Source organism: Ostrinia furnacalis, unplaced genomic scaffold (genome assembly GCF_004193835.3).
Source record: "Ostrinia furnacalis isolate ACB-3 unplaced genomic scaffold, ASM419383v2 OfSCF3085, whole genome shotgun sequence".
Classification (NCBI taxonomy): Eukaryota; Metazoa; Arthropoda; class Insecta; order Lepidoptera; family Crambidae; genus Ostrinia; species Ostrinia furnacalis.
This window is the reverse complement of record NW_021133324.1, coordinates 102,387-246,565: the sequence shown is the minus strand read 5'-3', so window position 1 is coordinate 246,565 and position 144,179 is coordinate 102,387. Positions and strand designations below refer to the sequence as shown.

Sequence of the window (144,179 nt, the reverse complement as noted above, 5' to 3'; positions counted from 1 at the left end):
TAGGTTTCTATTCCAAATCCGGATTTCAACTGTCAAATTTAATTCAGTTTTAGATAAAAAATTTTTACACATTACTATTAATTAAAGTCTTATAAAAATAATAAACCGAACAGTTATTTTTAAACAAAAACATATTATTGATGTTCGACAGTTGACGGACAGATTTGGATTGGGATTGAATTTATCATAAACAAATTAATGCATTCGGAGGCACCAATNGCAGGTTGGAGTCGGCGATGAGCACGAGGTCGCCGATGTTGAGCGGTGCTCCGCTCCCGTGCGGCTCCCGCCGGTGTTGGAGCTCCGGCAGGTACTCTCGGACCCAGCGGTCACAGAACTCGTCGGCTAGCCGCTGAGCTCGCCTCCAGTGGTGGCGGCTGGCGACGTCTGCTTCGGTGAACGTCCCCGGCTGTTGGATGCGGCCCGACCCCCCGAGTAGGAAGTGGTTGGGGGTCNAATTAAAAGTAAATAACTATAAAGATCTACACATAATTATCTATCTAATTTACATAATATAAATATGACTCGACATTCATAACTAGACGAAACTATAGGTTTAATCGATATACATAAAACAAAGGGCTATCAAATTATACATTTCTATGTTTTTCTAAAATAAACTATGATTTATACATCTCCAACGTCCCACATACGCCTATTAATCAGTAATTAAGGACTCGACACATTACTAATTGAGAACCAACTAAGAGAAAGTGGACTGTATTACGAAATTATCAAAATTAAAACTACTTACTATTTAACTATGTAAACGAAAATAAAAAACGATACAAAATTGAAACAAAACGAAAACTATTTTACAACTATCATGTTTCGGAGGCCGTCCGTCGTGCACAGTATGGGTGGAATCTTGCAAACTGAATTAAGACCCACTTCCAGGCAACCGATTAAGCTGAAATTTCGCAAACACATGTGATTTGGATGACCATGCAATATTATGATGACATGGAGCTGATCTGATGATNGGGGCCGTCCGTCGTGCACATTCTCCCGCCGTGTAGCGCTGGTTGACTCGGCGCTACACCTCACTCGGTGTCACGACGGTCGATGTGGGCAGCACGACGAGCTTCTTGGTGGGGCGGCGCAGGACTCCGGTGCGGGTGGCGACGTCGGCGGCGCGCACGATGCCATCGCGCCCAGGGTAGACTTGGACGACGCGCCCCCGGGGCCACACGTTGCGTGGCAGGTTGGAGTCGGCGATGAGCACGAGGTCGCCGATGTTGAGCGGTGCTCCGCTCCCGTGCGGCTCCCGCCGGTGTTGGAGCTCCGGCAGGTACTCTCGGACCCAGCGGTCCCAGAACTCGTCGGCTAGCCGNTTTACTATTTAACTATGTAAACGAAAATAAAAAAACGATACAAAATTGAAACAAAACGAAAACTATTTTACAACTATCATGTTTCGGAGGCCGTCCGTCGTGCACAAAATGATCCTCAGTACAATTTTTCCGTCTTTGCCCCAGTATATTTTAAGGATCAAGGTTTTCTTAAAAAATATATTTTTTAAATTATTTTTTTATTTATTTAACAACAATGTTTCAACACCATTGAATTAGTCACATGTATGTATAACTTTTCAGCAATGACGTACAACTATAACGTTCGTATTCACAAATGATGCTTGCTTAAGTGAAGCAGCAAATCGAACGCACAGCGTTGAATAGAGCTCTGTGATTGGTTCGTGTGTCACTCTGTGCATTCACGCGCACTGTGAGACCTCATAGTAATGTTTGTGAATACGGGTGTAAGAAACCTACACACGGGTTACTGTATTTTTTTTTGAGAGCAGATAAAGGTTCATTTCACCGCGGTGCCCTACCAGGCTAGGATGCGAGCCGTGATAAACTTTATCGCCGTCAAAATCATCATCATCATCATCATTTCAGCCACAGGACGTCCACTGCTGAACATAGGCCTCCCCCAATGACATCCACATCGCACGGTTGGTAGCGGCCTACATCCAGCGCCTTCCTGCTACCTTTATCAGGTCGTCCCACGCTGCGTTTTCCGGTCGACGTCAAAATGCATGGGCAAAATCGACAAAATGGCGCGATAACCGCTTATCGCGGCACGCATCCTAGGCCTACTGGGCTCATGCCGAGAGTGCCCTGTGGGAAAGAGTAAGGCTGTAGGCTGTCCATAAAGTATGTTATTTGTGTTCAGTCGAGCAGCAGCGGCGCGGCGAGCAGCGTTGTATCGCCGCAGCCCGTGGCGCTAGTGCAGCAGATGGTCACGCCTTCTGGAGAACTACAGCAGGTGCCGGTGAGTTCAGCATCATCATCATCCATCATTTTTTCCAGCAAACAATTTTGCTTAGTTTAGTATTAAAATTTTACCTTCGCACACTAACCTTAAATGAATCCAAAACCAAATGTATCTAGGCTAAGTTTTATTAAGTAATAAATTTATTCTTATTCGTATCATCATCTTCAGCCAATAGTGTAGGAACAGCCATGAGCCTTGTGAAGTTTTTAATGTTATGCGTCTCGACGATGTCACCTTTTGCATCGTGTGCAGTTTCGAGATGCACAAAAATGTTTACAGGGTGTTAGGTAAATGGATATTATGAGCCGACACTAGCCCATGTTAATATGGGCATATAAATGCTATGGTGAAGTCAGAAAATTGATATCACCATTTTATTTTTTTAAATTTTCATACATAATAAAATTTATAAAATCGGATTTGTATGAAAATTAAAATAATTAAAATGAAGATATAAATTTTCTGACTTCACCATACCATTTATATGACCATGTTAACATGGGCTAGTGTCGGCTCATATACCCATTTACCTAACATCCTGTATATGCCCATGTTAACATGGGCTAGTGTTGGCTCGTATACCCATTTACCTAACACCCTGTATATGCCCATGTTAACATGGGCTAGTGTCGGCTCATATACCCATTTACCTAACACCCTGTATAGAGTTTACACCGCAACAACAAACCTAAGTTTCAGTACAATATAATTAGCATCCAAACTTGTTTCCTCTCAGATCCACCTGAGCCAAGCGCAGCTGAACATGATCCGGCTGCAGGTACAGAACAACCCGGCGCAGCCCATCCTCATCCAGGCGCAGCCGCAGCAGTCGCCGCAGATCATACAGGTATGCGGAGAGGGAGCGAGAGGCCTCGCCTGACGCTCCACCGAACCACAAAATATAACAGAAGGTAAACTCATGTATGTACTTCGCTTCGCATACCTGCGCTCGGCCGTCACGCTAGGGTTGTCTTGTCACGTGTTGCGTTTATTTCGTTGTGATAGAAAAATGAAACTTTTAATACTATGGAAGAAAGACAATAACAGATATCCACATTATCCACGTATAATTATGTAGTTATGTTTAGTACGTTATTATTATAGTTATAGTTTGCAAACAAACAAATACACGAGAAGGAAGTAGTATGACGTAGTATGTAGTTGGGTGGTTGACACTATTATCCAATAATTCCTAAAACCTCTTTAAATCACTTCGATATTCCTAATAATTGAGTTGGCTTTCAATTTGTCAACGTTAAACGAACTATTGAAATACAAATAAATACCTTACTTACCTCCCGGAATCAATTGGTAGTTTAAAAAACGAAAATTTAGTTTTTAATGTTGAGTGTAAGCAACCATCTACTTAAAAAATGTTATAATACCCCTTTTTTGTTGTTCACTCATTTTCGCACAAAAAAATAATTTCACAAACGCGTGAGCAGCGTCATTCAAGCGAACGCAGTCGCGCCTCGCATTCGTCCGAGACAGTCTTAATAACGCGTACGTGAGCGGTGTCTATGTGTGCGTGGCTCGAGCGCGCTTAGTATGGAGTTTACCTTCTGTTATATTTTGTGACCGAACCGTCGCCGACGTCCAGTCCAGGACACCGCAGGAGACACCAGTGTTGCCAGAAGGTTACTTTTGTAACCTTTTTGGTTACTTTTGAACTGCTGTGGTTACTTTTAGGTTACACTAATAAAAAGGTTACTTTTAGGTGATTTTTCAGAAATTGTAGAAATAACTTTACAGGTTATTCAGTAAAAAATATTAATAGTGACAATTTAAAAATTATGTCATAAAGTGCATTAAAACTCGAATTTGATTTATTATTTGTTAAGAAAAATGAGTTTTAGCGAATGTGTAATGTTTTCGATAATAAAACGCAAATCCATGAAACGTTTTTATACGACTAGTCACTTTTCGTATTTAGATGATCAATTGTATTCATTTTCCATCCATGAAAAACCTTACACAATCATCGCTCCGCACCCCCCTTAGCTTAGGTTACTTTTTATTCAAAAAGGTTACTTTTTTTTATATTTCTGGTAATTTCTGACTAGACCCGACTGGCAACACTGGGAGACACTAACATCTCCATGCCAAACATAGCAACAAAATATGTTTAGCTTTTTGCCAATACAAAAGAGTGTCAATACCCAATAAATCTAATCATGTATTACATGAATAATGTTACAGAGATGGTATGGTAATTACTTTGAATGCAATTATGGACCCTGTTGGGCACAGCATTTTAGGAGAGAGGAAGAATTTGCTGTCTGTCTCTGTGTTGTCTGTCTTCACGCTTATACCACTGAACTAATTTAAATGATAAACACATTTTTCTTGCGTTGAAGTCAACAACTATAGCAGATAACGGTAACATACCAGTTTCAGAAGCTAAGAGAAAATAAAAAGCCAATCTTGGCTCGGCGTATTGATCGTGAAGTATGATGACATGAGTCATCTATCAAATGTTGAAGAAAAAGGTCGTTGTCGACTTTGTGAAAATGGCCAAAAACTAGTTTAATGCATAAAATGTGAAATAAGATTGATTTTTTTTATGATTTTCATATTAAAAAATTTATTCCATAATATATCTAAATGTTTTATTTAAGTACCCCTATTTGGCAATGTGGTAAATAAGCAACAGTCGTTTTTCGCGAAAATACCAACTAAATATTTTTTTTATTATTTTTCTTAACTTTATTTGATAGTAACAATTAGGTCTAAATAGATTTTATTGAAAAAATCAAACAGTTAATGTCTTGCCAAATGAAGGGTTAAGGGTCCTCGGCCACTAGACACGGGGGTGTTTGGTGGCCGCTAAAGGAGGACCCGTTAGCGAAGACCAGGGGAGGTACTACTGTACTACCCCTGAAGCACAGTAGATAAATCAAACAGTACGGAAGCTTCATACAAACGCTCGAAATCAGACTCACGCACACAGACGCACGCTTTACACGAGCTCTAAGCGAACCTCGCAGTCCATCCGTCGCGAGTGTCGCGCGCGTTGCGTTTTTAATACTAATTTTATTGCATCCACTGTCCGCTGTATTTTTAAAAACATGCCACGAATCTATTGCGTAGTTTACGGCTACTTTAACTCGGCATCTACAAAACCAGAACTTTCATTTTTTAAACTTTCCTAATAATTCTGAATGGTAAAAATTATTGAATATTACTTTTTAAATAAAATGCTTACATCTGATTTTGTAATAGTTATTTTTAAATTACGTAATTACGCTTCTTAACAATTTGTGTGTTCTATTTGATAAAGTAATTTGCTTAGTGCGCTTTTGTACTAAGTGATGAATTGTACCTAATTTAATATTTTTTAACTACTTAGTCAAATAATTTATTAAATTACGTATTTGATAATTAAATAACCTAAATAAACGTTTTAATAAATAAGTAAGTAAAAACCTTATTAAATATATAAAGATTAAGAGTGACAACCCTAACACTCAGTTGAAGTGTAGGTATTTAACTCGACGAAAGGGCTTAGTTTCCGTACTGCTTTAGCTCATATATTTACTGTGCCTGAAGCCAGTCGTCGCTTGCTCAAACAGAGCGAGCCACAGTCCGGGGCGGAGCCGCGAAAGAATGTCTAGGCCGTCTAGCTCGGACAATAACTCGCAGCACCGTCCCAAAGACTTCGGGAGGACACCGTCAGGTTTTAGTGAGTAGGCCCTGCCCATCTGGCAGGGAGAGCCTTACATAACCCACTGGTTCCCCCGGGCCAGTGGTTGCAATTTCATGCATTTCCTGACGAAAAAAAAAAGATCATACAGGTATAAAGGGTGGACACCATTAGTGATCTCACTCGATTAATTCTAAACTATACAAGACTAGCTTTTGACCGCGGCTTAACCCGCGTGGAGTTTTAGTCTGTCACAATTCGTCGTAAATTATAGCCTATAAGTTATTCTGGGTAATAAACAATAATACTGTAAAGTTTCATCAAAATCCATTCAGTAGTTTTTGCGTGAAAGAGTAACAAACATGTTAACATCCAGACATCCATACAAACTTTTGCATTTATATTAGTCGGATATCAAAAAACTAGTTACTGATCCTCAAAGTGCTTCATAAGCTCTATCAAACGGTAATACGTCAAGCTAAACAGTAGAATCTTATGCTGTTGTAAATAAGAGCTATACTGCATCAAAAAATGTATAGTGCAGTCAGTTGGCAACTCCCGTCTCAAGGTCCCGTCCTTTGCTTTTTGACAATAGTGACTGAGTTTCATCCGCCACTTCTTCTCAGCACCAGCCCATGTGTTGTCCCGTAGTGGTGATAGGGCAAGCTATATTTGGGACGTGTGTAAGTGCCCTGGAAAGGGTCTATGTACTGAACTATACTATTTGAATTTGAACAGGCCTGTTCATCTCCGCGAGTTTACATCGAAAACAAAACACGCACGATGGCCCACCTACAGGATACTATTCGACAAGGCCTCACATACGAGCGAACATTGACTCACGCACGCGTATTCTTGTGTATGATGGACGAAAATAAAAAAAATGGTGTACTAAATACTGTGCAGTACTTATTTAACTGCCTAAATAATAATAAAAAACACATAATGTACTTTTTTAAGTTGCCTCAAGACACTGTGAGGTAAATAAGTAGTTAATATTATTCATGATAATTCATGCTAAATCGTGTATTTCCTCCGCCATTTTCCGCAGTTTGTCACCTCACGTCACATCATTTTACCGAAGTCAGCCCTATAGCTTGGGCGCAGTGCCGATCACTGACGTTTGTCAACAAAATGGTACTTGACTCTTGAGACAGACTAAATTACACCATATTGTTAATGACATTGAGCATAATTTTTTTAAATACCTTCGCGAAGTAAAACTTCTGTACGTAGTACTTATTATTATTCTGTGATTTGAATAAGACAGTGGCGCACTGGCGCCCCTGTCGAATAAGATCCTATCATTCGCTAATATTCTTCCAAGAACATCTTATTAACTATCTTTGAATTTGTTTCCAGGTATCGTCGCAAGCGCAGCACCAGCCCCAACAACAAGTATTCCTGGCGCAAGTGGCCACCAGCCAAGACGACTCATAGTGTTCGGCCGAATCCACTCTCGACAATATGGATGACGTCACGGTCAAGTTCGAAGATTAAATTCGAATTGGAATATAGCTCGCGCAATAAAAGTTGAGGCCAGCAAGACATGCAAAGATTTGTCTGTATACACTGATGCAGTCAGACTTACAAATGCTTTTTGTCTCGATTGCAGACATTTTACAAGAGCGTGGCAACTATAGGCCTAGGACCTCACTCAGTGCCTGGGGTATGGGAGCGGTACGGAAAGGTGTATTTGAGACGTCAAACGTTAGAGAGATTTTAGATATGCTTCAGATTTGGATGCACTGTCACGCCAATGTGTGTCAATGTCAGCCTAGGCGCAGACCACCGATTTTTAGTTGGCCGATAGTTGGATCACGCTGTTAATTAGTATGGAGATGTATCATGAAAGTGCGCACATTACACCGATTTGGTATCGGCCGATTCTTCAAAAAAATTAAAATCGGGCCCAACTATCTGCCAACTAAAAGTCGGTGGTCTGAGCTTAGACTAAGAGTTAAGCGCCAGACCTATAGTTTATTCGATATTTGAACTTGAATGTGTATTGCGTTCTGTATTCAAATATTAAATCAGTGTAAGTGTTAGCCTCAACTTTCATTGAGCGAACTATACGCGTGTGCGACTTCACCCATAGACAATATCGGATTCATTCATTCGAGATGTGGATTTTAAACAAGTCACGTGGTTAACTCATGTGATATCTAGGTTTTAGTGCTATTTAAGTGTAAGATGTAGGTATATCATAGGTTCGTTATAATATTTTTATTTATCAATTATTATGACAGACTCTTTTCGGTTGCTTAAAGTACCGAGTGTGGTTTTACTAAATTTTGTGATTAATTATAAGATTTAACCGAAGCATAGTTTGCGAGCATTCGTTAGGGTTTAACGCGAACATTTGTTCGCGAATCAAATAGATTGAGATTGCAGCAGGGGAATATGAACCGTTGCCAGATAGTAAAGTTCTAAATTGACGTGATCATTAACCGAACGCTCGCTAGATAAGTTATTGGGAATTATTCTTGTACATTTTAAAGCTAGTTACTTACTATCTGTATATAATATTGAAATAAAGTAAATTTTAAGATATTTACTCTTTCATTACATTTCCTTCTAGAAAAAATCCAGAAATATATTGAATTATTTAATAAAAAATTAAATCTTACGCATGTATTTTCACAATGTAATCAACAACATAAACGTTATTATTTAATAACATTCGATAAAATCATTTAATTCATATTAATAAACAACAATTTAAAATCAACGAATAACACTTAAATAAGTAACTTAAAAATTAACACTTCTAGTTGAAGGTACACAGTTAATCACATACAAATTAAAATGTAACCTAATACACCATAATAAGATAAAGAATACCCATTGAATTTAAAACAAAAAATAAAATAGATTGAAAAAATCTATGGTTAGGAGGAGATAATCAGAAGACTGCATTCTCTAAAGTTTTATTACCTTATTATAAGAGAGAGAGAGCAACGTCAATATACCTTTGTCTCTCTCACTCACCTTGAAATTCTGAGATGTGCAAGAGAGAGAATCGCAGCTTTTGCAGTTATCTTGTGCAGCCTATAGTTTAAGCTCAAAGTTTGTAGTTACGTACAGTCAGCGTCAAATAGTTCGTGACACCCAAAGTAGCCAAAAAGTTCGCAACACGTCTTTGTTACTTATTTATTTATTTATTTTATAGAAACCAACAGCGATACATTAAAAATGTTAGTTATAAGATTTAGACTGATATATCAGTCTAAATCTTATAACTATAATCTATAGATAGTATAGCCAATGAAAGGTTTCCCTTTTCAACCGACTTCAAAAAAGGAGGAGGTTCTCAATTCGACCCGTATGTTTTTTTTTTCTATGTTTGTTACGCGATTACTCCGCCAATTATGAACCGATTTGAACAAATCTTTTTTCGGCGTATAGGTAATACCTCAAGGGTGGTCCCATTTAAATTTAATAATAGAAAAAACAACCCCCAAGGGTGGAAAATTGGGGATGAACTTTTTTATACGCAATATCTCCGCCGATTATAAATCAATTTGAACGATTATTTTTTTGTTGAATAGGTATTATCACAAGGATGGTTTCATGCGAATTTGAAGAAAATATTTCACCCCCAAGGGTGGAAAATTGGGGATGCAATTTTTTATACGCAATATCTCCGCCGATTATGAACCAATTTGAACGATTATTTTTTTGTTGAATAGGTATTATCAAAAGGGTGGTTTCATGCGAATTTGAATAAAATATTTCATCCCCAAGGGTAGAACTTTTTTAAAATTTTTAGTTTTTTTTTGTGTTCACGCATTTGAAGTCGGTTTTTTTTTTTTTTAAGTTAATTATTATAAAAGTAGTTACATTGTTGTTGAGAAAAAATATGTTACTATCGGAATAAGGTTGTGTTGTCAACTTTTTGGCCACTTTGGGTATCACTTTTTGAGTCTGACTATACTATACAAGACGAGTTCACAGGGTTTTCCTGTATTTCTTCTTGTCTATACGAGCTAGTGTCGCGTTCAGGTCTTCCCTGAGCAGACTGACCATGGCTTGTTTCTTCCTACAGTCGTCCCGGATGAGAGCCGCAGCCTGGACTTTGAGATTTTCCATGAACTCTGCCTCCATATCTTGCGATCTGATTATTATAAAAATAGTAGTTTTAGGCTGGGTGTTTTTGATATTTAAAATCAATCCTAATCAAAATCCGTCCTTCAACTGCCAAATTTCAATCTGTATTCGATCAAATTTAAACAAAATGAGAGTGTAAAAGCATCAAAAAAGTCTTATAAATAATATGAAAATGTAAAAACATCCAAAACCGTAGATATTTTCACCGAAAACATTGAAATATGACAGTTGATGGACGGATTTGGATTGGAATCGATTATAACATACGGCGTTAATCGTCGGACTTAAATAGGGTGTCATTTTAAGTATCTACTGATCAAATGCAATAACTGTCCTACAGAAACAATATTGGCTAATTACTGACGACAATTTGTATGGGAAGGTTAGGTTAGGTTACTTCCTTCCTTCCTTCTCTTGGGCAAAGTACAATAGTTGCATTTGAGACATAGAATCAATGCTTTTATTTGATCCATATTTATAGGGCAATCCTGTATACTAATACGGGCAAAGCTTTATGTATAAAATGTTCAATCACCTCTTGTCCAATTCCGTGAATTTTTCGTCCATAACCTTGACTACCCGCGCCAAGATGTCCGACGCAATTGTTTTGTATAACTTGCGCCGTTCTTGCTTCACCTCGTTGAGATGCTTTTGTGCCTCCACAAACATGTGAATGAACCTGTAATGTAATTGCTTTTAAGTAACCCGTGGAAGAAGAATGCTTCTAAGTAACCCGTGGATATCATAAGAGGCGAGAAAGTAAGAAAATATGCAAACATCAGGCCTCTGCAATTTGTCTGGCCAGCGTAGAATGTAGATAAAATCTTCCATTTACCTCTGGTTAAGAGTGTCATCCTGTTGTAGTGGAGACTTAGGCCCAGAACAGACGGTGAAACGCAACTACAACGAAACTGCAACTTTCTGATGATTCTGATGAATGAAACTGAAAGTTTCAAACTGGTCGCGTCATGTGTGGTCTCTCAACGGACGCTACGGCAGAAACTTAGTTGCAACTCAAAATTAACTAGCAGTTGCAGTTGCGTTTCACCGTCTGTTCTGGGCCTAATGACATGATTATGATGAAGTAACTAGATAACTTGTTTAGAGTTAGACCACGTTAGACACTTCAAAGGTATGCTACCATTTATTAAGATCGTTTGACGTCACTTAGCCTAGGCGCAGACCATCTATTTTTAGTTGGCCGATAGTTGGACCCGATTCTAATTTGTATGAAGAATCGGCCGATTCCAAATCGATGTAATATGCGCACTTCCATACATGCCCATACTGATAACTGCCCGATTAAACTATAGGCCGACAAAAAATCGGTGGTCTGAGCCTAGGCTTATTGTTCACTTACTCATCAACTCAACCGAACACTATTGACTAAATAATAGGGATGTTTCCTGGGTCAAAAAGCAAGAGTTTTAATTAGTCCGTCAGTTAACTTATAAAAAAATACTCTACACGTATTTTTCACTTTTTCAAACTAATGAAAATTTAAAGAGATAAAGCGCGCCAAAGTTCTTAAGAAGAGGCCCGTGACGTCAATGAGTGCATAAAAGTGCCGCACTTTGTGACGTCGCGCGGAACTTCAACGCACCATAACTATGTAATTGTTTGTTAGATTGACAAAAATATAGGTGTCCAATATTTTTTGATATTAAACATAATGGACTAAAAATTTTTTTTTAGGAAACTAGCCTATTGATTACATTAAAAAAATATATCTAGAGAAAGCTTTTGATGCTAAATAGAGACTTACTTTTTACTGGTGTTCTGATGTATTTCAACAAGAGTGGTGTCGAGTTTTTCCATAACGTTCTCAATGTTTTCTTGAATAGATGCGCTCACACTCTCCGCTAAAATCAAAGAACAAGGATCAATACAGCTAAGTATAACAATAGAATAATGTTATAATTTTTATAAAGCCTGGTACCCCAAGCTACCCATCCTTATCGCTCGCGCGTAATTATATTGCTGTCGCGACTGTGCGACGCGCGCCCGCAGTGAGTGTGCGAGCGCGACAGCAACATAATTACGCGCGAGCGATAAGGATGGGTAGCTTGGGGTCATTGGACAAAATTCTACGTGCTCACGGACCAGGCTTTAGATACAGTTGATATTTACCTTTGCTTACAGGTGCATTTCTTCTAAACCACTCATTGACGCTGGAAACGCTCGGTCCACTCTCAGAGATGGACACAACAGTATCTTCTGCTTTCCTTCTTTTCACGTTGCTTATTACTGGACTCTTTGACTTTCTCTTCCTTGTTTTTTCAACTTCTATTACCGTAGAAGAACTGATTTCTTTATCCTCTATTTTTGACGATGAAGACCCTGGACTAGATATTTCTTCCTTTTTAGATTTATACAAGTAGTTTGGCTTCAAATCGTCTTTCAATTCTTTCTCCAAGTTACTGATGATGCTTCCTAGTTTCTTAATGGATGTGGCTGGTGACGTATCATTCCTTGCCTTGAAATCACTGAACAATTTTATTGGGGATATCAAAGACTTTCGGTTTTCTTGAGAGAGCTTAGTTTTGATTTTCTTGGGCGTTACATTTCTCGCTTCAAGTACGGGAGATACGGTACCATTACTAGTTTTTGTCGTATCTTTATTTTTATTGTAATCACCGCGAGATCGCAACCGTTTCGTATATTCCTTTTTGGGTTCTTCTAAATTAATATACTTTTCTTGCTTATGTTTCTTACTATGCTTTTCGTTAGGCTTGATAGATTCTTCAGATTCATTGTGTGATGGAACTTCTTCCTCAATCTTTTTCTTGTTTTTAGAATGAGTAGTTTTTGTCTTTTTAATGTCAGGTCTTCTATCGTTGCTTGAATTGAATTCCAATGATATCTTATCTATTTTTTGGACAGGCGACTCATCATTATCTGATGATGATTCTTTTTCCATAACATGTTTATTGTACTTTTGTTTTTGTTTAGTATCTAGTTGTGGGGTTGCCTTTGAGTAGCTGGAATCTGTATCCGAATTCCGCCGTGAGGGAAGCCATCGAGAAATATCTTCAAGCGAAAGTCGCGAAACGGACACAACTGGAGATTTAACCTTAGAACGCTTATCAGTGTTAAGAACTCGAGTGCTAACAGAATCGGTAGAATCTTTCCTTTCTTTATTCGCCGGCGACTCATTCACCACTTCTCTGAGTTTATCCAAGTAGTCTCTAACAGACTGGTTTTGATACTCGACGTCTAAATCGCGTGGTTTAATTTTTTCCGTGAGCAACTCTGCGTTAGGTGGTTGTTCATCGGAATCTCCATGAGCTGTTATCGGAGACTTTCCAACAGTTTCTATCGATACTTCCGACTTGGCATCCGATATTTTTGTCAAATTGATTACTTGTTGTGTTTCTCTCTTAGCCTTCTTTTTTTCAACTGCCTTTTCTTTCTTTACTCGTAGTATAGTAGCGCTGTCTGCCTTTCGATCATAATTTTCTGATAAATCTATAACAGCATTCTTAGCATTGGTCTTTTTCTTCGACGGCTTCTCTGAAACTTCGACAATTTCGTTTGACACATCGGATAATTTAGAGTAATTGCCAGCTTTGTTAAACTCATCAGTGATATTCATAGTTGGACTATAATTAATGTGTTCAACATCAGACAATAGATTTTGAGTCGTGTTTGTCTCATTTATGTACGCTTCAGGGCCATCTTGATATATTTCCTTAAATTTCTGTAGCATCTTTGCCGACACGGAATCATTGGCATCATTATTCGGTTCTTGAATAGTTTCTACATTTAGACCTGGTAAAGGACTGATAGTTCTATCATCGTTGTCCTTTTCAATGACTAAAGTATGCAGTTTAAGATTTTTCTCTTTTTTCAAAGATAATGCCTCTGTTCTCTTATTCTTCCTAATTGTTTTCTTCGGTTTTTCATTCGTCTCCTTAACCTCAACGACAGTATCATCTGGGATAGGTTCCATTTGTGGTTTTACGGGTAATATCAGCTTTGGTTCTTCAGGAATTCTTTCAGGTGGTTTGTCTAGTACTAGTGATGTATTTAGTTCTTCCAGGGCATTCTTCCTCATTTTTTCATCAATTATATCATTAACTGGTTTTACTAAACGTGATTTTGGCTGAGTTTTTTTGCGTCTAATTGTTCTTTTCTTTTTTGGGTCACTCTTTTTATTTGTTTCATCTGAAGATTTAGTTTCAGAATAATTGACGCGATTGATCGATCGGCCTAATCGAGTCGAAATCGAATCACCGCTGGCAACAGTTGTAGAACTGATGCGTTTTTGGACTTCGATTTTCTTCTGTTTAAAATCCTCGTCTTCACTATCGCTTGTGAAATTGTAAACAGCTAAATCATTTTGAGTGTTCTTGTCAACCACTGTAAGAGTATCTGGACATTCCACTTTGCTTTTCAAGTTATTGAAGATATCATTCATTTTTTTCGTGCGCGGTGAAGGAGAGTCTATAGTTTTAGCTGTGCTTTTTCTGTTACGCGGCTGTCTCAATCGTTTTTGGCGGTCCATCTCAATGTCTTTGTAGCTCGTAGCTTTATACTTCGGTGTGTGAACCTTGGACGTTTTGAAATCTTTATCCTCGTCCATCTCTGTCACTTGTATAACCCTCTCATGTTCGCTTTCGTCTTTGGGCGAGTACAATTTACGTTTTCTGCGAATCAACGCCGTGTCTAAGTCGACAGATCTGTTTGATGGCGATTTTGACACACGCTCAGGTGTTTTTAGAATATTTGCAGCAACATCTACATCGTCTGCTTTTTTTACTGGAGACAGGTTAGAAGCTATCTCCAACTCTAGTTTATTCTTCTTTTTCCTTGCATTCGCTCGCGTCTTAGCTGTTTTTTTAGTGTTGAATGTCAATTTGATGCTTTTTTGTTTTGTGCTTCTCTCTTTTGCATCCATGTTTTCAGAATTGTTGTCAGTGGATTTTTTCTCGATGTTACTTATATCTTTGAGCGGACTTTGCACATTTTCTTCAGGATTAATCACATCCATATCAGCAATATCGATCAAATCCATTTCCGTTGTTTCACGGTTCAGTATTTCTGCACATTTCTCAAAATCGTTACACACTTTGTCCACTATAGAGTTCAGGCATTCTATAATGTCTATATCGTAAACATCAATCTGTTCAACATCCAAATTGTTATCTTCACGAATCATAAGACAATCTTCGAATTGTTCACTTTCTGAACTGGTTTCGTTGATTTTTCTGGCTAAAGTTGGACTGATCACGATTTCCCCGCGATTGTTCTCTGAAATGTGCTGCGAAAAGAATTGTTCAACGTCTTCTACATTAAACATGTTCCCTTCATTCATATGTGTTCTATTTTCAATTACTACCTTCGCTTTTACATTCCTTTTTCTAACGTTCACAAAATTCAGCGGCGTATCATAGACAACGTCGTTCGACTCATCTGTAGTCGTATTGCTTATAACGGTGCAAGTTTTTCCAGCAACTGGTTTATTCTGAACCACATCAGTGTTTTCTTTCTCGATTGGTTTGTCTATTGCTGCATTGTTTATTTCAGTCGGTTCCTGTGTTTTTTTGTTATCGCCGGTGTTGATTCCGCTGTCTCTCAATTCTTTTTCGTTATCTTTCTGTAGTGCCTCTTGTACTAGCAAATCGACAATATTGTCAGGTTGGAAGTTTTTATTCTTGGTCAGGCGTTCTAGTGTGTCGTTTATGACGGATTCGTCTGATCCTATAGTGGCAACTAGGAGGCAGCTTGTGGAGTGATCGTCGTCTTTAGCTGCTGGTGAGAGGTACCGGCTGATTTTAGACTTGTTGTGGACCTCGCCGTCGCTTTGCGAGTTTCTGTCGGAGGATTTATTGCTTTTGTAGCAAACGCCAAAAGGCCGGTTGAGTTTGAAAGTACTTGTGCTGTTAAGGCTTGGTTTGTCGTCAGTTTCGCTGACCTCTGTGACTGTTGAAAGCTCTGGTAAAGCGCACACATGCACTGCTTCTTTGTCAAATTTATACTGCGGGAGTGATGCTAGTTTTTCATGAAGCTGGAAAATAGGTTTGTGTCAGAACATAATAATTTATACTTAGGAACAATGCTTAGAAAACTTTTCGAGTAAACCTTGCCTAAAAAATTCAAAATGAAATGCTCATACTACGTACCTATACTATGTCAGAACACAGTGTAAAATTTAACATACCTAAAAACACGCATTTAAATTTGAAGCATATTATGACATTAATTATGTACCAAAACCACATCATGATACAATGTGCAAGTGCATGCCTCTGCTTTTAATTTAAATTCGTCTTTATAGGTATTTTACATTTTACCCTACCTACATTGTAACATTATGTTTTCTGGAATGATATTCATAGTTTTCAAATAACTTGACACGGTGCATTCGTGTTAAATACCCATAAAGTATACAATAATAAATAGTTTATTTAGTTTTAGAAAATATCAAAGATACCTGTGCTAAAGAAGAAGTTGACGCAGTGGAAGGCGACTGCCATGCCGTCGGGTGTCTGGATCGTACCATATACCCTAAAAATATTTAATGGTATCACAAAATGTTTGTTTACTTATGAACGCAAAAGTTTTGGTGTCAATGTTTGTGAGATCTTTACAAAAGCAGGCGTTTGAAGGCCCAGAAATTCCAATATTGAAACTTTTTTATAGTAAATAATTATAACTGATTTTGTACTTTTTAAAGCCTTATTGCAGTAGTTACTACTTGGGAATCTCGACGCATATTTAATACTAGCTTTCCGCCTGCGGCTTCGCCCGCGTGGAATTTTGTCTGTCACAAAAAAACTTTATCGCGCGTATTCCTATTTCAAATACGGGGGATAAAAACTATCCTATGTCCTTTCCCGGGACTCAAACTATCTTTACGCTAAATTTCATCAGAATCGGTTCAGTGGTTTAGGCGTGAAAACAGACAGACAGAGTTACTTTCGCATTTATAATATTAGTATAGATAACATTGCAGTTAAAAAATGTCCTAAACATCGTTCGTACCTGATCGTTTACGCTTCTGCACTTCGATGGGATGAGAGAACCGAGTGTCTTCCTCCTAAAATAACAATACAAAATAAACAACAACAACAAGGTTAGAACTTACAAAAAACACAACAATGTCATTTTGCAAAAATGACGAAGTACCCACATATTAAGGTGTATTTTATTAAAAGTAATATTAACAAAAACAACGTCATCTGTTATGATGTCGCAGAATCGAGTATAGTTTGTTTTTTTACCCCCTTTAGAAAAAGTAACATTCATGACAGTTTTATAGCCTGACCAGGAACATAAAAACCCTCGCCATGTTGCGGAAAACTAATGGTACTAATTTCTTTTAATGGCAACAGTAACTGAAAACTTCATTGACATGTCACCTTGCATGTCAGTCTATTGCTGTCAAAGTGTAAACAAACTTTATTTTAAATGTGCGCAATTGATTTTGTGAATTAAGTAAATTGCTAAAATCTTTTTATAGTCGTGAAAGAAAAGTGGTTCACAATGTGTTAAAGTATTTATCGAAGAGAAATACTAAGGGTTCGGACATTCATTCGGTTCATTGAATAATGTTTCCGACAAAGGTTGTCAAATTGACTGACATGTTTATCGTATAGTACAGTCCACTATGATTTGTTTCAAATACCTATTTTAAAGTTTTTTGTCACTTTCTAAGTGTTGAATTTTATGGAATTGGTAAAGAAGTACCGAGTTTGAAGCGTTCATGAGCAGACATTGCAGTTGAATATTCAAGTTCTGAATTTGATTATTGATGAATAATAAAATAAATCCTACTAACTCGATTGATGGTTTCATTTAATTTATTTAAACCATGTTACCTATAATAATATTTTTTCGTTTATTTATGAAAATATCAAATTAGCCCGTAATCCTGAACCCTGATACATAAAGTTAGCCTATTAATTTAACACAGGTACGACTGTACTCAGTGTTGCACTATCAAATGCAATTGACGCGCCTCTATGCCAGGGTTTTTATGTTCCTGGTCAGGCTATAATTCTGAATTAGTTTCGCTTCAACTTTTTTAGTTCGTGAATCGATCGCGAAAATACCTAAATGTCTGTTTTTTTAAGCGATAAGAGTCAATGACGCAACGGAAGAACAAAACACAAAATAATATGCCCAGTTTAGTAAAATATCAAAATTATTTACCAAACTATTGGCAAGTTTTCTGCTGCTTTCATAATTTTCTTGCGGCGACAAGGATGTGGGCTTATTCAAATCTAGTAGCATCTGTAAAAAAATATTAAATTGAAGAAGGGTAGGTAAGTGACGTCATGCCTTCCTTGATATTCGCTAAAACATAAACGATGGAAATACAATATAAAACTTATTTATTGAAGACTAGCTTCTGCCTGCGGCTTCACCCGCGTGAAATTGAGTCTGTTAAAGATCGTCTAAATTATAGCCTATATGTTATTCTGGGTTATAAACAATAGGTAATACTGTAAAGTTTCACCAAAATCCGTTCAAAATTTTTTGCGTGAAAGAGTAACAAACATCCAGACATCCAAACTTTCGCATTTATAATATTAGTAAGATAGCTTGTGTCCGCGGCTTCGCCTGCTTAAAAAAAAGGTTTTTCATATCGTAGTACCTACATTGGCTGTAACGAAAAGGTAATGGATACTGAAAATTTAAATGGCGATAATAAAATATAGTTGCAAACAAAAAAACATCATTTAGATTTATCATCGCATTATTTTTAGCCAATCATACTGATAATTCTTATTTCTAAGTACCTAATTATATGACTCATTGATAAATTACGGGAATCTTTATTGATGTCATCGCACTGAAATACATTTTGATAGCATATAAGATTCAATAATTAATAATTCTGATTAATAAAACTACACTTAAGTATTCTACACTCAAGAATAGTTTTTTAGGTAGGTACCCCACTATACGTTTTTTACTTATGCATGCCCCAATAATAAGGTCTGATTTGAATAATCAATTTAGGTATAGATCGTTTCACGAAGACGCGCCCTACCAATTTTTGGTCGAGGGAAGCGCGGGGTGTGGGGAGTTTGATCCGAGCAATCCGAGCGTCATTATTGTAGTGTGCGTGTCATTAAGCATAGGCACAACATTTAACATTATCTACATAATTATTTGGAATTTGGACAGAGCAAAATCAAAGCGACAGATCTAAACAGTTGCTACCTTCTTTCGCATATTTTCGCTAACTAAATCACACCACATTTGATTATTTTGATCCAAGACAATGATTGTGTTTTTATCTTGAAAACAATCAATCAATCCTATATCACATAATGTCGTATTACAAATTTGGATCTTAACACGAATACACAAACCACAAATTCCTTAAAAAAACATAAATAATCATCACCTCATGTCGGCATAGGTACCTAGACCTACATAAGGTACAGTCAAATAAATCGTGACACCCAAAGAGGCCAAAATGTTGAAAACACACCCTTATTCCAGTTGTAATAAAGACGTGTTGCGAACTTTTTGGCTTCTTTGAGTGTCACGAATTGTTTAATGCTGACTGTACTGACATAATCATCGATAAACAAAGACGGTAGCAAATCAAGCGAAACACTGTGGCATCGTTATATCTTTTGTACATACTAAAGTCTGGTCACGGAGCACGTAGAATTTTGTTCAATGACCCCAAGCTACCTATCCTTATCGCTCGCGCGTAATTATATTGCTGTCGCGACTGTGCTACGGGCGGCCGCAGTGAGTGTGTGAGCGCAACAGCAATATAATTACGCGCGAGCGATACAGATGTGTAGCTTGGACAAAATTCTACGTGCTCAGGGACCGGACCATACTGGAAATTTTCAGTGTGCAATTTTTTAGGAGTGACTCAGAATCAGTAACTTAATCGATTTACGTACCCAAAGAAAACTTTTTTCTTTAATATTTAATTGTTTTTATCCGCTGTGCACGGTTTCAAAATTGGCTCACGTGGATAATTTGCTTCGTTCATAGAAAAAAAAACTGTAAACACAGTTAACTACAAAGCATTTAGACGTAATGGTACGCGAAAAAAAGCCTTAACTTTTAAAAATTAAGATATGGGCGGGTGCCCATTATGGCGAATTATACTTTCAACAATTTTTTTCGCGAAAAATACCGCGATTTAGAATAATTAAAATAAAGTTGTATTGTTAAATTGTTCTAAGAGCTTATTAAAAAAAAAGTTGATACTTATTACACAATCAACCTGTATTTAAAAATAACAGTAGGTACCTGTACAATCACGTACCTGATACTTGTGACCGAAGACATCGCGAAGTGCCCGGTCGATTTGTCGCAAGTCTGTGTGCGAACTGACGACTACCTTCACTTCGCAGCTGTCGTCGATCGTAACCCCAGACGGACTAAGCCGAGGGGGATGTGTTGTGTGTACCAGTAACGTTAGTTCTGATGCATCCCTGAAACAAAAGGTTACAATGAAGCCAGGAGTCTCGTATGATGCTCCAGGATTAGCAGAATCGTGTTAAGGCATCAGTGAAATGGGCTATAATCGACCGTCGCAAATCCTTGTATTAAAGGTTGACGCATAGTACAGGTGTAATGAGTCGAGTTGAAGACTAGCAGAACTCGTCAAGGAAAGAATGAAGGTTCTGTTTTAGTGAACAAATAAGATGTTCGGACTTTTAATAGGAAGTGCTTAAATCCGTTGTTTCATCTTTGATTGCGCGTAAACTTAACCGCGATACCGAATTGCACATCAGCTGGAATGAAAATGGAGCGTGACTGGAGTGTGAACTAGAGATGAAACGCTAATGCATTGGAGGCATTACAAATTAGCGCAATCGGGACCCTGGTTGGCTGCAGTGCAGTGACGTCATGGACAAGTAGACGTAGACGTAGAGTGCAGTGACGTCAAGTCAAACATCGTTCTTATGACGGTTCCATTCGTTCTTTTTGGGGTTGAATGGCCTAATTCCAGCTGAAATCCATCTGCAATCTTTAACCATTACTTGGTAATCTACTCCTGACCTGGTGAGCTGCAGCGTGGTGACGTCACGCGCGTGCAGTATGAGGCTCTCGCACGCGGGCGCGTCGCGCGCGCACAGCGCGTCCACAAGCCGCGGGTCGAGCACGACGGACGCGCTGTCGTCACACGAGTAGAGGAGTCTCTTAATGAGCGCACACCTATGGTCTCAGCAATGCTAATTCTATATAAAGCCTGGTCCGTGAGCACGTAGAATCCCGTCCAATGACCCCAAGCTACCCATCCTTATCGCTCGCGCGTAATTATATTGCTGTCGCGACTGTGCGACGCGCGCCCGCAGTGAGTGTGCGAGCGCGACAGCAACATAATTACGTGCGAGCGACAAGGATGGGCAGCTTGGGGTCATTGGACGGGATTCTACGTGCTCACGGACCAGGCTTTACCTAATTTTTAGTTACCTAAGATGAGTTCATCGACCTCCACCTCCAGCTGTGATAGTCTGACGTCACGCGCAAAGCCAAGCGACTTTAGGAGGTTCTCACCTGGTGAGCTGCAGCGTGGTGACGTCACGCGCGTGCAGTATGAGGCTCTCGCACGCGGGCGCGTCGCGCGCGCACAGCGCGTCCACGAGCCGCGGGTCGAGCACGACGGACGCGCTGTCGTCACACGAGTAGAGGAGTCTCTTAATGAGTACACACCTATGGTCTCGGCAATGCTAATTCTATATTACCAGGCCTGTTCATCTCCGCGAGTTTACATCGAAAACAAAACACGCAAGTTGGCCCACCTACAGGATACTATTCGACAAGGCCTCACATACGAGCGAACATTGACTCACGCACGTGTACTTATTCTTGTGTATGATGGAAGAAAATAAAGAGAATGGTGTACTAAATACTGTGCAGTATTTAATTGCCTTAATAATAATAAAAACAAAAAATGTACTTTATTAAGTTGCCTCAAGACACTGAGAGGTAAATACGAGTAAGTAGTTAATATTATTCATGATAATTCATGCTAAGCCATTTACCGCAGTTTGGCACCTCACGTCACTTCATTTTACCGAAGTCAGCCCTATAGCTTCGGCGCAGTACCGATCACTGACGTTTGTCAACAAAATGTTGCTTGACAAGCTAATTGAGAGCCTCCACCTCCAGCTGTGATAGTCTGACGTCACGCGCAAAGCCAAGCGACTTTAGGAAGGTTCTCACCTGGTGAGCTGCAGCGTGGTGACGTCACGCGCGTGCAGTATGAGGCTCTGGCAGGCGGGCGCGTCGCGCGCGCACAGCGCGTCTACAAGCCGTGGGTCGAGCACGACGGACGCGCTGTCGTCACACGAGTTGAGGAGTCTCTTAATGAGTACACACCTATGGTCTCGGCAATGCTAATTCTATATAAAGCCTGGTCCGTGAGCACGTAGAATCCCGTCCAATGACCCCAAGCTACCCATCCTTATCGCTCGCGCGTAATTATATTGCTGTCGCGACTGTGCGACGCGCGCCCGCAGTGAGTGTGCGAGCGCGACAGCAACATAATTACGTGCGAGCGACAAGGATGGGCAGCTTGGGGTCATTGGACGGGATTCTACGTGCTCACGGACCAGGCTTTACCTAATTTTTAGTTACCTAAGATGAGTTCATCGACCTCCACCTCCAGCTGTGATAGTCTGACGTCACGCGCAAAGCCAAGCGACTTTAGGAGGTTCTCACCTGGTGAGCTGCAGCGTGGTGACGTCACGCGCGTGCAGTATGAGGCTCTCACAGGCGGGCGCGTCGCGCGCGCACAGCGCGTCCACAAGCCGCGGGTCGAGCACGACGGACGCGCTGTCATAACGCGAGTTGAGATCCAACCATGTCTCTCTCTTCTCTGTGCCCTAAGAACAATAAACCATTGATGTAAAACTCACTGTCACAGGATTTTGCGACAAAAACACTTTTATAACGAACAGATATTTACCCTCTTGCTCTTGCTAACTCGGTTGCACGAGTCGAGGCAGTATTATTTTTAGGCCTTTTTGGAGAGTCAAGAAAATCATCCGACTGGTCGCGTTCAGATGAATGTAATTCTTAAACGCAATGGTGAACTTAAATGAATTTTTTACCAGTTTCTAGTGAAGAATTAAGCTACCTGCCCAATTTTTTTCAGATTTTTGTGATGGCTAGAAATATCCCATTCTCATTACTTTTTTAACCAAGTATCAACAAGAATGACTTACCGATAACACGGCCACAGAGCCCACGGTTATTTTGCGGCATAAAAACGACGTTACGAGACTGCCAGTAGCGTTGAACGCGTTCAAAAAATCTCTGGCGTCCTGGAACAAAAATAATATGCAATGTTTATAGTTTTTAAAAATTTTACATAATAAAAGCTTTTTCTCAGATGGGACTTGATCCCATGAATTTTCACTACTCTAAGCATTGAGCTACAGTGGTATTAGACGCCAGGGTGACCACAAGTTATGAGAGTTTTAATATATTCAGGACCAAGTAATTTATCTACACAACAGACGGACTTGGACTAGAGCTATGTTAATAAGATTTCAATCATCTTTTGGGTCACCGATTAGAAGATTGTTGATAGTACTCATCTCAGATCAATGATCTGAGGTACTCATTCATGAGCTATGATACCAATACCACCCCCTTCCCCCCTTATCATAGCGTGTCAGGGGCCAAGTCCCCTGAGGCCTGAGACATAACCCTAAATACGCTAATGCTGACAGTTTATGGTATAAGTTCGTCAAAGGTCTTTCAGGAAAAGTTGCAACGCTTTCCTCCCGACCACTTCAGCGGGAACCACCTAGCAGCGGCTGCTTGCCTCACAGACGCGTCATCTCGCGGCAGTACGGGACTATTCCCACCTCTCGTTCCCACCACTGCAACTCCTGTGTAGCCAGGATCTACAGCTTGACCGCCACAAAAACCCAACCAATGAAGGTCAAGTTTGTCCCGGGGGAAAGTTAAACTGTCATTGGACCCGCAACTAAATTAATCAGAAGAACATAGGAGTTCGAAATCTCGCGGCAGTAGCCAGCAGAGTACCAACTTTTGACCTATATCACAGCTTAGACCTATCTTCTTCTCCTATGTTCTTCTGGTTAATTTCGTTGCGGGTCAATGACAGTTTAACTTTCCCCCGGGAGAAACTTGACCTATATTGGTTGGGTTTTTATGACAAACTGTAGATCCTGGCTATACAGGACTTGCAGTCGTGGAAAGTGGGAACGAGAGGTGGGAATAGTCCCGTACTTAGACCTATAATCTACTTTCATCATCATCATCATCATTTCAACCACAGGACGTCCACTAAGCTGCTGAACATAGACCTCCCCCGATGACTTCCACAATCGCACGGTTGGTAGCGGCCTGCATCCAGCGTCTTCCTGCTACCTTTATCAGGTCGTCGGTTCACCTTGTGGGTGGACGTCGCACGCTCCCACTATTTTACTTTAGTTGCGAATTATACCTTGAATCCTAGAGGCGGATTTGCCTATAATGCAGGGTGTGCGTTGCACACGGTTCTAGAGAGCGTCGTGCGCCACTGGCGCTCCCGAGTTTACTAGAGGGCACTAGGTTGATGATTGCACACGGGCGCTACATGGGATGGAGACGCCTCTATTGTACATTGGCTAAAGTCCGCTCTCACTCACTGCGGTCGCCCGTCGCACAGTCGCAACAGTAATATAATTACGCGCGAGCGATAAGGATGGGTAGCTTGGGGTCATTGGACGAAATTTAATGTGCTCGGCGACCGGACTTCAGCACTTTGCTGTCACCAGAGTGACTATAAGTTATGAAAGTCTCAAGACACTCAAAACTGCTTTTCTCTGAAGTATGGAAGAACTTGGAGATATTAGGGAGTGAACATCAAAAAATTATTTTCGATCACCTGTTCAGTCTTCCAAGTCCAATAGGGACAGTTTTAGCTAACAAAAATAGAAAGAAGATATTAAAAATGAGTTCTTACCTGAAAGAAGTTCTGCCAAGGTCTCTCCAGGAACAGTTGCAACGCTTTCCTCCCGACGATTTCAGCCGGAAACCACCTAGCAGCGGCCGCTTGCCTCACAGACGCGTCATGCCGCGGTAATAGCCAGCGAAGCAATGCTTCTAACATGCAGTACTGAGTGGGAAGGTGACCGCAGGAAGCCAGGAGAGAAGCTAGTTTGGTGCTAGAAAGATATTGTTAGCTTAAGCAGGTTTATGAACAGACAATGGCACATGAAGCTAAAGTCCGGTCGCCGAGCAGATAGAATTTCGTCCAATGACCCCAGGCTGTCGCGACTGTGTGACGGGCGGCCACAGTGAGTGTGCGAGCGTGACAGCAATATAAGTATTTACATGCAAGCGATAAGGATGGGTAGGTAGCTTGGGGTCATTGGACGGAATTCTATCTGCTCGGCGACTGGACTTTTATCATTATCATAATGTATTATTTTTATGTGCTAATCAATAAATAATATTCAATCATTTATTGCATCCATAATGTTACAGTATACAATCAGTGTAATAAAAGTAAAGAAACTAATTTATTATATTAGTAAAAAGTTTTTAGAAGTTAAAGCAATGATATTTATTATTGTTCACAGTTTGCAAAATACAACATTTGTTTAGACTCAATAAGAAAAACTATAGAAATTAATTTATCATTCATGGATTTTAGAAATGAAACAATCAAAAGTGAATAATACTCACAAATACCCTTCGAAGTGAGTCCTCAATGCAAATCTTATCTCTCTACTAGACTCAGCGCAGCACAAATTGAGGGAGTATAAGATCTCACAGCGCTGGGCTGTATCTGGTTCGGAGCTGGTTGCCAGGTCCAGAAGACACTCGGCCGTGCCTTCCACTAGTATGTCAGGAAGGCTCTTGTCTTTCACTCTCATGCTCTGTTAGTACAATCATAAACAGATATATTTACATAAAAAAAGATATGTAAACAAATTAAACACATAGCTATGTGGTACAAAATTTTGTTATTGTTGCAAAATTGCTTCTATAACAAAGGACATAAGAGACCACTGTATTTAGCATAATATGCTGTCGTGTGTACTTTAGAAAAAAGTGGTCAGAGGGGAGTTAAATAAGCTGGACTCTACTTACTTTTATGAACTTGAGAAGCGAATTCAAGAATGTCCACCAATGATGGCTGTGCTTTATGAGGTGTTTGCGCATAGCATCGAGCCAGTACTGCAACAGAGCCACCAGTTCCTTGCCAAGTAAACCCCATGTCTTGGACACTGGTTGTTCCACCATACGTTCAAACAAAATCAACGCCGCACCATTTCCCTCGCATTTGTTGAAGTACTACAAAGAAATATTTATTGAATATGAATTTGTATTGTATGTTGTGGTTAAAATAAACAAATAGATGTTAAAACTTACTTCAATCTCCAAAGATCTAACTTTTTTTAGCAAGAGCACAGAAGACATGTTAAACTGGATTTTTAGGTTTTTGTGTGAGTTATTGACTATTTCCTGTGTAACGGAAATATAGTCGTTCAAATTGCTCACATGTTTCAGCTTTGCGAGATCCATTTCTGGAAATTTTCACCGTGAAAAAATCTTTACGATCACCCGGATTCACCCGCGAAAATTTATAAATTGCCGTACATGATATTGCCATATTTAAAAAAAAGTTTCAACCCTCTTTTGTCTATGGTCCCAAAAGAGATGAGTAGACTTAACCCTTAATCAAATAGTTGAAGAAAAAGAAATCCATCATTGAACAAAATGTGAACTTAGCTAAATACGTAACCTAAATTGTGTAGATATTCCATTTTCCAATTAAAACTAATGCAAGAGTAAAACGACTATTACTCTTAAACTAACTGATCTATCTTAACCGCTAAAGTTTTCGTTGAAAGTTCATAAAAGTACTAATATAATCACGAATTTTTACAGATTTTTCAAGCCAACAGTTTAGTTTTTAGAGGGAGGGGGGGAGACGGACATAACGAAACTTTAAGGGTTCCTTGTCAGGACTACAGAACCCTACAAAAGAAACACACGGACCGGGACAAGTAGGTACTTACAACCTATGGGTCTAGACAAAGTGCACATTTTAATCGCAAACCAGTCGAAAAGTGGTCGAAAAGCCCCTTTTTTGTATGGAGTTTTGACGGATTCGATTTTCGATTCGATCAAAAAGTGCGTTTTGTCTAGGGGGGCTAAGATGTTTTTATTTATGGTAATATTATGTCATTGCAATAAACGCGATTTCAAAAATTAGAAGAATTTTATTATTTAATAATTCAAATTCAAATTCATTTATTTGCACAGGAACATGGTAAAATACAGATGTCAGATAAAAACAATCAGGTTCAACATGTTTCGTCTACAAGACATGCAAAAATTTCATAGTCAATTACTTAATATAGTTTTATCAAATCATGCATTTTACATAATATTATAAATAATCCGTTTTTATTAGGCCATTTCATAATTCATAGTCAATAATAATAATAAATTTATAATTTTTATTTTAAGAGTTCGACTATGATTATGACTAACATATTAAAAAAAAAAGATTTTTGTACTTTTCTTGCGCGTTATATCTTTCTAGGTCAGGGGTGGCCAAACTTTTGACCTGTGAGGTCTACTTATGCTAGAAAATATTTCTTGCGGTTGACTGCAAGGTAGAGTTTAGAAGAGCGAAATAAGACATTTTAGCAGCAACAATACTACCACGTTACGACCGACCGAAACGTGTGAGTACCTATTTTATAGGTAGATAGATACCTATAAAATATTTTAAAATAATTTCAGTTTATTTAACTCTCGTGGGCTACCAAAATCGTCTTCACGGTCGACCGGTAGACCGCGGTCGACCTCTTGGCCATCACTGCTCTAGGCTATGAAAATAGCTTATTTTATACGTTTATTTGATTTTATTGACTTTATTCAATTAAAGGCTTATCATTGTTTCATTTCAATAAATTACATTGTTTTGTTTTTTATACAAAGTTATAAAAGTGGTTGCAAAGTTGTCGAAAAGCCCTTTTTTGTATTGGGTTTTGGGGTATTTCGCCAAAAATGGTCAATTTTGCCTAATTTCCTTGGTATGAAAAAATTTTTTGTTTTTAACTATTTTTAGTTTCCCACTGCATTAAGTAGCAAAAACTAAGCTAATATATCTAAAAGGGGTGTCATAATTCGTTTTAGAAACAAAGTTATAAGGTCATGAATTTTTGGTAGCCAAGGAAATTATTATAAATAATTGTTTCTCGTAAGTTTTCTTCTGTGGTTTGCTTTTTTTGTTCGACCCATTTTTGTGTACCTTCGCAAGCAAACATTCCAATGAATATTGTATCATTACGACCTTTTTACACAACTAAGGAAGATAAATGCAGTAGATTGAGTTAAGAGTTAAAAACAAGTTGTTTTATATCTATTCTGATACCCATTTCTTAAAATGAAAATTTTAAACTTATTCTAATAAAGAAATACTCAAAATTTGACTTTACGCCGAATTAAAAATGGTCTGTTATAATTTCCTAGGCCATTTTATGCCACGGAAAACAAGGAAATTAGGACCAAAGAAATTAGATTTATGCCTAAAAGACACCACAGACAAAAACCTATTTACCCTATGCATTTACAATTTAAATCATGGGTTTACCCCTACAGACACTACATCTGTGTAAATAAACAATAAAATTAATCCATTGTTTAGCTGAAAAAAACCGTCCAAAGAAATTGACTTTTTAGTAAACAAAAACCCAAGGAGGGACCTACTTAAGCGATTTGTCGCGAAACTGATCAACGAAGTAGGTACTGTCCTGCCTCGATGGCCTCTTGGGACGAAATGGCCGAGTGTAACGGTGCAGTGCATTACATTCTAAGTTCTTTCGTTTCGTTACTAAAATGGTCGAAAAGAAGACCCAGGGAAATTATACTTTTGACTCGGACAAGAACTTAACTTCACTTTACTTCCTTCCTTTAAGTATTTGACATTTGAAGTTTTTATTTTCCGATAGCCAAACGTTTCTCAAATGTAAAGAGAGTGCTATTAGAATGAAATTACGCTTCAATTTGTTATAATGTGCCTTCATTTTGGCAAACAACAGTAATGGACATAACAAGGAAATTAGAAAAACGACTTTTGATTAAGTTTTTCTACGGTATTATTTGTAGTTTCTGCTATTGTAATAGCAAAAACAAATAAAACTTTTGATGAACTTTCCCATAAAAATAGTTTTATACATATAGATATAAAAAAACATGTGTTCGCCTGCCTGGACACAGAAAATTTACTGTTTTGGCGAAATACCCTTTGACGGATTCGATTTTCGATTAGATAAAAAAAAGGGCATTTTGTCTAGGGGGGTCTTAAGGGGGGCAGTAGTAAATTTTATTAGAAATGATTTCCCATTATTTTCCACTGCAATTTCCCCCACATTTTTTATATACTTGAAATCTACGCACAAAATTTATCCAAGAAACGATTTAAGATTTTATTTCTCAATTTATTTTTTTTTTCAATTTATTTAAGGGTTAAAATTATCCATGGAAATTGATCATTGCAAAAGAATCGAAGGTTTTAGAAACGTAGCCCCAGAAAAAAAACAAATGTCAGAAATTTTGACGTTAAAATCCTAGCTTTGGATTGGTTGATAGTTCAGCATAAAAAGCAATGTGAACATTTTCATTGGTCGGTTTCTAGTTCTTTCTACGACTGTTCCATCAATTTTCAGTTGAAAAAAACCAGTGACGGCTTGTAGAGGAATTTTGTTCGTCGTCGTTCGTCGGTTTATTGATGAACGTAGCTATCTGCTTCCAAGTATCGTAAATAAAAGTAAATATGGTGTGATAACGTAATGGTGAATCATTTTACGGCGCGCGTACTCGGCGCCGCACAATCACTTAAAAGTCAGTTAGCTGCTATGCTCGCGTCGTAGCGGACGGATTTCACACTCGCAACCAGTCGATATTATGTGGGCCGAACGAGAAACCGAAACAAAATTTTTACCATTATGATGCCTATGGTGTACACAGTGTATGGTCTTGCCATATTTTTCATAATCGCGTGGGTGTGCGTGTGGTTGATTCACATAATGGCCCTCTCGTATTCGAAGTGGAAGTTGCACCGGACCGTGGACCGGTCTCCGCCGGAGCAGCCGTACCCCGGCGTGTCGATCCTGAAGCCGCTGACCGGCGTCGACCCGAACCTGCTGTCGAACCTGGAGACGTTCTTCACGCTCGACTACCCCACGTACGAGCTGCTGTTCTGCGTGGAGACCGAGAAGGATCCGGCGGTGATGCTCGTGAAGCACAGTCTCCTGACGAAGTACCCGAACGTCGATGCGCGATTGTTTATCGGGGGGATGCGCGTCGGGGTGAACCCGAAGATAAACAACATGCAGCCGGCGTTTTTGGCGGCGAAGTACCCGCTGATTCTCGTCAGCGACGCCGGCATCCGGATGCGAGACGACTCGCTGCTGGACATGGTTCAGCACATGCGGGAGGACGTCGCCATAGTGCATCAGATGCCGTTCGCGTACGACGCGGAAGGTTTCGCGGCTGTTTACGAGAAGGTGTTCTTCGGGACGGCGCAGGCGCGCATGTACATGGGCGCCGACTTCCTTGGCATCAACTGTCACGTGGGGATGTCCTCGCTGGTGCGGCGGTGCGCTCTGGAAGAGATGGGCGGGCTGGCGGCGCTGGCGGACTACTTAGCGGAGGATTACTTCATGGGGAAGGAGGTGGTGTCGCGCGGCTGGCGGATGCGAGTGGCGTCGCTTCCCGCGCTGCAGAACTCGGGCTCGCGGTCGGTGGGCGCGCTGCAGGCGCGGCTGACCCGCTGGGCGCGGCTGCGGATCGCCATGATCCCGACGACGGCGCTGCTGGAGCCTCTAAGCGAGTGCCTGCCGCTGGGCGCCGGCGCCGCGTGGGCCTCCGGCGTCCTCTTCGGAGCCGAACCTCTCCCGTTCTTCCTAGTGCACGTGCTAGTGTGGTTCCTCTCGGACTGGCTCATGCTGCGCACGGTGCAGAACGGCTCGCCTCCGTTCACGAAAGTGCAGTTCCTCCTCGGCTGGGTGTGGAGCGAGTGTTGTGCGCCCTTCGTGCTGGTCGCGGCCGTGCTCAACCCCGAGATCTCGTGGCGGACTCGCTCTTACAAGCTCGACTGGGGCGGCCGGGCTCACGAACTGAAACCCAAAACTCAAAAGCTTTAATTTGTGAAGTACACTTGATTCTGAAATGCTTGACGTGTGATTCCCATTGAATGGTGTGTGCGTGATTTGTAGTATAAGTTTTTATTTATAGTTTTCAAATGGATGAATACTTGTTACTTTTGTTTTAGAAAGATATGTACATTTTTAGAAGATACTGTTGTATTTAATTTTGTGGTAATGATGATTACCGTTACAGTTAGAATTTTGCCATATTGCATTGAGTACAATATTTTTATCAGGAGCTGATAAGAATAGACTGGCTTATGGTTCCATGTTGAGTGATTCAATATCCTCATTGATTATTTATCAGTTATTTATTCGTAACAAGATGAGTGCTTTGCGATGAGTCATATCTCTTTTGAAGCCTTGAGCTATATTTCTTTTGAGTGCTTTGATTCTCTGAATGTTTACCTAAATAAATAATTATTTTACGATGCTAAATGCAACTTCAATTTTAAATTGTATGCTTGTGATAATCTGAGTGATTAGCCACAAGGTTTATAATTGTACAATGTTACAATTACCACAGAAATTAATACTAGCGCATTGCATAACTTCCTTGTATACTACTTGTAATTGTATCTAAAGCTAAGTTAATTATTTTGTACCAGAATGTTACCTACCTATCCTTAATGACTGTATTATAAATGTTAACAAAACATACAGGGTGATTTCTCTCTTGAAAAATTAATATACTTTTTAATGTCTACAATATTTGGTAAAGTACCTTTGGACGGAATGTATAGGATTTGAAGTGTGCAATATTTTAAACGATCTGTTTCCCTAATGCGAAACCCAATTTAGATTTATTGTGGCAAACAGTCTACATTAATATCATACTATGTTCTGTATCACTTGTAACAATGCCCTATGTAACCTCATAAATATGTAAACTTGCTTAACGTAGCACCTAATGTTACTTTTAGGCACACTGATATGATAGAAATAGATTTGCGAGAAGGGAGACTGAATTGGGACCAAGTGAGGGGGTAAAGTAATTTGTTTACGATGAGAATGTTCGCTGACCAGTTCGTTTATCTGAAATGATAAGATTGTGAGTCCAAAGGTATACTGCTGCTTTAAATTCAATATACCTCTGCAATACTATTTTAAGTCTTTTAAACGACATCAATCATAATACTGTAAAATTAATGTGATTTTCGGGCTTTGTATTTATTGTTTCAATCACAATTTTGTACAGTCAGCTTCTAATACTTTGTGACACCCAAAATGGCCAAAAAACTGACAATACAACCTTATTTCAATTGTAACTAAGATGTGTTGTGTTCTTTTTGGCTACTAAGGCCCAGAACACACGGTGAAACGCAACTGCAACGAAACTGCAACTTCTAGTTACTTTTGAGTTGCACCTAAGTTTCTGCTATAGATTCCGTTGAGAGACCACACATGATGCGACCAGTTTGACCAGTTCAAATCGGTTTCAAGTTTCGTTGCAGTTGCGCTTCACTGTGTGTTCTGGGCTTTAGGGTGTCACAAACTATTAGACGCTGACTGTAACACACAGGCTTCTGACGCATTTGTAATAATGTCTGCATCAGAAGTCCTAATTTGATATACAGGCTTAAACTATCTTATTCATGCATGACCTTCATGAAAGAGGATAAATACAGCCATATTTAAAATGTACGATTTGGTTAATATATCCCACACATTTTGCTTTAAGCTGTATATCATATCAACCCAGCTGAGTCAATAACCTGCTTTAATTAATCTAATTCAAATGTATGCCTAATTATTTATGTAATAGTGTTGGTACTTTTTTACAACCCATTAACCATATTTGCCGTCGCTATGGGTCCCCGAAACTTGATGCTTTCGTGCTAGCTACAATCTGTACTCTATATCCACCGAAACATTTTTATCTGTCAATATTTTATTTCACATACGGAAATAACGAAGACATTTTTAGTACTCTGACAATTTTTTTTACAAAACATGTAACACTAAAGCTTGTGACACACAGAAGGCGCAGATAGAGCACGTTAACCAGTGTGCTTCAAATTCGCATCATTGAAGCCATTAGACAGAATAATAATAATAATTCGTAATTTTAATTTAATTGCTAAATAAATAAAGTTGATTTTGCATTTCCTTCCGATTGTAAAGGGACAAATACCTATACTTATTTTGAACTAACTTGTTTGTCACCAAAATATCTGTTCCACGATGCGCATCTGTGTGTCACAAGACTCACAAGGTTAATGCTGATGTCCATTTATCCGACCTTGGGTTTTTTAACATAAATAAAAGAGAGTAGACCACAATTGTTATGGTGCAGTATTGTTATTATTACCTAATAGCTTTTTATTTATATTTCATTATGAAACATGGAAGTTTAAAGATCTCATTGAAATAACATTATTAAAATAAATGTAAACATTGTTTATTAAAGCCTGACTTTGTTTTTATTTGCGTATTTTTATTATTATATGTAACACCTCATAACAGTAAAAATAAGTGCTTTATTTATACATAAATCAGTGAAGTAGGTATGTCGTAAAAGTTAATACATTTTTAACTGTTTACATTCATTTTATTGTGTTATAAAATATATTAAATACATTACATAAGCACAAAAAAAGTCTTATGGCAGCTTCATAAATACACAGAAAGACATTTTATTAAATTATAGTGAATTAAAGTGAGTTAATATATTTTAAACGCCACTCAACTACAAGTAATGACAGGTGTAATAGAACCTAATGCTCGTACACATTAGATAACATTTTAAGATTGAATGCCCATCAATTTTTAATTTTGCAGCACACCTACCTACCTACGTATAAAGCCAAGGTCACACCCACGAATATACAGGATGGCCCATTTATTTACAGGGTGGCCCATTTATTTACAGGGTGGCCCATTTATTTACAGGGTGGCCCATTTATTTACAGGGGTCCAAATTTTGTTTAAATTAAAGAACCTTATAACCTGAACCTGACTAAAAATATTTTTGGACCAGCCTGTATTATACAAAACCAACCTACCTGTCTAATCCAATCTCGGTTAATAAAATTCCAATACGAAAAATGAGCTTATGCTCCGATAACCAATGTGTCACCAACTGGAATAGCATTTAAATTATAATTCACTGTAAATACCAGGGTTCCAGGGTATTTTAAACGGCAGTGATTGATGACATGTACTTATTTTTTTCGTGGCAATCATGTGGGCTAGTAACTGATAAAAAGAAGATAAGTTAATATATTGTTTTAATTAGGTATCACGCCTAAAACAATGTTCTATGGCGCCTGGATAACGAGTGAACTTAGTTTACGGAAAACAAAAACACTTAAACATTACCTATTATTATTACACTTTACATACATACAATACAACTCTGTTAAAGATATTTAATCTCACAGTTAGCATATTAGGCGCAGACCACAGACATTTTGTCGGTCGATAGTTGGGTGGGGCTGTTAATCAGTATGGACATGTATGAAAGTTACATTACACCGATTGGCATCGGCCGGATCTTCATACAAATTAAAATCAGGCCCAACTATCGGCCAACTAAAAGTCGGTGGTCTGCGCCTAGGCTAACGTTCGACGAGCGGGTTTCGAACCCGCAACCGCGCGAAACACCGGGCTAGTGGTCCATAGAGTAGTGGGCAGTCACAGGCTAGAACTACTACATTACATTTTTATTGCAAAGTCGCCCCTATTAATAACAGCTTAAGGTCTTATAAATTGATACTTATTCGAAAGGACAGTGCCAATCCATGTATGGAAGTTGGACCAAGTGCTGCCCAGAATCAACCCATAGTGCATTTTGTTCCTCAGGCCTATACTAATGTGTAAACCGAAGCGCACTGAAATATATCCCTGGAGTTAAGAGAAAAAAAGAGTTTTGTTTTGAATTATTTACATACAAAATATCATCGATGTATACGTACTACGCATAAGATTTCGCAATTGTGGCATTAAATAACACTCGCTATGTTGAACTTAACCATACTGCATCCGTAGACCTTACTTTAGTACGACTTAGACATTCTTTATGAGTGATCAAGCGCTGTTGCAGTAGTTTGGTTAGTTGACAAAAATTAATTATTTCCAAAATGGAGCAAGAAGTTTTAGCTTACAATAACTTCAATAAATCGATTGTAATACACCAATAAATTGATTTTTTGCAAGGATAGAGAACTAAAACTTCTTGCTTCATTTTGGAAATAATGAATTTCTTTCAACTTACCAAACAATTAAAACAGCGCTAGATCGTTTATAAAGAATGTTTAAATCGCACTAAAGTAACGTGTATGGATGCAGTACGGTTAAGTTTAACATAACGAGTGTTATTTAATGCCACAATCGCGAAATCTTATGCGTAGTACGTATACATCGATGATATTTTGTGTGTAAATAATTCAAAACAAAACTCTTTTTTTCTCTTAACTCCAGGGATAGATTTCAGTGCGCTTCGGTTTACACATTAGTATAGGCCTAAGGAACAAAATGCACTATGGGTTGATTCTGGGCAGCACTTGGTCCAGACCCTGGCACTATCCTTTCGAAGTACCTAATCGAACTACACTGGACCGCAAAGATGAAGGGTCGGTTAGAAAATCTATATCTCCAAAAGTTCCTGACCTACCTTTACGTAATAAAGACTAAATTAATTAAAGCTTTTTATTTCTCATAATTATAGTCTAGTATGATTTGTTTCATAAAGCTAGGTCAGGTACTTTTGAAGATGTAAGTAGAAGGTTTTCTAACCGATCCTTTTTCTTTGCGGTCTAGTACCTATAATTCCTGCCTACAATTTTTAGTTATCGAATGATTTTGCAACACATATCTACTCCCAATAGATATCGTAGAATGTGGACGGATGATTAGATTACAGTGTTTGGTCACGGAAAATACCGCGAAATTACGTAAACTGCTCCGTTCCCCTTGGTGCCGTTGGATAACACCTAAATCTGAATAATAAATCCACTTATATTGTTTATCTTTAAATGCAGTAGATGTGTTTTTGAAGCTTTTCAAGCATTCAAATTTCAAATCGCACATCTTGTTTTAGATTTTTTTGGTAGTTAATAAAAAAAAATTTGGTAATAAAATCGAAATAAAAAATTATTCATTTTGACTTAATAAGTAACAATTTAAACACAGCTTTATTCCACTGGGTACCTAATACCTATACCACAAAAGGCAATGTAACTTGTTGAAGTTGTTGAACACTGGTACCATTGTTCTATTTGCATCCATAATTTACACCCTACGGACTACGTGAATAATCACGCGTGACTTGATATGAATGAAGTGATAGGCTAAAGACCTACTTACCATCATACGACTATTATCTATAACTTTATCAATAGACGTCTGTCCATTTTTTGGTAAACAGTGACTCATTTTGTTGGCTTGTGATGTCGACTAGTTAGCGTTATTTTACATACATATAAAATAAATATCCTACTATCGCTAGGTGAACTTAGGTGAAATGAAGAGAAATGAATAAAATGTAACTCTATAATTTAGTTTTAAAGTAAAGCGCTGTCATGCCATGCCTCTCATTTTGAAATACTAGGTAGACCTATGTTATGTTACCTTCAAAATATATCATTGTGAGCCTACATTAAGTGCGTAGGTAGTATTTATATTTCACACAAATAATATAGTCATTTGAATAATCATCTGAAAATAGTCACATTTTGGTTGCAAAAATAACAACATACTAATTTTGAGTTTACCTAATCGGTGCGTTATGCCTAATTATGCCTATAATAATTTATTTATACCGTTTCGGTTTTCCTATTGGCTTTTAGGTACTATGTATTAGTTAGAAATACCCATCAAAAACAATACTTGTCAAAAAAACCAAGTCTCGCAACTCAGTTGTTCTACGGTAAAAAGTTGTGAGATCCATGTAATACCAAGTCCAGGCCAGGAAATCTTTAACGTTTTACATAAAATATTGACTTGGCCATCGCACTAAATAATTTAATTTACACGTGTTTTCATGCGATGGCAAAGTCAATATTTTATGTAAAACGTTAAAGATTTCCTGGCCTGGACTTGGTATTACATGGATCTCACAACTTTTTACCGTAGAACAACTGAGTTGCGAGACTTGGTTTTTTTGACAAGTATTGTTTTTGATGGGATCTCATTTCTTTTTGTATTTTGTAGACAGCAGTTATGTATCTAGAAAACTGGACCGAAAATGAAAAATTTTACTCGACTTGGCGGTTGCACTACCGTGCCCCCAAATATTTTAGTTTTTCCTTGATTCATACACCAAACACTACTTATATTCCAAATTTGAAGCTTCTAGGTCTGCTAGAAGTGCCTTAGAGTTTTGATGATCGGTGAGTCAGTCAGTGAGTCAGTCAGTGAGTCAGTGAGTGACAAAATTAAGTAACTTTGACCCGTTATAATTCTTAAACTACTGGTTCAAATTGAATGAAATTTTAAATATACCGTGTCTTTACAATTCCTGCATAGCTAATGAAAATTCAGCCTTCTAGTTTTATCCACAACGAAGTTACAGGCGGTCGAAAATGGCCTGAATTGCTTCGAGAAAAGGATGGTACGGCCGTGCCGCTTTTTTGCTCGACTTGGTGGGGGCACTGCCGTGCCCCCAGATATTAATGGTCATTTAGAATGCTAGTTTAAAAAAGTTTTTTACAACGCGGGCAAAATCGCAGCGAATAGCTACGGCAGTAGATAAAAATAACTTTGCTGCACCTTTTTTCGTTGGTAATACATATTTTCGCGAATATTCTTAACATGCGTCAAACCTGTTTGTTTTTTATTTTTGTCTCTGAATCACTTTACTATCAATGTATTGTGATATGATTTGGTCGCGGACTTGCAGTTATGCCAGGTGTTAACGTTAAGATAAATCGACTACCAAGCAGTCATAATTATCTAGAAAAATTAAAATAAACGAAAAATTATCCAACATGATAATTAATGTCAAATTTATCATAATTACATTGAAGTTACTTTCGTAAGTGTACCTACTTACTTGGATGTCAATTTTAATGTGGGATTATGCTTTCAAGATCCTATTCGTATCGTATACGTGATGTTTGCCTGCATAAGATTGTGCGAGTGTGCGACAATTATTTAATTAGCTAAATATTAATTCCTCTACGTCATAGCCTGTCTCCAAACGGAATTGTCTTGACTTATCCATTTGCCTATCTAATTAAATTAAAAATTTGGCTAGTGCCTGTCAAGTTAAGTAGAACGAGGAAGTCTGTAAAGTTTTCAAGGCCATCCGACCTGTTACACCAGTCAGACAAAGCTTGAACATGTACAATACATAATATTTTCCACTGTAACAATGGATACTTCACACCGTATTTAAGTATTGGGTGCCATTTATTCTTACATAGCCATGGCATGTTATTCGTTATTACTCTTGATTGTTTTTGGGGCACGCGGGACACACCTACTCATTTATTTATCGCAGTTCATACCGGTCGATATGCTTTTTACTATTTCTTTCTACAAAGAAACCGAAAGGGTTTCTGTAAATTTCTAGAACTTACCTGCTAAAACTTGTACAATAACAAACCTAAGTAAATAATGAATTCTAAAGTAAGTATTTAGTAGGTAGTAGCAATGTAGAGGCACAAAATACTATTCTATTTTGTGGTAGAGGGTTGGTTTACACTGTAAACTTTACAGAATTGATCAAGTTTCAGTATTGCGTTTTAACAGGAAATTGACCTAGTTGATGTTGGTATTAAATATTTGCCATTTTTCAGCGCTTTCCAATACCTAGTACCTACTTAAACAAAGATACATTATCATTTAATTTTATTCAGTGTCATTGGTAGTTAACATGCTGGCTTATTGAATGCGTCTTCAATTATTTATAGAGCATTTGTTCATTATTATAGTTTTGTAATTATGCTATCACGCATTCTTGTCACCAATAATAATCAACATTTGATCACTAAGATAATTACAGTTAGATTTAAGTCATTCATATAATATGTCTGGAACTTATTACTTATCTTGATACATTTGTAAAAAATCTGTGATTTATTTATGTAAGTAAATTATTTTATCATAGCATTTAATATCGGTGCTCCATTGCTCCGTTTTGATTTGTATGTTCTTTGTTTGTGATTATCTGGAATTGTTCATTTTAATGACTCGATTATTATTGCTTGAATATTATAATTTTATGTATTTTGACGTGTTTTTATTACTTTAATAATGAAAAGTGTTCTGTAAATGGAGAGACCACTGCACATCAAGCTACCCACTGGTGTATCTTATCTATAGTTGTAATACTGTACTATAAATATTATAGTTAACTATGATAGTTTGGAACTCTACCATAAATATGGTTTTTCCTTTATCGTCTACTAAACAATATGAACGTTAGTTTCAGGACATTTTAACGTCGGGTTATTTCAGTATTTTTCTAACTTGGACATTTTTCCGCAGTGCAACTTAACTAAAACATAGCGCTAATGCCTCAATGCCTTTAAATTAAGCAGCGTCGCTTGCATTGCTTCATGTTCTGTTCTGATTATTCGATACAAGTTACAAATTTCGCCATCAGCAGGTATCTTGCCTGAAAACAAGGACGTGCCATTCGTTTTCGATTAGATAAAGTTTCATATTTATTATAGGTAGGTATCTATTTTGTACAACAACGGCACGTCAGACTACATACTCGTACCTACATATCTGTTGCAAAATGGCAGTTATTGCAACTACATAGGATGCCTCTGTGTAAGCTTGATGTGCCGTCGACTGTACTCTAGGAAGAAGTGATCCCGAGATCGAATCTATCACGAATTCTAACATTGTTTCAGAGGCAACAAGCGTGTCGAAGGCTACGCCTCATTATTGTTTATACATTAATATTTACCTACTCGTTTTATATTGTAAAGTGCAACAAAAGACAATTCATATGGTTGTGTAATAAGTAGGTACTGTTGTTTTTACGAATTCTTTAAATTTTTCAAACGCACACATTTTTTAACAAATCTTGTAAGTCACTTGCTAAGTTATTTTGTGTACACATGCGACTGACGACGAAAGACCTTGCTAACGAAACAATCGCTCTTTTATTTAATAGTCGACAAGTATGCTTCCATTGAACCATTGACGTTCGTAAGAGGTACCTATTTAGTACTAAATTAATCCATAATAAAATTGTTTTTAATACCTACTAAGTTTGATTGTTACTTTTTTGTACATAAGTATAAGGGGGAGATTTACGTTTTCATACGTTATATTATGTACAATGCTGTTGTAATTGTCAAACAAAAACTTCGTAAACAGTAATAAAATGTGTGCTGTCGTCTGTATAAATATTTAAAAAAATGATTTTAAAAATGCTACGAACGACAGCGGACCCACCGATTGTGATATTACCCAGGAAATTGTAACTTATACCACAGATAATATAATACTACTTATACCTACTTATGTCGTATTGTACAATCCCATTAATAGGTAGCTATCGAAGTGTGTACATACCTTTATACTGTAACTATATTATCGCAAATAAAGATATGTGAGGTCACGCATTCTGCTTTAATTTTCCCAAAACTAGTACCTACTTAACCCGTACTTATATTAGTTTAAAATGTTAGGTATATCTATAAATGAGAATGACGACCGTCATTGATACCGCATCGACGGGAAAGCCGGCCTGCACTTAGTTGGCGAGAGTGTTAATTTATTTTTATTTTTCCTCGTTTATATTTATAACTAGCTGACCCGGCGAACTTTGTTCCGCCTTAATGGCAATAAATAACGGGATAAAAAGTATCCTATGTCCTTCTCCTGGCTCTAAACTACCTCCCTGACAATTTTCAGCTAAATCAGTTCAGCCGTTCTTGAGTTATAAGTGGAGTAACTAACACGACTTTCTTTTATATAATAGATATTACCTATTTATGCACAATATTGATTATATTAACCCATTTAGGTTATTAATAAAAATATTATTTTAAAATGGTGCAAACCAACGGTCACAAGCACGTAACAAGTGCAACATCACGCGTTCGATGTACCAAATGGTGTTTATTTTTAAGAAGTGATTGGCAACGATGTTCAAGGAATCTAAATAATTAAAAAACAAGGAAACCAAAAAGTCCGGATTTAATAATCTTTGTGACAATGCATGCCCACTTTGTTCAGCAGTGGTCTACATAGTTTGTGTTAATGATAATGAGTAGGTAAGTAGATTTAATATGCTTAATTACGCCTACCTGCAACAATCGCCAGCCATGATGCGACAAAAAATATGGCCCTCAACATAATTCACGTCTTTCTAGGGTTCTGTAACTGAAATGGAAAATGAACACATCATAAATAAATAAGATATGAAAATGAGAAAAGTAAGAATACGGAACCCTCAGTCTCCGAGTCCGACTCGTACTTGACCGGTTTTTTCGTATAAATATGATTGGATAATAACTTAATTACTTTACACATGAACGCGTTCAAAACACGAAATAGGTACATCATTAATGCAATTTTCAACGTTATTTATTATTTTTTATTTTTTTTTATCCACAAGAGGAAGCTCTTGGCCTGTATCTCACCTGATGGTAAGTGACGATCAGGCCGAAGGTGGAAGCGAGCTTCACCCGGAATCCTCAACCACGGAGGAACTGGCTATCTTACCTCTAACTGCCGGAACACAATAATGCTGTTAACATTGTTGTTATGGCGACAGACTTAGGTAAGATGGTGGTAGCTAGCCGGACTTAGAACAAGCCGACAAGCCCTACCACCAACCAAACCGAACAGAAAAATCTACCCACACTGGGAATCGAACCCGGGACCTCTGCGTCTGAAGCAGGTGGTCTTACCACTAGACCGGTTAAATTTATTACCTACTTAGGTAGTTACAAGCTTTGTTTTGTAGATAGGCTGCTTAATCTATTCAGATAGTGTTATAAGAGCCCTTTCAGGTTCCACTGATTTGCTTTGCGAAATTCCTGTCGGCTGTCCGTTACATTAACAGCCGTAGCAACAACCAAATTCCCTGGTGCAAGAAATCTTAGGTCCTCCCCTCACTAAACTTTGCTATAATCAAGCCAAAATAATATAAAATTGCTTAAAATTCAAAACAGAAACCAAAAAATGTTCCAGATCCCTTATTCTTTCATAGAGCAAAACTTCACAAAACAGTCAAATTACAAAACCTAAACGGTGCAATTTTGACAGTCTTATCTTTAGGTAGGCGATCTCTTCCTAATGTATTTTATATGAGTTTCCATTTAGTTAAGCCCCAATGTGTAATATTTTTAGCTAGTAAAGCGAGGCTTGTTTGTAATTTGATATCATCATTTTAATATTTTAAATGTTCATACAAAATAAAATTTATAAAATCAGATTTGTATGAAAATTAAAATAATTAAAATGATGATATCTATTTTCTGACTTCACCATACCATTTATATGCATAATAATGTTGTTAACATGGGCTAGTGTCGGCTCATATATCCATTTACCTAACACCCTGTATACTCAGTGTCCTAATGCCCGTTTTCACCATCAAACCCTAATTTTTAAGTGATCCCTATGAAAACAAAATTCCTGTTGTCTTACCATAGGTTCCACTTAAAAATTAGGGATTGATGGTGAAAACGGGCATAAGCCCCTTTAGCTTAGGGTAGGGCCCAATGCACGGCACCCTAGCTCACAAGCACGCCACTGCCTCTATAATTCACGAATGTAAGTAGAGCGTCGTGGTACAAAGGGATCTAGGTCGACCAACACTGTCCATGAACCGCATTTAGGTCATGGACATGGAATCATTTTCAGACTATCGACTAGGCTGTACGGTTTTTATGCCCTAGCTGTTGTACCGCAGACGTTGGCAAACTTACAAAAAGAAAGATTAACTTTGGTTTATTTCTCTACAATGGTGGTCTGTCTGTAGTTCACATTACGTCATACATGTTATGTCATACTTTGTCATGTCGAGTTATCTGGAAGAAGTCGCTTCTTCGCAATAAGACTGCCTAAATTATGCCGTTTCTATTAATACAGATTAAAAGTACAAGTCCCATGAAGGATGTACCAGAGGGTATCTAGTGTTAGAGAATACTAAACCCTATTGATTTAACCCCTATGTATGTTCAGCGAAATTAAATAAGTAAGTTTTCGAGCTATTTAACTTAGAACGCATTTTATCCTGATTGCAAATGTTAAAGTGAATCACCCTTCATGGGATATCCTGTAGGTACATAATAGTAGTTAGTAACTATTATAATATTTTGAAACATTTTGTGTGGTGCAGTATCGTCTAATCATGTGGCTAAACAAAATTGCCAAAGTTTACTGTTACAATGAGTAAAATATACTTACTCGTAACATGTATGAATTTTCTCATGTGGCCTTGAGTAACTAGTGTACCTAAGATAAGACATAAGGATAAATTATTAAACGCTTTAAAGAAGTATGACCGTGACTAAACTTCATTAAGTATGTAATTTTTATGGCAAACGGGGACTATTCCCACCTCTCGTCCCACCGCTACAACTCCTATGTAGCCAGGATCTACTTACAGCTTGACCTCCAATAAAAACCCAACCTGTGAAGGTCAAGTTTGTCCCGGGGGAAAGTTAAACTGTCATTGGACCCGCAACGAAATTAATCATAAGAACATAGGAGGAGTTCGAAGTTAAGGTTCGACTTCCGTCCATTGCAAAGCGGATAACAAGTGACAAACAAAGGTTTAGCAACTTTTATGAAAGGAGGCATTTGACAGCTATTATTTACCTAGCTATTTGACACGACACGACACCTGATGCTAAGAGTAGGCGCACACCGTTGATTTTTAGTTGGCCAATAGTTGTGCCCGATTTTAAATTGTATGAAGAATCGGCCAAATCGAATCGGCGTAGTGTGCGCACTCCCATTAAATACATGCCCATACTGATCAACTGCCCGACTAAACTATCGGCCGACGAAAAATCAACGGTGTGCGCCTACTCTAAGTGAGATGCAGCCTAGGATGGTACATGTACATACTTCCTTGTAAGTGCCATTCACTCTCACCTTGAAGATAATCTTCATTCTACTACACTAATCAACTGTCCTCTAGGACTCTAGGTTGTCCGGTAGAGATCGCTATACAGGGTGTTAGGTATATGAGCCGACACTAGCCCATGTTAACATGGTCATATAAATGGTATGGTGAAGTCTGAAAATTGATATCTAAATTTTAATTATTTTAATTTTCATACAAATCGGATATTATAAAATTTATTTTGTATGAAAAATAAAATAAAAAAATATGATGATATCAAATTTCTGACTTCACCATTGTGATGTATGTACTAACAACCCTTGTATTCATGTGTATGCTCATTTACCCTATAGATATTTAAGTCGCTTCATTGTATTTTATCGTGCATTCAATAAACGGGATTGACTCAGTTCGGGTGTTTGATTATGAACTCCTCATATGGCGACCCATGCCATTCGAGCTGACCGCGCGTGTGTCTAAAGTTTGATTATGAACTCCTCATACCATACCATTTATATGACTATGTTAACATGGGCTACTGCCGGCTCATATACCCATTTACCTAACACCCTGTATAGCGATAAGGCCGCCTAAATTGTGCCGTATTTCTTTTCTTGTCTTGTTTGATCTATGTAAAATATTGTGTCGAGTTCTATTCTATCTACAAATCGTCTATGTCTGTCTACTGCACCTGTGACTGCACCCATTGACTCATCGGTCGATGGAATAGAGATTAATCCAAAAGTTTTGAGTAGTTAATCTCTCTTAAGTCACAAAAGTAGTAAATAATACGTAATACTTAATACCATTCGATAAAGATATGTAATCGGCTCACGTCTTCGTAATTAATGTATGAATCATGTTTTTTTACAAAAAAAAAGTCTAAGTGCAAGAGTTCTGAAAAACTTGAAACCGCTATCCAATCGTTTTTTAACGATTAAATTATCTTGTTAGATAAGATTATTAAATTTAGTTACCTTGAAAAAGATATTTTCATGGTAACTAGTCTGTCTGGCAATGGTTCTGTAATCGTAGTAATTTTGTGATTATGGTTTGTTTTTTCACACTATGGCGAGCACTTGTAGTTTTTTAACTTACTTACGCTAGAGAAGCTTCTAAAGTGAGAAAAAAGTTAAAAACCAATCATAGGTGAGGATAATGATCACAAAGTTAGCTCTATCTTCTAAACTAAGCAAAATCGTATAGAATAGGTAATACATGGGGGTGATTTAGATACACCTAGATGTAAGGGATCTAAGTTTTAGCGTTGAACGTCAACTGCCTGGCCACCCTGTATAAGTAGTATTCGGCTCGACCATGAGCCGGAAGACGTAGTGTGGGCAAGCCTCCCACTAGGTGGACCGACGATCTGGTGAAGGTCGCGGGAGGTGCCTGGATGCGAGCGGCGCAGGACTGTCTTTGTGGAAATCCCTGGGATAGCCTTTGTCCAGCAGTAGATGTCCTTTGACTGAAACGAACGAATTTTTTATCAATTTAATTTCATAGAGTAGCTCGCTTGACCTGACTGACCATTACTTTTCATCAGGGGAGATTTCACCAAGAGAGAGAGAGGATAATTACCTAAATTGATTATTAAACTCTAACTGGACTGACATTTGAGTTTTATTGGGGATCCTGACTCACTCACTCATCACAAAATCTCAGAACCTACTTACTTACTAGGAGTCTCAAAGTCCTTTTAAAACCTAGGTGCTCAATAAGACGGGATTTTTTAAAATTCAACTCCTACTTAATGGGGTAAAACGGGATCCACGCGTACGAAGTCGCAGGCGGCTGCTAGTAAATAAGAAATAACCCCGTTATTGAAAACAGGATAATGTTTGCTAAAACGATACCCAAAAGCAAAAGCTATTAAGAGATTCAGAATTTCCTGGTGGTTTAAAAATAGTAACATGATTCAGATTTTACGGAAAAACTTGATGTCCTCGTTTGATTACTTTTTAGATAGCTTGTAGGACTTAGGAGGCTCAAGGCAATAGTAAGTAAAGATATAATATACATCTTTTGATATCACTTCACGTAAAAGATCGCATCTGTTAGTGGCCGGGCATCTAGGTACCGATCTATGAATAATAAATGTGTCGAGCTAGCCGATTGGGGAAATATATGCACCAAATTTTTTTATAAAATTTAATTTTGGATTTAGGTTTTTTTACTGCAGTAACTAATAAATTAAATTAAAACGTCATGATACGTATTTAGGTACTTAGGTACCTACTTGTCATTGGACACTGGAGTTGAGAATATCACGCCTACATTAAAATGGTGACTATCATCTTGGGATGGCTACATGGTACAAATTAACTGCAGATTAATTACTAGACCTACAACACTGCAACACTGTATGACATAGCGGGACGGGAGTTCGATTCCACAAGATTGAGAGCCACTTTTAAAACAATTTGTGAATTCTGTGCATGGCTGTCCTGCTGTCTGTGGTACAACAAGCTCAGGGGCATTTGATCTACTTACTGTACAGTCAGTGTCAAATAGTTCGTGACACCCAAAGTAGCCAAAAAGTTCGCAACACGTCTTTGTTACATCTCAACTTATAATAATTCTGTAGAGAGGTCAATTCTGTACATGAAAATATATTTTCAAAATAACTATCAGGGGGTGATTAGTGATCGATAGTATCGATACTGATGCCAAAAATGCAATCAGTAAATTTTTTGTCTGTCTGTCTGTCTGTATGTTCCTTATAGAAATTTAAACTACTCGACAGATTTTAACGAAACTTAGTACAATTATTCTTCATACTCCTGGGCAGGTTATAGTATACTTAGGAATTCCCACGGAAACGGGAATTAGTTAGCGGGAAAAAACATTTGTATGAAAAAATCTAAACCGCGTAAGATAGACCCATCAAAAACAATACTTGTCAAAAAAACCAAGTCTCGCAACTCAGTTGTTCTACGGTAAAAAGTTGTGAGATCCATCCATCGTTTTACATTGGACTTGGTTTTTTTGACAAGTATTGTTTTTGATGGGATCTCATTTCTTTTTGTATTTTGTAGACAGCAGTTATGTATCTAGAAAACTGGACCGAAATTGAAAAATTTTACTCGACTTGGCGGTTGCGCTACCGTGCCCCCAAATATTTTAGTTTTTCCTTGATTCATACACCAAACACTACTTATATTCCAAATTTAAAGCTTCTAGGTCTGCTAGAAGTGCCTTAGAGTTTTGATGATCGGTGAGTCAGTGAGTCAGTGAGTCAGTGAGTGACAAAATTAAGTAACTTTGACCCGTTATAATTCTTAAACTACTGGTTCAAATTGAATGAAATTTTAAACATACCGTGTCTTTACAATGCCTGCATAGCGAATGAAAATTCAGCCTTCTAGTTTTATCCACAACGAAGTTACAGGCGGTCGAAAATGGCCTGAATTGCTTCGCGAAAAGGATGGTACGGCCGTGCCGCTTTTTTGCTCGACTTGGTGGGGGCACTGCCGTGCCCCCAGATAAGCAATCGGTCAAGAAGAAACTTTAAGGCTGAGTTGCACCACCTAACTTTGACCGTGACTATAACGATAACCGGTGTTTTTGTATGGAGTTTGACATATTCCTTGTATAAGCAGAATAAGTCTACTTATCCAACTTACTAAGATAATCATTATCGAATAAGTAATTAATGACTAATACAATTATTGTACAAAAAAGAAAATAACATAATGAACTACAGCGTGCGCGCCGCCGCGGCGCGCCGCCGCCATAAGGAGTCAGCGCGCCGCCGCCGCCGCCGGTAGTTTAAAATTCGCGCCGAGACAAAATCAAAATCAAAAATATTTATTCAGTTTAGACCACAAGTGGCACTTATGAACGTCAAATATAAAAAAGAGGTAGCCCTTATGGGGCACTTTACATGTCTCCTTATCTATTGGGTCCTACCAGCGCTTCGAGACATACATATGGCAAGTGCTGAGAAGAAACGCCGGAACAAACTCAGTCACCACTTATTGCCAGGAATTATCTAACGAATAGCCAAATTTAAGTACATCAAATATGCGCAAACTGAACTGACCACGCATCCTTGTCATCAATATAGTCTCGAACCTTGTAGTACCCTTTGGACATAAGGGTATTTTTTATANGGTGGGGGCACTGCCGTGCCCCCAGATGAAGGGGGTAAAACGGGATCCACGCGTACGAACTACGAAGTCGCGGGCGGCCGCTAGTTTGGAAGTTGTCAACGAACTATCTGACGCTGACGGTATAAGTACTTACGTTATGAACAAGCTCTTGCATTTTTGTAATAAACATAATGCATGTTTTATTTGGTGTGGGCGGGCGTTCAAGCACTTTCTGCGTATAAGCGCTACCAGATGATGTGTGGAACAATTTATTCATTATTGCCCTCCATAACTTTGTCAACTAGTTCTCTATTAATAGCGGGCACTTGAAACAATCAATACGGTCGAGATGGGAAATAGATTAAGTGATTAGAACAGGCGAGCGATTCTATGAAAACGTCATTAAAATCGATTATCAATTTATATTATGCAATCTGCTGTTTCGGTGAAATATTTAGTAGTGTAGTTCTAGAAAAGTTCTTTTTTCAAATGATGCGTTACATAGGTAGTGTAAACAAGTAAGTGTAGTACCTACCTAGTAGAAAATGTTAACATTCATTTCGTCTTGGAACGGTAACTACTTAATCCCGAAGTTTAGTGATCACGAAATCGAAATTGTAATTGATCACAAATGTCTGGCCTAATATTAATATAATTTTTTGGTCAACATGAGTCTATCTACACCGGTAGTAACCTATTGCGACCCCGTGCTTAACTTTAATCTGTGGCGTAAACATAACCCCTGCCCGTTTGTTTCAGAATTTACCGATAAAATTATGATTTAATGACGGATGTTTTTTATGTTCATTGATAGAAGGTACAATTAATTTGAAAACAATTTCGTATCTTCCTGCGCCTGTTTGTTCAGTCTTTGAGGTTGAGAGCCATCTACACTCACATATTGTCCGGTGAAGCTGAAAAAGCCGCTCAAGGCTAGTCAGCATAGTCCTTCCTTTTTGGTCACTTTGGGTGTCACGAACTATATGACGCTGACTGTACTGAGTTACTGAGATTCAATTCCGTAACGTTGCGCCAATACTTATGGCCAGAACACTGGATCACTGGATGCTGGAGAGTAGCATGGCCAGATGAGGTCCGAAATTAAAAGTTACATTTGGCGAACAAAGGCTGCCAGAAAAAGACCAGAGAAAACATAAAGAGTAGTAACTAATTTCCCTGAAAGAATTTGCTGCATTATTAGTTTTTTTTGCGAATAGGTATTGTCAAAAATAACTCCTGATAAAATGAATGAAAACCACATGTCTCACCAACCTGATAGCATCGGAATGTCACATTTCTCTAAACAGGACAGAGGGAAATACACCGGATAATATTACCATAAAATTTTCCTTATTTCAATGATTCTTTATCAATTGTATTATTCACAGGCATCAATAAGTACCTACCTACCTTCCTCGTACCCACTCAATATGACCTAATAACTACGTCATGAATTTGAAATTTAAATACTATCAGCGTGTAATTTATCAACAAACAATCACAACTCTTGAAATCATGTAAGGTGTGATAGGAATTTATTTTACCAGCTTTCATTAGATTACAAAGATATTCTAATATTATTTTATGCAACAAATAAAATATTGATTACGAAAGATGATGAGGAAAATAATAAGTTATGCTATAAATATTAATTAATGCTAAATAAATTTAATTTATGCAAAAATCTTTCTTATATTTTTCCCATCGATTGGATTTCGAATAACATTCGCACCATGGCGAATAGTCCCAAATAGGTGTCTAGATTGGGTCAACCTTGAAACTGAAAGCATATTTTTTAAATGAGCGCATGCGTCAGAGATAAAAGTACATAAGTACCTACGTATGCCGGGGAGCGCGAGAGATGTCAGATCAAAGATGCATCTCGAAAATACCTATCTGGTACACATCTAACACATTCTCTTGTCTTAGGCCTCAGCCTCGAACTAAGCGGGCAGCGGGGCGGCGGCGGCGGCGGCGCGGGAGCGGCAGGATCTTATGCGTAAAATCAAATAGACCGGTTCTCGAAAACAGCGGCGCGGCAGCGGCGCCGGAGCGGGCAACGAGCGGGCAGCGGCGAGGGAGCGGGCAGCGCACTCCTTCTTTTGCCCACAATAAATCCAGCGTTAGGAATAAATTTGAATCGAAATAAAATTGTCGCCGTTGTTCAGACATTTCGTTTGCGAATAAAAACAAATATGTATCTCGACAACACAACCCCGAACACAACACTTCGCCGCTAAAGCGCCGCGCGAGCTGCCCGCTTGTTTCGAGAACGGGTCTGCGTTGCCCGCCCCGCTCCAGCGCCGCCGCCGCTCCCGCCCCGCTGCCCGCTAAGTTCGAGGCTGAGGCCTTAGAAATAACACCCGCTACGTCAGCGTGACGTCATATCGTTCGATCCTGTTGTCTCTGTCTTAGAGAGGGAAGGCACGAGAAACCGGCCGCCCCGCGCACCGCGACACTTTGCTCGAGCGCTTGGCTGTGACGGACGTTCTCTCGGTTCAGGGACTGTGATATTTGTGACCTAGATCATTATTTCTGGCATAGGCATATTTCTTTGTTACATTAATTTGATTTGTGGAATTATTGGTTTCGGTTATGTAATAAATCGATATCTGCTGGTGCCGTACATTACTTTTAAAAAGCACTCTCACCTCTGATCCTTAAGATCAGAAGTGGGATTGACCACGCGTTCTAACCGTTTTTGCCATCTATTTTTGCCTTAGTTTGTGATTATCAGTGCAGTGTTAAAAGTTAAGATGACCAGGCGTTCGTCTAGATTAAAAAAAGAACGTGATTATTCTCGTAAACAGTGTCGTGATAAAAGTTAGTTAAACGTCGGGTTTGTTAGAATATCGAATGCCGCCGTTAAATGAACGTGTGCATCGATTGAGTATTGAGTATCGAGGTAGGTCACCTAGGCGATGTGTACGCACTCCGCGTCGTAGTCCTATTGGGAATCGTGAATATTCACGTAGCCCTCATAGTGATGCCTCTGTCAGTTTCTGGCTCTGTCCAGGCAGACGCCGCGGGTTTTTAATACCCAAGGTGTAGTGTTGGCATTCAAATATGGCCTCTGCTGACGGCGACGGGTTAGTAAGCACATTATGCAAACTTTGGGCCTCTTTTGTGCTTACTGTTCTAACTAATCTACGGATAATAGCATTCCGGAGCTATTATTCGTAGGACTAGTAATTTTCTTTCACTAATTGTTTTTATTTTATTATTCACTATCTGAGTTTAGTTAATTTGAACGTCAGTTTGGGTCTCTTATCGCAATCACATGAGTGCACGCATGGGATTGTGCTAAAAGGCTGTGATCTTTCTAACATTTGTGAATTTTAACTTCAAGAAACGACGGTTTCACTTTGGTTCCTTGTAAACTGTCATACATTGAACTTACACCACTGACATTCCAGATGATTACCATGGAATCGACTAACATTTGTGAATTTTAACTTCAAGAAACGACGGTTTCACTTTGGTTCCTTGTAACTGTCATACATTGAACATATACCACTGACATTCCAGATGATAACCATGGAACCGAACATGGATGAACCAACCTGGTGAGGGTCAGCCTCAAGCTGCACCTCAGGGCTCCGAGCATCAGCTTCCTGCGGACCAGGGCTGCGATGACCAGCCTTTGGCGGGTCCGAGCTGCGCAGATCAGTTTTCAAACGTCGGGGAGGTTATGCTGCGCGCGGAAGAAGCCGTGGCTGATGGGGAGCAGGCAGCGGTCGAGGACGCCGCACGATCAGGAACGGCCGTCTTAGAAATAACACCCGCTACGTCAGCGTGACGTCATATCGTTCGATCCTGTTGTCTCTGTCTTAGAGAGGGAAGGCACGAGAAACCGGCCGCCCCGCGCACCGCGACACTTTGCTCGAGCGCTTGGCTGTGACGGACGTTCTCTCGGTTCAGGGACTGTGATATTTGTGACCTAGATCATTATTTCTGGCATAGGCATATTTCTTTGTTACATTAATTTGATTTGTGGAATTATTGGTTTCGGTTATGTAATAAATCGATATCTGCTGGTGCCGTACATTACTTTTAAAAAGCACCCTCACCTCTGATCCTTAAGACTTGTATATCTTTGTTAATCAGTATATCCTATAATGCTTGATAATCGGTCCTCCACGGTCCATTCACAAGGTGGACTGATTTCCTCATAGAGGTTTCAGGAAGGCCCGCTAGGCTGTTGCCAACCGGCCAATCTCCAAATCAATGGGGGAAACAAATTCAACAGTAGACGTCCTGTGGCTGAAATGATGAATCATTTTGTCACCGAATAATAAGTACCTATACATATAAATAGTACCTATTAAGTAGGTACATTGTTATTCTGAAGACAGACATAGCAATCTATTCACCTTTTCTATCTATTACGTGAATAATAATTATAATTATCGATTGTATTCTACTGAAAAAGGTTACCTATCTCTAGTGTTTTGATATTTGCTTATTGTTTTCAGGAAAGAAGCTAATCTCATTGGAGCTAATTAAGTAGTAGGACAGAGTAGGACTACCTACCTAACAAACAGGACAAATGAATTTGAGTTGGTATCGGTTAGTTTTATTTTTATTTAGGTCCGGTCGCATCCAGGCACCTCCCGCGACCTTCACCAGATCTTCGGTCCACCTAGTGGGAGGCCTGCCCCCGCTACGTCTTCCGGCTATGGTCGTCACTCAAGAACTTTCCTGCCCCAGCGGCCATCAGCTTTACGAGCTATGTGCCCCGCCCACTGCCACTTGATTTTAGCGATTCTGCGGGCTATGTCAGTCAGTTTGGTTTTTGTGGAAATCCTTGGGGGAGGCCTTTGTCCAGCAGTGGACGTCTTTCGGCTGAAACGAACGAACGATTTAAAACCGGAAGCAGTGGTAACTGTTGCAGCGCTTCTTAGCACTTGCCAAATGTTGGTCTCGACGCGCTGGTAGGGCAAAAATATAATATAGTAGGACTGCATGAAACTACTAACATGTTCTAAGGTAAGGTGATGAATCGAACCCGGTAGCTGCGAGTGCTGTCAATCCTTATTTGGAACTGTTACCACGGCTCCCTCCGGTCACTGTAGTTTTTTACCCTAAATCAAAATAAATGAAGGGAGCGGCCCCGTAGCTGAGCATGTCACGTTTGTTGATAAGTAGATACGTAATTTATTATCTGTGATATAACATTTTGTGTGTCTGTGTCATGACGATAATCCTGAATTCGATGTATTCGTTTGCGTAGGTACTTTTAGGTTTCTTCTGAATTTTATCATCAGTTTTATTATTAGAAGGAGAAACATAAAAATTCCATGCTATTACATTATATACAAAGAACTCACGAGCATCGGCATTCGGGAGACAATTTTGCAAACAAAGGCAGATATTTGACCGCACACCTGATGTTAGTGAGGATGCAGGGATGCAGATGTAGGATGCAGGGTTCTAGGATGGTAAGTACACCTGCCCTGATTTTTTCCAAGGATATATGTCTATAATCTACCTTATATGTATTTGCTGGAGAGATAAGCTGCACTTCACTTATAATCTTTGAATCTTTGTTAGACATGCTGCCTCTTAAAAGAATGTAGCGGCACTTATGTCGTGATAAAGCGCAACCTTCACTGATCGAAAAGTCTCAAATGCCAGACAGAAACTTTCAATTGAGTACGAACAGTTTAACATTTAGCTACATTCTTTCACAGGCAGCTTAGACTTGCCTCGACCTTCGCGATTCTCTTTGTCCGGGCGTATCGTTATGTTTTCTTTCCTTATCTTTGTAGGAAAATTAAACAGCTGCTAAGTTGACTTCCTTTCCTGATCCACTCAAACAACCAGTAAAACTACTTATACCTAGTTACACGTAGCGATTACATTACAACTGAGATCAAATACGAGGGTACAAAAAATTATTGAAATCGAACCCGGAACTCCGAGTCGATAAGTCTTGTTCACTTGGCATTGGACCACTGGGTCTCCGGTCTCATTAGGTAGATACAAAATATAATAATAAATAAATAATCTTTATTCACAGATATCATTTTCTGGAATGTAAAACCACAACTTCTGCTCTAGGCTCGCAGACCTGTGTCGCAGTAGTTGTATTGTGTGAGCATTAACAGATTACATAATAACGAATGAGTTTTTAAGAATAATGAAATACTTATCTATTATTAACAATGCTAAGTCCTATCATTTCATAAGCGTTCGTTCGTTTCAGCCAAATGACGTCCACTGCTGGACGAAGGCCTCCCCCAAGGATTTCCATTCCATAACAACGATCTGGTGAAGGTGGCGGGAAGTACCTGGATGCGGCGGACTGGCGGGCAGCGCTGGACAGGTCGTTATGGAAATGTAAATACTATTAAAATCAGATTGATAAAAGGCGCCATTAAACCAAAATGATTGATGAGCCAATCGTTGATGATTGGTAATTTAAAGGGAAGGAGTAACATTTTTTTATTTACAACCAGGAAGCTATTCCGCAGGGAATCGAACCCGAGGCCTCTGACCTCTAGGTCTGAGTCTGGTGGTCTTACCAATAAAACAGAGGCGGCAATATCGAAGTAAACTTAAGAAAACCCTACCTATATGAAATTATATGGTTTTCTTAAGTAAGTAAGTACTTAGGTAAGGTAATAATAATTATGCATGCTAAAGATCTCACAAATGTTTTCTTATAACAGAAAGATTCCGGTTTCGAAGCCTTTACAGGGGGGTCGCGAGAGGTCGTAAAAACTAGGGTAAGTGCGCTAGTTTTCGTCCAATTAGTGGAGTTGCCAACTTTGTGATGCGAAATGAATATCTTAAAATACCCTTACTCATATGTATCATATGTCGTTTTAGTCCTTATATAGTCTACTTTACGTTAATATTATATGACAATAAGTAAATACCACGGGTTTTTTTATAAAAAATATTTAATGCAAAAGAGGCGATTTCACTAGTTTTCGTCCAAAACAATCAGTTTTCGTCCTAGTGTACGCTAGTTTTCGACCACTGTGTAGAAAAAAGGGTGCAGTTGAATTATTAACTTAAAACCAACTCTACAATACAGTAACTATGGATTGTGGTATATCATTTGAAAGGTAATTTTGTTAGCTTTCAAATGATATCAAAAAGATTTAAATAAGTTTCTTACCTAAATTTAGGAAAATATTTCAATAGGTCGAAGGACAAATGGACGAAAACTAATCTACAGGAATAGCTAATTTTGGTTTTCGTCCACCCCAGTGCTTGCTCATGACGTCATGGACGAAAACACAACAACGTTTAAAGCTGTTTTTTGTTTTCGTCCACATCTTTTTAACGGTTTTTATGGGTTTATCACTGTTAAAAAGTGGACGTAAACTAAAATGTTTAATGTAATAGCAATAAAGATCATATTGGAAGAAAAAACATTGTATTTTGTAGGTCCATTGAAGTAAAATGATTATTAAAAATATTAACTAGGTGTCAGGGTTTCCGTCCACGTGGACGAAAACCAAAATCTTGCAAAATTGTTATGCTAGTATTAGTCCACTTAATTATCTAAGATTTCTATACAAAAACTTTAATAAACCCTTAAAATAGTGTTTATTATGCTAATAATTAGACATACGTGCCAAAAACATTACGTAAAGTAGCTAAAACAGTAATTAAACATACCATGAAAGTTCCCTACCGGCACGTTTTTTTTCTAACTTGACGACGTTTTCCATTCACCTGTGTGCAGCAGCAACTTCCGTAGTTTTTTTTGGAGTTATTACTTGTCAAATTACATTTTCATGCGGACAGAACTGTTACTTAGATATTATAGAATGTAAGAAGTCCAAACTTTCACGGAAAGTTAGGTTTGTATTCAAATTTTCCGTATTTGTTTGTGGCAAGTCGGTCAAATGGACGAAAACAGGAGCTGGACGGAAAACCGGCGCAATTACCCTACCTCAGGAAAAAAAACATTAGTTAATAGGTAAAGACAGATTTATCCGAAAATCGAATTATGCAAATGCATTAAAATGCTGTATGGATGGATTAAAGTATTCGGTCCCTACAAACATCTTGTACTAACATTTTTTTAAAAAAATGCATGAAAAAAAAGCGAACGGTCGGGGGGTCGCCAAATATTTTTTCATGCTAGAGGGGTCGTGTAATGAAAAAGGTTGAAAAACACTGGGCTAGTCAATTAATTATTTATTGACTTAAGTAATTATGCTGCATTCGGTGCAATCATGATTCAAAATTCCGTATGAGTGACAATATTATTATTCATTACAGTTCTGCACCAGGAAGTCAAGCCATTTTTGCACACCATCGATAGGCAACATTTTCTTCACATGAGTAAAATATTATGGTACAAACCAATGCAAGATAACATGTTTCTTCTACCATCAACATAATTATTCAAATTAAACCTACATTCAGTGATTAAATAAGCCTACTTTTTCATTTCAACTGTTAAACAGATTAAACTAACAGTTAATACTTAGACAAAAATCAAAATAGATCACTAATAAAATACCTAATATTGATAGGTATGATGTATTATTATCTAAGTCTACGTATCTTCTACCTAAGTTACATAATTTACGAGTAGGTACCTAAATATTATAATGTCTTATCACAGCCTGCCATTATTTGATATCCTACATACTTTATTTCTTTTTACCAACCTATAAATCAGTTATTTTTCGATGATAAGAATAAAAGATTAGATTTCGCTTTATGATGCGTGACAGCGTTCATGTACTCGGTGTGAATACCAACGATAAATTTATCTGTGTATTAAATCGATAAAGTTTATAAAATGTTGTGTATCCCTACCGACAACCAACGGAAGCTACGCAATAATGGAACAAGACAGACATATGTCCCGCTATAAAAATCATAGTGGTCGAGTGTATCATAGGGAAAAAGTCCCTTTCATCTTTATGTAATGGGACATAATGGCTAAATAAATGGTCTCTCACACTACGCTGCCTTTGAGCGATATTGACATGGGTAAAAACTATATCGAAAACGAATCTGTCATAAAAATTTCATTTTCTAGAGAACCATCAATCAGCTCCATGGTGACACCATAAGAAAAGATAATCTGCTGGCCGCAGGAACTTCCTTATGGTGTAGCGATGTAGCGTGCGCGAGACGTGCGCAATGATATTTAATTTTGTACTAAGACCTCGGAATGGCAATCTCATACAAAGTTAGCAAAACCAAAACCTAATTAAAATAAATGTTATGAGACTATTATGTTACTACTTCCTAACCAAACTAATTTATAGTAACACTCTCTGTGCCCGCGACTTCGTACGCGTGAAAACCCGTTTTTGCAACATTTTTCATTGTTGCTCTGCGTGTATTACTCGTAGCGTGATGGTAGCCTATAGCCTATATCCTTCCTCGATAAATGGGCTTTTTAACACCGAAAGAATTTTTCAAATCGGACCAGTAGTTCCTGAGATTAGCGCGTTCAAGTAAATAAACAAACAAACAAACTCTTCAGCTTTATAATATTAGTATAGATTACCATTTACCTACCAAATGTTGTAATTTAGTGTAGCTAGAATCGAACTCTATACTTGTCCAATTCTCTAACCACTAGCCCACCACAATATTTTTATTATTCCTTGTCAATTGTAAAATTAAGTTCACAATACAATGAATCAGTGCGATGACAACAATGCACTCAGAATACTCAGATGTTTGGATGCTTGCGCCTGAGTCACACTTCTTGTAGCTCCAGTGATTTATCAATGAACAGATGCCTGTATTTGTTATTTTCTTTTCATACTATTGTATAGTAGTCTTGTCAATGCGTAATCAACGTATTAAAAAATATTAACTTGACCTTTACGTGTTTTGGCAGCATACTTTAGCAACCGCACCTTATATCGTATAGGTCCGCACTCCGCCTATGGTAGAAAATAAGTTTGTTGAAAATGGATAAATACAACCGGAAAACTCGTTTTCAGCGGCGAAAGTGCTAGATAAAGGATTTAGGAAAATTTCCAATTCGTTTACTGTCTGATACCTGATAAACTCGCAATGATATGTATTACTCATCATAGATTAAAACGCTATAAGTAATAATCACTAATCAGTTAAATACTTTTTAAATAACATCATCTGTTGCTAGTTAAATATAACAAGTTTAATCGATCCTGTTTTCCCGAAGGATGCGCCGTAACAGTATTCTGTAGTGTAGCTAATCGAATCTCTCACGAGCTAAGTCTAGTCTAGAAAATAGGTAATAAAAATTGAAATCCCTCCTGCACTTGAGTGTAGCCCTATCTAGAATCTAGCTAGCTTATTAGGTAAACGGTAAGTATACCACCTAACTAAAACTATAATCTTAGACACCACTGTGGATTAAATTGCTGAGTCATGATCCTCTAGAAGTGTTAGCATATAATTTACTTACGGTACATATGTTATTCAAGAATCACAATACATAATACGAAGCCGGGGATGTGTCGCTGTGTTACCTTGACCTTTTCTTTGCAGTCAAATATTCAACATTCATAAGAAATGGCAGTATCGTAACCGTTCGTTCAGATATTTTAGATTTACACTAGCATCTGACTTGATTATATTACCTGAAGGAAAGCACGTTTAAACAAGGTAATAACGTACGTTACGCGGGTAGTCATCGGGAAAATACCTCAATCAAAAGATTTGAACTTTATTACAACTAGGTAACTAACGCCCGTATTCACCATCATTCCATTCCTAATGTTTAAGTGACCCCTATGAAAACAAAATTCCTGCTAAGTGTTACCATAGGGGTCGCATAAAATTAGGGATTGATGGTAAAACGGGCATAAGACTAGGCGCAGACCACCGATTTTTAGTTGGCCGATAGTTGTGCGGTTGTGCGTGTGCCGAAATTGTATGAAGAATCGGCCAAATCAAATCGGTGTAATGTGCTCACTTCCACTAGGGTTTCTGCTCGAGCTTTCTCGAACTCGAGAAAACTCGAGAAATTTGGCTTCATTCGAGACGAGAAAAAAATTACCGGAGCTCGAGAATTCTCGAGTTTCGATTTTGAAGCTTTAATATTCTTGAAAGCCTATTTTCTTACACAAAAGTAAGTTTTAAATTATTTAATAGGTCAACGTTGCTTTTAGACTGGCCTAGTCTTTCCTTTTTTAACTGATTTAATTTCTCAATCGAAACTAAGTAATAATAATGTTCATGTTCACCAACGAGTATATTTATTATGTATTTTTAACTCTGACTGATTTAAAGACTGAAAAATTTGTTAACTAGACAGTAACTTTACCTAACAGACGTTAGGTTAGGTACTCGTGCCTCCTCGTAAAGTTTATTTAAGTCGTTATCAGTAAGAAATTTAAAAATCTATTAAATAGTTTTTTTGTTCATAAAAAAAATCTATTTATCGTAATTTTGCTATTAATTTGGACTTGTGTTCTTTAGAAAACAAGTGATTCAATTGTAGCTCCAGATTTTTATTGTTATTTATCCTTAATGTACACGCGACTTTATAACTTTTGTTATGATTTTAGTAAATATTAATTATGAAAGAAGATTTTATTTTTTGTTTCTTTCCTTACCAAAATAAGTGGTACTAAATTCTAATATTGATTGTTGTGCATAAAAGTAGGTATATTAGATTAAAAAACCTGTGTTTTTATGAAATTTCAACCGATTTCAGCAGTTTTCATTAAAAGACTCGAGACCCGAGAAAACTCGAGACTTTGGCCTCGAGAATTCTCGAAACTCGAGAAAAAAAATAAGTCGAGAAATCAGAAACCCTAACTTCCATACATGCCCATACTGATTAACTGCCCGACTAAACTATCGGCCGACGAAAAATCGATAGTCTGCGCCTAGGCTAAGTATTATTATATCGATTACTTAACCCAATCTAAGCAGAGCTTGTAATACAGAAATACAAAGACTTCGGCTGAGTTGCACCACCTAACTTTAACGGTAACTATCACGATAACCGGCGCTTTTTGTATGGAGTTAGACAGATTTTTGACGTTTGTTAAAGTTAAAGTAAGATGGTCAACCCAGCCTATGTAGGTGACGAATTCAAACGTGTCATAGCACAGCGCTCTCTGTGGCAGTGCAGATAATGTGGGTAGGTATCCTAAGCACTGCAATCACTTTGGTGACAAATACAGGCTGAACTTTAGACTATTCTGAGTGATAGAGCACGTGCTCATCAAAAAAAATCATGGCGGAATCGTAGTACCTACTTATTATTATTCTGTGGCGGAATTCAAACTTGTAGGGTGGTAGGGTTAATACTGGAACGTGTAAAAGTGCTTTTAAAAAGCCTACTTGCATAAATAATTTAGTTTTATGAGTTTTTTTATGCCACCGCAAAGAATACTGTAAGCAACCACTAAGCTGCCGTACTAAGTGCCGTACGCTTCATCGCTATTAATTCAAATTACTGTCAATTTGGACGGGAAACGTTGTCACCATATCGAATTACATGAGTCAGTGCTACAATTAAGTCCACCATGGTCTGGGACCTTCGACCTGGCTGGCCTTTGTACCGAATAACTGTGGGTCACGGTGGCAGCGTGTAATTTGCTTTAATTGCTAGATACATACCTGGTGTCTTTGTCACTTTAGTCTGTCAATTGTTTAACATGAAAGGCTCGGCCAAACCAACGCGTAGGTACAGCCTGCGTGTGCGATGGCGATTAGAGTCGCAGCGATCTATGCACGTGCAGTGATCGCCATCACCATTGCCGACTCGAGGTGAACGCCTTGGTTTGGCCGAAGCTGAAGATGATAGTGTTATACAGGGTGACTTTTGTATCAGTATCCAAATTTTTTCCTGACATTAGGTATCGTTTATAGATGACATTTTTAATAAAAAATAGGTAGGTCAAATTTTAACATCAACTATTTTTTTCCTAACCAATTAATCACGTAGTGTGGTTACCGCGCTTAGCGCGTAAACATTTTGCGGGAGAGCTGGTCGAGCGGAGAGCTGGCAACGTGTGGCAATGCTCGACCGGCCGGCCTGGCCGCGCGGCGCTTCAATCAGTCGCCCGCGCAACCCATTACGAGACGCGCGTATCACTGCGCGCGCCGATCGTTCCGTCGTGCGGTCAACGTAACGATGTATTCGCAGCGCGAGTGTTATGAAATGATTCGGTGCTACATTTTAAGTGGAGAGAGTTTGAACCGGGCCCAGAGGAATACCTCGACTTCGTAACCAAGGACTAAACCCAACAGTGCCAAACCGGTGAACGATTTTAGCGGCAAACTGAAGCGAGATCCGCGAGCAAGTAGGTAAGTACCTACACGAGACGCGAAGTGCGAAATGACACTGTAGTTTTAAATAAACTCAAAGACAATGTACAAAAGCGTGCAAGTCTGTCTGGAGAAAAATGGTATGCACTTTGGGCAATTATTAAAATAACTACTCATAATTTGTTAGTTTGTTGTTAGGTTAGGTAGGTTTGGTAAGCAATCTCAATTATTGCACATGAAAATAACGATAAATACCCCCGAATAGGTACACAAGAAAAGTAGTGTTACCGCTCTCGGTGATTTTATTTTCTTTTTGATAGCGTAATTATTGTCGTAGGTATTTAATTTTTCTACCATAAATTAGTAAGTCTGTTTAATTAAAACTAATTACCACTTTGAAATCTTTTGCATTTTGACGGTCCTAAGCCCGTGAAAGTATGAAGGGAAAATCGACAACTTATAAATCGTATCGCAATGAATGAAATGCGGCGCGGGCAGGCGCGTACGTGTGTGCGTGCGTAAGCGAGTGAGCCGTGACCACGGTGTAAGTGTTTTTTCAGACTGTTTCTGGGTGCTTTATTTTGACATTTTTGTACTGGACGATACAAAAATAAAAAATACGTGTTTTGTCTTTCGCTTCATAGATTATTATATTAAAATTTGGATACTGATACAAAAGTCACCCTGTATATCTAAATGTACTAAGCACGTACGATTCTCATAATCGAATTCATAACGCTGTTTGGTTTTGTTTACATACAAAAAATAACGATCCCACCAAAAACATTCTGTAAAAAGTAGCCAAGTCTCGATGGAGCTGCTTGTTTATCTCTAAAAAGTAATGAAATCTAGACAAAGTCGTGCCAAGTCTATGGTTCCTTACTGCGATTTCTTTATTATTATAGTTAACGTTGTGTGACTTGGCCGTTGAAGGGTGACAAAACCAGGTGCTCCATGACACCATTGCACCAATCTGTCGCCAGAACCGCTACCCATTGACGATGGAAAATTGCCACTTGGAAAACGTTGATTCAACAATAACCAATCAATTGTAAGTTTAATAAAGCTGCGTATTTCAATAATATGTACTTATGTATGATTATCTTAATAAAGATTGTTCAACGGCCAAGTCACACAACATTAACTATAATAATAAAGAAATCGCAGTAAGGAACCATAGACTTGGCACGACTTTGTCTAGATTTCATTACTTTTTAGAGATAAACAAGCAGCTCCATCGAGACTTGGCTAGTTTTTTACAGAATGTTTTTGGTGGGATTTCACTTCTTTTTGTAGAACGTGGCAAAATTATTTAACGTCGTCGTTTTATCGACATTTTTTTACGATATTAAACACAAATAAACTCAACGACCTTTAAAATGGACAACGAATCAGAATTGTTTTAATAACATAACCTTAGCGAACCTTACAATATAATAAACGAAATCAACGAAATGCAAATTACACAACATTCAACTTAATCGACGACTTTCTCTAGAAAGGAAAAAAATCTGGACACCGCTTGCTAGTGCTAGCGCCATCTAGCGGTGAGCGATACAGGCGAACACCACGGTGCCGGAGTAGTATTGATTATGAATGTGGTTACTCCAGATCTTCGATTTTCCTAGTTTTTATAGTTTTCCCTTTATGTGGCCATTAAACCCTAACTCTGTACCAAATTTCAGCTCTCTGAGTTTATGGGAAGTACTAGTTCTATTTTGATGATCATCAGTGAGTGAGTGAGTGTCGTAAATGCGAAACTTTGCTTTCGCTTAACTTCGGAACTAAATGACCTACAGACTTGAAATTTTGGATTTTAAGTATGTGATTATAGCTTACTAGATGACGAAAATTTCTGCGTTCTGGTCTTATCCAGACGTTCTCAAATAGGGGCCTGAAAATGCGGCGAAATGGTTCCAGTAAAGGATGGTACGGCAGTGTTTGCTTCGCGCTCGACTTGGCGGGGGCACTGCCGTGCCCCCAGATTACCATAACGAGAACGATATTTATTCGTGCAAAGGGTATTGTCCTAAGCTGTGTCATGTTTAGCGAAATTGAATAGTTTCGAGTTATTTAATAAGGTTAAATGGACAGATATTATAAGAGCTTGACCATCGCCGTAAGGTAGCGTCCCTATCGGTTTTCTACAGGCTACACTTCGGAGAATGTACGAAAGAATTACACGAATTAATTCCACCAGCCCCCTTCCATCATCGAGGAACCAGACGCAGGTTAGCGTACCATCCCTATATTGTTGATTGCACACATGCTCAACAGCTGTGTCCACAGATAAATCGTGCGTTTTGTTTGCTTGGACAAATTGAAAAAGGTTTTCATCTGTGACGCAAACCGGGCGTTGGGTGCGTACGGCACGTGGAAGTCACCTTCGATTATACCACATGGTTATATTATCTTCTAATTTTGTTTCGGCAGAGTACGGGATTATTCCCACGTCTCGTTCCCACCACTGCAACTCCTGTGTAGCCAGGATCTACAGCTTGACCGCCAACAAAAACCCAACTTGCTATTAGTGAACACATTTCTGCTCACGATGGACTAATTATCTGCTATACTCTTCTAAAGTTCTAAAGCACAACATTTATAAAAATTTTGCTGGAATACACCAGTGAAGGTCAAGTTTGTCCCGGGGAAAGTGTCCAATGACAGTTTTTTCTTACGGACTTAATATTACTTTCATGGGTTTGATTTTTTCGGTGGTTTGTCCGGCTGTGGTCGCAATGTTCCAAATAGTCCCGTTTTTGCAGTGGGGCTAGCTTACTTATTTTAATCTTTAATGTCTTAGGAATTAGTACATAAGGCGAACTTAATGCCATAATGTTTTCTCTGCCAGTATAATAATATCGTACCCTTTCATAAGTACATACATAGCGTTAGCGTTAATTCTGTAATTTAAAAGATTATTTTATTTTCTAATAAGAATAAATAAAAAACAGCATCCGGTATGAAATCCTTTATTTAGTTTTTTGGTATTTTTTGAGACACTTTCCTTTTTGTATCCACATAGGTGAAGTAATATAAAAAAGGATCTTTTTACAGTGACCACAAAATTTCAATGATCCACAAATTCAGAATTTTGACAGTTTAACAATGTTTGCCTAGTAAAACAATAATATAATTTGACTAATAAATTGCCATTGACAAATTGCGAAAGTTTAGTGTTTGAATTAAAAAATATAGCTTATTTTAAATTAATAGGTTAATTTTGAAGACTTAAAAAACTTAATCTAAGCACACAATATTGTAAAATTTCAGATAAAATTAGATTGTTTTTAAAAATAAGTAGTTACGTAATAAGTAGAAGAAACTTTAAAAATTCCGCAATTTGAAAATGGCGAACGGCAGTAAAAGCACACAAGCTTGATCTGACACAATCAAATCAACAACAGTAAGCACATAAATTAAATTTCAGTTTTATTCATTCCCAAAGTTTAAACACAGATTATAACTTTTATTGTACTTACGTGTTGGTTCCTTATTTATAGATCCGAAAACACTGATTCGTTATTGGATAACGCGGTAGTTACTAAGTATTTTACATTATGGCAACACTAAATGTTACATTGACTGTATTCTATGTCAAACAATGCCCACAGTGCTTTGATTGCTTACCTATTTGCGACTTGTACTAAAATTTGATCGCCTGTCAATTCAATAATTTAATTATTACGAATTATACATGAGATCGAACGTAACGTTATATTTTACAGAATTTAGTCCGCCATTTTTCACTTAACTCAGATCAAACTTAGTACAAACGCACAAAACTATTGTATTTATAGATAGATAACTTTAACAAACGGTCTTACAACAATTTTACAACATCATAGCAATAAATAAAAAATACACATTTTAGAACTTTTTTTCAACATCTGGCAACTTTTAAAAGCGCAGTTTTTGATTCCGTTTAAATTTAAAAACCCTTGATTGTTTCGTGAGAAAAGAGTTATGCCTCTCGATGAATGTTATCTACTTATCATTATATTACAGAACGCATGAGATTGGGTCTCATCCTATTCACTAAAGCCTGGTCCGTGAGCACGTAGAATTTTGTCCAATGACCCCAAGCTACCCATTCTTATCGCTCGCGCGTAATTATGTTGCTATCGCGCTCGCACACTCACTGCGGGTGCCAGTCGCACAGTCGCGACAGCAATATAATTCGCACAGTCGCGACAGCAATATAATTACGCGCGAGCGATAAGGATGGGTAGCTAGGGGTCATTGGACAAAATTCTACGTGCTCACGGACCGGGCTTTAGTCATAAAGGTCGTTATGATCACTAAATGCATAATATAACGCTACACGTATAATATACAGGCTAAAGTTATATTATACGATTTTTGTATGTCAGCCTTTTTGTGCTTCTAATTTTTACCTTTACAATAGAATTGAAAAAACACTGAAACAATTTAAAATAAATGAAGTAGGTAGGTATAGTCAAGTGCAAAAACAGACACCTACTTAAGATAATGTGCTTGCGCATGCACCTACTAAACACTGATAATAATGTAAATATAAAGATAAATAATAATTCGTTTCAAACTTAAAGTTTATGTATCAAGATAATATTTATGACACCTAATTAATTATAATAAGTATGCATGCAATATGATAACTTTTAAATCGTTTGCAATTAATTAATATTTATTTGATTTTAAACAAGGCTGACATATACAAACATTATGAATTAAGTGACTACTGCGACGTTTACAGGCCGCAGTGAGACAAAAATAAGCTAATTATCGTTATAAAAATAACTCGTTTTTGCACGTGCGAGTCTTTATGCTGATCCCAAAGCCGTTACAGGTAAAATAACTTACAAATTAATTCCGAATCAATTTACGATTACCGTTACAATATTTTACAACCCGGTCGAGTTAACTGCGCAACTGGCGGCCGTGACGTCACATAGACGAACGGGGGAGATGTGCAGGTACGAGGGAGTAGTATTCCAGCGAGGTGTGCAGCTAATTCGACCGCATTGTACATGCGTCATTATTGCATTTAATCTGGTTAAAGTAATTAGTTCGTTTTAAAATGATTAGTGATTTGGTTCAAATTAAACCATGTTTAAATTAATGCTTTTATTAAAATAAAGATTATAACTACATAAAAAAACAATACATAATTAAAACAGCATAAACACTCGCACCTCAAAAACGAGGTTGCAGCATACGCTACCTTACAATTAATACTTTTTTTATTGTATTATTTGTCGAATTTTTAACTTTTTTTTGTTGTATGGCACCACAGCCACTAATTTTAAGACAATCACACACGTGTTTCCCGCCAATTCCACTGGCGAGCTGGGGGATTCAATTTTTTTATTGTTTTTTCCCTCACAAACAGACTCAGTAGTCTCAAACCTCACTCGCTGTGGAAAAAGGCTACATTGTGCATAAATAAACGTACTGTACGATGTGTTGTCAGACAACAACTGTCTAAGGCGAGAAATAGTTTTTTAATCAACTTTTTTGAAGGAATAGACGTAAAATTACTGTCAGTAATTTGATTGTACGTTTGGAATTTAATTGAGGACAACAGTTCCAAGAGTCTCCCAGGGGCATACAACGTCACAAAATGTCGTTTGCTGACTTTAAACAGCACATCATATGCGATTTTGAAATAAAATGTACAGTCTGATGTGCTGCTGACAGTATGTGACGTAATAGGTCATCACTTCATCAGGTTTCACATGACATTAACTCATGTGTGACACGTTTCAGAACTTTGTCCTTTAGTGAATATAAAAATATTTAATTATTTACTTTATTCTATATTTTTTTTAAATAAAATTAAAAATATTGTATCGGAGACAATATTCGAAACGATATTGAATTTATTTACATAAATATGACAGGCTGTAGCTGACATCCCAACTTTAGTTTCTCGTCAAAAAACTACACTGACAGTTGTGTCTGACATTGTCAAACTGCCTTAGCGTCCGCAACAGCCAAAGCAGTTCAAACGATCAAGCAACACTCTTATTACACAAACGTTAAGTGTCATTTGCCTTAACAGCAGAAGTTTATCACAACCAGGCTCCTACTTGTAGCCTACTTTAAGCTCATTATATCCGAAAACAAGACTTAGGCTTTTCATAATAGATTCCAATTTCGCGCACAACATTGGCACTAAGAATGAACAGCTCAGAAGCTAAAAATCAAAGAGGTCTGAGAGTTGGAATTTTATATTATTTTTCAATGTAAAGTACATTGATTCGTTTTGACAGCTGTCAATGGATAGACTACTGAAACATGACCCTTGAACACTACAGTGGTAGCTGTCAAAACGTTCCCAAAGAGTTAATATTAAAATAGTCAAGAGTAAAAAAGACTACATAATTATTTTGTGACTGAACTTATTTTATGAGTGTCAATTTCGTATTAAACACGCTTACATTTAACATTCATTCATATAACGAAAATATTTTTTAAATTTTTGTTTCAAGCATTTAAAAAGCATTTATCCACTCTCTAAGTTCAATTACATTTGCTACATATCATTAACCACACTGTTGCTTAACGTACAAAAAGGTAAAATAAATTATAATAAGTTGTTTATAACAAAACGATTGTGTTCGGCGCTAAATATTATATTACATATTATTATAAATATCAACAGTTCCGCTACATAAATATAACAATTTCAAACATCGGACTTAGCTCTTCGATTCTTTAGGTACCTGTAAAATGTGGGACTAAATCGAAAAGCAAGTTTGTATGAGCAAAAACAAATTTGTTTCTAGGACAATAGTGCGTGGACTCAATACGATATTCTAATTTTCTTATTAATTTCAAAAAATGTCTTAGTTATATTATAATTTAAAGCCTGGGGTTCATTGCTGAATATAGTGTCGGAATATAGCTACTTGTATCGCTTCGCTCTCTTAAATTCATAAATACACAAAATAAACATTGTTGTTTTAACAATCAACTTTCTGGGAAATATAGATTTTGTTTTAGTGAGAAACAAGTTCAAACGATTTAGACTGTCTTTAATTTTTATAAAGATAGGGTGCATGTACCTATTTGTGAGCAAAACGAAATGCATGTCAGTGTACAGAAACAATTCATATCGAAGATCAAATGGACGCCAGGCTTATGTAAGTTTTATTCGAAAATAAAATCAACAATAAACATCTTTAAGAACGTATATGATCCACGCTGCCATTACAATTGCTGTGAGACATATCAATATGTTTTCATTGTATCGAAAACACGAGTCCGCTATAATAAATAACAATATTAGGTAATATCCAAAAGAAGTAATTGGTATTGGCTATTTATTTATAACTACAGCACGTACGATTGGCTTGATGGTCTAACTTAAACCATCGAAAAAACTGACACCATTTTTACAGTAAAGTATTTAGAAAAGATACGGAGAGTCTTAGGTATTCTTTACAATCATGTTTTTATGCTGGTCACATGTGTCAAAATATTTCAAAAGATGCACAGAAACTGTGTCAGGTCATGTGTAAATATTTATACAATTAATTGAATTGTTAGTAAAGTTGTTAAAAGTTCTGTTGCGATACATTGTACAACATCGATGAATATATCGCTCGTATTTTTTAAAGAATCTGCTTAAAAGTGGCATCTTTTTTTATTTATGTAAAGAACAGTCCGTGTTGTAGTTAGAAATTTGTGCATAAACCATTTAATTTTTGAGTACATCGATTCTTTCGGAACAACCAAAACAAAATTACCAAGTAATATTCAAACAAACGAATATAGTGATAACATCCTAGGAAATAGGGCAGTATATTGTATGTTACATTAGCGAATATTGCTTTTAAAATGCGAATGTTTGAATATCCCTTATAAATAATTATTTAGCAATACATACTTACAGTTTCAAATTACATTACACATCTGTTTCAACTGACACACGTCCTAACATACGTCACTTTACATTCGAATATCAGATTTTTAGAAAAAATACATCAATTTAGATTTTTTAGTTTTTAAAATATTTTAATTAATTTTTTCATACGTAATTTTTTTCTCAAAAATATTTACAGCAGTCTATTTCTATTTCATATGGGTCGTGCAGTGCGATCGAAATTTTAATTGTGTGTTTTATAAATAAACAACAAAAATATACTTTTAAATATGCAAACGCTATAATATAAATAAAAATATTAAAATTCCACTCGCAAAGTTTTTTTTTCTAATTCAATAAACTTAAAGATGAGTGTTTACTTTTATTATGTCATGATTCTAAAAATACACTTACATAAACAATAACATGCCAAATAAAATTCCGACCGCGCCACTTCTATTGTTAAAACAAAACGCATTTGACTAATTTTTTTTTATTTATAATAAAAAAACTGTCCACTTTCCACTTCAACTTAACGTAGGGTGTTTAAAAATTAAAAATTATATTTTTTCCGTCCATTGAAGCTAAGGTATTAAATTAAGCTTATTACACACCTTGAGATCTGTCACTCACTTTTTTTAGTTTTTTTTTCACAGTTTTTATCACATTCATTTGAAATACTGTTTCCTTTTAGGTGTTTGGGATATGTAGTGGTCGTGATCACACGAGTGGAGGATTTGCGTGGGGGCTGAGAACCGACATGTTCAGGACGCGTAATTACCTTGGATGGGAGATACCTGCACAAAGGATACTTATGTCAAGACAACAGAACACATATTCAACGGGCGTAACTATAGAATGAATTACCATGACTCATGCTGTTGCGAACCTTACAGGTACACTTTTTAGCACGACAAAGTATACAATAATGTTCTCCAGAATTTGTAAGAAGTATAAACATATCATCGAAGTATATTAAATGTTCTTCAGAATTTATAAGAAGTATAAACATATCATCGAAGTATACTAAATGTTCTCCAGATTTTATACGAAGTAGAATAATGTCGTCGAGGTATACAAAAATGGTTATTACCTGGTCGTGTCACGCGATAGAGCTGACCGCGTAGTGGGGCCGGGTCCCCTCGGGCTGGTACAGAGTTATCGACGCTATGTAGTTGTTCGACATCACCTGCAGAAGAATATAGTTTGATCAAAAGGATGCAGCAGAACGAGAGCAAAGAACAAACCCTCCAAGAATAACGAAGAAGGTGCTTATTAACATGACCGGTTTTCTCTTTATTTCCTTGGTGCAGGCTTCCGAGCTATGTTTTGTACAGGACACCTTGAAATTATACCCGTGATCTAGGCTATCGTATCCACCTTTGGGCTATGGGGGACCAGTTTGGCCTAGGGGGGAAGGCAAATTAATTTTTCAGGCATGGTCCCTCGCTTTTTGACATTTAATAATGAAACGTAGATAGGTAAGAGCTTTTACCCGCGGGGAAGGGGGGCAGATAAACTCCCCTTCATTCCGCCCATTTGGTACGTACATCCATGGTCCTCACCTTTGACAAGGTTATTATGTTCAAAGAATCACCTCAAAGTCCTGGTACCGCCTTAACAGTAGGTGAAGTTGAAGGGGTTTGGTAGTGTTTGGCAAAGCTGAACTCTGGCTGGCTCCTGCCTCCTGCCACTCACCTCGAAGATCATGGCTAGTGGCCGTAGCAGAAGGTAGAGTCGAAAGGGTTGGTGCTATTAGTGAAAGAGGCTCTGGCTGCTAGCTAACTGAGATTGACTCCTGGAATCGTAGTTCCTTAGGTAAGCAGGCTTTGGTCCTGACTCTTGCCACTCACCTCGAAGATCCGCTTTGCAATCGAGGGAAGTCGAATCTTAATTTCGAACGCCTCCTATCGATGGCTCCTACGTATAAAGGCGAAACTGCCGCTTACGCCTTTTTCTAATTATTTAAGCAATGATTTCATTTTGCTCTAATCTATAACGTCAGTAAGAAAAAAAAATTTTTTTTCCATTAGATACAAAATAAAATTTTAGGCAAATAGGCGTATGTGCAAAACTACGCCACGTATAAAGCCCAGTCATACGATTCGTCAATCTATACGAGTAGTTGCTTACATAAATATATATTTTTTATAATCCAAATCTTAATATTTAGCAAATTGTTTTATTTATAAATTATGACAAATTATATAGTTATTTCATTTTTAGCGTTAAGAGTCGCATCTCAAACTAATTTGAAAATTATAAATAACTTGAAAACGTAATAACGATACATTAAACAACTTTTTCTAACTGATTTATTATTGACTAGCGGCCGCCCGCGACTTCGTACGCGTGGATCTCGTTTTACCAAATTTCAAGAGTCTATCTTACGCGGTTTAGATTTTTACATACAAATGTTTTTTCCCACTAACTCCCGTTCCCGTGGGAATTTTACAATATCCTGTTGTAACTAAGCTTTAAGTTTACTAAGGTACCTGCATGCCAAATTTCAAGCGTCTAAGTTAAGCGGTTTAGATTTTTCATACAAAAGGATTTTCCCGCTAATTCCCGTTCCCGTGGGAATTCCTAAGTATCCAATAACCTGCCCAGGAGTATGAAGAATAATTGTACCAAGTTTCGTTAAAATCCGTCGAGTAGTTTTTGTTTCTATAAGGAACATACAGACAGACAGACAGACAAAAATTTTACTGATTGCATTTTTGGCATCAGTATCGATCACTAATCACCCCCTGATAGTTATTTCGAAAATATATTTCATGTACAGAATTGACCTCTCTACAGATTTATTATAAGTATAGATATAGCACATGATAACAATTAAAATAATTACATGCATAAATAAAGAGAGTAATCGCTTAAAATATTATATTTATGTTGTCATTTAAGTCTCTTTACGTTGAACAATATACATGAAATTATAGAAATGTTGCCGACGTAAAAGGGCAATGCGTAAAATCTCAAAATATATAAGAAAAATATAAAAATTGATAACAGCAGTAGCAAAAGCATTACATGTTAAGGCTAAATGTGAAATTTCATTAAATTCGTTTTAGTAGGTCAGAAGATATGACCCAAAAATATGGTTCTGGCCACTAAAATGGCTCTCCTGTAAAATTTACTTTTTTCACTTACGCCAGTATACGTAGGAGACATCGCTATGTTCTTCTGATTAATTTCGTTACGGGTCCAATGACAGTTTAACTTTCCCCCGGGACAAACGTGACCTTCACTGGTTGGGTTTTTATGGCGGTCAAGCTGTAGATCCTGGTTACGCAGAAGTTGTAGCGGTGGGAATACTCACCTCGAATATCATGTCCTGGTAGCCGTAGCAGAAGGTGGATCCAAAGGGGTTGGTGGTATTAGTGAAAGAGGCTCTGGTTGGCTGCTGACTGGCTGACTCCTGACTCGTGGCTCTCGCAGCAGACTTCTAGCTCCTTGAGCCATCTCCTGGGCCTTGTGCAAGGGTACTCACCTCGAAGATCATGTCCTGGTAGCCGTAGCAGAAGGTGGAGCCGAAGGAGTGTTGGTGGTGGAGGCTGGGTGTCTGCTGTATACCTAAGCGCGGCTACTATCTGGTTAAGCTTAAGTCCTTTTGGTTGCTAGCTCGCTAGCTCCTAGCTCACTCACCTCGAAGATCATGTCCTGGTAGCCGTAGCAGAAGGTGGATCCGAAGGGGTTGGTGGTATTAGTGAAACAGGCTCTGGTTGGCTGCTGACTGGCTGACTCCTGACTCGTGGCTCTCGCAGCAGACTCCTGGGTCCTTGAACCATCTCCTGGATCTTGTGCAAGGGTTCTCACCTCGAAGATCATGTCCTGGTAGCCGTAGCAGAAGGTGGATCCGAAGGGGTTGGTGGTGGAAACTTTGGGTGTCTGCTGTATACCTAAGCGCGGCTACTATCTGGTTAAGCTAAAGTCCTTTTGGTTGCTAGCTGGCTGACTCCTGCCTCCTGTCACTCACCTCAAAGATCATGTCCTGGTAGCGGTAGCAGAAGGTGGATCCGAAGGGGTTGGTGGTGTTGGTGGAGGAGACTCTAGCTGGCTGTTTGCTAATTGAGATTGGCTGACTCCTGAACTCCTGGTCTGGTTCCTTAGTCCTGTTGGAAACCACTCACCTCAAAGATCATGTCCTGGTAGCCATAACAGAAGGTGGATCCAAAGGGGTTGGTGGTATTAGTGAAAGAGGCTCTGGTTGGCTGCTGACTGGCTGACTCCTGACTCGTGGCTCTCGCAGCAGACTCCTGGCTCCTCAAGCCATATCCTGGATCTTGTGCAAGGGTGCTCACCTCGAAGATCATGTCCTGGTAGCCGTAGCAGAAGGTGGAGCCGAAGGGGTTGGTGGTATTAGTGAAAGAGGCTCTGGTTGGCTGCTGACTGGCTGCCTCCTGACTCGTGGCTCTCGCAGCAGACTCCTGGCTCCTTGAGCCATCTCCTGGATCTTGTGCAGAGGTTCTCACCTCGAAGATCATGTCCTGGTAGCCGTAGCAGAAGGTGGAGCCGAAGGGGTTGGTGGTATTAGTGAAAGAGGCTCTGGTTGGCTGCTGACTGGCTGCCTCCTGACTCGTGGCTCTCGCAGCAGATTCCTGGCGCCTCAAGCCATATCCTGGGTCTTGTGCAAGGGTTCTCACCTCAAAGATCATGTCCTGGTAGCCATAACAGAAGGTGGATCCGAAGGGGTTGGTGGTGTTGGTGGAGGAGGCGCGGTTGAGCACGACGGGGCGCGCGCACACGCGCAGCGCGCGCGACACCACCTCCCACTTGCTGTACGCCGTGACTGACACCACGCCGCGGTTGTCCACCAAGGAGTTCGGGTCGCATCTGGAGTCACACGTTAAAAACTACAATAGACATGTTGACACCACTAATCAATTGACGTACTTTTTAAAACTGTCAAAACGAAACTCTGTCTGTCTGTCCCATAGATTTTGTATGACACTACAAGCAAGTGACGTCACTATTTTATCAACTCAATTAAACTACTTTTTTTAATTACAATGCGAATAAAAATCGTAATTTACAGGTAATTTAAAATTAATTAAGTTTTTAACCCCAGAATGAAGGGTCTTTTTAAAAAAGTTGTTGTTTCGAATTATTGGGGTATGGTGTCAAACTGTCTATTGTAACGTGTCGTTTATCTACAATACATTAAACATCAAAAAGTTAAAAGGAAACAGGACGCTGCAAATTGGAAAGATAATAAATGTTCAGTATTTTTAATTTACTTTCAATAAATGGCGCCTTTAAATTTACCCACCTATAAATAAACGGTTAATTAAGGGTAAACGAAAGTACCACTGTCTGTCTCAGGTCATAATTATGACATACTAGCTTTTGCCCGCGGCTTTACCCGCCTGAAATTTAGTTTGTCACAGATCGTCATAAATTATAGTAATACTGTAAAGTTTCAACAAAATCCGTTCAGTAGCTTTTGCGTGAAAGAGTAACAAACATCCAGACATCCAAACATCCAGACATCATGACATCCAAACTTTCGCATTTATAATATTAGTAGGATGTGGCGTTTTTGTAGAACATCATCATCATTTCAGCCACAGCACCACTTTTCGTCCCCTGCTGAACATAAGCCAATGCTTTCTATGTTGCCCGGTTATAAAGCTTAAAAAGGTAAAAAACAATGCCATGGATAAATTAGCTACCAAAGGGTTATCTCGCACCATTTTGGCTATAACGAACTTAGTCTCGCTCGTATCACTATGATAAATAGCTAGTTTAGTCACGCACCACTGCGTGTAGTTGCGAGCTAACGCCCGTATTCACAAACATTACTATGACGTCTCACAGTGTGACACACGAACCAATCGAAGAGCACTATTCAACGCTGTGCGTTCGATTTGCTGATTCAATTAAGCAAGCATCGTTTGTGAATACAGGCGTTAGTCTCGCACCACTGTGCGTAGTAGCGAGCTTAGTCCCGCACCACTGTGTAGCAGCGTAATTAGTTCCGAGCTTAGTCCAATGCTGCTTTAAATAAAACGTGCTTAGTTCCGTGCCACCCTGTAAAAAACAAACTTATGCCCATTTTTACCATCAATCCCTAATTTTAAGTGACCCCTTTGAAAAAAAATCCTGTTATGTGTTACCATAGGGGTCACTTAAAAATTAGGGATTGATAGTGAAAACGGGCATCAGTCTATGTAGTTTGGCACTCACTTGTCGGGCTGCACGGCAAGCTCGAACTCGCAGCGGTGGTACATATTAAAGTTGTAATGACCCGGGTAGTTGGTGTGAAACTTATTACCTATATCTTAGTCTTATTTTATTTATTTATTTTATTTATTTATATTAGGAAGACCAGGGTTTACATAATTGATTATTTTACAGTTAATAACTCTTGATAACCACTTATAGGTCCCCACAGATAGAATTGTGGTGAATATTATTTTAAAGAAATTATAAAAACAGATAAAATTTATACGATACACGATACACCTAATGTTGTAATAAAGAGATAGTAATTTTACCATATTAGAGTTCCCGTTACCTCATATTTATAATAAACAACATGATAAAAAAAAAAAAACTTACATGATAGGCTTGAAAAAACGCTCGCTCAGCAGCCGCCTAAGCGCTGGTATGCTAGTATAGAATAAATCAATATCTAGTTCCTTACTCAGTCTGTTAAATCTGTCGCCAGCACGCCATATAAAGCTATTCTGTCTATAGTTAGTGGTCGCCTTCGGAAGAAAAATAAGTGGATTAAATCTCATGGGCCTTAGAGGCGCCCTCAGAGATATTTTGGCTAGTAGGTGTGGGCAGTCAATTTCACCTGTGGCAATCTTTTGCAAATATGTGACGTCCGCTATCTCGCGCCTCAGTTCCAAAGGAAGAAGGTGGTGTTTTCTGCAGAGGGGTAGGTATTCTGAGGAATTATAAGATTCTTTCATGCGAAAGCAGATAAATTTCACAAACTTCCTCTGAATACTCTCCAGTCGAGATATGTACACCTGATATCTAGGGTTCCAAACCTGTGACGCATATTCTAAGTGGCACCACTGTGTGTAGTTGCAATGTTAGTCCCACACCACTTTGTGTAATAACGAGCTTAGTCTCACACCACTAGGTCCACTATGGTAGTTACAAGCTTAGTCCCACACCAATATGTGTAGTTACATCTAAGTACAGGAGCGAGCTTAGATTAGTCCAACACTAGCCTATGACTCACTTGTCGGGCTGCACGGCAAGCTCGAACTCGCAGCGGTGGTACATATTAAAGTTGTAATGACCCGGGTAGTTGGTGTGAAACTTATTACCTATATCTTAGTCTTGCACCACTGTGTGTAGTTGCAATGTTAGTCCCACACCACTTTGTGTAATAACGAGCTTAGTCCCACACCACTATGGTAGTTACAAGCTTAGTCCCACACCAATATGTGTAGTTACATCTAAGTACAGGAGCGAGCTTAGCCAACACTAGCCTATGACTCACTTGTCGGGCTGCACGGCGAGCTCAAACTCGCAGCGGTGGTACATATTGAAATTGTAATGACCCGGGTAGTTTGTGTGAAGCACGAACTTTTTCACTTGGTGCGTACACGCATCAAATAGCACGTCCTGGAATCACAAAAAAAAATCAAGTCACTAAATAGAGATGTAAACAGCAAGAGTTTGAATTAGTCAGTCTGTTAACTTATCAAAAAATACTCGAAACGTATTTTTCACTTTTTCAAACTAATGATAACTTTTAAAAAAAATAAAACCGACTTCAAATGCGTGAACACAAAAAAAAAACTAAAAATTGAAAATATTGCGTATAAAAAAGTTCATCCCCAATTTTCCACCCTTGGGGGTGAAATATTTTCTTCAAATTCGCATGAAACCACCCTTTTGATAATACCTATTCAACAAAAAAATAATCGTTCAAATTGATTTATAATCGGCGGAGATATTGCGTATAAAAAAGTTCATCCCCAATTTTTCACCCTTGGGGGTTGTTTTTTCTATTATTAAATTTAAATGGGACCACCCTTGAGGTATTACCTATACGCAGAAAAAAGATTTGTTCAAATCGGTTCATAATTGGCGGAGTTATCGCGTAACAAACATAGAAAAAAAAAACATATGGGTCGAATTGAGAACCTCCTCCTTTTTTGAAGTCGGTTGAAAATTAAAAGAGATAAAGGGCGCCAAAGTTCAAAAGAAGAGGCCTGTGACGTCAAGAAGTTTATAAAAGTGTAGCACTATGTGACGTCACGCGGAACTTCAACGCATCATAACATCGTAATTACTTGTTTGATTGACAAGTAATTTCGAATTTACTTTGACATCACTTACCAGGCCAAGCGTGAAGTAGTTGAAGAAATAGTCGGACGCGGGCGGCGGGCGGCGGCGCGCGGTCGGCCGGTGGATCCGCATCTGTGCGACACAACATCACATGTTAGCTGGTAGCTTTTACAAACACAAAAGAGCCATAAAAAGTTCTTATAACGCTCTTATTTTCAGCTAAGGAACGACCACTGCTATTCATATGCCTCCAAATGATTTCAACGACTGGAATGTCCACTGCTAAGCATAGGCCTCCCAGGATTTCCACAACGACCGGTCCTGTGCTGCCCGCATCCATGTGCTTTCCGTGACCTTCACCAGATCGTCGGTTCACCAAGTTGGAAGCCGATGTTGCGTTTTCCGTTCCGTGGGAACCACTTGAAAAGTGTTCCTGACTCAACGGCTATCAGTTCTACGTGCTATGTGTCCCACCTACGGCCACTTAAGTTTGGGGATGCTGCGTTTTGTTTCACAATTAGTTTGTTTTGTTCACAGCAAAGCAAGTTAGTTTGTTATTAATCAATAATGTCAAGACATTATTTTTAAGCAGTGTCCCACCACTCTTAGGTACTTAAGAAAGTAACACAATCTATGTAGAAACTTATATAAAATCCGGTCGAGTTAACTGCGCACCTCACTGGAATGCGATTCATTCTCGCACTCACCTGCACATTTCCCCGCATTCGTCCCATTCGTACCATAACATCGTTGTGATGTGACGTCACGGCCGCCAGATGCGCAGTTGTCTCGACCGAGTTGTAGAGACTTACTATTTCTGCTCTTCCCTGCTCTTTGATACGCCCATGACCTTGCCTGTAAAACGTCACATTATTTCAAACCTAGGTACCTTGTCGTCCGCCTTGTAGTAGAGGCGCGCGGGGGCGCCGAGCGCGCGCGCGACCGCCTGGCAGCTGTCGCCGAAGCGCAGCACGACACACCGCCACCTGCACCGGCTCCAGCCGGCTGTGCCCGCAGCACGACCCCCACCTTGTCGTCCGCCTGCAGCACGACAACCTACCTTGTCGTCCGCCTGCAGCACGACAACTCACCTTGTCGTCCGCCTGCAACACGACCACCTACCTTGTCGTCCGCCTGCAGCACGACAACTCACCTTGTCGTCCGCCTGCAACACGACCACCTACCTTGTCGTCCGCCTGCAGCACGACCACCTACCTTGTCGTCCGCCTGCAGCACGACAACTCACCTTGTCGTCCGCCTGCAACACGACCACCCACCTTGTCGTCCGCCTTGTAGTAGAGGCGCGCGGGGGCGCCCAGCGCGCGCGCGACCGCCTGGCAGCTGTCGCCGAAGCGCAGCACGACACACCGCCCCTGCACCGGCTCCAGCCGGCTGTGCCCGCAGCACGACCCTACCTTGTCGTCCGCCTGCAGCACGACCGCCTACCTTGTCGTCCGCCTACAGCACGACCCTACCTTGTCGTCCGCCTGCAGCACGACACCCACCTTGTCGTCCGCCTGCAGCACGACCACCTACCTTGTCGTCCGCCTGCAACACGACCACCTACCTTGTCGTCCGCCTGCAACACGACCACCTACCTCGCCCGCAGCACGACACCCACCTTGTCGTCCGCCTTGTAGTAGAGGCGCGCGGGGGCGCCCAGCGCGCGCGCGACCGCCTGGCAGCTGTCGCCGAAGCGCAGCACGCGGCACACCGCCACCTGCACCGGCTCCAGCGCCCGGCTCGTGCCTGCAACACGATCATAGAGGTTTCAATAGTAATTATATTACATTACACCACATAAAATAAAGGTGCCCTACGTGAGCCATATGAGCAGAGTAAATACAAATGAGTAGGTCATCTTCATAGAAACGCACCGAGCGCGGCGAGTGCGACGCGCACGCACATACTGACAAAATTCGGGACAACTCAAAGCTAATCAACGCTAAATTTTGTCAGTGTGTGCGTGCGCGCCGCATACGTGTTGGCGCGCTCACATACAAACCGCGCTCGGGCGTTTCTATGAAGACGACCTATTCATTTGTATTTACCTGATATGAGTCTGGAACGCAACATCACTATAGTAGTTTGCCTCAAGCGTTCCCTGCTCGGATGGCGTCATTACGCCTCCAACGAGCGGTAATACAGTAATAGTGTCGTATTTAAAGTACGTAAGGCACGACTTTTTTAGACACCATCAGACAATAAGTACACAACCAACGATACAGTATGGCGTATAGCGTGCTTAGTCCAGTATCACTATGTATAGTAACAGTAAGCTTAGTTTCGCACCACTGTGTACGGTTTATTTTTCCGTAAGGAAAATGATATGGGATGGTACGTTAGTAAGTTAAAGTAGAATGCAACAAGGTTTTTTTTAAATGGTGAATGGTCATTTATTTGCATAACATAGAAGGTTCAACAGATGGAACAGTTACAAGATGACTAATATGTTACTTCGTTGTTGAGCAAGAATGGCTTTGACTCTGCCGCGCCGTGTGTACTGAGTACTGTTAAATATGAGACGTGGGACGCGAGTGAAACAACTGCTTGCTAAAGACACACTGGTTTATTTCTACAATATTCCATGCACATGCGTGTACGTGTACTGACCTTGCGTGAACGTGTACTGACCTTGCGTGAACGTGTACTGACCTTGCGTGAACGTGTACTGACCTTGCGTGAACGTGTACTGACCTTGCGTGAACGTGTACTGACCTTGCGTGAGCATGTACTGACCTTGCGTGAGCATGTACTGAACTTGCGTGAACGTGTACTGATTTTGCGTGAACGTGTACTGACCTTGCGTTAAAGTGTACTGACCTTGCGTGAACGTGTACTGACCTTGCGTGAACGTGTACTGACCTTGCGTGAACGTGTACTGACCTTGCGTGAACGTGTACTGACCTTGCGTGAACATGTGCAGGCGCAGGCCCTGCGTGGCGCCGGCCGCGCGCAGCACGTGGCAGCGGCGTAGGTGCAGCTGCTGCCGGTAGCACGACAGCGGCAGTTCTGGCAGCGGCGCCGCGCAAGTTTCGCCCGCGCTACTGGCCTGCAGAGAAACATCCTCATGTTTTTATTATTATTATTATTGGTATTGGGCCTTCATTTGCGCCAGCTCGACCAGGTTTGATCTATTGTGGCAGCCCTTGTCTTTAGAGTTCACTGCTTAGTCCCGTTGAGTCTATAAATTTCCAGATTCTTTGGAGCGTGATATCTGCTATCTCATTCGGGTGCATGATGTGTCGCCCGAGATGGATACTTCTTTTGCTCATAAGCGGACCGCATGAGCAAAGAACATGCATGGCCGTTTCTTCTTCTGTATGGCAGAATCTGCACATGTTTTTAATACTGGCCACAGATAACGCTGAACTATCTGTCAGGCACTTGTCCCAAGTAGGGATGTTATGGATATGTAGTTTCGGTTATGGATACGGTAACGGATATTGGAATAATATTATACCGGTTTCGGTTACGGATATTTTTTTATTTCGGATATCCGAAAGTTTCGGTTACGGTTACGGATATCTGTGTTAAGTGTAGAATGCAAATTCCAATAGTTTTCCAAAACAGTTCATGCCTTACGAATAGAATAGGTACAGAAGAGATTTCTTTGCAATCTGTCACCTTCTTTTGGTCTCACAAAAAAGCTTTTATCTTATGGGAAAAAACTCATGTACTTCAAAATGAAATCATTGAATAAGCGTAGGGACTTGCTTGACTCTGCCTACATCCGAAACTATCCGAAAAATATGAATCGGTTATGGTTACGGTTACGGATATTTTTTTATTTCGGATATCCGAAAATTTCGGTTAAGGTTACGGATATCCATAACATCCCTGGTCCCAAGGCGTTATTTATGCTTCAACCACACCAACGCATGCAGATCGCCATCGCCGGCGCGATCAAAGGCCAATGACAGATCGTGCGACTTGTCATTTCCTTATATTGGTATGTTTGAAGCTTTACACGTTTCGTCTCCGCTCAGCTTTAGTGGAAACGGTTGAGCAGAGACGAAATATGTGGAGCGGGAACAAGCAGGTTTTTCCAGAAAGAGTCTACACAGATCTTCGGTCCACCTGAATAACCTCGAATTACCTGCCTGCTCGTCTTCTACATCGCTTCTCGAGCTAACTGTAGTGGAAAGAAAAGTGTCAATATGAACTAACATGATTGCTTTAAATCCCCCGTCCTCACAGTTCCACTCCATCCCTCTTTTTACCGCTCCAGTAATCGACGGCGATGGAACAAAACTCAAATACTGACAATAGCCCAAAATATTACAATCAAATGTCAAACTTACCTGGTGTTGAGATCCATAGTAGATAGTGGTCCGGGAGACGACTGGCGAGCCCCCGTTAGGAAACTGTAGCGAGCCCAGCCCGTGCGCGTAGCCAGGCTGCAAGCAAATTAAGACCTTATTCAACACATTTTCTGAAGGGTTGAGGGTTTTCGCGAATGAAAAATCCGCCAGATGGCAATACGTAGACGCGAGGTCCAAATGCTGCATGATTGGTTATTTTTGACATGACATTGACAGATATGTCAAAATCCACCAATCACGCAGCAGTCAGAACTCAGACCCCACATCCACGTCCCGCCATCTAGCGGATCTTTCATTCGCGAAAACCCTCATTGGCTTGCAATTTTTAGATCCAAAGTGTCAAATTGCTGTGCTTAAACAATATGTCGGGATTTCTTGGCAGGAAAGTAAAACATCATGCATGTTTAGCAGTTTTCTGTTATGAACGAAACATGCTACCTCGTGTTTCGTTCTTAACAGGAGGTTTCGTTCTTGTAGGAGCTTAAAATTTCTGGGAGGGCAGGCAGGCGGTTCGTTTCAGCCAAATGACGACAAAAGCCTTCCCCAAGAACTTCCACAACAAACCGGTCCTGCGCCACCTACATCCAGGCACCTCCCGCGACCTTCGCCAGATCGTCGGTCCTGCCCTCACCACGTCTTCCGACCCGTGGTCGCCACTCAAGAACTTTTCTGCTCCATGGGCGGTCAGGCAGGCGGTACGCCTAAGTATCAAGTATCATGCATGAATAATTACTTGAATCCATAAAAAAATACACATACCTCGAATTTACTATCAACAGGGAAGTAAAAAGACAACCCCCTGAAGTTCAACGCGAACAGATGGCGCTGCGAGTCGTACAGGCCGGGATGCGTCGCGCCGAAGCAGTGCTCCACTTGCTCGATAGATGGCGTTATCTCGGGCGAGTTGAAACACATGCCGCTGTAGGAAAATGAACCTTGTTAAAATGGTGTACGATTGAATTTTGTATGGTTACATTGGTCGTGGATATGAGAAGAAGTGATGACATTTATCAACGATAGCAGCCCGACGCAAAGTACCGTATTTGTGGTGTCAAGCCCCAGAAGGGGGAGAATTGACTATGAGAAGGGACATGGATCAGATAAATTTGTAGGGAGTCAAGCAAAGCGCGGGGAGCATCGCGCCGAAGCAGTGCTCCACTTGCTCGATAGATGGCGTTATCTCGGGCGAGTTGAAACACATGCCGCTGTTGGAAAATGAACCTTGTTAAAATGATGCACGATTGAATTTTGTATGGTTACATTGGTGGTGGATATGATTAGGCCGGGGAGCATTGCGCCGAAGCAGTGCTCCACTTGCTCGATAGATGGCGTTATCTCGGGCAAGTTGAAACACATGCCGCTGTAGGAAAATGAACCTTGTTAAAATGATGTACGATTGAATTTGGTATGGTTACATTGGTTGTGGATATGACATAGAATATTATAGAGTGTAATAATGTGGTAGGCACATGTGCAGTGTTTTATCAAAACATATTTTCATATTACATACATTAATTTTGGATGATTTAATCCATTTGTCAATAAGGAAAAAATATTGTGCCTATTCTTTTACCTACTTTAATGTTTATAGTCTAATCTAATAAACAGGTCAATTTAATAATAACAATAAGGTACAACATAATTTATGTGTTACTCATTTTTTTCCTTAATTAGTTGATCATTGAGTATACAGGGTAAGAATACATCCAGACATCCACAGTTACTAAAAAAGGCAATAAGCCAATAAAACACTTTATTAATATTGAACCTAATTTAACTAACATCTACACGGACTACAAGCAGTTGTTTCACACAAATTAATGTCAGCCAACTTTCAATGTAACGTTACTTTCTCTAGATCTATAAAATGTAATTAAATAATAATAAGAGTACATTTTAATGGATAAGATTCACTTCAATAATATGTGTACCTGATTATTCAATCGTAAATTAGCTGAAGAATTTAATATTAATCGGCTGCCAAGTCTAAAAAAAAACTTTTTGCAACCACATAAATAATATTCTATTGTTCAATTCCTCATTTTTTTAATTCCTAACAAATACATTGTTTGATATGATATAGGTTTCATTCTCAACTGATCTGTACGTTCAAAGACACTGAAAATAAGCAATAAAATTATTTGCAAAGAAAAGGTAGAGCTAGGCTGGTAATTATTGTAATGTGTACTTGAAGCAGAATATATTTGTTTCTGCTGCAACAATTAAGACCTTAAACGGTGTAATACTTTACGAGTATCCATTGAGATGAATTCAAGACAGCCTATTAACTCGAATCGCCCTGTATACAATAAAATCGCAAGACGAACAGCAATTAGCATTACAATGCTATTAGGTCAACGCTCATACGAACACGTTTAAAATAAATTAAACATAACACTCCTTATGCCAAAGGATTACAGTTCAAAATACAACAGACAGTGATGAGTATACATTTACTAGCTGTGCCCGCGACTTCGTACGCGTGAAAATAATTTGAATATTTCGCGATTTTGCAACATTTTTCATTACTGCTCCGCTCCTATTGGCTGTAGGATGATGTTATATACCCTAAAGCCTTCCTCCATAAATGGGCTATCCAACACAAAAATATTTTTTCAAATCAGACCAGTTTCTGAGATTAACGCGTTCAAGCTAACAAACTCTTCAGGTTAGTTAACGCCCGCGACTTCGTACGGGTGGACCCCGTTTTACCCCCTCAGGGATTGAATTTTGCAAAATCCCGTCTTAGTGAGCACCTACGTTCTAAAAGGAACCTCCATGCAAAATTTGACACTTATAGCACTTGTAGTTTCTGAGATTTCATGATGAGTGAGTGAGTCAGTGACCTTTCGCTTTTAATAGATTATAATATGTATGAGATGTTTGTGATACTTAATAACCATGTCATCTGGTTCCAAACTGTTGGCAGGGCTTACTTGTGTTGATATGATCTCCCACATTGTTAACTGTTTTGTAGTGTGATACAAAGTAAATTTATATTTGGCTGTCCTTCATCTATAAATATTGTAGTATCTCTCAGAAACATACAAAATTTGTTACCAATAAAATATGCGTTTTGCTTATTTGTAATTTATTGTTTATTGACTACTAGCTGACCCGGCGAACTTTGTTCCGCCTTAATGGCAATTAATAAGCAGACTTTTTTTAATTTCGAACGTGTCCTTCTCCTGGCTCTAAACTACCTCCCTGACAATTTTCAGCTAAATCGGTTCAGCCGTTCTTGAGTTATAAGTGGAGTAACTAACACGACTTTCTTTTATATATATAGACTTTTATATATATATATTTAATAACTCGTTTATTGGTTCTATTCCGTTCGTCTTATTGATATTATTATGTAATTCTATAATTACAATAGTTTATTGAAAATTACAGGCGTCAAGAACTCTGAAGTAGCGCGATTAAAAACGAGTCAAAACTGGCTGAACCAGACCAAGTCAATAAAGTTATGGGGCTTCTTTCGAAAACTGCTGTACTGTAATAGCTGTTGTATGGAAGTACAACTTTCTTTAATTACCTAGCAGGTAAAAAACAGGAGGAACTTATACATTTTACCGCAGAGACTTTAACGCTACCGTTTAGGAGGAGCGTGGAATGTGCATGTCAACGTGGAATTATGAACTCCGTCAGTTTATAATATAACGCATGAGATTGTAAACTAATGGTAGGTCAGCTTAGATTGTAATCTAACTACGTCAGATTATAATCTGACGGCATTTACAATTTTTTTTTATTCACAACGAGGAAGCTCTTGGCTTGTATCTCACCTGATGGTAAGTGACAATCAGGCCGAAGGTGGAAGCGACATTTACGGTGACATGCATAAGAATCTTACCACATTGATAAAGCTAAGCCTGTCACACCTTATTATCGCTCGTTCCTATGGGGCCTGGCTGACCCGACCGCTGATAACTGGCCATAACCCTCGGTTATCTTAACTGCCAGATAGCCGAGGACAACGGTTCGCTATCTATACGATTGCTAATTAAGATTTCCTTATACCTTCAGGGCTATTATAGGGTAGCGAATGTTGTGCTGTCTAAAGCGACTAAATTAACGGAACTGTCCATTTTTCGCCTATTTATAGACAGGTATTTGTTACGTGAATTATTTTTCAAATATTATGTAACAATAAGAAAAGTAAGTGTAAATACATGAACACTCAGCATCAATTGTGGTAAAGAAATAAAGTTATTTTTTGTTTTTTTACTCAACTGCGCCAAAAGGAGGGTAATTTGATAAATGATATTTTTGCTGTCCTAATCAAAGATTGAACCCGAAGAGTTTTGAGAAAACCACCTTTTAGTATACCAGCAATAACTTATAGTAAAAATTAACAAGGGTCACGAACGCGATCATTTTAAAATACAAACCCTATGATTGCTGATGCTAAAATAATAATTTCCTATACCGGCCTTTTTCGTGAAACTTTCAGAAGTGAAAAAGACTGATGTACGGTCTTTTTCACTAACATGAGTATGGCGGAAAGAGTGAAAAGGACAGATTTCCCGTTTCGCTAATCAGCCAGCCAGCCGGACCTGCATAATTAATCCGAGCTATTTTCAGGAATCGCTGTAAGCGTTATGGGTTTTATTTATAAAGGAGAGCAAATATGAGCGTATAATCCATACTGCTGTACCCGAGTTTGTTTGTAACTGGTGGCCTTTCTCGACTTTGTCCGCGAAGGTAAATAAACTTCTAAACTCTTGCCTTTACCCCTAGATTTCTTCAAGAGGGGTCAAATCAAAAGGGCTTGTGATTTTTTCGGATTTGTTCCAATCAATGAGGTCTGCGGTCAGGTCAAAGTAAATGCTGCCTGCATAATGTTTGATTACTTTGACCGGATCGCAGACCGCATCCAGTGAGGCAATCCTTTAAATACCCAAATGTTGTAAGTATACCTATGGTAAGAAACACGATGGCGACAGATTATTTGAGTTATACGAAGGTAGGAGGATGATGATGATGATTAATGTAGCGTAGCTCGCCAGCCAATCCAGCCATCATTATGATAATGCTAATTAAAGAACATTCCTGCCGATTTACTGGGACCTACGGGTTAATACGCCGCTCCTCCTTTTAGACACATAAATGCTTTTTGTAAAATATTGGAAAATTACGATGAAAGTTATTTTTAAATCAATTATGTTGTGAACTCGGCCATCTTCCGTAACGACATCGATCGATCAATGGGTCAACTAGTAAATATAGTTGTGTATGTAGAAAAATAACAAAGAATACTTACCAATACCTAAGTTTAACTAATTTCATATTGTATATCTCTATAATCTTGAGCCGCTGCGCCACCGGATCGAATATTAACCGCACGCCGTCCTGTGGCATATTTATTACTAGTTCCACTGATAACGGATTCTGTGAACAAAAATAAAATTAGACAGAACGCTTCACAAAAACATCATCTAGGTAACAAAACAACAGAGACTTTTCATCTTGTCTAAAGATGATAGCATTTTTGCAATTACAAAAATAGTTCAACTATCCAATCAGATAGCGTTAGTCAGAGCCGCTGCTATTGATTACAAGCCTCTATGTTTTACGAGATTTAATTTTAAATGGACTTATGTTTCAGGATCGGAGAGCACCCTACGCTACCATTGCCTTGTCAAAGATGTCTCCATCCACTCAAAAATAAGTTCACCTGTATGATGTTGGTTACATTTGCATGCACCAGCTAGGTCTTTAACGCTAGTTCACCCTTTTGGTGATCATCATCATAAAGAAGTTAGATATAGACCTACGTACGCCACACGAGCGACCCTGGGACGCTTTGCATCCATCGAATTCCTGGAAATCATAACTAGGTCACCGGGCCACTTACTGTCTGTCTGTAGTTCGACATTAAGTTACGGGACTGTTCCCACCTCTCGTTCCAAGTCTTGTGTACTAACCAAGATTTACAGTTTGACCGCCAATAAAAACTCAACCAGTGAAGGCCAAGTTTGTCCCAGGAAAACAAAATGTCCAACGAAATTAATCAAAAGAAAATAGTAGGAGTAAGTTAGGTTCCTTCCTATTAAGTAATAAAAATATTAATTTCACAAGAAGCATGTGTTACCTTTCATTCTCTAGCAATTAGGCCCGGTTTCCACCGAAGTGGAGGAGAGGATAATGTGAACAGATGTCATTTCGGAAATGGGATTGTTTATTCAAAGTTTCAAACACATCTCTTCAATCAACTCCTATCAACCCTTATTTATTTTTAACTGGCAATAACGTACCTGATCACTATATAGTACTTGTACTCCTCTTATTGTGCCCACTTGACTCTGGATGATGGCGACGGCTTGGGAGAAATGCATCCCTGAAATAATAAAGTTTCGCGTTAGAAAGTAATAAAAAATACAGCGCAAATTTACGGCACGTGTAAGTAGTAGTGGTACAGTAAGATGCAGATATTTGTTTCATTTTGCGATGTTTCGAACACATTATTGACATTTCAATCTTGGGGAACTCCCTACTTGTAATTTGGGGAAATGTTTATGGAGATATGAGAGAAGGCCGTCCGCTCTCCTCCTATCCTCATATAGGCTTCCATAAAAGGATATATGTATCTAGAAAAGAACATGACAATATTAACTTCTGTGCAAAACTAACGATTACTGCTCTAGATTTCTAGAATCTAAATATTATATCAATGGTACGGGGTTTTACACTGCGGGCGCTGGACGCAGGCCGCACCAACCGGGCAACATGGAACGCATTGGGGGAGGCCTATGTTCAGCAGTGGACGTCCTATGGCTGAGATGATGATGATGATGATGATGATGACGGGGTTTTAACACACAGATAGTTTTATGGATTGTTCAGCCGAGAATCCTAGAATTCTCTACCGCTTCCCGTCACGCTACACGGACAACTCAAATAATTAGGTCATTTTAATCGTAGCAAATAACTAAAGTGACATAATACGTTTGTACTCCTCATTATTTATGTAACTATCTTGTCAATTTTGCTTGAGCTTCGGTCTACCACAACCTGTATGGCACCTAAGTCCCAATTTCTAGGTTCTATCTATTGGTGAAAATCAAAGAAAAAGGATTGATTTTAGTGATTGATTGATTTGGCCATCGTTTCATAATATGGGCCTATTATTATCATTTATCAAACCATAATAAACGTATTATTGATGACCGTCACCGTTACGTAAGTCTGATCAGTAATCAAAAACATTGAAGTGTCAATAAACTTTCGGCAAAACAATGTATTTCCAGCAATGACGGCCGTTATCGGTAAGGGTTTATCGAGTACATTTAGATCACATGGCTGCGCTTGCGACGATGTCACGTCACGTGGTATGTACATGGAATATGACGTATGGAATAAACATCTAATACATTATAATATATAATAAAAAAATATTAAGTAGTAAAATAATTATAGTTGTTTGTTTCGTCAATTACTTATTCACAAATTCCTTTTTGATTTGATTTGATTCGCAAGCCAGCGACCCAGGTAATTTGGGCAGACTGTACTTGAATTTGAACGTGACGCGTGCGGTCTTCTGTAAATCAATTTTCAACTTACATTCCTGCTTACAAAACAGGTGAAAAATTGGGAAATAGCCCTACTCCCATCATCGTCTGGTCATTTACGCCCGTATTCACAAACGATACTTGCTTAAGTGAAGCGGCAAATCGAACGCACAGCGTTGAACAAAGCTCTGTGATTGGTTCATGTGTCACCCTGTGCGTCCACGCGCACTGTGAGACCTCATAGTAATGTTTGTGAATACGGGCGTATGTCTCCACTGCAGGAGAATGGCTGTCTCTAAGGTTTTCTCTTTATCAGAGGCAAACGGAGGATTAGGCTTACACTCCTCACGCTGTCCAGATGAATCAGAAGAATTGAGGTCACTATCCTAGGTTTGGTCTAAAAAAAAAATATTTTTTTACCCACAACGAGGTAGTTTTTGACCTGATGGTAAGTGATGATCAGTTAAAATTGAATTAAGCAATAATTCAATTTTAACTAGGTGTTTATTGTCTCATGTTATTGTAATCCACAATTGACAGAGATATTGCATTTACTGGATAAAACGACGCCTCAACACTTTAAAACAGATTTTTTTTACAATAAATATAAATAATTAAAAATAAATATTTTATGACACGTGGAGTTTCACGTATCAAATATACTTTTGAAAACATGTTATTGGAAATATATCTTTTCAATTAAAATAAAGTGTTATCATCACTCGCATTCGTCACAGGCAAATATTTGCAAATCGCTATTGCGTGTTATGATAACATCAAGGACAATCAACAAAACAAAATACGTTAATCTACTACGGGATTTGCACCGATATTTTGCTAAGAGGTCATAGTACAGGAAATTTTATACGCAATAACATCTTTAATCTTATCCTGTTTTGATTATTTTCAAGTTTTCAGCTCAATAATAAAATTTCGATATTTCTGATCCGCCTCGGATGTATGAGAGAAGTTCTTTGGCCTAACGATGATATCAACGTTTTGAAATAATAATACGATTGAAGAAAAACCACGCTCAGGAAGAGCAGAAAAAAATAATATTAATTAATAATATCCTTAAGAATCAGAATAAATTTTACCTAGGAATTTGTAAGGAAAATTAATACGAAAATTCCCAGTTTTAGATAATAATTTTTCGTATTTTAGTCACCTACAAAATTTGTATTAATCTTAGAAAAAAAAAGGAAAAATATAGGTACAATATTCATCTTTGTGTTCGACTATACGACTAACGAATGAATAATACCTTTGTCAATACAGAGCCTCACAAAGTTGAGGTACCTACCTACCTACCAGCGTCCGTTCCGGTATGCAAATAGAAAGAGGAGGGTAGTTATGTAGCTAACCTAATTAGTGAATGTTAGTGTTGTCCAATACTATCGATAGAGGATCCTGCCCCCCTAAACAAAACGCACTTTTTGATCGAATCGAAAATCGAATCCGTCAAAACTCCATACAAAAAAGGGGCTTTTCGACCACTTTCCGACTGGTTTGCAATTATAATTTGCACTTTGTCTAGACCCACTTAAATTCAGTTACAAGGAAAAATAATAAAGATTAGTGACAGACTGAATTACGCCATAGTTATACAAAACAAAATACATACGTAGTTAAATTACGTAAAAAAAATACGTAGCGGATTACTAAATTGAATCTGTCACAAATATTAAATTTTCTAGGTCTGTAATTTCTTCTGGTACTATCGATTGGAATTATAAATACGTCAAAATTGCGATAGTTTTGATCGATAATGTGTGTTGCAATATCTCACTCGATGCTAGGTATTGTCATGTTCTATAATATTCACTAGGATTCTGGCTATATCGACCTGCTATCGAAAAACTATCGACTACTATCTTTCGCAACACTAGTCAACGTTACAGGGCTCACGGTCGGCAGAGCTTGAAGCTTTGGCGATTTTAATGGAGTTGACGTTTCAAATCCCCTGGGATTTAGAAAATCTTGCATTTGAACTTGATTTTTTTAAACTCATTAACTGAAGTTCAAAGAAGGCTTGTTTGGGGACAGTTATACAATAAATGGGATGAATGATTTAAAATGTTGACTTGTTGTTAGGGCTTTAAAGATTTCTTTTATCATTCTATTTAATTTAAAGAGATGTTGGACTTTGTAGAATTATTGACTTTAAAATAAATTAGTTAAAACTAAGTAGTTATTTTGCTACAGTTTGGCCCTGAGCTTGACTGGAGGAGAATCCCGACTGGCATTAAGTCCGCCTTATGTACAGTTTACAGTGTTATGTGCATACTAAACTCTAAATACCTAAATAAATAATTACGTTTTCTCCCCCATGCATTCCACTGGCAACCATGTGTCCAGACGGATCGATAGGTAGTAGACTAAAATAAGAAAATAAAACTAGCCACAGCCAGGTGAGGATGGCCCCAAGACGCCAATTTGATTTCCCTTTCCATTCACTAGCGATGTCGATTAAGTTTACGGGAATTTTATGTACAGTCGACAGCAAATAAAACTGTACATTTTTATTGCAAAAAGGGGCATATTTCAAAACAACGAATTATTTGCAACATAGTTTACCTGGATGTGCGATATACCTACGTAAGATTTTTTCCAACACTGAGACGTTATTTAATTCTGTCTGGTCGTCATCGCTCCTAAAACTGCTGAAGACTAAGTGATTGAGAGTGTTTATTATTATATGATTCAAGAAATTCTGTTAGTTTCTTTCGTTCGACTAAATAGGTAATTAAGGCTAATAAATACAACGTAGCAAGTCATTTAAGTTAATCTTTTTTTACAGAATTTTCAATGACCGTCAAGTAAGGCATTTTCCAATCATAATAAATAATATTATTATTATTAAATTGATAGAACAAGCCTCAAATCAATGCAGTCTACTTTATTATCACATAGGTACCGCCAACGATTGTGAAACAGACGGCCAATGAGATTCATACATAGCAACACAGAACAATGGATTTAATAGGACATTAAAGGTTATCATTATCATTATCATTATTGCATTGTATTACAAAAATCTACTCATCGCCATGTGTAATATAAAGTTGGCATCGTTTATGGTGCGAGCATAGAACCTATTAGATTTTAATAAGACCTAGGATCTATAATTTATTTATTACTTACTTTAAAAATCGATTGCTTTGGAGATTGGTCAGCAGAGCAGTCACCCGGTGAGCAAAAGATCGCGGGTTCGATTCCCATCAGAGGCTTTGATTTTTTCAAGTTTTAAATTAGTTTAGGTAAGTTTATCATCTTAGATGCAAAATTCTCATTACTATAGGTTTTTAAAGAAAAACAAAAAAGTGTTGTGGCAAGAGGGGTAGTTTTACTGCACTTTTGACAATGTTCTACTCTAACTTCGTTAAAAGTTCGTTCATATATTTTTTTTATGAAAATATGCGACTGACTGTACCAAGCCTTCAGAAATAGCAGGAAGAACAAAAAAAAATCAAAATCAATTCATTAATGGAACACTAACCTATTTAGCTAATTTGAAACGTAATTTAAATACCTACGCAGTTTGATTAATTATCCAGTGCAGTGAGCAATAATATCCAATGAAGGAAATAAAGAACACATGCACTAAAGATAAAGGATTGCAACACAAGTGCAGCTGTTTTGCTTTTTCGTAACAAAAACATTGATGTACACTCAATGATAATAATCAATTTGAAAATTATAAATATGTAACTTGAAAAAATGGAACTGCCTAAGGCGGGAATCGAACCCACGACCTTCCGCTTGCCGGGCGACTGCTCTTCCAACTGAGCTACTTAGTCACTGGATGAGCCTTAGGCAGTTCGACTTTTTCAAGTTATTTCTAATTTTCAAATTAGTTTGAGATGCATCTCTTAATGCTAAAAATTAAATAATAATCAATTTATTTCATGATTACATCTCACTGTTAATGGACTATTAATAACCCCTAAACTTTGCCCTACATTTTCTAATTGGAAAAAAATTACACTAGAATTAACATATAAAGTAAAATATAAAACATTCAACCTATTTCTGGTTTCCTGGTCTGTGTTACATTTATTAATAATATCCCTATAATAAACGAAATAAAGTAAAATAAATTGAGAAAATAAGCAAAATAGTAGGTACCAACTTTTTTCTACAACTACTAATTTTAAACTTAAACTAACTAGTAATTTTACCCTATCGTGCAAAAATAATAATTTTATTTTAGAAGGCACAAATAATTTAAAAATATCCTACATAATATTTCGCTGCGCACTGTACGTTAGTGTAGTTGTAGCATTGAGTTTAATGACTCCATGTTAATGACAAAGGCCTTATCTTCAACTTGAATGTGCTTTTTCACCTAAATAAAGAGACCTGGTTTAATGTGACAGATTTATATTTGATTGTTTGTGACAAGTAGCAATTATGTATTTTTTTAAAAATTGCATTAATGCGAAGATTAATATTTGATTGATTGATTGATTGCTAGTGATGAACAGCAAATTTATTTTTTAAAATTGCATTAATTCAACAGATTTATATTTGAAGCTAGCGATGAGTAGCAAATGTATTTTTAAAATTTGCAATGAGAAAAATTGCCTTTTTTGTTTTTAAAAATTGAAATGTATTGAAAATATCCTATTAGAATTTTATTGGTTTCTAATTGCTATTAGGAATGTAGGGTAAGAAAATTTAACTTCAATTTATTAATTACCTACCTACCCTCCATAGTGTTTATAAAGACAGGTATCATCATTTATGACACTAATCTTATTAGAATTTTTTTAACTAAATTAACATTACATTTAATTGAGTTTTTTTACGAAATGGTTGTGGTTTTTGCATGAGCACTGGACGGCTTATTGGTTCATGTCTCTAAGTGTCAAATTGTGTATGCGGGTTGGACTCCCAATGGCTGCAAAACATATTATACCACAACCACTAGCATTTATATCCAGCGTCATAATGTTTGTAATGTATTTTGTACTTAATGTATTCTTATGTATTTAATTACGTTTAGTTATTAACTAGTCCTTTAATATAAGCTTGGCTTAGCTTTTTACATTATAATAAAATAAATTAGGCAAAGTAGGTATTTACCTTCCTGTTTTATTTATTTTACAATAATTTACACTTTTTGACTAGTGTGAGGTAGATTTGAAAGTGCTTTATGAAGGTATTTATACAAAATGATAATTCAAAGTGGAAAAAGTCTAATTGGATCATCAAATTATTTATTTTGAAGGTAACTGTTTTCCATTGTCATTTTTTTTAATAATCCCTAGGTAGATAGTCAATAATCAAAGACCACAAAAACAATACTTGTGAAATTGTTATGAAAACAACGCAACCCGAACGATTTCACGGTCAAGACTGCCAGTAAAAAAATAAACAAAACCCAGCCAACACAAAGGCTTGCTCGTGACACTTCGCGAAAAAAATCAATGTAGACCTTCGATGACCTGGGTATTATGTGCCATAACTGCATCCTACCCCAGCGTCCAGCTCATGATACCCAACGAAAACACCATTGCGTAAGCAACAGCCCATAGAAATACAACGCAAATGCCTGACGTACGAAATAAACATACGTGATGCCTTACCTAGAACGAACTCCCAAGCATCACAGCCCAGGGAACGCTCAGGGACGATTTCCAAATCCAACATCGTGCACAAAACACTTAATACACACTAAACTAACTAACTTTCACTTAAAAAATACAGTTTTTTCGTGTTAAAACGCGATATTACGCTGCCTTTCTTTGTTTGCCAACTTTAGTTTTCAACCATTTTGTATTTGTCAGAGCTGTCATTACAAACAGCTGATTGTATTCTGGCAGGGCCGCATTTAGGACTTGAGTTTCGTTACTGAAATGAACAATCTGCAAATGCGCGCTTAAATAGCTAGCTATGAACATTGATAATAAATAAATTCTTATTCACTGATTGGTTAAGAACGATAAGCAACTCTTGCTCAAAAATAATTTGAAAGAAAAAAAGAAAGAAATAATGAAACTACTTAATTCCTCAGTTCCTATTTTCGTTAATTTTTAAATTAGAAAGAAAAAATCTTTATTCACGACACGATCATCGATAGGTATTACACCTAAAGTTTTCTTAGTAGGTACATAGATAGAAACTGAGCAAACCCAAACGTAACTTCCTAGTTTATTATTAGATAAATCACTGGGCGAAATTTTCTTAGAATAAGAATGTGAAGAAAGTAGACCATAAAACAATCTAAGTAAAATATTTAAGGTCTAGGTTTCACTCTGTACCTAACTGTAATTCACTGAATTACACAAACTCAGGCTGAACCTTTACAATAAGTTAAAAAATGTTAGGTATGTACTTTTCATAAATCGTTAAACACTTTATTTACGTACGCGGCGTAGTAAGTATTCCATAAGAGATATAAAAAAAATGAAATTCTAGAGTTCTTCCCTGGTTGAACTTAATGACGCATGCGTACCAACCGTGAAGGAAAATATTGTGTTGTAGAAACTGTTTTGCCGCTGTCTCTGTCTTACTCGTTATGAAACGTATCCGCCTTCTCTACCTTATCGACACTAGATTCGTTGTCTCTGTTTATAGCGTTGGTAATGCAGCTGTACATCTCTTTCTTCAAGACTTGTTTATTGATAAACTTGAGCGATAATTTTGCGCACTTATTAAAACGGATATACATTTCTCGCCGAGTAGAGAATCCTCATAATGAGAATCTACAAAATTTTAGATGGATCAGTCTTTTAGAATTTAGCAGATTGTTAGCAGGGTTCATCATCATACTATTTATTTTGTCCCTGAATAAGCTCTCGACAGACTGCAAGTCTAGCTAAATTAACGTTCTAGAACTGTTTTATTATTAACTAGTATGAGTATGGAATTATTTCATTGTTTCTATGTGGTTGCTGGCGGATACACAACTTTCGCTGTGTTTCCCGCCATCGTAGCAACCTTGAAATGGGATTCGACGCCCACACATCGCATATCGTAACTAACGTAATATTGTGTAAGAATGTTTATTTACACTATACGATTTGCGTATTATTATAGTTCGCGGAATTTTAAAAACAACTTTTATTGTATTATTGACGCAATTGGTACCTATGTTGCGTAGTAAACATTGTTGTTTTTTTATCTAGACATCACGCCACTCGGGCTGCGATAGCATGAGTCAGTCGCCGAGATAGACTCGTCGTAAAGGGCAGCAGACTGAGCTGTTGACCTATCTACGTATCTTTAGCGCGTCTGCTAAGCTTATTGCCAACGCCATAACAAAGCTATGTGCAGGAAAACATTTAAAACTAAGGAAAAAATAGGGGATAAAATACAACAAATACTCAACAAACACTTTTATTTAACAACATATTAACCTATCTATCTTTTTTCTTATGTTTAGACTTTTTATGCTTCACCTTTTGTTTCTTCTTTTTCTTTTTATGCTTAACCTTTTTAGATTTAATTTCTTTAGCATCCACCCAAGAGTCTGCACTGGACGAAGAGTCAATTACGTGAATTTCACCTTCTTTTTCAGTCTTTTTTCTAAATATTGGTCTAAAGTTGTCTTCTGCGTTCTGAACCACTTCTCCGTTTAGTCTTTTCAATAAATTTTCTGGAATCTTCGGCCCGTAAACGTCGCCAGAACTATCTTCTGCCTTTTCTTTGGGTGTTTCTTCTTTTGAACTATCTTTATTTACATTTTCCGGTTTATCGGTTTTTGTATTTCTTCTCCACGAGTTCAATTCGTCGAAATCTATATTCGCAAATATGCCTCTTGGCGGCGATAAATTTCTTTCCACATTCTTCGGTCTGTCTATGAAGTCTTCTGCATTAATTTCGACAGGTATCTCATTCATATCTTCTTCATTTTCGCTATCGCTTAAGAATATCGATTTATACAGGTCCATTTTATCGAATTTCTCTATTGTTTCTGTTACAGCTGTTGGCTTATTGGTTTCTATAGCTTTCTCTGATTCTTTTAAGAATAACTCTGCTACTGTTATTCTTTTGTTTATGGTTTCTTCACTAGTAGATGGTGCAGGGTTATTTATTTTGATGTTATCTGTTTTGCTTTGACTGGGTAAAGGTTTTGGTGTGTTGAGAAGAGATTTAGAACCGCTGAATTTAGTTTGTTCCTTTGTGAAGCTGTCCTTGTCGTGTACAGATGATTCCAGGTAGGAGAATACAGAGTATGAAATCTTCGGCTTGTCCTCTGTTTTTGACTCGGGTCTGTGAACAAACATAGACATTAGAATCAAGATTTTCAATTCCTACATTTCGAACGCCTTTATTCTTCTGATATAATTTGTAGCGGGTTCCAAGATTAAGCTATCCCCGGGAATACCCAACCTTTATTGGTTATGTTCAGTTTTCTTTTCATTGGAGGCCAAATTTTACATCCTGGTAATAAAAGAGGGTTGCAGGAGTGGTATAAAAGAACTGACCCGACGACCTTCCTGTCGCTAATAAAAATTCTAAAGCTCATCATAAAGGATCATCAGGGCTAATCAACTCGGAAAGGGATCAACATCGTATCGCCTTTCGCTGCAAGGTGAGACGTTTACGTTATGATGCGGATAAGTGTGCACTGCAATACGGAGTTTCAATACAAATAACTACTGACAGCCTCGTGTTGATACGGTAACGATCGGTTTCCGGGTTGATAAGTGTGCTTCGTCCTTAATGGTGAAAGAATTTTTCCAATCGATTCATTAGTTTCAAAGTCTATTCAATACAATAATTCTGTGGAGAAAAAAGGCAATAAAGACTTTTTCAATAATTTACCTTGGTCTCCTGGGTCTGGTAAGTTAAACCGCTTGCTCTGCTGTGGCTAGCTCGTAGTTGGCTGAACTCTTGGGGCTCCTAAAAGCGCTTTTTCAAAAGCCTATTTGAAGGAAATAAATGACTAGAACTTACCTCGATCCCCCCGGGTCCTGTATGTTAAACCGCTTGCTCTGCTGTGGCTAGCCCGTAGTTTAATGAACTCTTGGGGCATGTAAAAACGCTTTTCAAAAGCCTATTTAACTCACCTCGGTCCCCCCGGGTCCGGTATGTTAAACCGCTTGCACACTAGCGGGTCAGGCCGCCACTGCGCGTGCGTCCTGGTCACCGCGCCGTATAGCGCGCGCCGCGCCGCGTCTATCTGCTCGGCTGTGGCCAGCCCGTAGTTGGCTGAGCTCTTGGGGCATTAAAAAGCGCTTTTTAAAAGCCTATTTTAAAGATAATAAATGACTTTAACTTACCTCGGTCCCCCCGGGTCTGGTATATTAAAACGCTTGCACACCGCTTGCTCTGCTGTGGCTAGCCCGTAGTTGGCTTAACTCCTGAGGCATTAAAAAGAGCTTTTTAAAAGCCTATTTTGAAGATAATAAATGACTTTAACATACCTCGGTCCCCCCGGGTCCGGTATGTTAAACCGCTTGCACACTAGCTTGCTCTGCTGTGGCTAGCCCGTAGTTTGCTGAACTCTTGGGGCGTCTAAAAGCGCTTCTGAACTCTTGGGGCATTAGAAGCGCTTTTTAAACGCCCATTTGCGGAAAAACCTTTTCAATAACTTACCTCGGTCCCCCCGGGTCTGGTATGTTAAACCGCTTGCACACCGCTTGCTCTGCTGTGGCTAGCCCGTAGTTGGCTTAACTCTTGAGGCATTAAAAAGAGCTTTTTAAAAGCCTATTTTGAAGATAATAAATGACTTTAACATACCTCGGTCCCCCCGGGTCCGGTATGTTAAACCGCTTGCACACTAGCTTGCTCTGCTGTGGCTAGCCCGTAGTTTGCTGAACTCTTGGGGCGTCTAAAAGCGCTTCTGAACTCTTGGGGCATTAGAAGCGCTTTTTAAACGCCCATTTGCGGAAAAACCTTTTCAATAACTTACCTCGGTCCCCCCGGGTCTGGTATGTTAAACCGCTTGCACACCGCTTGCTCTGCTGTGGCTAGCCCGTAGTTGGCTTAACTCTTGAGGCATTAAAAAGCGCTTTTTAAAAGCCTATTTGAAGAAAATAAGTGACTAAAGCCCGGTCTGTGGGCTCACACACTCACTGCGGGCGCCCGTCGCACAGTCGCGACAGCAATATAATTACGCGCGAGCGATAAGGATGGGTAGCTTGGGGTCATTGGACAAAATTCTACGTGCTCACGGACCAGACTATAACTTACCTCGGTCCTCCCGGGTCCGGTATGTTAAACCGCTTGCACACCGCTTGCTCTGCTGTGGCTAGCCCATAATTGGCAGAATTTTTTGGGCGTGTAAAAGCGCCTTTTAAAAGCCTATTTATACGAAATAAATGACTTTAACTTACCTCGGTCTTGGGGCTCTTAGGGCATGTAAGAGCGCTTTTTAAAAGCCTATTTAACTCACCTCGGTCCCCCCGGGTCCGGTATGTTAAACCGCTTGCACACTAGCGGGTCAGGCCGCCACTGCGCTTGCGTCCTGGTCACCGCGCCGTATAGCGCGCGCCGCGCCGCGTCTATCTGCTCGGCTGTGGCCAGCCCGTAGTTGGCTGAGCTCTTTGATACGGCGGTTAAAGGGTTAATGTCGTCTGGCTCTGAGGCGTGGGTGAATCTAAGAAAGAAAATCATCTTTTATTATCATCAGCCGGGCTATTAGAACGGTAATAAACGGTTATCGCGGCGCCCATTCTAGGCTTATAGGTAACTAGCTTTCCGCCCGCGGCTTCGCCCGCTTGGAATTTTGTCTGTCACAGAAAAACTTTATCGCGCGCGTCCCTGTTTCAAAAACCGGGATAAAAACTATCCTATGTTCTTTCCCGGGACTCAAACTATCTCTATGCCAAATTTCATCAAAATCGGTTGCGAGGTTTAGGCGGGAAAGCGTAACAGACAGACAGACAGAGTTACTTTCGCATTTATAATATTAGTTGGGATTTAGACCGCAATGCAGGTGGGTGAACCTCTTTAATTTGACAGAGGCAGCTCAAATCTTCCTCTTTCATTGCTAACTTTAATAATAAGCTTGCAAGTGTAACTACAGGTTGTACCATCTTATTTTTACTAAAACATCGGTTATAGTTATAGTTACGGTTAAAGTTAAGTTGACAGAAACTCATACTAATACGATGTTGAAATTTCGACAGCACCATATAATCAAAAACGCATCTTTTTTATAATTCGATGCGTTATTGCAACAGAAATGTATAAAAAAATCAATGTTAAGTCTGTCTCGCTCTCGGAAGCATTCCAGACAAAGGAGGGAAAGAGACCGACAGAACAACAAATTGGAAAACTTGTAAGAGATGACATCTCAATCACATACCTGTCTCCCATAATGCCCGTCAGCGGTTTATACAACTTCGCCGCTTGCTCAAACTCCACCAACTCTCTATTCCTTTCCCACTCGCTCACCGCGTCTATATCGCCGTCTCTTTCTGCCGCGAAGGCCTCCTTATCTTGCAAATATCTCTCATATCTCCCTTGCTTATTCGGGTCGCTCATGAAAGGTCTGAAAACCTTCGCTACACTTTTGCCCGTATCTGCAATAGGTATGAAGTCTAGTTCCTTAGGTGCTTCGGTGGTTGAGATAAAGTTGACATTGCGACCGGCGATTTTGGCGATCAGTTCCTCTGAAGACTGAGCTGGTTGGAGGGTAGGTAGGTAGGGTAGTTCTTGAAGTTTCGGCACGGGGGCTTCGCCTAGCATGGCGCCTCTGGCCTCTGCTGATAGCTCGTGGCGACCTAGTCCTGAAAAGAAAAAAATCTATATCTATTAAAGCGAAAGGTCACTGATTGACTGACTCACTCTCACTAAATCTCAGAAACTAAAATTTTGCATGGGTGTTTCTTTTGGAACGTAGGTCACTAAGACGGGATTTTGCAAAATTCAACCCCTAAGGGGATAAAACGAAATCCACGCGGCGCGGGCGGCTGCTAGTATCGAATAAAAATTAAATTTCTTCTGATTGACGGTGTTGCTATCCGGTACCTGATAGTCATAAAGGTAGCAGGGAGGTATTGGATGCAGACAATTACCAACCGGTTATTATAGAAATAATTGAGGAGGCCTATATTTAACAGTGGATGTCATTTAACTGAAACGAACGAACGAGGTAAGGCTTTTGTCTCCTAAAACGTCTTAGGCCGCATCACACACAATGTTTACTACAGAAATGTACTGTTGTGGTATTTTTCAGACGATGTCGGCATATGGACGTTAATACGAACGTTTGACGCTGACGTTTAATAGGAGACTATAGCCTAATAGAATCCGCCACATTTGTGGTACGTACCTTGGTCTCTTTGTTTGACAGCGGGGCCAGGCTGGTCGAAGCGGGTCTTTAGCGGGGCCGGGGCATAGCCGCGGGGCAGCGCCGGGGCAGGATACGATGCTACGGCTGGCAACGGCTTAACGGCTTTCACGAATCCTTCTAACACCTGTAATACGAACATTACAGATACAGTAACAGTTCTTGTAACGCCCGTTTTTCGCCAAAGCCGAGAGGAGAGGAAATGTGTTAAAATACCATCTCATTTACTGTAATGTTAAATTAATAATAATTTAATGTTGAAGCTGTTAAATAAACTTTGATTTATTTATTTCGTTATCTCCACATCACCTCTCCTCTCAGAATCGTTTGGAAATCTAAATAATTATTCAAACACATCTCTCCTCTTAGCTTTGGTGGAAACCGGACCTTAGATAATGTTCTACTTTTCCTATTGTCTCAATTTATTGTGGACAGTGAATGGGTTAAGCTAAGGCCCAGTTTTTTGATTCTCAGTTAAAATAACTAATTGTCAAATTTTGCTACTAATGGTTAAATATTAACAAAATGTAAACAAATAGTTAAAAAATGTACTAAAAGTCAAGCTAACCATTGTTCGAAAAACATTTTTTTCTGATATTTAACCACTTGTCATTTGACATCTGTCAAATTTAACCATTGGTTATTTTAACTACGAATCAAAAAACCGGGCCTAAGTGGCGACGAGATGAGAATAACAATTGGTTAAATAACACATCTCTGCTCCTATCGTCGCCGCTTTGGTGAAGTCCGCGCCTCCCCTTTTGAAAGAAAGAACGAAACGAACTTTACTTTTTTATTTAAAAAAAGAAACATGCTTTTCGACCTTATGATAAGTGAATAAAGTTCAAATTATAGTGGAAATATACTTACGTTAGCGCCTCCTTGCTTCACAGCCTTCTTCTTGTCCTCAGCGCCCCCTAGCGTAAAGTCGTAGTGCGACATATCTTCTGTCGCGTAAATGTCTTCGTCGTCCGCCTCGAATGCGCCCACGCCGAATGCTTGCCCTCGGATGGAGACCTAAATGTAAAATAGTCTTTAAATAAAGACTACTCTCATAGATTCATTAAACATGATAAATAAAGAAATAGATCCACGAGTCCACGTCTTGAAATTCGTATTGTGGTTTGTGGTAGTTAGAGAAATCGGCCATCACGCGTTGTGGCACTTTGTGGCAAAGAAAAGCTAAGATGCGTTCTAAGCAATAGATGGTGAAACATTTTTTTGTATGTTCACCTACAACGTGCCGTCTCTTTCATGGCGCGAGTGAGTAAACGAGTGCCACCGTATTTTATGTTCAAACGTTGGTGCTACTATCGAGTAAAGACAGTGGCGCCAACTAATTAGCGAAAATAAGGTAGTCCTCATTGGCAACCTGTTAACCATATAAATGTTTCTTTCTTTCAACCCATAGCCAGGGTTCGTACCCTATGGGTGTCACTCCACACATAGTAACACAGCAAAGTATACAATCAAAATCTAAAAATTACCTTTTTCCCTTTCTCCTTCATAACCAAATGGCTTCTAGACGTGCCAGCATCAGAACCATACTCCCCCACCAAATTTCCAAGCACTGAGTGTCGGCTAAGACCCGAGTAGCCCAGGCCAAAGCGATCGTTCTTACGCTGCAGGACATAAGGCTCGTAGTCGTCTGGCGCGAATAGCGTGTCGTACTCGAACTCTGAGTTGGTGCTGTCTTCAGACTCGTCTGCTGTGCCCTGGAATTAGAGTTGAAAATTGCACATTTTTCGGTAAAAAAGAGGTTGTATTCAGACTGTAATATACCTACAAAGTTACAAACAATAACCAAAAAAGATACATTGGCAGGAGACTTGATACTTGACTGACACTACCAATAAAATGCATTTTATGAACGTTATGATACGTTAAAACATAATTAGGGAATCATTTCTAGTCCTATCTTAATTCGTGTATGGGAATGACAAAATTTTAGCTGACATGATTAATTAAAAAACACTGGTAAGGAGGACAGATGACACGCATATACGCAGTTGTATCGTATCTCAAGCAAGGATTGCTATCGTCTATTAGTCTCTGACGCACACGTCCGAATCTCCCTACAACTGAAAGGGACAGATGACACTCACCTCATCATTATGCTGTCTCATCTCCGGCGGCATGTAGCAGCCGTACACTTTGTATTGTTTCTTGGCCTTTTTCTTCTCTGATCTAGTGAGACAGTCGTCTGTGCCTTGCCCCGGTCTTTTATCAGCATATCGATAGACTAAGAGTGACAGGCGATGACTCTTTTTAACACAAACCTGGTCCTTTTTCAGGGCAGATTTGTCTCTGTCGCACACGTCTGCATCTCCCTACGACTGACAGGGACAGATGAACATCACTTGTATAAACTCACCTCATTTTCCTGTCTCATCTCAGGCGGCATGTAGCAGCCGAATACTTTGTGTTGTTTCTTGGCTTTCTTCTTCTCAGCTTTAGTCAGACGATCACCCGTACCCTGGCCCGCTCTAACATCTGTTTGTTTCTGTCGGACACGTCAGCATCTCCCTACGACTGACAGGAACAGATGACACTCACCTCGTTCTCTTTTCTCATCTCCGGCGGCATATAACAGCCATACACTTTGTGCTGTTTCTTGGCTTTCTTCTTCTCTGCTTTAGTGAGGCGATCGCCCGTACCCTGCCCCGGCCGCCAGCCCATAGCGCGAAGCATCTTGACTGCCGCCGTCTCGTGGACTGCTTTGAGGAGCTGTTCTAATACCGGTTCACCTGAGGTAGTGGTAAAGGTGGGTTAATTGATAGATTTGTTGAGGTGTTTCTAGTAGAGTAACTATGGAAACGAAATACAATTTACTGTGACTTAGGGTGGATTCGACCAAAGAAGAGTAAATATTAATCTCAGAATAAATCATCAGTTTTGACATATTTCCCATAATGAAACTGTCAATGCCAGGAGTTATTCTCGGATAAAAGTTTGGTCGAATTGGGCCTTAACATTTCATTAACTAAAAACAGGCAGTTCAGGTTCGACGTTTATGCTGGTAATGGTGTAAGTTAAAAAGCTATCAGATTCGTTGAGGAGAGTGCATTGGTGGACGAGGTCTTGGTCATCTTTTGGCTGAAGAAAATCATTAAAGTTAGATAGTAAGGACACAATATAGTACTATTCACATATGTACTTCTATCTCTTTCCAACCACTGCAACTTCTGTTCAGCCAGAATCAGGCCCATGTGTCGACGTCATGCCGTGCTCGCTGCGGTTTTAGTCCATGAAGTCTTCTGGACTCTAGAGACACAAGTGATCCTCACCAGGCATGGGTCCGTCGTGGAACCGTCTCAGCCGCCGCTTCTGGCCGGAGAACTGACGCGGCGCGATGCCGTGCTCGCGGCGGTCTTAGTCCATGAAGTCTTCTGGACTCTAGAGCAGGGTTTCACAATTTTTTTTTGCCAAGGAACCCTAATTGATTATACTTTTCCTAGCGGAACCCCCGTACCACTCCGCCCGCACGCCCTGCCCCTCCCTTGTGCGTAAACAAGTCGGTGCGAGCGAACGTCGGTCACGAAACGTGGGATAATATTTTTTACGGAACCCTTGCGGCCTTTCCACGGAACCCCAGGGTTCCGCGGACCACCATTCGGGAACCGCTGCTCTAGAGACACAAGTGATCCTCACCAGGTATGGGACCGTCGTGGAACCGTCTCAGCCGCCGCTTCTGGCCGGAGAACTCGCTCTGCGTGCCCATGTGACGCGGCGCAATGCCGTGCTCGCCGCGGTCTTCGTCATCCATGAAGTCTTCTGGACGCTGCGCCTGATGGAGTATTTATTTGTTTGAGAGATGAAAATATTACAGATGAAAGTGACAAGCAAAGTATATGTATAAAACAAAAATCTTGGGACAAATGGAAGGAACAGCTTATGACCGCAGTCTGTAAAGGAACACTATCTGTGGTCGCGTTACTCATCAGTGAGGGACCGATGAAGAAGAAGAATTTGAACCATTGAGCTAGATCTTGATTAAGTTTTCTAAAATAAACTTAACCTTATATGCATCTTCATCTGACCATTTTATTTGGCTATAGACTACAAACAACTACTCAAATTTTGCTTTAACTCACAGAAATCTGCGCCTTATCCGCACGAGAGCTCTTAAAAGTGGAAGGCGTCCATCCCTCCGGTGTCCCCACAGTGTTCCCGTGTCCGGCTGAGAACCCTCCGGTAAAAGCACCGTGGAACCTCCGTCTGCCGTACGCGTCCACAGCATACTGGTCTGCTGGCTGCTGGTACTTGCGTTTTGATGGAATTTCATCTGTAAATAATGTTGTTATTACATGAATTCTTAAAAACATTAATGTGAAATTTTTGGTTGTATAAACATTTATGTTTTGAATGATTTACTGACATGGCATCCAAAGAGCATCGAATATCCTTTGTTTTTGAATAAAATTAAACGTATAAAACTACTTGTTTAGTTTAAAAACATCTTGAAAATACGTAGTTGAGACCAATGTTGAAACTCGAAAACTGACCTTCTTCTATGGGGTCCAGGGGAGTGCCGTAGCGTATAATTGCTTCTTCGTCACTGTCCGCGTCGCTCATTTTAGCAGGCACTTGCTTGTCTAATTGAATATACACACAACATGAAAAATAATAGCAATAAATTGGCAAACAATAAACATAACCTCAAAATAACGATTTTGACATTAATGACAGTAGACCACAGACTAGACACCATTTTTTTTTTATTTAGGCTTTACTACGGCTTTAGGTTCAAGTTTTTGGCGCACAGCCGCCAAAGGGGATTTTTTGTGCGATTTCGGTAGAAGTTTATTATAAAGTTCACTCTTTTGCCTTTTATTCATATACTATGAAATTAAAGTTGTACACTTCTACACAGGTGTAAGTAAATGAAACTTTGAGTAAGTCTAAAATTTTTAATTCTAATAACATGGCCACAAAAATTCGTGAACAGAATTTATTCAAAATCACAACCTTTCCAATATAAATGAATCACATAATTAAATAACTTATAATACGTGAAATAATAATATCGCAAAAAAAATTAAAAAATACCTATTGCAGAATAACGAATCTGTAAAGATGATGAATCTGGCTCTACAGAGCGTTAAAATCTTGCTTCACCATATGACTAAATGCAAAATTGAAGTTTTAAAGCCCACAGAAATAATCATGGTGGACGAAAACTTAGATTAAAATCTTGTTATGATTTAAACAAGACATCACAATGCTGAGATTCCAAAATAATTTTTTTTGTCTTATCATCTAACAGTGCCAAAACCAACTATGTTTTCATCTATCAACATATCTGACATAACATGCTGCAGTTTTGTTACGGTACGGAAACGGTCGTCACCGTTCAAGCATTCACTCAGCAGTCGGTCTAAATGTGGCCTTGAAGCATTAACGTCTTTCGGTATAGGGTACAACAATGGATTTTCATCCCCTGCTAATACGTAACATGCTGCCCAAATATTGTGGTCACTCAAATGGTGTTTGCACATATTTTCAATTGAAAATGTGAATCCTGGTCCAGTGATTTCTCTGATGTAACGTTGGTACCAGTCTGGTAGGTCTTTCTTGGGAGATATGTGTTTGTCCAGCACAATGACATCTTCCAGATCCACAAATGTGATTTCGTCCCTTTCATTTGCCACAATATTGTCTAAAGACCAGTCCATGAAGTAAAAGCGGAATCTAAAACAATAATAGCATTTACATAATAATGTAAAATTACCAAACAACAATCAAATACTATTTACTTCGTACAAACCTATCATGTTTAAACGTAAAATCCATTGCTGCATCCAAAATGGCTCGAGCATATTTGAGTTTACGGTGCCACTGCACGTGCAGTAGTGATGACAGTGGCTCTCCTTCATATGCTACAATTTCCAGACGACCACAAACTCCTCCATATGCTGGCACACGCCAGCCCTTTGACTTGGGTATCACCTGAAAATAAATCATGTATGACTGATTAGTAGAAAAAAACTATGCTATGATGCTAATAGAAGACAAAAATACTTTATTGCTCCATGTTAAAAAATAAAGAGGATATTGTGTTCAGGTATTACCTGTAAAATTATAGGCTCTGGATTGATGCTCAGCATTGTCCACACATTCAACATGTCCGACTTATAGTTGTTATTATTCGATTTCTGGTTGTTCAGCACTGGCTGGATGAAGTCATAGAAGCTGTAAGTGTAGGGACAGAGCACCAGACCCTTCCTTGGCTCAGAATCTGGCCAACTGATGTTGTAACTGATGATGCTTATCATTTTCTCATCAATATTCGATACATTGAGCAAATTTATTGGTTTGCAGTCGCGTTTTAGGTGCCAAATCTTACACAACTTCGAATCTAACTCTTTGAGTTCCCAATCGTGAGCTAATTTCTTCATAACCACTCGTCTGTTAGATTTTGTGTAGCCATAATAAATATTTTTTGCATTGAACATACTGTGCCAGTGATGATTAGATTCCATTATAATTTGATTAGAATACAGCTCAGGGCATACAGTCACTCCAAAGCAAGCAGGGCAGCGGTCTAAATCAGTTAAATTCATCACTCTAGGGCTTTTTAAATCACCAAATAACAAAACAGAAACGTAAAATGATAGGCCGAATGCGACAGCCATTAAAATAACGCGTTTACAAAATCTGCGGCGAAGCAACATTGTGTGATAAACTTTATCTACTTTACTAGGCATTTTTATAGGTTATTGAACGATTTATTAGAATTTAATCCTTTTGGTTGAAGAAAAACGAAATCCATTGTAAAGTTTGGTCGATTGATCAATGTTTACGGAAGAAGTGACGTTTTGTTGTTCGACATTGTTGACAGCTAGTCAGCCAAGCTATAAAAAAAGACGTGTTCTTGTTTTTTACCCTAAAATAATTCAATAAACCGTGGTTTTTTATATTTTGTTGGACCGCAACACAGCTTTTGACATTAGGCTGGACTGACTGACAGAAGTGACAGACAGCCAGCCAGCTGTCACATTGTTGATGATCAATGTTTTGCATTTTTTGTATTTTTGTTGTAATTTGCTGACAAATCATAAATTAATTTAATGTAAACTTAGCGTAACTTGATCTCGTTACAGTATTTCAAAATAGTTTAGTTGCATACATTGGTAGAAAGTGGATATAAGTGAATCGTGATCAGCTGTTTTAAAACATTTAAACAATGGGTTTTTTAACGCACTATGTGGATAATTACACCGCAAGTCTCTACGACATGATAGGTAAGTTGTTAGTTTTCCTATTATTAGCGTCTGCGTTAGCCATAACCGTTTTTTTCTACAATAATTACATGTAACCTCTTGTACCAGGTTGTAGCTATAATAACTGTTAATACTGTCAATGCTTACAATTTTAATGTATTAAAATGGGTAATTTTGATTGTTTTTAATGCAATACATTTACATTCTTTAAATATTCTTGTTAATGTAAAATAAATAATAATTTACAGCATGTTTCATCATTTTTTTGATGACATGCTTGTGTTGTAGTAATAACTAGCAAAACTGGTTATTTTTGAATTAAAAAGAAGACAAAAATCTGTTATTGTGCATATTCAGATGTCTTTTTGTAATCAAGTATGAGTTAGAAGCATGTTTAGTTACATTATGTTGAGTCACTATGATTATTAATTTTATGAAGTAGGTCACAATCATTTTAGTACTTGTACCACCAAAGATTGAATTTAGACTGCACAACTAGTTCAAGGCTGCCTAGATCTTGATATGATGATGACACACCTAGTTACAAATTTCTGTTTTAGTTCTTGAATCTTAGTTTAATTCATAATCATAACTTTTGCTTAACTTTCACTAGCCTATAACTATATCATTTCATATCTATGGAAGCAAATCAATTTCTTTTTACAGTAAACATTGTTATTAACAAAACTATGGAGTCCAGTCTGATAATATTTTTCTTCATTCTTTATATTTTATCTCAATATCCTGCTAAATAATTTAATCAATATGATATTAATATAAATGAAGTAAATAATATAATCATATTCATTTGGTTTTATATTAAACAACATTACTGTGCTATTGCTCATACAGAATAATAAGTATATAATAAAAATCTACCATTTTATCTTAATGGTTGTAACTAAAAGATCTGTATTTTAACCCTAACAGATGCAACAATAATAATTATTATTAGTTTTGGATCTCAAAACAAGGTAATATGTATAAAAGCTCATAATTTGACAATTATTATTATTGTTGTTAACTAAATTAACCTCTGCCTTACAAACAGTTTAGTTAAAAATACATACTTCACTTCTATTGAACTTAAACAATTATGCGTTTTAATTTGCATGATACATTATTTTTCTAAAAGATTGTGCAGAATTTCATTGATTGCTCACAATTTTATCTATATCTATAAAAGCGAAAGGTCACTGACTGACTCACTCATTACAGAAACTCAGAAACTACAAGTGCTAGGAGACAATTTTGCATGGGGGTTCCTTTTAGAACGCAAGTGCTCACTGAGACGGGATTTTCCAAAATTCAATCCCTAAGGGGGTAAAACGGGGTCCACGCGTACGAAGTCGCGGGCGGCCGCTAGTATCTTACTAATTGCAAGTCAGACTGATGCAATATTTTACTCAGATTGACATATAATTGTTAAAAATTTGATCTTGTGTTCTGCTCTCTTTCTAATCTATAAATTCTATAATATAAGAACTATTAGACTCGTCATTCAGAACAGGGTCAATTGATGTACTACATTAATTTTAGGTCAAATGATAGACAAGAATGGCTAGATAATTTTTTGTTAATTGCTGACTTTAATATCTTTTAATTTCCGAATTAAATACTCAATTTTTTTGTAGGTATATTTCTAGTTATAATGACTACTAATGAGCAGTTGGTAGACTGAATGCATTGTTATTATTTAATAATACACATTTTTATTAATCTACTCCTATAGTATGTTCAGAGTTATTTAATTTAAAATAAATATTTTAAAAATAGTTTTTCCAGTTGCCAGTTGATCCCTAAATAAAACTGTTCCTTTATTAGGTACAACATAGATTATTATTAACCCTTATTTTAACGATATTATTTTAAAAAGGTCATTAATTACAATAGTGTACGATGAATTATTATTCTGATCTGTTAACTTATAAACTTAATAATGCTAAGTTTCATCAAAATACATTCACTACCTTTTTCGTAAAAATATTATCAGTTTTAATACTCATAAAGTGTACCTACTGATTTATAATTACATTTAATATCGTTCCCGATAGTAGGTTTTTGACGATTGAAATCTACACAGAGACGTAAACAAAGACTTAATTAATTATTGTCAACAGATAGTTAATAAAAATGACTTTGCTCTTAACAGTAAATTCAGTTTGGGAAATCTCGAATATCTACATTCTACATGCTTTAGTTAGTAACAATATCTATCCATTTAGGATCTTCCCATAGGCCATTTTTAACGTCGGTAAGTGCTTTGCGCATACCCAACCCACTGATCAATGGGGACGACCAGTGGGATAAGTGGGACTTTCCCCTGCCCACATGGGTCCTTTCCCTTCCATGATCTGAGGGTCCTACCTACATAAACCCGACACGGTGTCCATCGGAGCCCAATGGAACGGAGTCGACGCTGCGACGTTTTCCATATATTTTTAATGACGTGACGCAGCGCAACGGACTAATGAGGCCTCACCCTAACTTGGACATTCATTCGCAGCTCGGTCTTCATGGTCGCGGGAGTCTAAGGTTACGGCCGGATACTCGCGACACCCCCACTCGGGCGATGACGGAACGCCGCGGAGGTTTTAGTCCCCCCTCTTTCCTCCATCGTCCTTTTCAGGACGGAGCAGCGCCCTTTTTAGGGAGCCGGGAGTTCCACACACCACCCTGCCCCCCGGCAGTGGTGACGGTGCGTAAAGTATTTCCTCCGCGACGAAAAAAAAGATCCGTCTTCATCACAAATAAGCCAACTTCAATGGTTTTTTTTAGAATTTCGCGCTCTTTAATTCGGAACTGGTTCGGAACTCATAAAAGTCGCCTGAATCTTATTAAAAGGATTAATATGCAAGCCATCAGACCAGAAAAACTCCGGTGGGTCCTGCTGAAGGAGCTGCCTTATAATCATCATAAAAGTTAACGTTTCAACGTTGCGGTTTAAAAGTCAAGGTCGCTCGTCAGTTAGCTACAAGAATGCATGGACGGTAGGCTCAGACTTAATTACATTAGTATAATAAGCTCGATCAAGTTCCAGTCGGTGTTCTGTCCTGATACTTGAATCCCGTCGAGCGTTAAACTAGTCTAGTGTAGCCGGAGCTACTAAGCCCACTAGGGCTAGCGAGAATATTGGTAGTCAGATGCGGGACTTCGTAATGTTTTGACATAAAAAACCTATCGCATTGGCTCATCCAGTGTCTAACTAGCTCAGATGGTAGATCAGTCGCCCGGCAAGCGAAAGGTCGTAGGCGATTTGGTTTTGTATGATTATAAACCACAACCAGCCGGGCTAGGATTAGGATACACGCCGTGATATACTTTATCGACGTCAAAATGTATGGGTAAAATCGATAAAATGGCGTGATAACTGCTTATCGCGGCACGTATCCTTAACCCACAGGCTAAATCTAAGGTAGGTTTACGACAGTTACTGTGGAGAAAGTTCTCGTAACCATTACAAACTTACCGTTTCCATTTCCATTGTGCTAGTAACGTTACGCTGGGAAGGCAGGTGTACGTACCTCAGCTCGTATAGAAAACACGCGATCGGGGTAAAAAACTAGTTGCGGGATGAGCACTGAGCAGGTGTCGCCAAGTGGGGTTACGTATGAATACCGAGAAACCTAGATTCGCGTGCAGATATTAAATTGCAATAAACATGTGCAGGTTAAAGTTTCATAGTGTTATTTTTTAACTATCCTTTAGATATGAAAGGGTCTATAAAATTTAGTTGCCGCCCATGTCCTAAAGAAATAGAGATGCCTTCATCTCCATTTCATGCAGGCATCTCCATTTCTTACGAATAAAAGTATTTATAAAATCATTCAATATTTTCGGGTTTTCGGTGTTCCTCATGTTGGAACTTTGCTTTTTAAGTGAGAGGAATGAATGAAACTGCTAAAAAGAATTGCTGAAAAAGAACTGCTGAAAAAGCTGAAAAAGTGTAGTATCACTGAGTATCACCCCAACATATCGATATTTCAGTTTTTTTATTAGCTCAATTAAACTCATTGTGATATTTGTGATGCGATACCACTGCCCAATAATGTTTTCAAATTCTTGAAACTATAAGAAGGGTTCCGTCAGATCTCTTAAAAACCCTAGCTTGTCGCATTTGCCCGCTATCCGCACCAGTTCTTTAAAGGTTAATGGCCAGCCTAATTATTACCTACCCTTAGCATCATCCACGGTCATCATCTCATCCAACTAACTGTAGCTATTTTTATGAAACTCGTCACTAGACAGGCATATATCAGCAGGTTCAACGAGCATAACTTTAAATACAAAAAGAAAAGATAAAAAAGATGTTATTGTTTTTCGCACCAATAAAGCTGAAAGTATTAATCTTGTAAAGAGCTTTTATGTGTAGAATTTTGGATACCTAATACCTAAACATTGTAGTCCAGGCTATTAGTCCAGTCGATCGTGGCAAGGCAAAAAATGAAAAAATACTACATGATGGTGTATTATCCTGCTTTCGCCTCCGAGATTTATTTTACCATGTAGTACCCCTGTACGACAACCCAATCCGCACACAATATTCAGCGTAGTAGTATTAAAAAACAAAAGAGCGGGCAACCCCACCCCTACCACGCTGTGGGCTCGGTGTCCGAGCGGTCTCATTCCTTTGTGCGCACGCGCAACGACCGCACGCAGTATAAGAAAAATGCTTAAGTGACGTCACCAGGACGTTTTTACCGACAAAAAACGTAATTATTTTAAGTTGTGCAGTGTAGTGACGAGAATTAGACCCAACAAAAGGTTGGTTGTAACAACTATTTTGTGCAAGTGCTCGTACATTTTTATTATAAGCGTTGTGACACGACGCGTAACTTTGACCCATTTTTAGCTCCAAGTTAACGCGCGATGTTAACCAGTAGCCATTTTTTTCAGGATAATTTAGATCGAACTTCACTTGGTAAGTTCGTTTGATCATTCAACTAAACTATGTTGTTTCATTTAAGATTTCAAGAAGTATGTAAGTGGTAGATCGCCCAGGGTTTCGTTAGTAAACAGTTGATCTTATGTCTAATCAAGTTGGCCACCTATTACATATTACATACACACATATGTATTATCCAACGATTTTGAAACGTCAAGTGGCAAAAATAAAAAACGAACAACCCAGTATTGATAGAGCCTTCCTTCAGAGTGAAATGAGGACACTAAAATCCACTTCGTTCACCCAAGATCACCAAACAAAGTGAAATAATCCCTTACGCTATCCCTATTTGCTCTCCTCGGGCAATTTTTAATGCTCGGTTCGTGCAATTTAATTGCTCCACTCGTGCAATTTTTTCGCATGCGTCATACTACCGTCTGTGGAACATTACACCCTATAAAGTTCAGTGCCTAGTCGAAAACTCATACGTAAGGTACGTACTATCCTTTGTAAGGAATACCATATCACCCATTGTTTTAACAGCCTGTCATTGATCTTACGGAGGTTGTTGGGGATTATAATGTTGAAACTAGCTTTTTTCCGCGGCTTCGCTTGTGGCTGTGTGTTTCTTTCTGTCGCAGACAATCTTTATCATACTGCTATCAAAAACAATTGCTTGCTAAAAGCTTTTGTCAACATTTTCAAATCCTAAACTTGAAATTATGATTTCTTCTCCACTCATACTTCAAGACTCGTTAAGTTTTTTAAGACTTATGGTAGATTACATTGATGCCCTTCTCCCAGGCCAGGATCTAATTCATACACATAGGTAGGTATACTAAAACTTAGCATATTGGCGCCAAAATGTAACAAACACATTTATAATAATAGTTTAGACTTTAGATAGATGATATATTGTGATTGTGAATGATACGACTGTTTGTGAATGCGTCACACATAAACAATAACTTGTGTGCACTTCTTATAGCTTTTTTTATTATCTTCTCACACATATTTCTCGAACAAATCGAATTCATTATGACTAACAGGGACCTAGGAGGTGCCCTCTGTCCTGTGTCGTTTCAAACTAAACTCTACCTAGAGACTGCATTTTGTTACAAAGCATATTCAACAACATAATTATTTAACGACTCTTTTTTTAGGTTTATTTATTACTAGCTTTGCGCCCGCGGCTTCGCCCGCGTGGAATTTTGTCTGTCACAGGAAAACTTTATCGCGCACGTCGCTGTTTCAAAAACCGGGATAAAAACTATCCTATGTCCTAGGTTTAGGCGTGAAAGCGAGACAGACAGACAGACAGAGTTACTTTCGCATTTATAATATTAGTATAGATTATTTTTTATCAACCATATTAGGCTGTAAGTATTCCGCTTTGTATAATAACTTACTGGAAAAGTCCTCAGCTTCGAAATCTTTTATTTTCTTCTGAGTCATTTTGTTGCGTGACTAATGGACAGTTAAACTTAACTTTTTGGGTTCTATTGACTCATGTTATGGATCCAGATCTACATTGAAGTTTAAGTATTAAGAACAAGAGTAGGTACCTAGTTCGTTCCTTCGTTCGTTTCAGCCGAATGACGTGCACTGCTGGACAAAGGCCTCCTCCAAGGTGGACCGACGATCTGGTGAAGGTCGCGGGAAGGTACCTAGCAATGATATAAAATTAATAAATGAATATTGTACGTAGGTAAACGTTCTGTAAACGAAAACATAATAATTATTTAATTTTGAATTGAATTATCAGTGTTGAAGGCCTATTGGGCACGCGATTTAACGTTTCGAAGATTCTACAAACTACTTATGTAATTATAATAACTTTCAAAATCATCCATTTTATAAAATTAAATCAATTTTATTAAAAAAATATGATTTTGCAGGCCGCTACCAACCGGGCAACATGGAAAGCCTATGTTCAGCAGTGGACGTCCTGTGGCTGAGATGATGATGATGATGATGATGATGATGATTTTGAAAGTTTGTAAATGTAGAGCCGTGTTGCTCCGGCGGAGTAGAATAGCAACACACCCTCTCTTCACGCGGTCAAATAGAGGCGTTTGCTTTATTGGAAAAGTCTCTGCTTTGGAAAATGATTTCCACGTCGCATAATGAGTACATGTATACAGGGAAGGGTACCTGGCGGAAGGTTAGACAAACTTCGTGGATGTATAGGTAAGGTCATTTTCAGAATACAAGTCCGCTCATTTCGCCGGTTTTCGATCTTTCGGAAAAAAATAAATAAAAACAAAAATATCAATTAAATCTGGGGTGGTTGGAGTTGGAGTAAGAAGATAAACCACAAATTGCGCACAATGGCCCAATCACTAACGCCCGTATTCACAAACGATGCTTGCTTAAGTGAAGAAGTAAATCGAACGCACAGCGTTGAATAGCTCTGTGATTGGTTCGTACGTGACCCTGTGCGTCCTCGCGCACTGTGAGACCTCATAGTAATGTTTGTGAATACGGGCGTAACATGTAGGTATTTATAACCTAAATGGAAACATCTCGACTGGAATTTGGGAAGTCTCAAAATACTTGGTTTTAACGTCTTTGTCTCAATTTATGTCGATGCCCTTTGAATCAGTTTCGGCAGTTATTTATAAATATTGACCGCGAAATTAACACTTTCCCTGCGTTTTCGTGGCAAAACATACTTGCAAGTTCGTGGAAATTTAAAGATTTCAAAAATCAAATTCAAATCAAAAAACATTTATTAAACCCTTCACAATTTAGGTCTTTAAAAGTAAACTAGGCAAAAGATTTGTAACCCAAAGTGTGAGGGACTGGTGCCTGAAATAGCTTTCAAAAGTAACCAAAACGTTTTCAGACGCATTAATCTTTAATGTAGTAGATAGTAGTACGTAAACATTTAATTACTGCACGCGTTATTTACTTACTTTAACACCACTAAAAAGATTCACACTATTTTGTCATTTCATGTATGTATTTCTGAAAACTCTCCCTTGACGTAATAAACTACTATTGACCAAAGGGTTAATGGAAAAAAACCCTGAAATTTATTTTTAAAAGATTTTCCTCTGTCTGAAGGAAATAAATGTGTCAGTTCCTTAATTACTTACTTTTTTTTTTTTTTTTTTTTTTTTTATTTTTCATTATTGAGCAATTACATATTTGATCCAAATAGCGTCCTAAATCCTCTTTAGGTTTGTCTAGACGCTATTGTTCTCTATACAAATAAAAACAAACGTTTACTTATCGTTACTTCAATACTCTACAAATCATTCAGAAAAATATAGTGAAAAAATTAACTCTTAAACGCTGCGTCTTCTTAAGATTAAAAAGTAATTACACTTACTCTTTTACGATGATCGGTAACAGCAATTAAAACCAACCTCTGTCTTCAGCATAGATACAACGAGTGCTCGTGTACTTATTTATTTATTGACATCCGTTTTTCTATCTGTAACACGAAAGCGCGTTAGATACATACAGACCGGTGCCGGGATCGCACGCGCAGTATAACGCAGCATAACGTACGAGTCGTCGCGTCGATACGTTTGAAAGAAAAAATTCGGTCCATGCACCCGCCGGATGCAAACCCGCTCTCGGTCATCGGGTTATCGAGTGCAGTTTTAAAAATTAAAAAGATAAGCCAATATTTTGCAATGGTGGACAAACAGTGTGTCGCCGGGCCCGTAAAGGCTTACATCATGAGTGACCTGCTGAAGAAGGTCGATTTTGACACGAAAAATGACTTCGTCAAAGTCGCCGTCGCCATTGCCGGGTTCTACATGGGAATATTTTATCGTATGTATTTTTTTGTGATTTTTATGTGTATTTTTTTACGCTGCGAAAGTTTTTTGTGATATTTTAATCGGTGATTTTTTTGTGTTTTTACGCTGAGAGAGAGTGAGACATATTTTAAAGTGCATGTAAGTTTTCTAGACTATTATTTTAATATTATATTTTTAACCGAATTTATCTGTAAGTATAACAATGTACCTATCAACACCTTATTAATACTTTAAAACAATATAAATACTAAAAACAGTGTCATAAAAAGCGTTTAAACGTTATAACAATCTCTTTATTATTTTTAACAATATCAGTGTTGAAATAATTTATTGAAAAATCTGTGTTACACAATAATTATCATTGCATGTTGTCTGCAACTACATTATAAACCAAATTCTTATTATTTTTAGGCCAAACCACACGTCACAGAAATAACAACGACTCATCAAAAAATAGTTTTAATCGGAACTCGCGTTAGGTGTAAAACTAATTATTACATAATTATGTATCAGATTAGCTCTTTGAGGGTTAAATATGAATAATTGTTTATCTGTATTAGGTCAGGTCACGTCTGGCCATGTACAGTCACCGTCGAAAGTGAATTCGCACATTTGGTAGTGGAAATTAAATAAAAATGTCTTTATCCATTTGACCAAGATTTGGCGTTTATGAAAGAGGAAATTTGTTACTGGTGTTGGTGTCAAACTAAATGAACTTTCAGGCGTTTGAGAAGCCTAATCGTCAGCTTAAATAGATCTGTGACAACTTCTCAATTGACATACCTTTTATGACCTGTCAAAAAGCGACTCCCTAGATTTTGTATGGCAAAGGGTATGGCGTCTCTAGCTCGTCCACTATTTTATTGTCAAACTTAATTGATTTGAAAGCTACTAAAACTCTAATTTTACAACAAACTGAAAACCAACTCGGTTTTCATGATTAAACACTGAAAGAATCCATCTCTGTAAGTACCTAAGTTGCTTAACGATAAATAATTTTATTTCTAAAGAGATAAGAACTTAACTGTCTGTTAAAAGTGCACTATCCACTTTTGTTGCTGACCGTACATGGTCCGACGTGGTCAATTTCTTCATCATGCGGTTTAATCTAATACCTACTACCGCATGTGTACTAGTGGTAACTTTTACTTTGGAGTGGGTTCAGAAAGATTTTTTAGAGAAAGAGAAAAGGAAGAACCAAGTAAATAATTAATAAGAATTTATTTATTTAAAAACTTTATTGCACACCAAAACTTGTGTTGTGTATTAGGACTGGAGTAAGAGATACCTATCAAATTACACTGGACGCCCGTTTACACAAACGATGCTTGCTTATTAAGTGAAGCAGCAAATCGAACGCAAATTTTCTATCTACAATATTAAGAGTACTTTCCCTCCAGGTGACCTTACAAAATTCCACCCTGTATATGTAGTATCCGTTAAGCTGGCACCCATAACACAAGCATATTAATTGCAAGTGGATTGAGGCTAGATAGCGCTGTGTGAAATAGTCCAAAGATATTTATTTATTTATTTATCTCCACTGCAGGATAACGACATTAACGACCTCCAATAAACCTGAGGAAAATTGAGATTTTGATTGAGTGTTCCCTCCCCCTTATTAATAAAAGTTACTAAGAGTAGGCGCACACCGTTGATTTTTAGTTGGCCGATAGTTGTGCCCGATTTTAATTTGTATGAAGAATCGGCCAAATCGAATCGGCGTAGTGTGCGCACTCCCATAAGTCCCATACATGCCCATACTGATCAACTGCCCGACTAGACTATCGGCCGATAAAAAATTAACGGTGTGCGCCTACTCTTAGTTGAACTCTTGACATAAATTGTCATTTAGTATGGAAATGTCATTTTAATCTGAGGTTCTTCCTAGGTGTAACTTTTTATTAATAAGGGGGGCTAAGTTTTGATCAAACGGGTTGGCTTGGGTTATATTGTACTTTCTTAAAATCTGTTACTCACTCGTCATACTTTCCGATAATATGTCGAATGTTGTTAATATGTTAAGTAAGTAAACAAACCAACCAAGTATGTCAGCATTCCGCTCACTCGGCAAAACATTGAAAATCCGCTAAATAATTGGAAGTGTGTTATGGTCTGGTTAAAGTTAAATTAATTAAAACTGATGAATTTAATATTCAATCGTTAACCAGGCCCAGAACTGACATAGAAATTATAATTTTAAGATTAGGGAGAAATATCTTATAAACAAATGATTCGTTTATCACACCAATTCACTAATAATAATTTTATCAAGCTCCAAACTTATATTAAAATAAAAATACAGTGAGATTCCTCACATTTTGTGCTTATACTCATACTATGACAACTAGATAACGCATAAACATAATAAATACCTACGATACATAAACTATACCAGTTGGTGACTCATTTTATTCGTATTTCTACTCTTAAACATTTCTCATCTCAATATATCAGTCATACACGTTCTCCTCTAGTAACAGTAAGGCCCAGAACACACGGTGAAACGCAACTGCAACGAAACTGCAACTTTGTGATGATTCTGATGAATGAAACTGAAACTGAAAGTTTCAAACTGGTCGCGTCATGTGTGGTCTCTCAACGGACGCTATGGCAGAAACTTAGATGCAACTCAAAAGTAACTAGCAGTTGCAGTTGCGTTTCACTGTCTGTTCTGGGCCTAACAGATAATGTTTCATAGAGACCTAAATTACTTGATTTAAAAATGACTTAACTATTTACTTTACATTTTTTACTTAAAATAATGCAAAGATAAATTGACTGACTAAAAAACTAAACTGTGCACCCTTCAAATAATTATCATCATACTTTTTGCATATTCTAGGGTAGTATTGCGTATCGTTAGTCCATTATCGATATTCTTCCCTTTCAAGTGAGTCTCTAGAAAGTAAAAACTCTGTTTACTGTCACATGAAAATTTATTATATTCCAACTTACACACACTTTGCATAGACCCCTTTGGTGGTCGATATTTAAACCACTTTGGGTATCACTTACTAAATACACTGTAATCTTGTAATTCGTCGTTATTTTATCTCTAAACATGTGCTTTCCAATCACGAATTAATCCATCAATAATAATGTAAATCTCGTCACGTTAAATGTAAATAAATGCCTAATCTGTTAATCTCTATCAATGACCGATAAAGGTGGTTTCAAGATAAAAAATACCTACTACGATGTAGATTTATATTTTAGTGCATTGCTCTATACTGTGTTCCTGCATTAAGAAATTTTAGACTGATCGAGTCTAAAATTTCTTAATGCTTTTTAGGGTTCCGTAGCCAAAATGGCAAAAACGGAACCCTTATAGTTTCGTCATGTCCGTCTGTCCGTCTGTCCGTCTGTCCGTCTGTCACAGCCGATTTACTCGGAAACTATAAGTACTACAGTGATGAAATTTGATGGGAATATGTGTTGTATGAACCGCTACAAAATTATGACACTAAATAGTAAAAAAAAGAATTGGGGGTGGGGCCCCCCATACATGTAACTGAGGGATGAAAATTTTTTTTCGATGTACATACCCGTGTGGGGTATCAATGGAAAGGTCTTTTAAAATGATATAAAGTTTTCTAAAAAACATTTTTCTTAAAGTGAACGGTTTTTGAGATATCAGCTCTCAAAGTCGTAAAAAGTATGTCCCCCCCCCTCTATTTTTATAACTACGGGGTATAAAATTCTAAAAAAAATAGAGGTGATGCATGCTAATTAACTCTTTCAACGATTTTTGGTTTGATCAAAGTATCTCTTATAGTTTTTGAGATAGGTTGATTTAACTGTAATTTTGGTTATATTTGCTGCTACGGAACCCTTTGTGCGCGAGCCCGACTCGCACTTGGCCGGTTTTTTTTAAAGAATATTAGTAGTTTGTATTGCAAAAATTACTAATAGTTCCGTTAGCCCCTCGTACTAAGCTTGTGCTTGTGTTACGAGTGGGCTCACCACAATAGTCGAGCGGCGGCGGGATTCGAACCCGCGCGCGTTCCTCTGATGATGAGTCGGCTAGTCTTCTACCACTTCACCGCTCGGCTATCGTGGCTTCAAATTCACATTCACATTGACGTCTATCCACTAAACTTCACTAAAGCATCATGAGGACTTTACAAAAAATCCTGTAACGATCTCACTACGTCTATTACTTAGACCCCTCCTATTTTTTCTGATTCGTTTCAATAAAAAATTGAGTTCGACCGCGAATCAAATAAATGACAACGTGAATCATACAAAAAGTAAATTAAGATACATGTTAACCTCGACATTGCACAATTTTATTGCCTCTCGTTCGACTGATAATAACAGAACAAACACGATTCAAGCTGCATATAACTTTAGGTAATCGAATATCTAAATTAATCGTTTTGTTTTACTGAAAAATCTTTTGTGGGGTCACTTTAGATAGACCTTAACTGATCAGCCACTGTTATATTATCAACACAATAGCCTTATCTTAATTCATAAAATATAAAATAAACTGGCAAGTGATCTTGAACCCACTCGCGAAAACACACTGGTCATTTTCAATGTCATTTAGTAAAAATATCTTATCGTTGAACTGCCTACGGACCGGTTGGGCGGTTACAGGGAGTCCCTTTTTATAGTGTGCGAAATACTTGCTCATACCATGTAGTTCTAGCAACCACCCGTCATGTGATATGCCTAAAAGCGGTGGGGATGAGTAAAAATGGTGTAAGTGGCACATTAGTTTCGATAATTATAGGAATTTAATAAATAGCATGTAGCTTAGTGTTAATATAGTAATTTCAGTAATTTGTGTACTATAAATTACTGATATTTTTAAACCTAGGTCCCCCTGATCCTCTCGGACTCGATATAGTTATTATCATGAAGAAATAAATACAAGGAACTGAGACTAAACTTTATTTCAAATGAAAGTTTGGATTCTTTCTACATCTCAGTGCGATACGGTATCACAAAAAATATAAAAAAACACACAATAACAGATACTTAATTGCATAAAACTTTTTGTGCTTCCGAAAATGTATTTTTGGAATCTTATATTATAAAAGAAACGTATCACAATCCTGACTTTAGTATGGTTATTATTGTCTATCGAAAGTATCGATAGATATCGCTAGCGTATCTCACATAATTATCGATATAAATGGCGTAGTAGTAGGGTTCTTGACCACTGCGATGTTAGTCGTCAATTTTATTTAAGAGTTAGTTACAGACGCTTATGAACTTTGGGTGCTATTTCTAAAAATTTCAAAATTTCATGTTCTAGCTACTTCTTCATTATTAGCTTAATTAAAAATGAATATAAGTATCTCCTCAATAATATTGACGTCGACAACCGTTACCAATATATTCAAGCTCAATTATCGACACCCAAAATTTATAATTATCGATATTTGCGCAACTCTAAATTTTACCTGCATGCGTAAGAAGCCCATGATTCATTAAATGTTTAGGAAAATAACCGGTAACATGCATTTAATGACGATATAAAGATTATTATGACAGCTCATCTCGTTTATTTCCACAAAATGCATCCGCATTTTATTGAAAAATGCTCAATGCTGAAATGCGCATACAAAATCTAGAATTTATGTACTTAATATTTTTTTGTTTTCTCGTGTAAGTAATTATTTATACCCAATGACATTAGAAGGAAAAGCCCCTTCAGTGAAGTTAAGTGTCGAGGATCGAACTACATACCACCCTTTGAATTGAATTGGCTTAAGATATTTGCACTTTGAAGTTACTGTCGCTTTTCTAATAACTATGTCAACTATGTATTAAATTTATTTTTGATTTATATGGGTGAATGTTCCCAAAAGTCAACAATTGACCTTATTATTCAATGTAGAAACTGATATAACAAAAACAAACACTCTGTATCTGCTATCAGTTGTTAAACAAACTTATTCTGGACGTTTTATCGGTTATCGGGGAAATTATGAAATTTCATAAGTGTACCTAATCGTCCAAATAATCGTTACTTCATACTTTAAAGTTACCATACTTTCGGATTTTTAAGGACTTTTTGAGGACTTCTGATTTATAGACCCAATAAAAAATACGTTTCGTTATTAATTTCGTTCCAATTTTATTAAGTCATGATTTTTACGAAAAAAAAAAACAAAAAAAGATTAATGCGATACAACTTACAAGTCAAAATCTTACTCCATAGATAGAACTAAATTGACTAACTTTCATTGATTTTTAAGTTACTAAAAATCTAATTTTAGGGCAAAAAAATACGAGATTTCAAAGGGACAGTCTTTTTTTTAAGAAATTGCATCTTGGATTGCTAATTCTAATAGTATCCAATTTTATCAACTATTCCAATTCTTTTTTAAAATGTATTGCTGCACATTTTACTCATAAATAAATGAAAAGCCTATCTTCAGACCTTAATTAAATGTAATTTATAATCATTTAACGAAATAAACGGAAATAAGCAATTTTACTATTTATTGTTTCCTTTGTGTAATCAATCAAAATACTCTGAGAATAATTAAACGTAAATGCTATAAATATAAACTAAATATGGGCTAGTTAAAAAAAAGAATAAATAAAATTACTTCTAATTTAATATTGTTAGGATACTCTTTAAAAATCGTGTATTGTACCTACTACTTTTACTCAGGCATCGATCTATAAATTAATATTTTAAAATTTAAATTCATAGCGTGCTATTTTTGAACACCATTTACTTTAATTGAAAAATGCATGTCCATTCCATAAGCACTGCATGTACCTATTACTTAACCTGAAATGCTCATCTCACCATAATAGGTAGGGTGACCACACAACGGTTATTAATATCGGACGTGGACGGGACACTGACATCGCTCAAACATTTTAATGGCCTCCGGTGAGAACAGGCTAGGACAGGCTAGACTTGTCCTTGACAACCCACAATTACACCACATTTGCATAGTACTTGGAACTGAGTAATTTCATTTAGCCTGGGGTGACATTAATTATGGAATTGCGGGGATATTCCCGTTTTCACGCACGCTTTTACGTTTAATACCTATATTCAAATGTTAATAGTAACTGTTCTGTTTATTTTTTATACATTTTCAGCTTCTTAAACGCGTACCAATTTTGATAAAATATTTGTTTAAACTTTTTTTTGGAAAATAAAAAGTACCAGATAAAACAATCTGTAAAAAACTGAAATACATGCCTGAAATTGGTTAATTGTATTCTTTAATAACTTCTATCCTTCAACATGATGATATTAACTTTTTTCACAATTAACTCCACAATTTTCCTAAAAAAAAGTATTATTTCTAATTTTAAACATAAAAGATCTCCCCGACTAATTACAATGTATAGGCTTCGCTTGCCTTATACGATTTTATTACCAGTTTTTGTTATAAAAATATTGAACGCTGTGCAAGACCCGTGAACTTAGCTTTACCAACGCCGTGTTGCCAATTAAAAGTAGGTATATAAAATTAAATGCAATGATTGTACTATCGGGGACTCGAACGCCTTGACACCTTAAGGGCCTAAATTGTTTGCACACACACGCTCGATTGTGCTACGCCCCCTTCATTCATGTTTCGCGTCTAAGCAGCGTCGGCGCACCACTGTAGATGTTTACCCTTGCAAACCAAGCTCTATGTAAAGCGTTTAGGATTGAGTATTGCTTATTACCCGCATCCGTAGCGCTCGTTTGGCAACGTCGCATTTTAGTCAATTTGAAACCCAATAAAGAATCGCTACAAAATATTATAAGGGGCTTCGTGTAAAATTTGAACTAGCGATTGCCCGCTCGGGTCACAAAATTGGTATCGCACATTCCGAGGTAACTGTGCAATTTCCTGAGAAAAAAGTAGCCCTTTCTATAATTATTGTTGATATTAAGATTAAGAGTGTAAATCTCGTGATATTAGTTTAGCTAGTTAAGGCGAGAAATACAAAATCATATAGTTAGTTACTTACTTTCGAATTTTACTTATTTAATAGGTATTTAATTTATTCGGAACTTATCCCAACTAATATTATAAATGCGAAAGTAACTCTGTCTGTCTGTCTGTCTGTCTGTCTGTTACGCTTTCCTGCTTAAACCTCGCAACCGATTTTGATGAAATTTGGCATAGAGATAGTTTGAGTCCCGGGAAAGAACATAGGATAGTTTTTATCCCGGTTTTTGAAACAGGGACGCGCGCGATAAAGTTTTTCTGTGACAGACAAAATTCCACGCGGGCGAAGCCGCGGGCGGAAAGCTAGTAATTTATAAACAATATTATGTTATTGAATTAATTAGTAAAGAGTTAAGGAATATTTGTGGCTTAAAAAGAATTATTGTAAGATAACTTCATAATAACTTTCTTAAATCCTTGAATGTAAATAAAAAAACCTATAATAGGTTTCTATTTATTTTTAATACATTAGCAACTTTTGTTTTCCGTTTTAAAGAAACACTTATCTAACTACGTTATTACAATTTAATACAAATATTGCACTAGGTAGCAATGATCCAGGTAATTGGTTATCGTAAATATTATAATATTAAGTTAGTTTTATTTCAAATACATTTTTTTATTGCACATTAAGTGTCTTTACACAAGGTCTTAAATCAATAACAATTAAACTTCAAACTAAATAATACTTAAACAGTTAACAATGTTTATTGTAGACAAGTTTGTAAGTAAATATAAGAATTAAGAATTATTTTGAGAGGCATGGTTCAGTAATCGCGCGGAGTTCAATAAAAAGGCAATCAAACAGTCCAATTAATAGCACGGGTCAACACAAAACAAAATCAATCGGTTACTGATCACAAAACTTCACAAAAAAACAAAGGCGAGAATATGTCGTCAGTTCGCCAAAGGAAAAAGCAGACAGACCTCGTATAAAAACACAATATTAAAAAAATACATTATCTATTTGTTTGTAACCAAATTCTATTATTAAAATTCTAAGGCTGAGTTGCACCATCTTACTTTAACTTTGACAAACGTCAAAAATCTGTCAAACTCCATACAAAAAGCACCGGTTACCGTTATAGTTACGGTCAAAGTTAGGTGGTGCAACTCAGCCTAAAACTAAGAAAGATTGAAGAAAAAGAAACATTTCGTTTTAAACCTTAACCGTATGACAATAAAGTGCACAATGGTATTTCGTATTGCAACCTAAGCCCTGATTGTCTCTTATTGGTCGTAGTAAAAATATAGTAAAATGCGTAACCAATTAGAGACGGGGTGAGCACGTGACCGGAGCGATGCGCTTACGCTAAAATTTCTACAAAGTGGTCAGGCGGAAGAGTCCCCGATAGTACATGTGGTTTTGCACGCGAAACTCTTTACAATCCACTGGTTATGGTTTTTTAAAAGTAATGGACGTAATTAAAACAAAATAAATTGAGATACTTTTTACTGTGTTGCCATACATAGTTTTTATTACAGAAATAAAATATGTTAGACTATCATAGTATAAAACAAAACAAAGATATTACAATTTATAAACCACCATCTATAAAAAAAAACCCCTTTGAAGTTGATACTATTGATCATAATCGAAGCACAAAGTTCTCTTAAATAATTGAATAGGAAATTCAATGTCTCATCCACTTACTCTAAAATTACTTTTTACAATGTTAAGGAAAATCTATGAAGGAGTCGCGTTTTGTCAGTTCATAAAGGTAACATGTCATTTGAACTAATTTGGGGTGTCAGCAACACAATGAATTGATTTTTTATTATACTTAACAGTTGACACTTATCTTGTCAGAACCTAACTCTACAGTGAGGGCCCAAAAGTGGAGACATGTAAAGTGCCCCTTCTTCTTCTTCTTTTGGTTGATGGCGATGAATTTGCGTTTTTTCGCCACTAGGGCATACTGTTCTGCCATGTCACGTGCGTAGTTTTTACACAGAAAAAAAATACTATTTTTATTAAAAAAATATTATTTTATAGCTGCAATCTTAAGGGCTACCTTTTTTTTACTGTAGTTGACGTTCATAAGTGCCACTAGTGGTCAAAATTGAACACATTTTTTTTTATTTGAGTGGCGCCAACTAGTAACTCTAAAACGATAGCCCTAAAGGTGTGCCAATGAACCATCGACCCGGGTTACCTCATAACCTAACTCTACTATCTGGCTGTCTAGCCGCTGTCTAGAGTCCAAATCGCCAATTAAAATTATCGTCGTCCACAGTTCACGTGGCGACAGGAATATTTTTGTGCCGTCAACTTTGGACCGGATTCGATAAGGGACGGTTCCATTCCATAGGGTTCAACGGAGTTCGCGTCTGGAGGAAGCCACTTGGAATGTCATGGCAAAGTCGATTAAAATATTTATAAATTGGGAAGATAAAGGGTTTATTTACACTGCAGAAGACACATCATTAGAGTCAAAAAATATCAAACGTGAGCATCAGGTGCATTAAATTAGAAGTTGATAAAGTAAAACTACTTTTAGCTCAAACCTAAATATACTTACGCACTCATACAGTCTTATAATAATGGTATGTTGCCATAAATAGGTACCCTTAAATAAATAAGGCTTAATGTATCGTAAGACAGGCACATAAGATAGAATTCACAATTTCCATGAATTAGAAGCCCAAAAAATCAATACAGTTACCTGCATAGCCAAATTGTGATTAAGATGGTATGGTACTGAGTGAGTGATCGCTTTGGCAACATTTTTTTCTTGTTATTTTTTTTTTTAATTACTAGAATAATTTGCCAAACAAAGTGTTTTTCTTTCTCCGTTCTATTAATTGAATAGAGTCTATTCGCATTCAAAATTAAAACCTACAAAAATACATAATATTATGCAGTATTATCAAATAAACCCTGCTAATCGTCAATCCAAAACAAAAGTTCAATACCTAACACTCTCGCAAACATAATATAGAAAACATAAATAATAAATTTATGTATGCCTAGTAAACATTAATAATAATTATGTATAATAAACATACATAATATTACTTCCGCAAATTATAGCACTTCTTTACCATCTCCCAATCGCATGAGTCAAGTATGATTTACTGCCGTGTCAAAAGCTATCACTGTATTACGAAACACTATTATATGACACGTAATCTCTGTTTATCAAGGATAAGCAGTTCCTCGGATATGACATTACTGACCTAATACTGTTGATTTCATTAGAAAAGTAGCTCTGTTATTTCTAATATTAGCCTACATTCTGAAAATTATTATGACATAGGACCTAAGAGTAAGATGACTATAATTTTATATAGTTTCTAAACGCCAATCCCAATATTTGAATTCAAACCTAGTCAACATTTTACTATGTCCTTCCCACCTGAAAATCCTGCACTGCAACTATGTATATTCAAGATCTTTGGACTCCGATGATGCCCAACCACTGAAGGCTGAGTTGAGTTGTTTTGGGAGATAGCTCAATAATGATATTGAGCTATCTCCCATAGATTTTGTATTTTTATTGCGCATTCTATGAAGAATGCGCAATAATAATACAAAATCTATACAGCCGAGCTTTACATGAGTGGTCTGCTGTACCCCATTTTTTTTTTCTCTATCTCCTAAACATGCTCTATTCACGATAGATGGAAAATAGAAAGATTTGCCTCACAATCTTTTAGAGGTCAGCTATACCATTACAATCAAATGCCGTAATGTAGCATAAGTATAGAGCAATTTGTAAAATTACATAATACATAGACGTCAAAACAATGGTAATAAAATTGATTCTTGTATCTGCGTACGGTTACTCGAGTAGTATGTAGTCCCCAGCACATCAAAGTATACATTTTTATTGCAAAATCTACCCTATTACAACTGAATAAAGTACTAAAATGTGTAGCTTGATATGCTTTCGTCCGTATTTGTCTTGCCTTAGGCATATCCACGTCTATTATTGGGGTAAATGACATCCGATCAATGGGCAACTTTTTTGTGCATCGCAAATTATTTTTAGACTATAATTTGAAGTCATTCAATACCATCAATAAGGCATGCATAAACATAGTATGTTTAGCATACGTGTCTTATACAGCATGGCAAATTAGCTTTGAAAAATATTCAACTTGTCTATCTTAGCTAGGCAAACGCAATGATGAAGAAAATTTAAATACAGGGGGTGAACCTCCACAAGAGCAAAAACTTTTGCTATGAAAACGACATCAAAATAATATACTTAGTACTTACCTATTATTTGTGTAGTAATGAACCCTTTTCGTTCACACATCCATTATCTATTCTGTAGCTTAGGTATTAGCAAATATTCACGATATTTGTGGATGATACGCGTGATTTTTAGCATATAAACCTCCTAAACAACAAAAAGAAACGAATATAATTAATTCGCCACGGTTTAGCTGGTGATAAACATATGCCTCCCGCGTGATCGAGCTGGGAATTGAACCCGGGGTCAGTGTCACTGCAGCCGATACTTAGCCTAACAATAGGAGATAAAACCCGGATGTGTAAGTTTCTTATTTCTTACACAATTGCTATTATAGCAAACTCCTGATAAAAGTTCGATCAAGTAATTATTACTCATCTAGGGGCAAATGGCCTATAAACTGTCTGGAAAACTAAGTGAGTCAGGAACGAACGAGACCTTTCGCATGATGCATACTTGGATGTGGATATGTGTTTCGTCCGATAAATTAAGGTTAGTCATATGAAACATCTAAACTGCATTATAAGTGGTGGTCGTGGAAATTTACAACGAAATATTAAGATGACACTAGGGCTAGGATCAACAACATTAGCACTAGGGCTTTTTAGCCCTAGTGCTAGGAAATTTTGTGGTGTTCCCCAGAAATCTCCTCAAAATGATGCTTTCTCTTTCTAGATCCACAATAATTCACACTATTCCAAAATTCCTAGCCCTTAAATAAATCAGATCATTTGCAATCAGATTAAGTATAAAATATTTACCAAAAGCTTGAGGCTTTTGCAGAACATTCACGGATAAACATATTATTGAAATGCATATAAATATCATGTAGGTATGGCACTACGGTAACATGAAGAAACTTTTCAAAAATTTTGGTTTGTCCTGAATTTTTCTAACTCTTGGAGACCCTAGTTTTGACGGAAAAATTACGTACATTCTTTTTTTATCACTCTCACCTATAATTAGTTTATTGAACGAAAGGACATCCGCGGCAGACGTGATGGAAGCGTAGGAGGCAATAAGATAGATAACATTATTGTAACTGGCGCAGGCTACAGACGGGCAATAGCCTAGAAATTAACTTTCAGATCTATATACAGGGTGTTAGGTAAATGGGTATATGAGCCGACACTAGCCCATGTTAACGTGGGCATATAAATGGTATGGTGAAGTCAGAAATTTGATAGTTATCATCATTTTATTTTTTTAAATTTTCATACAAAATAAATTTTATAAAATCCGATTTGTATGAAAATTAAAATAATTAAAATGAAGATATCAATTTTCTGACTTCACCATACCATTTATATGACCATGTTAACATGGGCTAGTGTCGACATTGTCCGGTGAAGCTGAAAAAGCCGCTCACGGCTATCAGCATAGTCAGTCCGAAAAAAAAAAGGCTAGTGTCGGCTCATATATTATACCCATTTACCTAACACCCTGTATAAGTTACATGTTTTTATTGTTTGCTCATTTGAAAAATGCACTGTTTTTTCAGTTGAACAAATATATTTTCTACAAACTAAGATAAGGAAAAAGTATGATAATGGACAACATCTTGTTGGTTATCGTACCTACTTTAATAAAATATGATTATTTTATTTATTTAACCTCCTCTCAAAAATGAACCCAAGTAAGAGTATTTAGACGCAATTACATAAATAAACATTTTTCAAGAGAGAAAACGGATTTAATTTTCTCCTGGTGGTTAATATACGAAGCACCGCAAATAAAACACAATAAGAACTTTTCATTAAAAATAGGAATATGCAAACGTACAAAAAAAAGCATTCTTTTATTTCCAGAGTGTCTGTTATTTTAAGAAAACGTAAAATCTAACTTCTGGCTGAACGTAAAAGCAAAATGCCGGATTTATTCCGATACATGTGCCACGTGTGGTCCAAACTGAATAAATATTTTTGATTTTGATAAATATATGCTTACTTAGATGGTGGTGACGCTTGCTATTATACACAAACTTATTTACGCCCTTTGATCTGGAAATGAGTGCACATCTAAATTATATTTTTTATTATTTCTAATCAGGTGGCCATCTTACTAACCTAACCACTAGACAAAATATGAATATTCATGAAATTCCTAAATACGATGTTATTATGTCTAAAGGGGTAGACTGACTACAGACATCACAATATCACCCGGATGTGTATGAACAGCCAAACGGACGTCATTTTTATATCGATAACTGTGAAAAATTATTTATAAAATATGTTCACATTATGATTGATAAAATAATAAATCGATGTCGGTTTTGCTGCATCCGAAATACGAATACATCGATTACTGCAAATGTTTAAATTATGTACCTAATAAAACTGCACTTCTATTTGCTTCTACGCTATTATAAAGAGAAAACATTTAATTTTGATTGTATTTAATGGGCTTCGGAACTACTGGACCAATTTGAAAAATTCTTTCACGATTAGAATATTTCTAAGGACCTATACTATACATTACTTATGAGGAACATAGGCAGTTCGAAGTTCGCAGGGGCAGCTACTATTAATTATCCATTTATTTCATCCAGCGATCCAATTATTTGATTAAAACTCAATACTCACGCCCGTATTTACAAACATTACTATGAGGTCTCACAGTGCGCGTGGACGCACAGGGTGACACACAAACCAATCACAGAGCTCTATTCAACGCTGTGCGTTAGATTTGCTGCTTCACATAAGCAAGCATCGTTTGTGAATACGGGCGTCAATCTCTTGTTAACTATTTACTTTATTTATTATTATTTATCCATTATTGTACCTAAATGTTTTTGGTTGATTTTAAATAATATCAAGATTACACAGAGAATGATTTGATTAATTAAGTACAATAGGTAATTAAAAAGTTATTTTCCCTCTTGCCATTAATCTAGGCATTTACGAACAAATGAAATGCAGTCTCTTATCAAACATTGTACAGAGGAATCGACCGTAAACAGATAACATTACAATAAAAAAACGTCGCAATATCTTCAAGAAAATTAAACTACAGCACTATTACAACTCAGTTTTTTCCTTAATTAAAATAAAATGCAATTAAAAATGCAACACATACTCGTAATAATAAGTAATCGATTCTGTACATAGAGCCACAGAGCTCTATTTAAGTTTTACATTTTAGTACATTAAATCCAACCTACCTACAAAAAAACAAAAAACACCATGACATTGTTTTGGTAGATTTTCGTTTCAGACCTTTAAAAGTCTACAATAAAATTCTACATACTCGCAAAATAAATTAATTTGAATTTGAAAAACAAAACATCATATACAAAAAAACATCAGCAATCTCCAAAGGACAGGAGTCTTTATAATAAAGTGTCATTATAAAAAAAAAACGAAATGTATGAATCTGATATTTTTCTCTATTTAGAGATGGTCTGCACTTAATATTATTGTAAGGGAACTGCCTCCTGAACTTCTAAAGTGACCCTTATAAAACAAAAACAAAATAGTTTTTAGTCTACTGCTGTATGCAAGCCTCCTAAAGTAAGCACGTTCTCCCACTTTTTGTCATCCACTTCTCCTAATATTTCCCTATCCTTGTTTCAGTGGAGTACGTAGACGCAGAATACAGCCTGTGGCTAACCTGGTTCCTGACGCCAGTCATCGTCACCTTCCTACTGCCGGCCGTCATCATCATCCTCATATACATCAGCAGCATCATATTCCACCTTTACAGGCTATACAGGTATGGTAACCACATGGTTAACGTGATAAATCATTTAGGAACTGGGTCACAGTTTCCTGAAAATGTAGGTTAGATTCCACCAAAGAAGAGTAAATATTAATATCAGAATAAATCGTCAGTTTTGACATATTTCCCATACTGAAACTGTCAATGTGCCGGTTATACCAGGAGTATTCTCGGATAAAAGTTTGGTCGAATCGGGCCTGTTGTTGGTATCTAATAGATAATTCCAGGTCCTTGGAGCCGGATTCATTAGTAGTTTAAATTACTGAAAGCAGCATTTTTGTGTTAATTTTGATGTTACTGCGTTCTTTATAGTCAAGATAAGGTTCTAAGATAGTCAACTGTCTTGGTATCTTGATATTCACTGGTTGAGTTTGTTTTAAGACCGAACTGTTCATTAGTTGCATTGGAGGTAACGAGAGGTGGGATTAGTAGACCCATTTTATTTATCGATGTAATATTTATATTTGAGTATCGAAATGCTTGATGATTTCAGGTTACGAGTGGTGGCCGGCGTTCAAAATGACTGGAGGCACGCAGCGAGATTGGCAGTGTGCGCGCTATGGGACGCACACGGCTGGCTGTGGCATGGTGAGTGTCTTACTTTTTCTGGTATACCCTAGCGCCAGATTTAATAAACTCGTCAGACATGGCTTAATCGAATCTATGTCTTCTTTGGATATTCTGGATCTGGAGAACAAATACCTGCAATATCCAAAAACAGAAACAAAATATTCGTAGTGCTTTTACACAATGTGTATCCCATGATCTGAGAATTGAACACAGATCTCCAAATCCAGAAGTGGACAGGCTGTATCTTTCGCAAAACCGAAACACGGCAAAGTTAGTGTAGAATATTAATTTACTTTTGGACAAGGGCATCTGCTCGATGATGGAAGACCTCAAGATTACTGACAAAGATTGTAGGGTTTCTTGCGTCCACTACTTCCATGGACTCAAATGTTGATGATGACTCTCTTATTTTTCAGGTTACGACGTCCGAGGCCTAGAGAACATCCCAGACGGGCCGTTCCTTGTGATATACTACCACGGCGCGCTGCCCATCGACATGTATTACTTCATCGCGCACATGATGCTGTTCAAGCGACGGCTCGTGCACACAGTAGCGGACCGGTTTTGCTTCAAGATACCTGGTGAGAACCTATGTTTTTGTTCATTCGTTTCAGCCGAAAGACGTCCACTGCTGGACAAAGGTCTCCCCCATGGATTTCCACAAAGAGCGGCGCAAGAACGCCGCTCGCGTCCAGGCACCTCCCGCGACCTTCACCAGATCGTCGGTCCACCCATTTTTTAACCAGGGATATTAATGGACATACGGTAAACGAACTAAAGTCACTGACACAGCCCGACGGATTCCTTTATTGCAAGCTGAAGTGGCAATGGGAAGGGCACATAGCAGAACTGACGGCCATTGTACAGCAAGGTTCTGGAGTGGAGGCTACGTACGGGAAAGCGCAGCGTAGGACGTCCACCAACAAGGTAGACCGAAAACCTCATAAAGGTAGCAGGAAGGCGCTGGATGCAGGCTGCTACCAACCGGTCTTTATGGAAATCATTGGGGAAGGCCTATGTTCGGCAGTGGACGTCCTATGGCTGAAATAATGATAATGATGAACGGCCATACTCTTCATTCGATGGTAGACTGCGAGTTAAGTGGACAAGTCATTCAGAGCGACAGCTGGGTCTAAAATCGTTCGGGGTCTTAGATGGTGCAGTTTTCGCGTTTTCCTCATGGCTCCAGGATTTTTAAAGTCCTGACCCGATGTCTTCCCTAGCATTAGCGTATCTAGGGTTATTTTTCAGAGGGGGCCCTGTCACATTTTGTATTTGTAAGGTTTTCTCTGGTGGATACTAGACCATTCGGCCCCCCGCTATACAGGGTGTTAGGTAAATGGGTATATGAGCCGACACTAGCCCATGTTAACATGGGCATATAAATGGTACAGTGAAGTCAGAAAATTGATATCTTCATATTAATCATTTTAATTTTCATACAAATCGGATTTTATAAAATGTATTTTTAATGAAAATTAAAAAAAAATAAATGATGATATCAAATTTCTGACTTCACCATAACATTTATATGCCCATGTTAACATGGGCTAAACTGTCGGCTCATATACCCATTTACCTAACACCCTGTATACGCGCATGTTCCCTAGGTCAGGTGAGATGTGTGCTTACTTTTTAACAATGTTTCTATCCATTACCAGGCTGGAAATCACTCCTGGAAGGCTTGTGCGTGATTCCGGGAACGGTTCAGACGTGTGCGAGCGTGCTTCGCTCCGGGAGCCCACTAGCTATATCCCCGGGCGGCGTCTACGAGGCGCAGTTTGGAGACCACTATTATAGGTTGCACTGGAAGTCCAGGATAGGATTCGCTAAAGTCGCACAGGAGGCTAAAGTGGTGAGTGGTATTATTTTTTAGAACTAAAAAATGTTTCAAACACATCGTGGAAGCTCTTAACCTGATGAAATGGATCATACCAATGAAAGCGGGCTTTAGCCGGAATTAATTCAAGAACTGGCTATTTTAACTCCAACCGAAAGACACCAATGCCGTTTGTTAAAAATGTTAATATGAGGTCTTCAGATTTAGGTAAAATAGTGATAGCTAGCCACCAAAAAAATTTCGCTCCCATTGGGAATCAAACCAGTTATTTGTGTATATGATGTATATTGCTTTTTTGTTTGGTGTCCTTTTGTTTAGTTAACGTGCTTGCAAATGTTCGCGCCAAAGCTCACACAGAACGCAACGCCAGTACGTTTAGGTCGTCTAAAATCATCGATAAGATTAGCCAGTAATCACGCCATATCAATTTTTCCCATACATTTTAAGTATATCTAGCCCAGGCTTATTCCACTATTCCCCGTTGACAATCCTCGTCAACGGGGATTAGTGAACTTTTTGTTCACTATTTCCCGTTAACGCCAATTGGAGCTTATTATAAAGGGAAATAATGAACCAAAAAGTTAATTCCCATCCAATCCCAAAATCCCCATTATAAGCGCCAATTGGCGTTAACGGGGATTGTCAACGGGGAATAGTGGAATAAGCCCCCGGCAGGAGGGATACTAATTTGTCTTCTTAACATCCCACAGCCAATCGTCCCGATGTTCACTCAGAACGTCCGCGAAGCTTTCCGCACAGTCGGGTGGTTACGCGGCGTGTGTCTACGAGTTTACGCCGCGACACGCGTGCCGCTAGCGCCGGTTTATGGGGGATTCCCCGTTAAGTTGGTCACACACCTCGGCCCGCCCATACCGCACGATCCCCGCCTAACGCCCGCCCAGCTCCAGCAGAAGGTAGCTAAGTAGCCATACTGCCGGACACTTCCGGACACTTTAGCAATACTGCCGGACACTTTGGCGATACTGCTGGACACTTTGCCAAAAATTACGGATACTTCCGATCACTGGCGATACTGTCGGACACTTTAGTTATAGTGCCAGACACTTCCCCGTCAAGCTGGTCACGCACCTCGGCCCGCCCATCCCGCACGATCCCCGCCTAACGCCCGCCCAGCTGCAGCAGAAAGTAGTTATATTTCCGGACACTTTAACAGTACTGCAGAACACTGACAATACTGCGGACACTTCTAGAAACCTAGCAATATTGACGGACACTGTCTACACTGCCGGACACTTCCGGACACTTCGGCAATACTGTCGGACACTTGACAAGTAGTATGTAGTAACATTCCTTTAGGCTGCAACACTTCTTCCCCGTCAAGCTGGTCACGCACCTCGGCCCGCCCATACCGCACGATCCCCGCCTAACGCCCGCCCAGCTGCAGCAGAAGGTAGTTATACTTCCGGACACTTTAACAGTACTGCCGAATACTGACAATACTGCGGACACTTCTGGAAACTTAGCAATATTGACGGACACTCTCGGACATTGTCTACACTGACGGACGCTTTCGGACACTTTGGCAATATTGCTGGACACTTGACAAGTAGCATGTAGTAACATTCCTTTAGGCAGCAACACTCCTTCCCAGTCAAGTTGGTGACGCACCTCGGCCCGCCCATCCCGCACGACCCCCGCCTAACGCCCGCCCAGCTGCAGCAGAAGGTAACTAAGTAACCATACTGCCGGACACTTCCGGACACTTTAGCAATACTGCCGGACACTTTGGCGATACTGTCGGACACTTTAGTTATAGTGCCAGACACTTCCCCGTCAAGCTGGTCACACACCTCGGCCCGCCCATCCCGAACGATCCCCGCCTAACGCCCGCCCAGCTGCAGCAGAAAGTAGTTATATTTCCGGACACTTTAACAGTACTGCAGAACACTGACAATACTGCGGACACTTCTAGAAACCTAGCATATTGACGGACACTGTCTACACTGCCGGACACTTCCGGACACTTCGGCAATACTGCCGGATATTTGACAAGTAGCATGTAGTAACATTCCCTTAGGCAGCAACACTCCTTCCCCGTCAAGCTGGTCACGCACCTCGGCCCGCCCATCCCGCACGACCCCCGCCTAACGCCCGCCCAGCTGCAGCAGAAGGTAGCTATATTGCCGGACACTTTGACAGTACTGCCGAACACTGACAATACTGCGGACACTTCTAGAAACCTAGCATATTGACGGACACTTCCGAACACTGTCTACACTGTCGGATGCTTTCGGACACTTTGGCAATATTGCTGGACACTTGACAAGTAGCATGTAGTAACATTCATTTAGGCTGCAACACTCCTTCCCCGTCAAGCTGGTCATACATCTCGGCCCGCCTATACCGCACGATCCCCGCCTAACGCCCGCCCAGCTGCAGCAGAAGGTAGCTATATTGCCGGACACTTTAACAGTACTGCCGGACACTGACAATACTGCGGACACTTCTAGAAACCTAGCATATTGACGGACACTTCCGGACACTAGCAATAATGATGGACATTTTCGGACACTTCGGCAATACTGCCGGACATTTGACAAGTAGCATGTAGTAACATTTTTTTAAGCTGCAACACTCCTTCCACGTCAAGCTGGTGACGCATCTCGGCCCGCCCATACCGCACGATCCCCGCCTAACGCCCGCCCAGCTGCAGCAGAAGGTAGATATATTTCCGGACACTTTAACAGTACTGCCGGACACTGACAATACTGCGGACACTTCTAGGAACTTGGTAACACTGAAGGACAATCCGGACTCTTTGTCTATACTGCCGGACGCTTTCGGACACTTTGGCAATACTGTCGGACACTTGATAAGTAGTATGTAGTAACATTCCCTCAGGCAGCAACACTCCTTCCACGTCAAGCTGGTCACGCACCTCGGCCCGCCTATACCGCACGATCCCCGCCTAACGCCCGCCCAGCTGCAGCAGAAGGTAGCTATATTTCCGGACACTTTAACAGTACTACCGGACACTGACAATACTGCGGACACTTCTAGAAACTTGGTAACTCTGAAAGACAATCCGGACACTTTGTCTATATTGTCGGGGACACTTCTGGAATCTTAGCGATACTGCCGGACGCTTTCGGACACTGGCAATACTGTCGGACACTTGACAAGTAGTATGTAGTAACATTCCCTCAGGCAGCAACACTCCTTCCCCATCAAGCTAGTGACGCACCTCGGCCCGCCCATACCGCACGATCCCCGCCTAACGCCCGCTCAGCTGCAGCAGAAGGTAACTAAGTAACCATACTGCCGGACACTTCCGGATACTTTTACAATAATGACAGACACTTCTGGACACTTTGGTAATAATTAAGGACACTTTGGCTATACTGTTGGATACTTCCGGACACTTGACTATACTACCGGACACTGGCAATACTGACATACACTTCTGGACACTTTAGGGGTTTGTTCAATGTTATTAAAGTGCCAACGTCAGTGTTTTAAAAAGTCCAAGGCCGTCATCATGGTACAGACGACAACACATCAGACTATACATTTTAAACATAACCAACAAAAAAAAATGATTTTGGACCTAACAAGTATTATTGCAACCTTTGAATAAAACATGTTTTCACCACCAGGTGGCAGAAGCTATTGAAAAACTGATCGACGAGCACCAGAGAGTGCCCGGCAACATCCTCCTCGCCCTCACGGAGCGCGTCTACGAGATGCCCAAGCGGAGGGCGAAGCCACGCGACGTCCCCAACGGAAAATGCCAAAACGGCGCCACCTCCAGTGACAAATGTGACAGTGACGAAGCCAAAGTTTCATAACTCCCGCCACTTTTTTGACGTAACTGTAAAAAACTTTTTAAAAGTATCAACGGCCATGTAAAAATTCAGTATTTCCCCGTGCAAATACTCTGTTTTTACACATCTTGGGTTCAAACCCATTTCTGTTTCGGGCTCGCCCGTCCGCCATTTTGTTTAATCGCTATCAAATTCGGAATTACTCAATTTAATATAGAATCATTGATTTTTGTTCTTGGCTCTAGAGCATTGGTTCCCAAAGTGGTGGGCACGCCCCCCTGGGGAGGCGCAAAGACCTTTAAAGGGGGGCGCGGACCATCTGTGTACTTAAGTATAAAAAACCTGCGACCGCTGAGAGAATGCATTCCAGACAGCTCGATACGACCAAAATCTTGACTGGAGGAGGGGGGCCGCGAAATTTTTTGTATGGTCGAAAGGGGGCGCGTCTCAAATAAGTTTGGGAACCAATGCTCTAGCTAGAGTATACGTTACCTAATAAAGTTACTTTTTGGCCTTGAGTTAGTACAAAGATACTTCTAAAATTAAGCATTTGAAATATACTCAGCTTATTCTATTAATTAGGTACGCAACAAAACTGAAACGTCGCAATCTTAACGTATTACAAGTGCTCATAATGTTTGTATTTAATTATTTAAATAAAGAACACCATTAAAATAAGTTATAAAACAACTGAATAACAGGACCGATTTTCATAAATAAGTTATATAAAAGTTTGCCAATTGGGTGTTGATAACGATGATGGATGACATAACATTTTACTATATGTTTGCAGTTTATGTATTCCATTTTAAAAATATAGCATAAACGTTAAAAATCATATATTTAACGTATTTACGAGATTTAGTTGCATTTATAGAAACAAAAAGTTCAAAAGCGATCCAAAATATAAAAACGCATCAGTACAAAACTATGTACAGATCGTTATTAAAGGTATTAAATACTTTTTAAACCTTGAACTAGAATAGAGAAATATCTTGTTGATGTTGGAAACACCAGGTAAAGGGTTATTTAAGAAAACGTAATTTAATACATAAATTATGTTATGTATTTGAGTAAGCAGCGTGATTTTACTAAAATCAAGTTTTATTGGCAAATCATGAGACACTCGAGTGTTTTGCACGATCATATTAAGTTCTCTCACAAACTATTATAAGTTATTATTAGTATCTAAAATCTATTTATTAATCTAAAATTATTTATTTTTGTTTGTATTTATTCAAGTTTACGAAAAATACCTATGCTACTTAATCATGTGCTTTTAGATAAACTCAAATTAGTTAAATTAGATGATGTAGGTGCAAAACACTCCTGTAATAATTTTAATATCGAATTTATATTATTATTTTATATTTTTAGGATTTGCTTTTAATTTTATTCGACATATCAAACAATTATGAATTTTGTGATAGTTTAAAGACATTATTTGTATAAAAATAAAAATATGCATTTTGTGTCAAATTTTTTTCGCAGTTTGTGTAACTAAATTATATTTATAATCAACAAGGACGTGGTTCGAAGTATGTATGTGTATGTTTATACATGATTAACTATTAATCCGACACTAGAAATAATTTTACAATTTCTATGTTTAGTGCTTAGATATTTGAGAGAAAAGTCTAATATACGTTCAGACTAGCGGTATAAAATTTACATTGACCAGTTTGGGAATTATTTCACTGGTTTGCCACTTTTGCTTCCAGTGAGAACATAGACGACTTTTAATCGATCATACAAAAGGGCCCGGTTATCGATAAGGCAGATGTAGCCACTCGGAAAAGTATGAAAATGTGTTATAAATAGAAAAAAATAAAGGTAATAGAGTCTCAGATGTACTTTGCCTTGGGTTTAATCGGGCCCTGTGTATCAATGTCTTCTGACATAATGGTGACGTATGAATTTGTGTCTTGTATATTTGTATTAAAATTCAAGTTTGTTCATCATTATGTTAGAGGTATTGATGATTTTCGATTGCCTTTCTCTAAGTCTACACTTCCTAGTGTGAGGTAATATTAGCGTATGTATTTAACATAAGTTAGCAGTAGTGCTGGCGCTACTATATGTAAGCACTAATATAAAATATTGTGCTTATTTACTTTTGGATGTGTCATGTGTAGAATGAGGACTTAATACACTCTGGACAATCTTGTTAGTTGCACTTCTAAAGAAGCACTGAATTTGGGCAAAATACTAAATTAATAGCGTTTAGTAAAATTAGTAAGTGTGTCAATGTCATTAAACTTTAACAATAATGCTAAAATAGGTTTGAATATATTAATTTATATCATAAAGTAACAACAAGCCTGTTTGACGGTAACCCTACTAAATAAGAACCGATGTACAGTCACGCTCAAAAAAGTATGAAATCAAATAAATATTCCAATCTCTACTAGAAATTATCTTCTTTCTTATAATGAACTTATGGTGATATGTGGTCATATTAATTGAATTCATACGTTTTTGCGCTTTACTGTACATTTTTAACGTGCCAGTTGTGTGTTAGTTCGTCTGCCCCATTTTTGACTGTTAGTAAGTTTGTACTGTATAAATATACTTAATTGCGAATGGATACTTATTTAAAGTAAGTATAAATATAATATTTTCTAAGTATGCGTGAATTTTATTTGTTTATCCCAATGTAAAAAATAAAAAATATTTTTTAGTCAAATGTATCATAACATTTTATTCAATTAATCTTAACTAATTAAAACACTTTACATATCAGCATTTAAAAAATCTCTTACATTTTATAATTTATTTTACAACAATTCTATTATTTATAGAAATATTTACTATTATTATCAGACTCGTACAAAAATTATCATTTTATAATCCACTCTCATTTCAAAATACAATTTGAGTGTATTTTTACATGAACTGTACCTATTAATATCTACAAATTACATCAGACTATGATCTTTGTACACTTTACAAAGTTAGACAAAACATTTAATTCAACATAAATAAAACATTTACTTTAAAACAATTGTCGCTTTTGTGACTGTATTGAAATATTTAAACAGTTCTTGATTTTATAGTTTCATCATTATGGTAGTTTGTCTGGAAAATATTTAAATTAACCAACATTTCACAAATTACTAAATACACGATTCAGAAATAAGTAATGAGAATTGAAAAGATAAATCACAATTAGACAGGATTTAGAAAAAATAATAAAGAATATTTAGATAAAATTAGTCAGTACTAAAATTTAAGTATATTTCGATTATATTTTTATAAGCAACGATATAAAATGACTCTTGTCTCCATAAAATCTATAGTCAGGGTACAAAACAAAATTTTCATTAATATTTTAGTGACGTCACCTAGCGGTACAAATTAACTACTGTACACTAAAACATAAAATAAAAACTATCGAGGAAATGTACCACAGGAACTTTTTTGGGCTATTCGTAGTATATTACTACGAGTACATCTACTTTTCAGAAAAAACGGGCATTGTTTCCGAGATAACATACAAAATTGAACTCTATAGTATCTGTTTCATTTGACTGCTTTGGAACAAGAAAAGGAGAAGTACCAACATTAATTTTATTTAACCCTATTTCGCAGGCAAGCTATAGTCCCATTATTATCACTTCTTTGTAAGCTTTATAAATGATTTATTACAGTATTATTTACCTAATTTGGTATATGTCACAATATACACATTATTCTTTCGAAATTGCACCCATTACAGGCAGCGTCAAATAGTTTGTGACACAACATGTCTTTTTTACAATAGACGCGTTGACACCAGGGTTCGAAAATATCCGATATTTATTATAAATATCAAAATATCGGATATTTATTATAAATATCAAAATATCGGATATTTATTATAAATATCAAAATATCGGATATTTATTATATATATCCGATATATATCAACTTTGATATATATCAATTTTGTATGAAAGCCATACTATTATTTTATTGTATTATTTATGAATACTATTGCATATGTGTTACTTAAACATGTTTTTAATGTTTTTAAAACTTAAAATCGGACAAATAAAGCAAAAACGTAAAATCTTGTTTCAAATACGGCAAAATAAACTAAAAAATAAAAATCTTATATCAAAAAGTACAAATACAGTCACAAATTTTAAAAATTGATATATATCGTCAAAACCGGCTTGATATATATATATATCTATATATATATAAGATATATATATATATATATATACAGAGTGTTAGGTAAATGGGTATATGAGCCGACACTAGCCCATGTTAACATGGGCATATAAATGGTATGGTGAAGTCAGAAATTTGATATCATCATTTTATTTTTTTTAATTTTCATACAAAATAAATTTTAATAAATCCGATTTGTATGAAAAATAAAATAATTAAAATGAAGGTATAAATTTTCTGACTTCACCATACCATTTATATGNGTTAGGTAAATGGGTATATGAGCCGACACTAGCCCATGTTAACATGGGCATATAAATGGTATGGTGAAGTCAGAAATTTGATATCATCATTTTATTTTTTTTAATTTTCATACAAAATAAATTTTAATAAATCCGATTTGTATGAAAAATAAAATAATTAAAATGAAGGTATAAATTTTCTGACTTCAC

General features: G+C 38.1%; 6 protein-coding genes and 1 non-coding gene across 11 annotated transcripts; 2 read left to right on the top strand and 5 right to left on the bottom strand.

Moving 5' to 3' along the window:
* Window positions 1-9,792: 9,792 nt before the first annotated feature.
* Window positions 9,793-26,737, bottom strand: LOC114357240 (uncharacterized). Its single transcript, XM_028310763.1, has 17 exons — window positions 26,363-26,737; window positions 26,081-26,284; window positions 25,673-25,866; window positions 24,948-25,149; window positions 23,194-23,292; window positions 22,688-22,851; window positions 22,190-22,303; window positions 21,521-21,634; window positions 21,023-21,178; window positions 20,283-20,451; window positions 18,191-18,271; window positions 17,021-17,075; window positions 16,470-16,543; window positions 12,164-16,043; window positions 11,799-11,895; window positions 10,569-10,712; window positions 9,793-10,040 (listed from the first exon to the last, which is right to left on the bottom strand). The coding sequence occupies exons 1-17, from the start codon at window positions 26,513-26,515 to the stop codon at window positions 9,875-9,877; spliced, it is 6,066 nt and encodes a 2,021-aa protein (XP_028166564.1). The 5' UTR covers window positions 26,516-26,737; the 3' UTR covers window positions 9,793-9,874.
* A 2,904-nt stretch (window positions 26,738-29,641) lies between these two features.
* On the top strand, window positions 29,642-33,581 carry GlcT (ceramide glucosyltransferase). Its single transcript, XM_028310743.1, has one exon. The coding sequence runs from the start codon at window positions 29,953-29,955 to the stop codon at window positions 31,150-31,152; it is 1,200 nt and encodes a 399-aa protein (XP_028166544.1). The 5' UTR covers window positions 29,642-29,952; the 3' UTR covers window positions 31,153-33,581.
* A 32,528-nt stretch (window positions 33,582-66,109) lies between these two features.
* LOC114357245 (UPF0183 protein CG7083) lies at window positions 66,110-95,212 on the bottom strand. Its single transcript, XM_028310767.1, has 12 exons — window positions 94,982-95,212; window positions 88,137-88,219; window positions 87,143-87,270; window positions 82,636-82,795; window positions 81,856-81,951; window positions 80,459-80,603; window positions 79,173-79,300; window positions 77,603-77,683; window positions 76,758-76,882; window positions 73,939-74,128; window positions 70,386-70,481; window positions 66,110-70,089 (listed from the first exon to the last, which is right to left on the bottom strand). Exons 1-11 carry the CDS (start codon window positions 95,043-95,045, stop codon window positions 70,395-70,397), a joined length of 1,287 nt encoding a protein of 428 aa, XP_028166568.1. The 5' UTR covers window positions 95,046-95,212; the 3' UTR covers window positions 66,110-70,089; window positions 70,386-70,394.
* TRNAA-GGC (transfer RNA alanine (anticodon GGC)) lies at window positions 93,118-93,190 on the bottom strand. Its single transcript has one exon. It is a non-coding gene; the product is annotated as a tRNA-Ala (tRNA).
* A 1,505-nt stretch (window positions 95,213-96,717) lies between the features above and the next one.
* On the bottom strand, window positions 96,718-106,445 carry LOC114357233 (G patch domain-containing protein 1 homolog). Of its 2 annotated transcripts, XM_028310753.1 has the most exons (11): window positions 106,146-106,442; window positions 105,735-105,925; window positions 105,292-105,427; window positions 104,197-104,387; window positions 103,128-103,355; window positions 102,511-102,657; window positions 101,623-101,767; window positions 100,654-101,077; window positions 99,852-99,942; window positions 98,411-98,523; window positions 96,718-97,610 (listed from the first exon to the last, which is right to left on the bottom strand). In XM_028310753.1, exons 1-11 carry the CDS (start codon window positions 106,213-106,215, stop codon window positions 96,755-96,757), a joined length of 2,592 nt encoding a protein of 863 aa, XP_028166554.1. In that variant the 5' UTR covers window positions 106,216-106,442; the 3' UTR covers window positions 96,718-96,754. The 2 variants fall into 2 exon arrangements, with proteins under 2 accessions (XP_028166554.1, XP_028166555.1); XM_028310754.1 differs by lacking the exon at window positions 98,411-98,523 and having other exon boundaries at window positions 99,739-99,942; window positions 106,146-106,445.
* Window positions 106,446-106,536: 91 nt separating this feature from the next.
* On the bottom strand, window positions 106,537-108,406 carry LOC114357234 (divergent protein kinase domain 2A). The gene is made up of 3 exons (XM_028310755.1): window positions 107,712-108,406; window positions 107,408-107,589; window positions 106,537-107,331 (listed from the first exon to the last, which is right to left on the bottom strand). Exons 1-3 carry the CDS (start codon window positions 108,345-108,347, stop codon window positions 106,896-106,898), a joined length of 1,254 nt encoding a protein of 417 aa, XP_028166556.1. The 5' UTR covers window positions 108,348-108,406; the 3' UTR covers window positions 106,537-106,895.
* Window positions 108,407-108,618: 212 nt separating this feature from the next.
* Window positions 108,619-142,197, top strand: LOC114357235 (transmembrane protein 68). Of its 4 annotated transcripts, XR_003656286.1 has the most exons (8): window positions 117,207-117,537; window positions 133,230-133,368; window positions 133,868-133,962; window positions 134,361-134,525; window positions 135,606-135,799; window positions 136,495-136,698; window positions 138,191-138,464; window positions 139,402-142,197. XR_003656286.1 is itself a non-coding variant. In XM_028310758.1 (7 exons), exons 1-7 carry the CDS (start codon window positions 108,827-108,829, stop codon window positions 139,591-139,593), a joined length of 1,047 nt encoding a protein of 348 aa, XP_028166559.1. In that variant the 5' UTR covers window positions 108,619-108,826; the 3' UTR covers window positions 139,594-142,197. The 4 variants fall into 4 exon arrangements, 3 of the variants coding, with proteins under 3 accessions (XP_028166559.1, XP_028166558.1, XP_028166557.1); XM_028310758.1 differs by lacking the exons at window positions 117,207-117,537; window positions 138,191-138,464 and adding an exon at window positions 108,619-108,884; XM_028310757.1 differs by lacking the exons at window positions 138,191-138,464; window positions 139,402-142,197 and adding an exon at window positions 138,741-138,892 and having other exon boundaries at window positions 117,206-117,537.
* Window positions 142,198-144,179: the final 1,982 nt, after the last annotated feature.

Excerpts from the sequence above, each read along its gene's own strand:
- LOC114357234 (XM_028310755.1), bottom strand. The coding sequence starts at position 108,347 with ATGCCTAGTAAAGTAGATAAAGTTTATCACACAATGTTGCTTCGCCGC. Across the intron at positions 107,590-107,711 it reads CAGAGCCTATAATTTTACAG|GTGATACCCAAGTCAAAGGG; the intron begins GTAATACCTGAA and ends ATTTATTTTCAG. Across the intron at positions 107,332-107,407 it reads TTTACGTTTAAACATGATAG|ATTCCGCTTTTACTTCATGG; the intron begins GTTTGTACGAAG and ends TTATTGTTTTAG.
- LOC114357240 (XM_028310763.1), bottom strand. The coding sequence starts at position 26,515 with ATGGATCTCGCAAAGCTGAAACATGTGAGCAATTTGAACGACTATATT. Across the intron at positions 26,285-26,362 it reads TTAGATCTTTGGAGATTGAA|TACTTCAACAAATGCGAGGG; the intron begins GTAAGTTTTAAC and ends ATTTCTTTGTAG. Across the intron at positions 11,896-12,163 it reads AAATGCACCTGTAAGCAAAG|CGGAGAGTGTGAGCGCATCT; the intron begins GTAAATATCAAC and ends CTTTGATTTTAG.
- LOC114357233 (XM_028310754.1), bottom strand. The coding sequence starts at position 106,215 with ATGAGCGACGCGGACAGTGACGAAGAAGCAATTATACGCTACGGCACT. Across the intron at positions 102,658-103,127 it reads TGAAGGAGAAAGGGAAAAAG|GTCTCCATCCGAGGGCAAGC; the intron begins GTAATTTTTAGA and ends TTTTACATTTAG. Across the intron at positions 99,943-100,653 it reads ACGGGCATTATGGGAGACAG|ATTCACCCACGCCTCAGAGC; the intron begins GTATGTGATTGA and ends TTTCTTTCTTAG.
- GlcT (XM_028310743.1), top strand. The coding sequence starts at position 29,953 with ATGATGCCTATGGTGTACACAGTGTATGGTCTTGCCATATTTTTCATA.
- LOC114357245 (XM_028310767.1), bottom strand. The coding sequence starts at position 95,045 with ATGTTGGATTTGGAAATCGTCCCTGAGCGTTCCCTGGGCTGTGATGCT. Across the intron at positions 81,952-82,635 it reads CTGTTGATAGTAAATTCGAG|CCTGGCTACGCGCACGGGCT; the intron begins GTATGTGTATTT and ends ATTTGCTTGCAG. Across the intron at positions 70,482-73,938 it reads ACCAGGACATGATCTTTGAG|GTGATGTCGAACAACTACAT; the intron begins GTGAGAACCCTT and ends ATTCTTCTGCAG.
- LOC114357235 (XM_028310756.1), top strand. The coding sequence starts at position 117,309 with ATGCACCCGCCGGATGCAAACCCGCTCTCGGTCATCGGGTTATCGAGT. Across the intron at positions 133,369-133,867 it reads CACCTTTACAGGCTATACAG|GTTACGAGTGGTGGCCGGCG; the intron begins GTATGGTAACCA and ends TGATGATTTCAG. Across the intron at positions 136,699-139,401 it reads CCGCCCAGCTCCAGCAGAAG|GTGGCAGAAGCTATTGAAAA; the intron begins GTAGCTAAGTAG and ends TTTCACCACCAG.